Here is a 115,827-nt window from a genome sequence, read left to right on the forward strand (position 1 = left end):
CAAATTGTTAATGGTGTTACACTATAAATAAATAAATATCCTGAATGATGTGAGATGGGTTGTAATTGATGAGTGAATATATTTTCCATGAATCGAAAGCAAAACTTCAATCTTAGCAATTAGTTTTATTGTGGCCTATCATCCTTACGGTTTGTCTCACTTGGATGAACTGTACACATAAGAACTAAATCATTGTTTATCTTAACTTTAATTTTTCAATATATATATATATATCCGTGGCGGCGCGTGGTCATTTTGACAACCAGGGCAAGCTTCTGCGGGACCAAGTCACCCCCATCTACGGGGACAGGATGAGCGCTGTAAGTTCTCCCATAATTTTATGAGTATAAAAACCATTCCATCGGTAACAACCAATCGGCAAAAGCGACAATTTTTAACGATAAGAAAGTGTCTTTAAAACCGGTCCAAGTCAAGGGATTAATGAATATAGACATAGTTTATTTTGAAACCTCTTTCAAAAGGAAAGGCAATATTTACCCAGATAAATACAATGACATATTAACAGAAACTTCGGGAAAGCAGACAAAACCTAAAATAAGGTTTAAAACGTTAATATGAAGAAAGGAAAGTTAATGCAAAGATAAGGACATGCGTCGCTCACTCATAGATATATATGCTGCTAGACTTCTACTGCTTGAACATATATGCAACACGCCGCGGTTTCTTGGAAGCAAAATGCTCAATAACGCGCTGATTAAAGTCATGCATCCCAGAAATAACGTCTCTGTGAATGGATAAAACAGCCAAGGAATTTAATCTATCTTGCTTCATTGTGTTTCTGAGATACGTTTTAATACGCTTCAGCGTGCTGAATGTTTGCTCTGCGTCGGCGGAAGAAATAGGCGTCGTCAAAATGATGTCCAGAAATTTTGCAGACGCCGCAAAGGTAGTTACTAGAGTGTTATCTATGAGGAACCCATAGAGCGCGCAAGTTGATGTGATGTTCAAAAAAGTTTGATTGGTGTATATACATCGCAATTCATTTTCCAATTTACCCACGTTTATCATGGGGTAAAATTTGGAGACAGTAGCCAACAAATGGATGGGAAATTGACGTGCAAATTTTGAAAAATTTTTGGGGTTCATCAAAGAGAACGCGGCAAGGTGTTCAGTGCGCAGACGATCGCCTATTTGATTCACCAGAATGTCACAGCATTCCTTTGCAGACAAAATCAAACGCTGCGTTGTTTGCCCGCGGCGTAAAGAAGCACTCCATGTGTCGTCGTATTTTATTGTTTCCCGGATACGAGATACAGCATCGCAGAAGTCTGAAATACACGACTGCACAGACGCTCCATCCATTAGCCTTGACTGCAATGCGCCGTATAATACATCCACGTGATAGAATATTGTGGAGAAAAAACGAAAACTCATCATCTTCTAGCAGACGCTTCAGACCTGCCGCCTCCCTCACAGAGCGTTCGTCCCAAACCGGAGAGCTCTGAATGCCATTGAAACACTCAATGAGCTCAGACCTAATTTCGGACACGCCCTGCACCACGCGTGATTGGGAGTTCCAACGTGTTGGTGCACAAGCTGGGAGACGGCGGCTACATATCTGGCGAAGGAGGTCAGAGCGCTTCGGCGAAACGGAAAAAAATGAAGAAAACCCCGAAACATTTGCAAAAAATATACGGACGATAGGGGTATCAAGACACATATTTTTAATAACGAGGTTAAATTGGTGTGCATAACAATGTAAAAAATGCGCATGAGGAAAATCTTCTTTTATATAAACTTGAACACCATGTTTCGACCCACTCATGACTGCCGCGCCGTCATAAGTTTGAGCTATCAATTTTGACTTCGCGTTGTAAGGCTGTAACACTTCTTTCAGTACAGCCGATATCCCGCAAGCCGTGCGATCAACGATTGGTACAAAGCTGTGAAATCTCTCGGTAGGCCTACCATCTTTCACAAACCGAAAAATCACAGCCAGTTGGGAAACGCACGTGATGTCAGTTGTCTCGTCAGACTGAATCGAAAGGAACTGGCAATTCTCAATTTCCAGAGCCAACTGTTGTAAATAAATATTATACATTGAGTCGAGCAAATCATTTTGGATATCCTTAGATGTCCCTTTCGAAACAGTTGCGGCATCAAGATGATCTCTCAATACTGTATCTAGGGATGCGGTGTATTCCACCATATCCAAAAATACCCCTCTATTAGAAGAGCCAGCCCGTTCATCGTGCCCACGGAGGGACAGCTCGTGACAACCAATGAACTTCAAAACATCTATCAATCGACCGAGAACATGGCGGTTTTTCTCGACGTTTTGGTTGTGCCGACGAATAGAAACCGCGCGTCCTTCATCCAACCGTGCTGCAATATTAACATTTCCGAATGTTCGGTATTTTACTGCATTGTCCAGTTGCTCCATAGAAGAGTGATGATCCCTGGCACGCTTGGAAAGATGTTTGACATCTCTAAAACCAAATTTACACCAACGTGAGTCACGGGCGGTAGCAAAAAGTAGGCAATAAAAACAAAAAAGTGCATTTTTGTCCTCGCTGTAACACAACCTTTCGTGTTTTTTATACCAAGTTTCTGCGCAGAATGTACGCCGACGCTTTCCTCCGTCATGGGATTGTTCCAGTGAACAATTTTTTGGTTGATAAGGCCCAAGACGTTGTACCTCTAATTTTTGTTCCAGCGGCAGCTGCGAAAACGGAGTGCGAAGTAGTGCATCAACCTTATTCATTATGAGGTCTAAGGCTAAGAAATGCGAAGCCGGAAAGAAGTGAGGAGCTCAAAAGGAATGTGGAAAATCGAAAGCAAATGAACTAAAGATCTCTAACTGATTCAAATAGCGAAACAAGCGACAAAAACGAAGGCGAGGAAATATCAACTCTTCAAGCAACCAACGGACGAGAAGGAATGCGTGAATATGTCAACACGTTGTTGTAAGAAACGTCGGCATTGTGTCGTCATAATTTCGGGGCTAGCCCCGATGATTTAGTAAAAGAAACAGAAAACAAACGAGACAAACGCGGCGAGTGGAAGATAAAAGAGAGAATACGATATACAATGAGCAACCGGGGCAAAATCGGCGTCGCCCCGTCGACGTTCGGCGAAGGCTTTGCGAGCGAAAAATAAACCATGTCGGGAGAATATGGCTAGTGTAGACAGTCTGTGCAACCGATATTGAGGTATTTTTCGAATATTTTTTATTATACCGAAAAAACAACCGGGGCATTGCCCCGGTTGGCCCTATTGACGCGCCGCCACTGATATATATATATATATATGCCTTTTCTGATGAACACTCCATAATAAAATTGATAATATAGTTTAGGGTCCGGAAATTCGAGTCACTAGTATGGTGTGTCATTGCGAGTAGACTACACTCCATAAGTCGCGGTGATCTCGTTACTGTGAACTGAGCATATCAATACCACAGGCTACTATTAGCAAGCCGGTAATCTAACTATACGTCTGTACATTTGAATTATTTGAACAAAAAAGAAAATACTGTAATTACATTAGTCTATGCCAGTTAACCTTCAACGTCGGGCCAGGTTTCCTACCAATGAATAGCTGGGTGGAATTAAGAAATAAGCAAAATATCCCAATTGTTTATAAAGGAGAGAAACACAACTTTTAATCGCACTGTCTGAATACCTCTTGCTAACGCACCGGTTCCTGATCTTGAGATGTTCTGACACACCTGTAAAGATATACGGTAGCCTAATACCGTAATGTAAATAATAATTCCATCCATTTAAAACAAATACCTGGCTAACCAACACAGTGACGAGAGGTCGCGGTTCGCCATATGATTAAGCCATCTCCTATTCTAATAATACCATGAGACTGTAGAAATTCGCAATACCGGTACCAGACTAAAGCGGTAGCGGAGCTAACTTTTCTCTTACCATTCTCCCAGAAGGACTCCTACTCATCGGGACAACCTCGCATCAGGACGTCGATTGCCGACTGTCGCCTAAAATCAAATGGCGAACTTATGTGAAAGTCAAATTACGCACCAATTTTTTCGCATTTGTGTCGCGTTTCTCCGAAAACCAATCAAGGCCTTACGATAGTAAATGGTTTAAATATGCGTACAACGTTGCCGGCGTATTGCAACGCAGGCCCAACGTAGTTGTCACGGGTACAAATGTTCGTTGATGCAGGTATGCATGCTGGGTACAAATGCCCGTGGATGCAGATGTGTATGCAGGGTACAAATGTACATGGGTGCAAAAATACGTAGGCGCAAATATCCATGTGCAAATGTTCGTGGGTGTAAATGCAGCCTACATGGCTATAAATGTCCGTGGGTGTAAATCTCGGTGGGTGCAAAACTATGCAGATGCAAATGTCCTGGGTGCACATGTACGAGTGAATATGTGCGTGGGTGCAAATGTGCTGTCTCCCGATAAAATTTTTAACACAATGTTCGAAGGAATTTAGACTTATAGTGGTAACACAGATGGTTACAAAAGTGTTTACCAATATTTCAACAGAACCTCAGGGTATCGGATACCATGGCTACATTACTTTATTGAACTGAATACCGCACCAATTGAATGCACATAATTGCGACTCGTTTGCTGGGCGCTTCCTCTCATTGCACACGTTACAAAAAATCTTTATGTTGACAAGGGTTGCTGAGCACCACACGCCGCCGCGGCAGGGGACAGGGTTACTCAATCATCAAAATCCACGGGAGCAGTCAGCTTGTTAACTCTCTGCAATTTGTACGATTTACTTTCCCCTAATAGATTTTTCTTTCTGCTGGGCATATCTCATAATGGGTTCCATTACCTTTGAACCCGTAATTTGAACCCACGACAATTGTACCTGTATACTATTGCACCTATGAATTTTTTTTCTTTTACGGATATTTGAACCCATACCAACCCTAACCCATGGATTTTAGCACCCGCATATACATTGAACCCGCGGATACCTCATAATGATATCATGCGTATCACGACTGAGTTGCTTTGTCGCATTGTTCCGATGTTTCGCGCTCTTATGTCTGTAGACATAGACAGGAAATAGGAAAATCCTATTGGTATGATAGATATTCATATTTTCTGTCTCATCTTTATAAATTTTGTTTTTCCATGCTAATATAAAATATATCTGTTTGGTGAAAAAATAAATTACTGATATCTAATTATTTTCACCATGATGACATTTGGGACATCGATCAACTGAATTGTAACTACGATGAATTGCTGATATGAAATATGATGTAATCTTTGTATGGGTATTGTATACTTATTTACTCCACCTAAACGGAATTCAAATAATGCAATTGTATTCGAACTCGATATTCCACTTGACAAAAAAAAATATAGACTAGTCTATATTCAAAATATAACGATTTGCTTCTAAATTCACGATACAAAAATTCCGTTTTGGCATTGGAATTTATTTGGCAAAAAAAAAAGACTGTAGTTTGTTTTTGTCTGTTTGCTTTCTGTAGTTCTGTGCTGGCCTAATTTACGTTTTTAAGTACCCCCTTTTCGTCTGTATCTATTCAAAATGGTCTTATGGCAGTATGGGCTCATTAATATTTCCACTTTTTTTAATTTTCTCTCATCAAAATTTGAAGACTTGGTCTTTTTACTCCTATAATCTTCTTGGAGTCCTGTCTGCCTGTAGTCAGTTCAGCTCTTCCTGACAAGAATGAGTTTAGGGCAATAAATAAACCAACTTACAGACCCAATGTGCAGCCAAACTTACAGTCTTCTGGTCTTACTTTGATGTCATTTACAGATTTAATACTGTAATATTTGTAATCATTACTGGTACTGCATTATGACGCAGTAAAATTGCATTGAATATAACTGTATAATGAACAGAATTGTTTTTTGCCTGCAACAAATAGTTTGAAAATGCCTCAAAAAAGTATTTTGTAAGTACAAATTGTTGATACCTTTAAGCTGTTAGTTAAAGTAGTAAATTCCTGTATATTTTCCCCATTAATTGATTAATCTCTTAAAGTACGGTAATTGGATATTCCTGTATTCAGGTAGGCCTAATGGTAATGTTGAATCACAATATCTGAATATACGCTCAATTTGGATGGATAATATTTAATATACATCATGATGTTACCGCCAAACTGCCAAACTCAAATATTTTCTGTTTTTTTTTCCATGGCAGCATGGTATGAATGTTACAAGAAAAAAGATACTATTTCTTACTCTTTGCACTACAGCTCATTTTTTGGTGGTGCAAATAAAAAGCCTCCAGTCCAGAGTTCAAAAATATCATCTCCAAAGAAAACTTCTCCAGAAAAAAGTAATAAACATCTTGATAACGGTGCAGAAGATTCACCAATTAAAATCAAGAAACGGAAAGCCTGCACACTCTTTGAATCTTCAGATGAAGAAGATGATAAGGTTGGCATATTGATTTATTTGCTTTTATTTTGCAAAATTGTGATTGAATGGTATTTGCATGATGGTTGCCAATAAAATCAAATTGAAAAACTGTATACAGGTTCTGATAAAGGTTTGCAGGACATTAACGAATATTATATTACTGTATTACAGAATAATAGTATACATCAATGGTTGGCAAACTGCGGGCAAATTTTTTGTGGCCCTCGTACGTCCTCATTTTTAATGCTAAATAAAAAACAAAAATTGCATAATTTGGTTATTTTCTCTGCTCGGACGTATTGTTTACTTGCGGAAGTGCCTAACATTAGTTGTTCATAGGCGAAAATTAATCTGACCCACACGCTACGCCCAATGTTGCATATTTGCCCCAGTAGTATATGAAGTTCACAGACCACTGGTATAACGCTTGATGGTATAATATTATGATTCAAACTTTATAAAAGCTTGTTCTTACTTCCAGAAGTTAATTAAGCTATTTAAAACAAAAAATATTTAGGATTTGGGTATCACACTTAAATTATGCTCCGGTAGAATTCAAAATAAAAACAATTTGGGGTCTTAACGTTTGGAGAATTGAAAAGGAAATTTTTTTTATAAACATCGAATTTTCTCAATTTTATTAGATTGAACAGTCTGCTGAGAAAACCGCTAATCTTGGTGAAAAGCGATCTAATATTGAGAATGTCCAACCAAAGATTCTTGAACCTAAATCACCACAAAAGGATTCAGAAGTAAGTTTTGTCGCTGATCTGTTAGTTATTGCTTGTAGAGAATATATGATTGGTTCTGAGCAAACAAAATTTCTATGTCAAAAATTTTTGCCTGTGAACTTTTACTGTGTAAAAATTGCTTTTGAGTTGAGTTGTTTTTTTTGTGGCAATTTGAATTTTGCATAGAGCAATATTTAATAATGTCCTTGTTGTAACAGCAGTTGCATAGTTTATTATATAGAAGTCAGTGGTAGTTTGCAATTTTTTTCCAATTATCTTTATCAAACTGACACTTTCCTCCCTTCATTACGAACTTCATTAAGTCTTACAATATTTTCAATAATGAAGATATAATGTTTTTTGTTTCAAGATTTTCGTGGTTATTATTTACTTTTACCTTATTGATGATTGATAATATCTTCTGCAGTTCCATGATTTCACCCATATGTTTATTTTCCACTTTCAGTCGGAATCGCAGAATCCACCAGCTGACGTCACTCGAACCCCGAAAGGGAGCATTAAAAGAAAAACAGGTATGTCACGTCACCATTGTATTACATTTACTTTTATGAAGCTATGTTGTAAACAAGTTGGACACCAAATCAAGCTATGGTATTACTCAGTAGTAGCCCAATCGGCGCTCCATTACTATATGTACCAATATTCACATGGCTAACACAAACAGTCCGAACTCCTAATAGAACTAAATTAAGGAAAATCGGAATAAAATCATGGCCTAACCCTAACCTGGTACATACTACTGGAGTACTGCCTAATCAATGGAGGATTAACTTTGTTTGCCGGTGTTGATATTTGCAAATACAAGTTTTTTCATCACAAATTTGAATAACGGTTTATTTAACAACGTGACAAATTGCAAATCATTTCTCTCGCTGGTTTCAACGACTGCCTATATTTATTCTGCCTGAGATTATAAGGGACGCAGAACTAGATTATCTTATTCTCTGCTGGAGGAAGATTTTCTATTTGAAATTTACGAGAACACAAATTATAATGAAAATTTGGTGTTTTTAATCATCATCGCTCCTTATGTTTCCATAGTTGAGTAAATGGCTAAAGTTGCTTAACGCTAAACTGATGTTCGTAGTTTCACAATTTTGGAAAACCAGTTGTTCTCTGCTTATTAAAAGATAACCGAATTCTCAAAAATAAATTGTTTCTTACAAAGTTAAATTTTACAGAGCCCAACTTTTTTAGTGTTGCATACTTTCAAACCCTTTTGTTTATTATTGTTCTAGTGGAAACCCATATTTTTTAGCATCTCGGATCCATGGCTAAAAGCCGAAGTGATTTGTTTTTAGCAAGAAAATCACTTCCAGACTCTAAGAAACCGAAAATGCAATTGACAACAAAAACAGAACAGACAACAGACAAAGTTACTTCTTCAGCCGCTGATAACAAAACTGTATGAATAATTTCCTCTTTGATATGTGGCTATGTTTGGGATTGATTTTTTAAAAAAAAATATTTTTACTTATATAATTTTTTTTATTTGATGATCTTATTTTATTTTGCCATTTTTGATGTGTCATTAGTATAGAAATGTTGAAACTGTTGCTTTAATTATTTTTGAAACGAGGGGTAAATATTTTATACAGTTCGGAAATTGACATTTTTCTAAATTTCTTGTTTATTCTACTTGTGATAAAGTAATTAATAAGCTCAAGGCCATATGTCTGTTGGATCTCTGCTCTGGGAGACCCTTATTCGCAGTCACCCTAGTATTATACATTTAACATAAGGTCCTAACCTAAAATATTGATGTTTCGTTTCCATGACAGCGTAAAAAAAGTTCAATTATTGGTGACTTTCCTATTTACTCATTTGTTGAAATTTTCTCGTCAACTAAGTCAAAAGTGCAAATTTCACGAACGCTGCCCTCAGCAGAAGAAATTACTTTTTCTAACAAGGCATGTTTCATTTCGATAATCCATAACTGGGAAGCTCTTCGGAATTTTGTTTTAGGGAACATGTTTTTATTCCTAGCCACTTATTGCAGTACTCGAATTGAACTGGCAGTTTCGATAACCCACTTTCTGCATTAGGCTGCTATTACAAATCTGCAATTTTGCATGCATGCCAAGGTATTGCTGGAGATAAATCCGGCAGAGATCCAACATGGGCGCCAAACACCTTGTCTAAATTTTTATTACCTGTATAAGTGTATATTAATCTTCTTAGATGTCACCAGAAAAGGCGCCCAAATCACCTGCAAAGGAAAGTGAAGTAATAAAAGCAGAGGCTGCTGAGGTTTCCATCAATAATAAAGAAGATGACAAAAAATCTTTGTCCCCAAGTCACGATGGGGCAATGGATACAACCGAGTCGAAAGATACTTCTTTCGCAGAAAATCAGTCTTTGAAGAAAGGGCAAGATAATTCAGATTCTACGGATAATGATGATAAATCAAAAATTCAAAAGGACATGACAAAGAAAAAGAAGAGTTCTTCTAGTTTGTAAGATATTTCAGAGTGAGCGACGTATAAAAAGCGTCTTAAAATAAAAACAAAATTATCGACAGTAATTAAGATAGATTTTACAGATAGGTATATGTTGTGGATATTGTTATTCTTGTTTATATATATATAGTGAACTGGTTTTGTCTGCGTATAATTTTTCAATCGTTATATATTTCAGCAACACCTTTTTTCAACCTAAAAAGAAAAAAAATGTAAAAGAGGAACTTCAATCAACCAAAGTCAAGACAAAACCAAGTAACAACTCTGCTTCAGAATTCGATCCGACTGTTTCAAAATATCATCCCGTTGAAAGTGCATGTTGGAAACATGGTGAAAAGTGAGAATGAATTGTTTTGAAGTTAGTTGGAACAAAAACACTACCGTAAAAATGTAATAGTGCTGGTAAAAATGTAGCAAGTGACTGTAATGACAGTGGTTCATGATCTGTTATGGCTACACAAAAAATAATAGGAGAGGCTCGTTAGTAAAGTACCTGCTTTCATGGCCAAGTTTGCATGAGCAATGTTATAAAGAAAGATACAATGTGGAACAAAATTATATTAGAGAATATATTTATTTTCACCAAAGTAAAATTTCAAGTTGTCATTGAGCCTAATGCAACTGTTGTTCTTGAATAATATTATGATATGTCTTATGAGAAGGGGAGGCTGACATCTACTTTCAGCATTTTAATATATCATAGAGATAAAAATGTTTTTCTACAGTTCTTTCCGATGCTGCAATAATATCATCTATTTGTTTTCAGGGTTCCATATTTAGCACTTGCAAGAACATTTGCAGCTATTGAGGAGACATCTGGACGGTAAAATTTTTTTTTCAGCTACATGATGAATACGTTGGGTTCTTTTTGATAATGTTTAAAAAATCTAATATGCAAGAATTCCTAATTTAATAAAATTCAATGTTAAATGCAAGATATTGTGATGACTTTTTTAGTTTGATATTTAGTTGTTTATGGGCAATAATATTAGCATTCAATTTTTATTATTTTTATTTACTCAAATGTCACAAGTTTAAGTTTTTTTTTTTAATATCAACTGAATATTAATAAAACTGTTTGTCATCTGACTCCCCTCAATTAATCTTGTGGTTGAATTATTACTCTTTGATCCTTGACTGTTCTTAATTTTTGCCAAATTTTGATCGGTATTCAATTTTGTATTCGACACCCCGGAAGTAGGTGATTTTTGTCTATATTTCCAGGTTGAAAATGATCGAATATTTGTCAAATTTTTATCGAAGTGTAATCGCCCTAACTCCGGATGATTTACTTCCCTGTGTGTATTTGAGTTTGAATCAACTTGCTCCTGCTTATGAAGGAATTGAACTTGGTATTGGTAAGTTTTTCGAAATAGAATTTGGATACTATTATTAATAAGTAAATGTTTGATCATGATCAGTATAACAAATAGGTCTGTTGGAGTCTGGAAAGTTTTTGGTTTGATTTCAAACCCAGTTTCTGACGCTGGTTTGGAATTTCAAATAATTTGGTTGTTCATTTTTTTATATCACGTTCCACTCCACACAAGGGCCACTAATATATAACAATCTGTGAGGAGCCACTATTCCTTTGGTATGCGGTAACCTATAAGGTTCGGCATTGTATTATTCCAGAGATCGCCAAAATGGCCAAGTGCGCCATGGCGATTTGCTAAGTGTGCCTCGAAAATTAACAGGATTGTGTAATGTGTTAAACATAATCAATATATGATTGAATATTTTATATATTGTATTCATTATGAAATGTTTTTTTTTTTACATGCTGTTTATATAATGAATCAATAAATTCATTCTATCTTTCTATGTCGTATACTTTCTGGCAGAGATGAGGAAGAAGAGTTGACCGTTTGCCTTTATTCTTTAGGCCTACATGTATACAAACTTTAAAAGGCATAAAGTACACGTTATTGATCACAAAATTGAGTTTATTTGTTTGCGCAAGTTTTTGATAATTTGGCGTCGCACAAATGAAGAGTTTGGTCTGGCCCAGAGGTCGGGAACCCATGGCTCGCGAGCCATATATGGCTCTTTTGGTGACGGCATATGGCTCCAAGAAAAATTTATTATTCTAAGATTAAGCTTACTATTGTTACTAGACTTCAAACTATTTCATGGCCAAATTTGGCAAAAAATTCCCAATACGTTTGACAACGCGGGCCTAGCGCATGTCTATGTTATGTAAGAGAATTACCAGACAGGCATTGTGACAAAACATGGGGATTCTGGAACATATATTGTGACATCACAAAGCGATAGAGTTTTAAAATACTACGGAGATGCCTAAACGAAAAAGGGTGATGACTATCTTAGATTTCAACTTGGGCTGCATGTGAGCAACCGTTCAAGGCCCGCAGCGACAACATGCAGCATCAGAAGCATCGCACGGAAATGCAATTGAAAATATGTATATTTTAGGGCTCTCTTGACCAAAAAGGTTCCCGACCCCTGGTCTGGCCTATTCAATGTTTTGTCTTATTACAAAACTTTTCTTAAGTAATAAAATTTGTTGTTGGTATCTCTTCTTTTCTGCTTATTATATCCTGATTTATTCCAAAATAAAATTTTCAGGTGATAGTCTTTTAATCAAAGCAGTCGCAGAAACTACAGGAAGATCAACTGAAAAAATAAAAAGTGATCAGAAAAAACTTGGCGATCTTGGTGCAGTTGCAGAGGTATTTCTTACTGCCGTCTTGTCCTTTTCGCTTAAAACAAGAATTTTTAGAAGCAGCCACGTGTTTGTAGAAAGTTCAAAAATTTTTGCGGTTAATCATGGCTTATCTATTTAATATATTGATTAGACTCTTTTTTGATAAGCTTACTTTTCTTATCTTTTCTTTGCAAGATAAATCTTATATTTGTTTATTTATTATTTTAGACGAGCAGGACAACACAGAAAATGATGTTTGCCCCTCCGCCTCTTCATGTCCGTGGTGTATTTGCTAAACTTAAACAGATTGCTTCTATTTCTGGTGGTTCCGTAAGTATTGCATGAAATATTGCGTGCTTGTCAGCCCTGGTAAAACACAGATATTTTATTATCTTCCAAGTATCCGACTTTTTCATTCGAATAATTTGTATGCCCAGAAATTCGATTTACAGCCAAATTCATAAATAAATTATGGAAAAATCTTCTCTTTCCTCAAGATTATATCTTGTTTGTTCCTATAATGAAATCTTACAATCTTTCTCAGTCCATGGGTCAAAAAGTCAACTTGGTGAAGAGCTTACTGGTTGCATGCAAGTCTAGTGAAGCTAGATACTTGATAAGGTTAGTTACCTATGTACAACATCCAGAATTCCAGCTATTTGGACGAAGGGTATCTTGTTTTGAACTGCACGTCCTTTCCCCTTGTTTGCTTTCTACTTCAGATCTATGCTTGGCCGTTGCCACAAGGATGCTTGATTGAGATATGCAAAGTGATAAATAAGAAAATCTTACTTAAACAGAGCTACCATTTTTTAAAAGTTAAGATAAAATTATGTTGGTAGGTTTTTGTAACCTTTTTGTAGAACAGGATCATATACTGTGTCAAATAACTGGAGTTAACTAATAAGAGATTATATTTTAAGGGAATAGTATGTGTTCATAACAGTCTTCAAAGCAGTTATCGTAGTTGTTGGTCTATTGTCATTCCATTTTACCAGGATATTTGTTTTGTAGTTTGTAAATGAAATGCTCTGTTTCATCGCAGGTCATTGAGTGGAAAACTTCGAATTGGGTTAGCTGAACAATCAGTTCTGACTGCTCTTGCTAACGCTGCAACATTAACACCACCCGGAAAAGGTAGGTCTTGTTCTAAAGTAATATATTATAAAAAACTTTTGAGTTCATTATTCTTTATTATATATTTAATATCTTGCAGTCCACAGACCGTCTAACCAAGTTCCAGATTTTTTTAAAATTCAGCAACTTTCATCAGCAACAATCATCAGCTGAAAAATCGAGCAAAAACCAACATATTAGAAACGAAATAACAAAATAAATTATACTTCTTTTTATTTCTGTTTGTTTTTGTCCCTTCAGAAATATTTAATTCTGGGAAAGGAATGTCTCCCGAAGTACTCAAGTCAATGTTAGAAGAAAAAGCTCTCATCGTAAAGACAACATACTGGTATCATTATTTTTATACAGCTAATTTGATTACATCAAAATGTACACATCAAAAGCAAAATGAACTTGTCTGAGTTTATGATTTCTTCTCAGCTGAAATACTGATCTAATTTTTGAAAAGTTGAATATTGTTATAGTGAGCCCCGCTAAAACCAAAGTTGTGCAGTTTTAATAAATGTTGTGTGATCATGCTCTAAATAAGTTATAGATAATTACTGTCATTGATAAATAATAATTTTTATTATGCTATGCCAGCGTTCCCCAAACTTTTTGTTCGTGCAGCGCTAAGTTATCAGGACACACTTACACAAACAAAACATAAATTTTGTGATCATTAATGTGTACTTTATGCCTTTTAAAGTTTTAAACATGTAGGTCTGAGGAATAAAGGCAAAAGGTCAACCCTTCTTTCTCATCTCTGCCTGATTTTCCGTTTAATCAGTCATTTGGAAATTATTCTCTATTCGCAGCAGGCAGTATTGGGGCGCACTTAGCAAATCGCCATGGCACACTTCGCAAATTTGCAATCGCAAATTTTTTTGTTAGTGAGGTACACTAAAGCAGTGTATTTTATTATGAATAATATAGTAGTATTTATTATTGATTACTAGAACAACCCTTTTAGTGATGAACAATTCTTGAATTGAGGCTTTTATATTTCTTCATGTTTCTATAATGCTGAACTTAAAATAAAGTGACAGGTAAATGTATGTTATCAGTAACTTTTTAAAATTGACTTAATGACTTCATTGTTTGTTATCTGCAGCGAATTGCCAAATTATGATGTCATAATAGAAAAACTACTGAAGAATGGAATTGATAAATTACCAGAACAATGTAAAATAACACCAGGTAAATTCTTCACTTATCAAAGTCAGACTTTCTCAAACAAGCAGTTTACAATAATATTATTACAATTAGATCAAATATAAAACTGCTTATTCTAAACAGCTTTTGAGAGCAAGTCTGACTTTTATTAGAACATTACATAAAAATATTTGTGGAAGTGTGATGCAAGACTCTCAAAACACTCAATAATTTTGTTTTTTATTTTCAATCATGAAGCAATCTATCCACAGAAAAATAGAATACGGTAGTTACACAAATCCCATCTTTCAGTAATAAAATGGAGATTGTGCACTTTTATTTATTTATTTTATTTAAATTGTTATTATTAAGATATTTTTTGACATTCCGCCAATCTTTATTAGCAGTAAAACGCACTCATCGCACGCAAGTGTGAGTTCGTTAGTTTGTATCTTATTGGAGGCACAGGATAGTTTACATATCCTCTCCGTCGGTTACATCCTCTATTTATATAAGCTGATCACATATTCATACATGGCTGGAATTTGAGATATATTGATCGTCGCTTTATTAATTTTGCTTTCTTTGAAGATATATACAGATGACCCAGAAGTATGTTCAACAGTTTTGAGTGAGGTAAAAACTCTACTTTTTTTTATTCTCAGGAATACCCCTCAAGCCTATGCTTGCTCACCCGACCAAAGGAGTGACTGAGGTATTGAGTAGGTTTGATAAGAGTGCATTCACTTGCGAATATAAATATGATGGAGAAAGAGCGCAGATTCATGTTTTGGAAAATGGGAAGGTAGAGTAGATAGTTATATTTAAATACTGGTTGATACCTAAATACACTGATTTCGATCTAATTGCTTTGATAGCGAGCTTTCTGCATTGATAGGATAGGATTTATATATTTATCCTGGGAAGAGGAAAGGCAATAAGTTTTGTGAGTAATTTTTTAAAATAATATTTTTGTGTTTAGATTGAAATTTACAGCAGAAATCAAGAAAAAAATACATCAAAATACCCTGATATCATTGCAAGAATGCCACAGGTTGGAAGAAACTTTTTTATGTTATTCCCTCTGTTTGAAGATGCAAATAAATTCAACAATTTTTTTTCATTCGTTTTGTAGGTTTTAAAAGAAGGCATCAAGTCTTGCGTAATCGATTCTGAAGCCGTCGCTTGGGATAAAGTTAACAAACAGATTCTTCCGTTTCAAGTAAGTTGTGATTACTATCAATTGTGCATATTATCAACAACAAAAAAGTTCTATCAATTTGTCTCAAGCAGGTTTCTGTTTGTACAATATGGTGATAACACATGCACAAATTTTAGTTTAGTTTTATTGCTGTCATATAATTTGGGTATGCTATAATAATTTTCGCTGCGTTCAAAGAAAAATCTGGATTTGTCTTACAATTTTTACTTGAAAACATCATGATTTTTAAATCCAAAAATCAAAATATATGTTGAATTCAATATAATTGAATTTAGATCATTTTAAATTGAATTTGACTGTACAGCTTAAAAAATTATTTGAATGTAGAAGTATCTCTTGAACGAACAAAACAGTCTCGTATTGTTTCTGCATCATTTTTTACGTTGCAGGTTCTCAGCACAAGAAAAAGAAAAGATGCAAATTTATCAGAGATAACTGTTCAAGTCTGTATTTATGCTTTCGATCTTCTATATATTAACGGACAGGTGAGGGGAAAATGACTTCTTGAAATTTTTTATAATACACAGCGAAAAGATTCAGATTTCACGTTAGACGATTACGTGTAAAAGGATTTCAGAAACCCCTGTCGTCAATTACACTTTTCTCCACCATCCGAAATGACTTATCGTACTTGAATCTGACTCATCATTATCATTATATGCTCCTATTATCTAGGTGTATGTCAATGTTGATAAATTTCGTAACAACATGCCAGTAATTTATAATTGTGGACTTGTGGTTTAGTATGTATATTAGTCAATACTTTATATAATTTAGTCATTAGTTCGAGAACCATTGAGAAAGCGCAGAGAACATTTGTTGAAAAGCTTCAATCAGATAGAAGGGGAATTTGTTTTTGCGACATCACAAGATTCTATAGATACAGATGAAATTGCTGAATTTTTGGAAGAATCAATAAAAGGTAAGTCAATTTTTGACTTTTTGTAAACAATTGTTATTGTTGTAAATAGTCTTAACACCAGATTTATTTAATTCCAAGCCATTTTGTTTGGATGGCTCTTCAAAAAAGGTGACTTGAGTCTAGTTAATGATTCCAGTTCCAACAGCGTTAAACAAAATGTGATGGTAAATTGGACCATTGACATCGTAATAAATATAAATTAGCTTCGGTTTGTTCAAGTCCAACTCCATTATGGTTTGAAATCTAAATCAATTCTAAAATTATCTCAATCGTATCAATTTCAACACCTAGATTTCAGCCAAGATTTATTTTGTTATCTACAGGTAATTGTGAAGGACTTATGGTAAAAACACTCGACGATAAAGCAACTTATGAGATCGCAAAAAGATCTCATAACTGGCTCAAATTGAAAAAGGTAAGAGTGTTATTGAGTGTATTATATTTTATTTCAGTAATACTTGAGTAAATTGTCATTGTGGCTGTTTTTTCACTATATTCAACTATACTGGTTTTAAGTTATATCAAAACCCGTTTTTGCTCAAAATGTACTTTTTTTAAAAGAAAATATTTCGATGGTAAATTCTCTAAATTATTTCTAAAATTGTGGCTTCTTATTACCTGTCGGTTTCTCATTTACATATGTCTTTCTGAATTTTGTCATTATCTCGCAAAAAAAACTCTTTCATTCAATACAATAGGATTACTTGGAAGGAATGGGTGATACACTAGACTTGGTTGTTATTGGAGGTTATCATGGAAAAGGAAAAAGAACAGGAACATATGGTGGATTTTTATTAGCTTGTTATGACAACGAAAGTGAAGAATATCAAACCATATGCAAGGTAGTTAACTTTACATTGAAAAGCTGCCAAAAAAAAAATTTTTTTCAAAAAATTTGCTCGAATTAAGGTCATGTACACTCACTTAGTTAGAAGTAAAAAAGACTGATATCTGAGTGATGACCACTGAATTGTCAAGAGCTATTGATTAGATTACAGTGACTCTCAAACTTTTTAAGCTGCGCCCCTTTTTGGGATTTGTCAAGTCTCGCGCCCAGCCTCAAAAATGACTAGCCAACAATAAGCTACAAACTACAAATTGTAAGGCGGAAGTATATTTTATTCAAAAAACATGTTGAAAATACGTGGATGGAGTCGCAATCTCTAAACAATAAAAAAATGTAAATATCCGAAATGAAGCGGTCAAGATAAATTAATCATTCAGCTTTGCGCCTCTTGAAAAATTGTGGGGTGCATCCAACCATTTGAGAACCACTGGTTCAGAACAGAATTATAGCAAAGAATTATGCACTAGTAAATACCAATTAATGCGAGACTACTCAGACTAGGATCAGTTTATGTCAATACGATGAGAAATTTGTATTTTATACACTTGATTAACGTCATTATATTACAAATAATATCTAATTTCTGAAAAAGGGAGTTGATTATGAATAGTTTATAAATTGTGTTGAAAAATAATGACTTATCTACTAAACATTTGCTATTTACGGTTATCCAAATCTTCCTATATTGTGTATTTCAAAAGTTTTAAAAACGATCTTTTTTATTGTGGCAGATTGGCACCGGATTTAGTGATCAAGCTTTGTCAGACCATACAAATTACTTCAAAGATCATCTGTGTGATGAACCAAAGCCATATTATCGGTATGTTTTAAGATTGGAAGCCTTCTATGAGGAATTGTTGGATAAAGTTGCCCGTACCATTCTTGGTATGATACACCAGCTGCTTATGAATTTTCTACTGGATGACCCGAAAAGAAAACAGAATCCACGAATTTCTTAATTATTTATACAAAAATTAAAATTTTTCAACACTTACACTTCTGTCGGCGCTCCAGAAGTATGTGTACCAATATGGAGGTAACTAATTTTGTTCGCCCATTTTAAATCAAGTTCCCTATGGGCATGGGGTATATTCACTTGGCTAACACAGACAGTCCCCGAACTCGTAATAGAACTAAAATGAGGAAAATCAGAATAAAATTATAGCCTGACCCTAACCTAGTACACATACTAAGGGAAGTAGTTTGTGTATAATTGTACCCAAAATCATCATCATTCTAGGTCGCATTGCACAAAAGTTATTTTCTCTCAAGAACAGGGATGCGAAGTGGGAACCCTTTTCAGTGAATAGGTTATATGTTATATTGTGGAAAACAAGGCTGTGTGGGTCATAGATATTCAATCAAAGATTACATCAATGAGAAACTTGCTGTTGCAACTTTTACACAAGGCTTAAATTCTTGGTGAACCGAATGTGAATTTGTTCGTTAAATACATTTTTTTGATATATGTTTCTTAGTTTGAATGGTTCAGAAGCAGACCAATGGTTTGAACCTGTGCAAGTATGGGAAGTAAAGGCAGCCGATCTATCCATATCACCTGTATATGCCGCAGGAGCTGGAATTGTAAGTCTCATATTTTTTATTCTTTCTTGAAGCAAATATTGTGTAACTCGTATTAATATTAACTTATTTGAATATGTGAATTTCACTGCGAGTCAGTAGTTTGAATAGGGTTACGCTGAAATTAAAACGCAGTGAGGCATCTTCATATTTGGAGCTGCTTTTCGTTAGTAGCAAAATACTCAGTTGATTAAATAAAAATTGTCTTCCTCGCTTCCTGTTGCTGGATGTCTTATTTTATGTGTCCAAATTTGAACATATAATAATAGCCGACTATTATTTTTAGTCTCTTTCGTTCTCGATTGTCGCATGAATGAGCTAGTTTTTGGGAAATGTGCTGAAGAAAAGCCGAATGCTGTATTACTATCAGGAATGTTGCCTTGCATTCCCACTTGCCCGCTTTTATGCAGTACCCAGCTATGCTATGTATTATACTAATATGAATAGTGGAACAAATTAATTTTTTTTTGAAAAGCATTCACAATATGAAATAGTGACAGTTAGGAAATGTAATCTTTATTCCTTCTATATGCTAAATGGAAATTGGTGCATTTTTGTGATATACAGTGTTTCAGCATTACTTGCAGATACTGATTACAGCTTTTTGTCAATTGGTCGAATTTAATATTGTTTTTGTTTGATCCATCCAGGTTGATCCAGAGAAAGGAATGTCGCTCAGATTTCCAAGATTCATAAGGATTCGCGATGATAAGAAACCAGAGGATGCTACAACGAGTAGTCAGGTGTGTTAGACTATTTGTTACATACTCTTCAAAAAAGTTCAAATCGATTCATCATGATGAGCAACATATTGCCTATCCACATTGTCTGGAGCAGACTCACCTTTCAGGCTGTTCTAACACAAATTTGCCTGCCAATCCATGCAACTATAACTAGGACTTGGCACTTCAAAACTAATTGCAGCCATTTTGTTGTCAATGCTTGTAATGACCTAGAACCCATGTAAAATTCTCTGCCCCAATTAAAAGTTGAAATATTTTAGGTTGCTGACATGTACAACCAACAGGAGCAAGTCAAAAACCAGCAGCAAGATGGCGGTGGAAAGAAGCATGATACAGATTTTTATTAACTTATGATTTGTGAATATGCAGTGATGGTCAAAACTGAATATTTCACAATTTTGAATATGAATTATTGAATACATTCTAAATCAGGGGCAAGTTCATGTGGAAAATTACGTAAATCTCCATGTTGATCACATCTAAAACGACATAAATGTAAAAGTCATTGTTTTTTTTGTGTTGTTTGTTATCAATTGAGATATTGTATGTTTAGATCTGCTTGTCTGACGGCTGAAATCTCTGATTTTCGGCGATTTTATATCAAATATAATGAACTTTGAGGGCATCCCTGTAAATATGTTACTAGGTTTCCCAAACCAAACAGTAAAACTATTTATTCGTGTTTAAAAATACTCAGACGAGCATTCAGACTTTTGAAACCAGTTATCATCAAGTATTTGATTTCAGAATGACTTATCATTCTTATAAGGGGAGTTGTTATTTATTAACAGTTAAATGAATATTTGCGTATATTTAGTCGGTTTTCTAAATTGTTCTGCGATTGTAAGCAGTTACCGGGTGTGGGTATACACCTGATGTAATGTTTAAGGGGAGTTGTTATTTATTAACAGTTAAATGTATATTAAGTAAGTTTTCTGCGATTGTAAGACCGGGTGTGGGTATACACATGATGTTTAAGGGGAGTTGTTATTTATTAACAGTTAAGTAAGTTTTCTGGATTGTGCTGCGATTGTAAGACCGGGTGTGGGTATACACATGATGTAATGTTTACTTAATCATATTTACTGCCATATTCTTGGTTGCATTTTGAATAAATGTTTTTATTACAACATTCAAAGTGTTTTAACCGTTTGGTTCAGCAGTGTGTCAACTTTCTAATGCTTGTTAAACAAATAGGCACACAAAACTAGCAAGTGATGGAACTCAGATTTTTGAGAACGATGTTTCCTCCCTTCAAGAATGGGTTTGTGTTTATGCCACGCAGGATATTTGAAATAAAACTCTAGCTGCAGTGCATGGTGCCCATTGGCAACGTGTGTCTTGCATTTAAAACGACAGGTTCGCGTGAATCCCTACACTGGTTATATATACGACCTTGTCCCACACTCCCACTGTAAAATGAAGTACTATGCTATGAAATTGTGCGAACATTAGCACAGACCATTATGAATCCGCGTTTCTCACACACTAAAATACTGGAAAACAATAAACGCATGGGTATATAATTATACAATTGCAGTTTTATATCAGAAAAATATAGATGGATATCACAGAGCAGCATATAAAAGGTAGGTAGTACGACAGGCAATGGGCGAATTAAGTAGTTTAAAACAGTTTTGCTGCACGAGTTTCTTACATGAGAAGAAATATCAGGACACAAAGTGTTAAATTTACATTTGGGGTAGAAATTTGTAGAATATATCATGATTTCATTGCATAAATTGGAAATTAATATGAAGACCGTTCCATATATAATTATAAAAAATAGGGATTACTACAAAAACACATTAAAATTGCTGATAGGTGGCACCAGTAATAATACAGTTTTTCCAAAACTGTAAACTACTGACTACAATGGAGAATTCAATATTCTGTACTACAGTATCAAAATGATTGCGGGTTTGTTACTACAGCAAAGCACCCCTCATTATCGAGTTCATATGCTATACAAAGCTGCATAGTTGAAAGATGCTTTTATTCCATTGGAGGAATATTTGAATGTAACTACGAAAACAATGATACCAAACAGCATTGTGATAGTACAATACCCATATAACATTATGGTAGAATTACAAATAATTGTACAAAGTGTCAGATACAATAGGGAATAATAGACTACATTTAAGCCCTGAGGAATTTCAGTTGAAAAAACTTCCATGCAGTAACATTCATTTGTAAAAAGTTGAGATAATGTTGACATATGAATTAGGAATGATACAGATCCCATGAAAGAAGTAAAAAATTCAATAAGTGATTCAGAAAGATCCTGTACCAGTTACTTGTCGAATTTTTTCAAGCGAAAGCCAAAACGTTAAAGACCAGGGTGCCATTCTCGACCATATTGGTATAAATCCTTTATACAAACTAAAAAATCCCTCTTTTCGAACAGTTTTCATTAAGCATTCTATGGAAGATTTATAATAAAGTCCGACATTATGTTTGTCTCTTGGTTGATTCATAATTCTAGTTTTCACAACATCAGCTGGAGTTCCAAGAGTGGCCGCAGTGAATCCACTTAAAATACTTGATATTCCGTGACACATCCAATCATCTTTCAAATTGGTGTTGCGTAAAATAGCATGCTTGGCAGTGTCGTATGTCGCTAGATCACCCATATTTACCAAGGCAGCTCTTTGAACATTAGGTACCCATCCAACCCATAAACCTCTAATGCCCCCTGTCCTTAATGCCACAGATAAGGCATGCCACACACCCCGAACCCTAGGAGGGTGACCTTCCATACGTCGACGACCTTCCATCTGCATTTGAACTTTAACAAGATCCATAGGACTTGCGACGAATTGTCCGATTGAGCCAGCGCACAACCCTCCAATAACGGCTTTGTAAACAGGAAATGAACCGTCACTGTTTCTTCCCAAAATTTCACGGATTTGTTCATACGCACCCATTCGAACTCCAGTGTATATTAAATGGCGGTAAACAGCAGGTGGTAGTCCCTGCCACAGTTTAGTAATACCTTCTTCTTGGACAATACCAACAGCGGTTCTAACCATTCCACGGTTTCGCACAGAAACTGTGCCATTTGCAGCAGTATTAGCATGTTCACCCTGTATTTGAAGTCTAGTTTTGGTCAGATCCAAAGGAAAAGTTACTGTTTCCGCTATGGTTGAAGCAGCGGCAGACATGGCATATTTCCACCCCACAATTTTAATTTCTTTTTTCCACTTCGATGTTGTGGGCAATTCACTTCGTTCGGAAGACATAATTTCAGAGCTGTATGTTTCAAGTTTCAAGACAGTACCGTATGTGTCAGAAAATAACGGCAATGGAGACAAAACTTTCAGCGATGGAGAACATACTTCAGTACTTACTGATCAAATCAATAAAGGAAACTAGAAATGCAACCCCGTCACATCCGATTTCAGGAAATACTCTTCACGACAAAAAATAAATACCGTCGACGCACTTAACACACAGATCTACGGGTAGAACAGTTCCAACCCATCACCGTATCTGTACTTTCTGACTTTCAACACAACACACGTAAAGCTGCAAAGTATACAATACAGCAATGAGTTGCCTAAAACGCTAGTCAGCTGAGTTAACGCCCCCCTTTGAACCACCAATCACTGGAGGAGTGGATAGTTTCAGCGTGATAACAAAAACATAGACAAGACGTGGTTCAAAGTCCCTCTAGCTGAATGTGTTTTACATGGTGCACATAATTACCGATTTTTCCATTTTAGTACAATCTTCCCTCTATTCAATTCAAGAAAAGTGGCTCCAATAGTGTTTTTTTCAAGGGGGGGGGATCCTGTGGGGAATCATTATGTGTGAGAGTGTCCTTTATGTATAGGTATAAGTATAAGTTTATTTCGACTCCATAATCAGCAAAACAATAAAATGAATGCTAAAAATAAATAAATAAAAACTGATTATGAAATCAGGAGAGCGAACAAAACCTTAGATAAGGTTTAAAACGTACAGAATGTATATAAGATGGAAGGTTTTGCCAAGAAGATGTGGTACGTGTTCACTCACCTAAAATAATTGAAATATTTCACACACGCTCACACGCACCCACACACACAACCATATAGAAGTTATTAAGTAAAGGGAACATGAAAAATTACATACTGGTAGTTAATAAAAAATAAATAAATAAAAATTACTTGCCACACCAAGTGTCCATTATGTGTTCTTTCCCCAGTAAAAATATGTAAATCCTATCCGACGCGGCGGTGTGGCTTATCGTAAATCTTATCCGCCGTAGGGTGGGTTGTAAATCCTATCCCATCCAATCTACGTAAACCGACCAATGAGGAGGCGAGTGGGGTTGCAGCTCGGGCCATATTGTCGTGTTTATGCCGTATGAAAATTTTTATGTTTTTCACACTGTTATGGATAACTACTACTATTCGATGTCAATTATGCCCGACCTAACTGTTGTCATCCAATTTATAATTTGCATAGTAAGTCTCCGATCAATCGCAAATCGTTTATTAATGGTTATTATCAGATTTTGTTCTCTTGCATGAAAAAGCATCAACTGCTTCCAACTTGTTCAACCTTCAGGCAGTATCGAATCTGGGTATCGTGAAAAAATATAATACCCATAATGCACTTAAATTGAAGAATATTACATAGTTTTATTACGAAATGAATATTATTCCATCAGAATAATAACTTATCTCTACCATGTTTTATTAGTTTTTTCAGGTCCACAAGCCTTATCCATATTATTTCAAATTTTCTTCTGAGATTTGCCTTGATGGCCAGTGGTCATTACATTAATACCCGTCATCGTCGTCAGTTCGGAAACGCTATATTATACCCCATGATCGCACATATTTGCAGGGTCCACATGTTGACGTTGTCGTCTTAACGCATAGTGTAGGCAAAATTATTTTTGCCACTGTCGTTAAATCTTGCTTGCGGCAATTTAAGTTGTTTTGAACGCAAACTATTATCATGCGGAGGTGGTCTGTATAATCCTTTTAGTAGAAAAATTCGCGATTACGCTTTTAAATTTAGATTAAATTGAACGAGTCATTAAAGATTTATTGCTGTGATTCAAATCCTTTTGTACAAAGTTCCCGCCACTAATGCGAAAATGTGAGATTTGCAAAAAACCCTCCCCCCCTCCTAAAATAATAAATTAGTAATTATTCAGTTAGGGTTAGGAATGATTTGAAACTTCTCTCTCTGCCTTCACCAGGGGCGGATTAAGCCCCTTTGGTGCCCTAAGCACTGAAGATTTTGGTGCCCCCTCATGTGTAATTTAAATCTAAAAACAATAAACCACATAAGTGTATTATCCATTAAAAATAATAACAACCAACAGTAAATAAAACAACTTTTAAGAACATTTTTAGGTTTTTTAACTGTTATATATAGCCGATATATAGGCCTATATATATATATCGGCAAACACGCAATATCGGGCCGATATATCGATTGAGATCTAATCCTGAGGGAGTGTGACAATAAAGATTCATGCCTCCAGTCTCAACGTGAATCGAAATACCAAAGGATACAAGTCACAACTGTAGTTTGAAATTTTACCGGTACCTAGTAGTCTACCTCGGTGGTTCAAGGTTGCCACAAAAACTTTTGAGGAGGTCTCGCGGGCCGCAAGTCGGAGAAAACCCAAAAGTGATCGAAATATCGCGAGTTTACTTACTTCAAATTTAATAAACAACGACTGTTTACCGTTTTAATCAGACTATTATTATGTTGCATGGGTGGCGTTCTTTTAACTTATCCTATCTTATGTATATAAATCCTTCAGTTATTTTAAATTTAATTCCCGGGAATTACCGTTGTATTTTGAGCATCTCGCGTTTAATGTCGCTTCAAATTATATTCTTTCCAGACAGGTATATTACTTGAAATCAAACCAGACACTGTGTGATGGGCAGGGAAATACGTTTCTGTCGTGTTTTTCCTTATGTCACCTTTCTTGCGACACTCATTTCATTACGAATTGTTATATTGAGTAATTTAAAAACTTGCAGCGTGAGCAAGCTTAGTGCCATCGTCAAATACCAACCAAGTCCGTCTAAGTTGGTATTTCGGGACCTAGCTAAAAAACAAACTGGATTGCGCGGCGTTAAGTCGGCTCTGCGTTTCGTCACTACTGTTACGTCACGATCCACAGGATCCAAGTATTATTGTTTGGCAATAATATTGTTGCCACGTGTAGGCGCTGTTAAGTCGAGTTCGCCGCCATTAATGGATATTGCACCATACTTTGCTGCTGTTTTGCTGCCAAGTCAAGTTTTTAAAGTTTCTTTGTGTTGGTATTATTGTGATTTAATTATTGTGTTTATCTTGTAGATGACTTAGACATCTAAATTAGTTAGTAACTGGATTTATTGGGTTGTTGCCCTTGGTGTTAAGATATTGTGCCGTACATTTGTTACTGTGAAGAAAGTGTACTGATGTTTCCAGAATGTATTATGCAATGATTTTTGGGTAAGAATGCTAGTACTTTAAGTTGCATAATTTGAAGTTCACTGATGTATGTGTATTAAATATTGTCATTGTTAACAGATTGTGAAGTATTCTCGTGGATTCACAAAGTTTTCTTACCCGGTGTCATAAATATTATCGGTATGTTGTTTATATTTGGATCATTGCTGAATTTGGTATTATTTAGTTTTATAAGTGTTCTAAGACATTTTATTTTGTTTTAGAAAACCGTCTTCCATCTTTCATTTCCGTCTATTGTGATGTTTGTGTATTGCTGAGCATTTCATGTTATGCTATCAATTCTTCGAATTACAATTTCATTACAAGTTTTCAACAATTGGTTGTGTTTGGACAAGGATTTGGGAGATGCGTTTTCGATTTGTTAGTTTTCTCTATGTGACACCTTGTGCTACCGGGTCACGTTGAAAGGGAGGTTACATAAAGTTTTCGATAATATCAGAATATAGAATTATCGATATCACATGAATAACACAATTCTGAACAGAATCTAATTATCGAATAAAGCAACAACATAACTTTTTGAAGATGTCAAGTTCAGACTCCAGTCAACGTTTGATTTTTGAAATATTGGAAGGTCGACTGAAAGACTTGTATTTAAGGGTCGAATCCCTTATGATGGATCGCAAAAATGCTGTTTCTGTTCAGGAATTGTCGAAGCACATTTCTGAAACATTTCAGGCACTCATGAAATTCTGTAGTGAGAATCCATCTGCAATTTTTGAGCACAATGCAAATTGGATGGAAAGTATTGAACAGAATCAGGCAGAATTTGATAGTAGAGTGCAGCAATGGCTGCTGGCTGTAGTCAAAGCAGCAGCAGATCAGTTTTCTCAATTGGAGAAATCAACACAGTCTAGTCATCCTTCAAGTGCAAGTTCACGATCAAGTTATCGAAGAGCAGAAGCTAAAGTAAAAGCTAAATTGGCTCGATTGGAACTTGAAAAGATTAAACGTAAACATGAGCTCCAAAACAGAATAAATCAAATCCACCAGTCAATAGAAATGTTGGATTCGGAACACAAAGTTCAAACGGCTGATGCCGAAGAAGAGTTTTGGGAGAAGTCCACTAGTTCAGTTCGAATGAATGTTGATGTCACGGATAATCGTTTTTCGAAGGATGTGAGACATGTGGGTTCAGAGAAGGCCAATAGAAAAGTGCTAGAAGTTGGCATGGTAGCCAACAAAACCACATGTGAAAGCTTACATCTTGTGCAGAGTACACCTGTTTATGCACAGTCTAACGTTGGCTGTGCTGTGGGCAAAATTGATGCCGGTACTCTGGCAATGGCTGTTGAAGATTATCCTGTCAATACTGAATCAAAATCTGTACTAGATGATAAACCGAGTGCTGGGGTAAATGGCCCTGTAGTGCCTCGAGTGTTGGATTTACCTGTTCCAAGCAAATTTGAAGATGGAAATCAGGACAATAGAATTCCTGCTATGTATATTCCAAATCAGTCAGTGGTTACAAATAACCCTGATCAGGCAAGTGTTAATAAGACTTGTCAACCGGCCAGTGGTAGGCCTCCGGATTCTTCTCAATCATTGTCAAATGATGTTATGACATTGATCAAGCATTTGAATAGACCAAAACCCGAAGTTTTATATTTTTCTGGTGATTCCACGAATTATCATATGTTCAGGCGTAATTTTGCTGCTCAAATTGATGAAAATGTTGATAGTTATGCTGCCAGATTGTCATATCTACTCCAGCATTGTACCGGAGAAGCACGAAAGCTCATTCAGTCATGTGCCAAGCTTGATCCAGAGGAAGGATACCAAAAAGCAATTAAACTGCTTGAGAAAAATTATGGTAGAACACATGAGGTAGTTCATTCATGTGTGAAAAAGGTGGTTGATGGACCACAGATAAAATTCAATGACCATGAAAAGCTTAAAGAATTTGTTCGCACATTGGAAGATTGCAAACTCACTTTGAAAGGCATAAACAAAGAGAATGAAATGGACAATCTACAAATTTTGGCTAGAGCATCAAATCGCCTATTTCCTAGTATGAGAATGGCTTGGAAACGTAGAGTGGGGAAGATAATAGCGAGAGATGAAGAACCAGCTTTCCAAGATTTCATTGAGTTTGTGACTGAAGAAGAAACTGCAGTCAATTCATCCTTTAGTCAAATGATGGATGATTATGTGAGTGTTGTTGAGAAACCAATGAAAACTTATCGAATTAGAACAATGGCACACAATGTCACCGAAACTGTATCAGAGAAAAAGATGCAGTTGTCATCTTCAGGTGAGCATACAAGAACTAAATGCATGTATTGTTCGATGCCTCATGATCTGTCAAAATGTGAAAAGTTCAAGAAGAAGCCGATTGTGGAACGAATTAAATTTATGAGGGCACGTCGACTTTGCTATATTTGTCTGAAATATGGACATGTTGCCAGTATGTGCAGATCTAAGCTTTCATGTGGAGTGGATGGATGCACTGCAAAGCATAACAGACTTATTCATCGTTCATTTCAGGAAAATAATGAACCTGATCAAGAACAGTCTACTAATGGTGAGAAAGAAAACATTTCTCCAGCTTCCATGCCAGAATCAAGCTTGTGTCAGGCCACAGAAAGTAATAGGTCCGTGTATTTTTGTGTTGTGCCTGTGAAGGTATCCGGTAATGACCGAGAAGTGGAGACATATGCATTTTTAGATGTTGGCTCAGCAATAACATTGTGCTCAGACAAACTGATTGACATGCTTGGATTACATCGGGAGCCAGCTGATATTTCATTAACAACTGTGAATGGTGAGTCAAAGATACACGGGGGGTCAAAAGTTCAATTGCGGGTTGAATCTTGTGATGGCAAGGAAGTTATGGATTTGCCTGAAGTGTTTTCAATTGACAAATTACCTGTGAAAGCAAATGCTCCGTTATCAATGAATGACAAGAACAGAATGGCACATCTAAGAGGGTTGAATTTATCTAACATTGACAATGCTGAAGTACTACTAATGATTGGTGCCAATGTACCAGAAGCTTTTTGTGTACAAGAAGTGAGACGAGGTCGTCCAAGACAGCCTATAGCTTGGAAAACTCCATTTGGTTGGACATTGATTGGTCCAAAAATTGAAAGGTCAGAATTGTTATCTTTCAATGTTAATTTTATGAAAAATGATGAAAATGACTTGCTGCAAATACAACTTGAGAGAATGTGGAAAACAGATTTCATTGATTCACAAAAAATGTCAGATACTGCTATGTCTCGAGAAGATAGGTATGCTCTTAATTTGATGCATGAGGCAATTAAATTTGAAAATGGTCACTATCAATTACCTCTATTGTGGCGTCCTCATGCTAGAACTTTGCCAAATAATCGTGATTTGGCTATGTCTCGATTGTCAAGCCTTAAGCGAAAATTGGTTCGCGATGATGATCTACGTTTGAAATATGTAGAAATAGTTCAAGATTACATAGCGAAAGGCTATGCAGAAAAGGTGACAAAATGCAATTTGAAAGAGTGCAATCAGATATGGTATATTCCTCATTTTTGTGTTGTACATCCACAAAAACTAAAACCAAGAGTTGTATTTGATGGAGCATGTCAGTATCGTGGCTACTCATTAAATGAGTCTTTGTTGAGTGGACCAGATTTGGCAAACTCATTAACCGGTGTTCTTATGAGATTCCGCCAGGAGCGGATTGCTCTAGTAGCAGACATAGAGGCGATGTTTCATCAGATTCATGTTGATCCGAAAGACAGAGATGCTCTCAGATTCTTGTGGTGGCCTGGTGGAGATATGTCGAAAGAGCCTATTGATCATAGAATGACTGTACATTTGTTTGGCTCTAAGAGTTCACCCACTGTTGCTAACTTTTGTCTGAAAAGAGTCGCCCAGGACTTTGGAGGGGAGTTTGACACTGATGTTATCGAAGCCATTGAACAAGATTTTTATGTGGATGATTTGTTAAAATCTGTGTGTTCTGAAAATGATGGCCTACGAATGAAACAACAGCTTACTGAAATATTGAAAAAAGGTGGATTCAAACTAACGAAGTGGCTTAGCAACAGTGAAAAAATACTGAATAGTATTCCTGAGGATGAGAAGGCCAAGTCTATATTGAATTTGAAGTTTGATGAAACACTGTCTGATCGTGTTCTTGGTGTGTATTGGAAAGTCAGTTTTGACTCATTTGGTTTCAATATAGATATGACATCACCTGATGTGATGACCAAAAGAACTACTCTATCGCTTGTTAGTTCGTTATACGATCCACTAGGCTTTGTAGCAGTGGTGGTGATAGTTGCAAAAATCATGCAACGGGATTTATGTAGAAAACGTCTTGGATGGGATGAGCCTATTCCTGATTGTGACGTTGCAAAATGGGCAAAGTGGCTTGAGCAGCTGAGTGCTTTAAAAGATATTACTATCAATCGATGTGTAAAGCCCAATGGATTTGGAAGAGTTGTAGTGATGCAAATACATCATTTTGCAGATGCTTTCTCGGTTGCTTATGGTGCAGTGGCTTATTTACGCCTGGTTAATGAAAATCAAGATATACATTGTGCATTTCTTTTTGGTAAAGCAAGAGTGACACCATTGAAAGCAATTTCCATACCAAGACTTGAACTGACTGCTGCAGTTTTATCAGTGAAAATAGACCAGATGTTGAGACGGGAACTTCATCTAGGTAATGAATGTGAATCTTTTTTCTGGACAGATTCGACTGCAGTTTTGCAAAGTATAAGAAATTGCAATAAGCGTTTTCCGGTTTTTGTGGCAAACCGCTTAGCCAAGATTGATGGAGGATCAGAAGTGTCACAATGGCGTTACGTAGCTACAAAGCAGAATCCAGCTGATGAAGCATCGCGGGGTATCGGTGTAAAGAAGATGGCCACGAAAAGCAGATGGCTCAGTGGGCCTGAATTTTTGTGGAAAGATGCTGAGCAATGGCCTCAGCCTGTGTCGTTGCCTCCACTGCCTAATGAATTTCAGCTTGTAAAACAATTGCAAGAACCGGTTTGCATGTTAACAGATCAAAGTGCTACTAATCGACTTGTGGAGCAGTTTTCTGATTTGCATTCGCTGAAAAAGGCGACTGCTTGGATTTTGCGATTCATTTCATTTTTAAGAAGTAAGAAAAGGGGGGAAAACCTACACAAAGGACCACTGTATGTTGATGAACTGAGGAGAAGTGAATTTGCTCTAATTGAATATGTACAAAGGCAGTCCTTTGGTGAAATCATAGATAAATTGTCAAAATCTTCTGATGGATGTATTGATGCTGGAAAAAGGCTGTCATCCAAAAACATCTTGCGGAAATTAACGCCAATGTTGGTGAATGGAATTTTACGTGCTGGAGGACGTATTGAGAAAGCTCCAGTGGAATTTGATGTCAAACATCCCATTATACTGCCTTATGACCATCATTTTACCAATTTGGTGATACTCCAACATCACAAAGAGGTTGGACACTCTGGAATGGGACATACTTGGACATCACTGCGACAAAAATATTGGATTATCAAAGGCGGGGTTGCTGTCAGAAAAGTTTTGGGGAACTGCATATCATGTCGTAAACGAAATGCACCTCTTGGACAGCAAATTATGGCTGATTTGCCAGATGCTAGATTGGCAGTGAACAAACCTGTTTTTTCTGAAGTTGGATGTGATTTTTTTGGACCCTTTTTAGTCAAACAAGGCAGATCAAATGTGAAACGATATGGATGTATATTTACTTGTATGTGCACGCGTGCAGTGCATATTGAAGTGGCTTACTCTTTGTCAACGGACTCATTTATCAATGTTTTACGAAAATTCATTGGACGACGTAGTAAGCCAAGAGCTATATATTCTGACAATGCTGGAAATTTTCAAGCCACAAATAAAGTTCTTTGTGATGAAATAAAGAAGTGGAATCAGCATTATATCAACGATTTCTTGAGTCAAAGGAACATAGAATGGAACTGGAATTGTCCCACTGACAGTAAAGCAGGTGGATGCTGGGAACGACTCATCCGGTCAATAAGAAAAATACTTGGAGGATTGCTGAATGATCAAATTCTAACAGATGAAAAATTACATGTTCTTTTTGTTGAAGTCGAATCAATCCTAAATTCAAGACCTCTTTGTCCGGTGACTTTTGATGTGAATGATGAAGAACCACTAACTCCTAATCATCTGCTGCTATTGAGAGGATCACGAAACGAATCGCCAGGTGTGTTCACTGAAAAGGATTGTTACCGCTTCAAATGGAAGCAAGTTCAATACATGGCTGATCAATTTTGGAGAAGATTCAATAAAGAGTATCTTCCAACACTTATTGGAAGACAAAAATGGACTGTTCAAAAACCAAATTTAAAAATTGGTGATATAGTTATGATTTCTGAAGATGCACCTCGTTGCCAGTGGCTCATGGGGCGAGTTGTTGAAGTGTTTCCTGATAAAAATGGGACTGTGCGCCAAGTTAAAGTTAAAACAAAAAATGGCTTTCTTAAAAGACCAATAAACAAATTGTGTTTTATTATTCACAGTGATGCTTAAATTGTGAACTTGGATATTGTGGTTTGTGAGGTGACGTAATTGAATTTGAATTTTTGAAAATGGCTCATATCTAATTATCCATTTTGGAGGGGAGAATGTTACGTCACGATCCACAGGATCCAAGTATTATTGTTTGGCAATAATATTGTTGCCACGTGTAGGCGCTGTTAAGTCGAGTTCGCCGCCATTAATGGATATTGCACCATACTTTGCTGCTGTTTTGCTGCCAAGTCAAGTTTTTAAAGTTTCTTTGTGTTGGTATTATTGTGATTTAATTATTGTGTTTATCTTGTAGATGACTTAGACATCTAAATTAGTTAGTAACTGGATTTATTGGGTTGTTGCCCTTGGTGTTAAGATATTGTGCCGTACATTTGTTACTGTGAAGAAAGTGTACTGATGTTTCCAGAATGTATTATGCAATGATTTTTGGGTAAGAATGCTAGTACTTTAAGTTGCATAATTTGAAGTTCACTGATGTATGTGTATTAAATATTGTCATTGTTAACAGATTGTGAAGTATTCTCGTGGATTCACAAAGTTTTCTTACCCGGTGTCATAAATATTATCGGTATGTTGTTTATATTTGGATCATTGCTGAATTTGGTATTATTTAGTTTTATAAGTGTTCTAAGACATGTTATTTTGTTTTAGAAAACCGTCTTCCATCTTTCATTTCCGTCTATTGTGATGTTTGTGTATTGCTGAGCATTTCATGTTATGCTATCAATTCTTCGAATTACAATTTCATTACAAGTTTTCAACAATTGGTTGTGTTTGGACAAGGATTTGGGAGATGCGTTTTCGATTTGTTAGTTTTCTCTATGTGACACCTTGTGCTACCGGGTCACGTTGAAAGGGAGGTTACAACTACTGTCACATGGCCGACGCTTAAAAACAGAGGAGTGTTTTTACTAAAATAAAGGCACAAAGCGTAGAAAAAGAGTTTGAATCTCGGGATCCCAACCCCAGTTGGATTAGCTAAAAAAAACGCAAAACGGTCCTCCATTAGATACAAATATACGCTAAAATGTATCAGCATGACAGGGTTTGGACCACCCTGGTCTACCTTATCGAAAAACTCCCGACTCCGCTGACCACTAGCTAGATCGTTGAAATGCGATCGTGGAACCGCCACATATATACTGTAAAGTAAATAGTTCATTGGACCAATTGTTGAAGAGAAAAGAATTTTTTTTAAAACAAAAATGCAGCAGCAGGGAGAATATACTAGAATAAAATAACAACAACAGTTTAAGTAAACGACTCATAGGCCCATTTCGTGTCCAAAAAAAAGTTTCAGTGTTTATTTTTAATAAGGAAGGTTAATATGATACTTGAAGACAAAAAATAGGCGAACATTTTGAAGTTTGAGTCGTCTGGTGAACTCGTAATATTTTAATAAACACCGATAAACTATATAAAATTCTGCTCTAAAATTTCTGTGATGCCCACGGTTTTATATTGGCCGGGGCTTTTCTTCTTCCCCCTAAAATATTGGTGTTGAATAAAAATACGTTACTCGTTATTATGATATTCTGATGTTCACAAAAACACTCGAACTACTTTATATAATATAATATATATATTATCGAAGCTTTTCATACGATCTTGTTCTGAGCGGATACAGTGTATACAAAGTAGTAAGAACGTAAACACAACTGCAATCGAAGTAGGCTTGTTTAGTTGTCAAACAAGAGTTTCGAGCAGCCGAATGTGCATTTAAGCGTGAACGCGTGCGTTGAAAGAATCAGAGGAGTCATTCGACAAGTCCTCGCAGTGAAATAAGCAGTATTAATAAGAAGTATTATTGCTGACAAAATGGAAGGGTACAACAGACTGGTAGAATATGTCCCACCAGAATGGTGTAGAAAACTAAAAGTGCTGCCAAAGTTCAGGATTCCGGTAAGCGTTAGATCATATATATATACACTAAATTTCTGTACTCGACTTTAGAAAAGTTGACCAGATATTGCGACCAGCCTTCCGTATGATTAGGCGCCTAAATCGAATGCTTTTCCCAACATAACGATTCACGTTCGCTCCGCACAAAGTCCTTTAATTCCTTGTTTTGCGTTTAGAAAAATGTGAAAGAGTGTTTGACTCTAAGGGCTTTAACTGAATTATTTCATTGAGATTTATCTGGAAATGCATCTTAAAAATGGATCTAATCAGAAATATTACAAAAGATTGATCAGATTAGTAATATTTAATCATTTGAAAGTTGAATGTAAAAATTCGCATTTTTTATGAAATTTACAAGTTACGCCATACTTACCTACAAATGGGAATTTGCAGCTATAAAATCTAGTTTTATTAATTCGTCATGTTATTAATCCAATATTAGTAGTAGTAGCACAACTCGAAAAGATTTATTAAAGTTGTGTTTTAGATCAGTCACGAACCGGATAACATTGGCATAGAAGTTTCGACTGTAACGGATGTGTACCGCATCTAAGATTTACCTTGTCAATCAATCCTTTGTATTAATAGAGTGAAATCATTAAATTGGGCATTTGCCATATATCGTGATTATGATTTGTCTCGACAAGCGACAAGTCTTAGCAATGCTTCTTTGTATCAACCGAACTTTGACGCGTTTCCGTCTCCATACGAGAGTTTAGAATATTGTGCTTATGGATTAGTGTTGGTGTCCTCATTCCAACTCTGTATGAACGTCTAATGATAGTACGAGGGTAAGGACACGCAGATAGGGACATTCGTCCCTACCAGTGATTTCCCTACACACCCCTGGAAATTTCAACACCCCGCCCCCTTACCCCCCCACTAATTTTTAGGTGTGACACCATACTTTAATTCTTAACGTAAATAAAAATGTATTCGAATATTCAGAAAGTGGCTTATAGTCATATGCCGGTGAAGATGATCAGTCCAATACATAACACATTTTTATAAGTTACAAATAGTTTTATTACTATTAACAACTATATCTACCACTCCCTAAATTTGGAAACACCCCCGCTAAAATAAAAAAGCTGAGGAACATACGGGTCCCTACAGACTCTGCTAAATTGACCGATAGTAAGTAATTCGAAGATGCGATTTTCGAAGATAATTTTTAGCCTTCTTTCCCCGACAGCTTGCAATGACACCAACTCCTATTCACGAATGGAAAATCGAAGATATTCCGGAAGCTTTCCAATTGTTCGTTAAACGAGACGATTTGACGGGATGTTTACTAAGTGGAAACAAGGTATTGCCATTCGCTGTTCAAAAATGGCATATTCAGTTGACCTTCCTTCTGTAGTAACTTTTACTATTATCTAGGTTAGAAAATTGGAATTTCTGTTAGCTGATGCCAAAGCAAAAGGTTGTACAAGCGTGGTTACGAGCGGATCTACGCAATCAAACCACGCAAGAAGTACCTTAATCGCTGCCAAACAAGTCGGGATGGATTGTCACTTGATACTGAGGGATATAAACGAGGTTCAACTATATTTCATGAGATTAAGAATGTTTATATATTTTTAAAAACTAAATTAACTCAACAAAAATAGTTATATCACATATTTGCTGTGATTATTTTATTATTAAATTCGGGGCTCCCGAAATATGCGAACCAAGATGGCGGACATCGGAATGTAATATGCGTACTAGGTTAGGGTTAGGCCATAATTTTAGGTATAAATACTACGGGAGGCTTTTGGCTAGTCTTCGAACTGATAATAGGACTAAAATAAGCAAAATTGGGAAAAAATTATCGCCTAACCCTAACCTGTTACCCATGTTACGTTCCGATATCCGCCATCTTGGTTCGCATACTCCGGGAGCACCTTAAATTCTGTATACGAATTTTGGTCTTGCTCCCAACATAAATAGATTTGGTGAAAGAATTTGCATTCAAATGCCTTAATATCTATTGATATTCGATTTAAAATTTGATACCCAAAGGTTTTTCAAATTGTAAAATTGCTACGTCGAAAGATTGTTTACAGGTACATCCCACTGTTTTATTTAATTAGTGCATCCGTTTCACCAAACCTTGCAAATCATTGTAGAACTGCACAACAACAGTTCCGAGTGGCAACTTTCTGCTAATGGAATCTGCCAACCCGAATATACATCTTTTGCCATGGACATCTTTCAAAGATGAACAAGTTTCTGAGAAACGAAACGTACTTGTAAATCATATTCGGTAAGTATAATCTTTTAATATTATATGGTATTATCATTATTCGATTTTAAGTCTTGTAACTTTTTTATCAGAAAAACTACCGGCAAAGCACCTTATAGTATACCACCTGGTGGAGACAACGAACTAGGAGTATACGGGTATATACGAGCGTGGGAAGAAATGATGGAGCAAAACATTGACAAAAATTTCGATGATGTCGTAGTTGCAACCGGAACTTCCGGTACAACCTGTGGCCTTGCGATTGGAAATTATTTGACCGGTAGTAAATTGAAGTAATCCATTAATATTGTTGTAAAATTCTTGATCTATGATAAAATACACCCAAATTTTCATCGTATCTTTTTGACAGATTGCACGGAATTGTTATATCGCGAACAAAAGAAATGGTGCATAATTTGATTGATGAAAAATTAAAAAATTTCGGATTGAACGCACAAGCTCAAGATATTGTCGATATTATTGAAGGACATGTTGGAGGAGGATATAGCGTTTTCACAAAAGAGGAAATTGGTTTGTTCAAATTTTTATTATGTATCTTTCGGCTGCGTTTTAAATATATATATGTGTATGAAATACTAAGCGACATGGCTACTTATTATGGCTTCTTTTCAGCCTACTATCTGAAAATTGCCAAAACAACGGGTATATATTGTGACCCTGTATATGTTGGAAAAGCAATTAAAGGTCTAATGGACGAATTGAAGAACACTCCGAAACGATTCAAAGGAAAGCGGATTCTTTTTATTCATACCGGTAAGCGGAATTTTATTTGCACATGCAAAATTTCCTTTATGCATTTAAAATAAATTACCTTTCGTCTTTTTTATCACTTTCACTAGCCTAAAATTTATTTTTCGAGCATGTTGGCTCTTTTTCAGGAGGCATATTCGGAATGATGGATACTAACAGTGCCCAATTTATTAGAGACCAGGAAAAATCAAGTCGAATCAAACAATGGAGCGAAGCATTTCCCGAAGACGTTTAAAGAATCTTTTTAATTATATCTAGTTTTTAGTACAGAAAAGTTAAAGATTACATAAATGTTAATTGTCTAAAAATAAATGATATCAATATGTGATTTCGGTAACACTAAAGTTTGTAGTTATTTGATGCCTCCGGAAATGCACGGCCATGACGCGTCTGCAATTAACAAGTGTGTGCGGACTGTTAACATATTTGTACAATTTTTTTAATAAACATTTAATGAAAAAAAAAACTTCGTGCTGAAGATTGGCCTTACAGCTGTACATTTTAGTAACTCGTTCGCTACACAATTTCCCACCTGACAAAACTGTGTCATTTCTAAAGGTGGTCGAGCAAAAAGCCTCTGCATGGTGGACTACAGACTAGTCAAAAGTATGGGGATTACAAAAAAATATGTTAGAACGGTAAACGTTTGAATTACCCACTGACAGTTGCAAAATTACTCCATTTGAAGGTAATTACTCTCAGTTTGGGAACCACTGATCCAATTAAACTTAACGCCAATAAGATGATATAATTTAGCAAATATGGTGAAATGTGCAGAAAGAGAATTGACCTAATAATCGTAAGCTAATTCTGGTTTAATAATCGTTCAATTCAACTCTATCAACGATTTTCTTTTACAAAATAACACTGCCGCACCGGCTAGTCGAGCCTATTTGGTAATTCTTAACTCTGGTATGCTAATGTATCTGGAATATTTCGATTACCGTGTCATGGTTTCAAAACAGTAGCTAGCAGAATAGAGAATTCCAGATAAAGATTATATAATTCATGAAGTGGAGGCTAGACTTTTTGTATTAAACCGGAAAGATTCGTTGCGAGGGTTTATAATCAGTAGTATATACATAAAGTTAAAAAATATTTTATCATTAATATTTAAATAGCATGTATAAATATATTTATATCGTTTAACATTTTTATTTCATTTTACCAATTTTAGTTTCGGTTTTTCACTACTATTGTCAATTTAATAAATCCAATCCGGATATTCAAATATATTATCATACCACCACATTCGCATACTTTACTGGAAATAATGTCATGGAGAAGTGACGCCCGTTGGTAAGACCGCTGTTTAGTTTGAGAATCACCAAGCTGAAGTTATTTTTCTTGTTGGCTTTACCTTCGGGAGTAATATAAGAAATCAAAATGGTAAGTTTTATTTCATTTATTTTTTGTCGTGAGTTGGAACATCATACAGCCATATTTGTATTCCAGCCGTTTCATATTTATTTCATTGAATTTCGAGACCAAAGACAATTTTTGAAATCTTGCAAAAAATTTGAAAAAATGACAAAGAAATAACACTTTTTTTTAACTGGTTTTTCAATAAAAGTTTAAAGCTAACTTATATTCAATAAAGTATTTGATCAGAAGTAAGAAGAGTTTGCATGTTGTTTGTCCGTTTGTTGTTGTTTTGTTTCTTTCAGAGTGACCGAAATAAAATTGATTGATTGACAATCGAAATCACCTCATTAGTTTCTTCTTTTTGTCATAATCTGTGAGCTTGTTATCATCATAATTTTGTAATTTTTTTTCAGCTTCTCTCAAGACAAAAACCTGCAGTCGGACCTCAGGGTTCTACTCCAGAAAAAGAGAAAAATAAAAGACAAATGCCCAAAGTTGAAGATTTGCTTGAGAAGAGAGATTATACGGGAGCTATAACATTGCTAGAGGTGGTTTATTCTTTCATGTTACAAATGTAAAACTAACAGGCTTAGGTTCCATGCAAAATATCCATATTTCAGTGCGGCACTATTCTTCAATTCCATGAATAAACCCCACATTAAAAGACATCAATTATAACAGTGAATGCAAACCCCTCTTATCGAGACTTCATATCAACAATAATGGGAAAACCGGCGCTGTGCAATAAACTAAGAGGAAAAGCAATCTAAAAGTTTCATCATTGGAATCCCCTAAAAAAATAATCCGTTTTAATGAAGGAAAAAATTTTACTGTAACATTTGTAGTCACATATCAACGCGAGTTGCCACCCTATATAGTTAACCAGTGAACCACTCTGCAACAGCAATGAGTCTATCAAGCTTTTCTCACATAATAATCCTCTACAGGATTTGAACTCACGCAGGGTAATCAGAGTTACAATGGCGTAATCCTAACACTAGGCACAATGTGTCAACCACGAAGTCAGTGAAATTTGAATAAAAAATCTTTTTGCAGTAGTAAAAGATTTAAAAAAAAACATTTCGATTAATTATTTAACTTTATAATATGTTATTAAATGATGTATTTTGAATCCAATTAACGCACTAATCTAAAGTGTCTCTTATCTCCATTTCTTATTTTATTTCCAAATTTAGTTTAACAAGCATGCTGGAAAAGCAACAGGTGACACAGACCTGATGATTGGATATTGTTTCTTTCACTTGGGGGAATACAAAAAGGCATATGAAGTAGGAAAATTGTTTTTGTACTATTGTTTTTGTACACTATTGTACTGGTTCACTTTACAATATATTTCAAGCATTTTTTATTGACTGTGGAGTTGGAATTTTGTCATGTTATAATTGACGTAGGTTTTAAAGCTGGTAGCGTATTTTCAAACTAAAACTTGGATTGATTTCAGGGAATATTTTTTAAAACTACATATTCAACATTATTGGAATATAGTTACCGGTAATTTTTATTCCTATTAATGTCAATCAATTTTTTTAAGGGATAAATTTTACGCTAGATTATTATTTCTCCACTAAAACATTTACTCAAACACAATAATTTCAATAAATTGAATTCCTAAATATTACAATTAGAATTTGAAATTTTTTCGATCAATATTGGCTTACAACAGCCATCCATAGGACTGGATTTACATATTCACCCTGAGGGAAAGAAGAGCCGGCCTAATAATATGGCAAACCACGGCCTCTGTTCTGGTTACCAGTCCATGTCAGGTATGGGATTGCCAGTTATTACTTTCAGATGCATTGACTTGATGGTGGAGGATGCTGTAACCGACCAGCGGTTACGTGAACCACCCTACAGCGGTGAGGAGTTCAGCAATCTTTTCGCACATAATTATTCCCTACAGCATAGGTTTCGAACCTGCGAACGGTCGCTGGGTAATCAGAAGTACGATGGCGAGCGTGTTCCTAACGCTTAGCACGGCGCGTCCCACTGCCGAGCCAAGATGAAATACAGAAGTTGAGGGACAGAATTTATTCATATTTCCATCTATATTCATCAACTTATCAATTTTCAGTATTTATTCATCATTCCTGTGTTTAGATATATCTAGCTTTGTCTCAACGACCAGCTGCTGATTCAACAACTTTTCTGAATCTTGGATGTTGTTGTTTTTATCTTGGAATGTATAAAGAAGCACATGAAAACTGTAAAAAAGGTCGATCTTTTTTATATTAATAAAACATATAATTTTATACTCTTATTTTCTATAAAAATTTACTCAGAATGAAGTCGAATAGACTCACTCCTGGCAAATTGATAAAGCATACAATTTTCGAATCCAATGCTAAGCAAGAGGTTTGTGAATGATAAAAAGTAACCATCAATTTTCATTTTTTTTCAGCTGACAAAAGTCCATTACAAAACAGACTGTTATTTCATCTTTCACATAAGGTAATATAGTTCTCTTTCTTCGTGTTTTTTGTAATTCTGATTCTTCCAAAACGAAGAGTTCATTACTTTTCAGTGACTGTGTATTTTAGGCCTTGTTTGGTGCAAATGTGTGAAACACATTTAAGGGCTATTCCAAGTGACTCTATGGGACGATTCCAGAAATTTTGCATGTCGTTGGATGTAATATATTTTTGCATTTCTGGCTACACGTTTTGTGTCATTGTCCAATCAATTGCTCCAATCCATGCCAATAATGTGCATATTGTATGTGACACTACAGCCGTGACACTATGGGACATTTTTTCACTTTGGAACGGCCTCTATTATCTTTCATAATTCTGGTAATAATAGGTAATAGGTGAACCCATGTCCCGCAGCACTGCAAAAATAACTGTACCAGGAAATCAAACACTTCTGTTAGTCAATTATATCAAAATTTCTACATTCCAGGCCACTTAGTGTAAATCATCAAAAACCTGGGTGAAATTTTACCTTTTTCGGTGAAATGAATGCAGTCCATTAAAATTCAGTTTTTTTTTATATAAAAAGTACAAAACAATTACTTTCACTGCACTTTTAAAAAAAATTGATGGAATTCAACATTTGCTTGGAATGACCCATAAACATATAAAAAATGAAATTGACCTTTGATCACATTTGAGATGCCAATGTTGAAATTTAATAAAATTTTTGATATATGAAGAAATTTTCAGTTTTTGATAACCAGTGGGATTATTCCTTAAGTATTCAATTATTTATTAAAAATTTGTTTCTGAAAAATATCTTTTACTTCCCGTTCTTAAACTTCTTAGAATCAGAATTTTTTGCATTCATAAATATTTTTATCACTGAAAACTGTTATTTTTAGTTTAATGATGAAAAACAATTGATGTCTTTTCATAAACAATTGCAAGATCATGTAGAAGACCAACTGAGTCTTGCATCCATTCACTACATGCGCTCGCACTACCAGGAAGCGATCGAAATTTACAAACGTCTTCTGTTAGAAAATAGGTTTGATTTTGAGCTCTGGATTTTTTTCGTAGTAATATCAAGTAATATCAGGAAATTCATTGTGAATGATAAAATATGCATTACATGTATGAATGAATCTTAATTTTGCATCGTATATTAACAGAATCTATGTATACTATCAAAATAATTATTAACAAACATTTCCCTATTTCTAGTTCAAATGAATCTATTGTCAGATTTTAGGTTATATATTGGTCTGAGTGAGTCGTAGATCATAGAACAAGATAAAGTTGTATCCAGTTGAGATCAGTATATTTGTTTATGTGCTATTGTAGTTCAATTAGTAATGGTTTGGAATCTAGAATCTAAACGATAAATGATAGATATAAAGTTTTCAATAGAAAAGTTTGGTAGTGCCAGTGCATGTGATGGAAGTAGAGTATAAGAATTATGTTATAAAATATAAAATTTTGCAATATATTTGATTTCAGTAGATTTTTACAGCGTTATATGAATCTTAATTAACATTTGGTAGCTTTATTCAGTAGGCATATGGCCATGCCCTACATACACGTTGGTAGATGGTGCAGATTTTATAAACCAGTCTAGCTAACTGAAAAAGGAAAGTAAAAACAGGGCAACAAAAGTATGAGTCAGTGAGGAAAATGAGTCCCCAGAAAAATCAAAAAGTAGCTAAATCTTTTTGGCTTATTATATTCAGGGCTCTCTAGTACCCAGCAGGAAAATTTTGACTCTAGCTCTGAACTAGAACCGAGAAAAAAACTTGATAACAGATATATAAAACTTGAAAATTTTGATAACAGATATTGCTTAATTTGCTTGCTTTCTCAATTTTTTGGTTGGAAAGTTTAACTTTGAACATCGCTATAAATATTTGAAACTCTTCAAAGAATTCAAAATGTTTTCTGGGAGTTTGAAATGACGACTCCAATATTAATAGAAAAATTTAGAACTTCAGATTCCACCTCCACATTCAGATTGTAATGAAAAAATAGACTGATTGAAAGAAAGTACGAGTTTTAACATTCTTGAAAATTACAAGAAAAAAGTTTTTATTGCAGAATTTTGATTGTAATCAGCTTTAGAATAATGATTTAAAAATTAGCGTAAGATAATTTTGAATCTTAGTTTTAGTTTCTATTTGATCTTTAGTTTGGAGATGAGTTTGAGTTATTGACGCATCATTCTAAATTTGAAGATTGTTTATTGGATCAATTATGCCTTGCCAGTTTACATTATATGAGAGGACATTATCACGAGGCAGTTAGAATATATAAGGAATCTATTGCAGAAGATAGCAAGAGGTGAGAATAGGACACATAATAATATACAAATAGTCTTTTTTTTTAAATATGGCACTATATTTCTATTATATTTTGATTATTATATTTTCATGATGACGGTTAAATTTTAAAGTTGGTTTCATATTATTTATTGTATGAGACATTGTTGGTACCAAATCACACAAAAATTTCTTTAAAAGAATATTGGTACTGCCAGTAAATCTTAAATCGAAATGACTCTTTCACTTATGATAAGATTGTTTCCCTGGCCTGGTGTTCCGGTAGATTTAAGTCAAGATGACAATTTTTGTTCAAGTTTTTTCTTCTTATAGTGTAGTGTAGTAATTTTATATTCTTCTAATCCAGGGAATTTCTGGCATTGAATGTGTATGTTGCTCTGTGTTATTACAAACTGGACTACTATGACGTGTCACAGGTAATTTTTTTTTTTTCTTGAATTTCCTGTGTAATTTTTGGGGGATAAAATTTAGGGTCTCATAATATCTAATAAATTTTCATTCTTTTAATTAAAAAAATAGCAATTTTTTTTAAATCATTTGTGATTTTTATCAAATTTTATGAAGCGGCTCAAGATAACATTTCATTACAGTGATTCCCAAATCCTGGTCCACGGACCGATTTCGGCCCATGTAACAATTTGATATGGCCCACGAACCATTTTTATGTCATTATCACAGTTGAGGCGCCTTAATATTATTAACAATTCAATTATACATGTATCTTAATAATACGTAAAGGTAATTTGATTACCGTACATACGGAATGCGCCCTTGTGGGCTGTCCTGCGAATAGCCTATTCTTTCCGCTTCTAATTTTGGCCCCTGGTAAATAAACTTTGGGAATCACTGCTTTATAATATCCAAAATTGGAAACAAAATATGCAAGAAAAAAATAATTTATGTCAGTTCACCATAAACCAATTTCTCTTTATATTTACAATTACAATTATTTATAACTACCATTAATTTAACTTTTTTCAGGAAGTATTAGCTGTATATCTACAACATTTTCCAGACAGTGCTATTGCATTGAACTTGAAAGCTTGTAATCATTTTCGCTTATATAATGGTAAAGCAGCTGAGACCGAACTGAAAAATTTGCAAGAAATGGCATCATCTAGTTTTACTTTTGCTAGTGAACTGATCAAACATAACTTGGTGAGTTGTTACTCTTTCATAAGAATATACATTATTTATATGAGATAGAATAGGCATTTTATATTTAGCGTGGTAAAAGAAAAGCCATTAGGATAAATTTATCATAAGGCATGCCACATACTCTCATGTCTGGTATGTGAATAATTAGTCAGTCAATACCTAATCATATGGTTTTATTATGATATATACCGTATACTATGCAGGTTGTATTCCGTGGTGGAGAAGGAGCACTTCAAACATTACCTCCACTTATTGATGTAATGACAGAAGCGAGGTTGAATCTTGTTATTTATTATTTAAAACAAGGTAAGTTATATAAAAATAAAATATATTTTCTGACCGGTAATTATTTGAAATATCACTATTATTTGACACAATTTCAGATGATATTCTTGAAGCTTTCAATCTCATCAAAGAAATTGATCCATCTACTCCGCAAGAATATATATTGAAAGGAGTCGTCAATGCTGCTTTGGGGCAGGAACAAGGATCTGTATGTCCGTTTATTCATTTTGTATTAGTGTATGAATAGCATAAATTCAAGGCTTCAAGGTGTTATTAAACTGTTAAGTGATCTTGGATCTTCATCGTTAAAGACTGGAGTTATTTAGGATCTCAGAACTGATTGCATCATATATTACATTTTTAGAAGTTATAGATTTCGAATCCAATATGCGGATAATTATGTGTGAGAGGATTTCCGGACTCCTCGCCTTTGTAGAATGTCCATCCATCTGAAACAAATACCTGGCAAACTAATCCCATACCTGACATTAACTGGTTGCCGGATAGGAGAGCGTCCGTGGCTTGACTTATGATTAAGCCTTCTTATCACCTTTCTTCTCCTCGGGATAAATATGAAAATCGATCCCATCCTAGATAAGTTAGATAGATAGTTTATTTCGAAGTCCATGCTTCGAAAATTTAGAACACACCAGATTAAAAAATTAGGAAAGTCGCCAAATCATACAATACAAGTAGAAAAACTTCAACCTTGTGAGCATTGTGTTAATTTATGCCTGTGTTATACATGCCATAGCACACAAACAATGAAGTGATACAGCTATCGGCTTCTATTAGTCAAGTAGCCTTCTTATTAACTCTTGGCTATTTTGTCACTCAGTATGAGGTTATTCTAGTGGAATTGGGAATGGCTGGATTTTCAAACCACAGCGAAATACATTTGACAACTTACTTATTTATTGCACTGTCTCAGTATGAATGGAAATTCAATGTTCTATATGATTTAGCAGCCTATTAAGTATTAATCAGTAATTTTTATTTATTTTCTAGCGAGAACATTTAAAAATTGCTCAGCAATATTTTCAACTTGTAGGAGGTTCAGCAAGTGAATGCGGTAAGTATTTCTTCATCATGGCATGTTTCTTGGAAACTATATGGGAGTTCAACTTCCAGCTGAAGCAAAATTTGACTCCAGTAATATTTTGAACTAATTATAATCCAGACTTCAGCATTTTACCAAGAAAAGCGTTATCGCTGAATTATTCGCATTTCTAGAGACTTTGTTTGGGGATATCTTACCGTAATTATAATAATGAATAAAATTTTTGTCTGGGCAGACGACATGATTCAATTTTATTCTATTTCTGTTTCAGACACTATACCAGGAAGACAATGTATGGCTTCTTGTTTCTTCTTGTTGAAGCAGTTTGACGATGTTCTTATCTATCTTAACTCTGTCAAGGTAGATTTTTGAGATTTATTCTGAAATTTACTTAATTCACTGTACCATCCAGAATCTAGTTTATAAAAGGGGAAAAAACAAGATAACACATTCAGTTTAGAGTTCTGTTTGGAGAAACTACTACTTTGTAAGATGAGGAAAATACTCATAATTTCTGGGATTACCAATTTTAAAACAAGTATCTCAGCAATTCTGTTGTAATCAAGTTATTTAACTTAGTCAACTTGAACTTAGACAGTCAACTGAAAAAGCAACATTGTTCAACAATAAGTCTTTTCAATATGTTTTTAATGACGATCCTTGTAATCCTACATTTTGAGTATTTACGATTTTTAAATGATTCTCATTGAGTGTAGTTAAAATTATTGTAATTTGAAATTTTCAGAGCTACTTCTATAGTGACGATTGCTTCAATTTTAATTACGCCCAAGCAAAAGCTGCTTCAGGCAATTACAAAGAAGCAGAAGAGGTATGTTCATTGTATCTAATTTTAAGGCCTATTTTGTACCATAAAATCTTTCTGTGCAATTTGCTTAAGTTGCATTTTGTATTACATGCTATAAATCTTGTGTATAATTATATTTGATTGTTTATTTGTACATGTCTAATAATTTTACTACAGCCTGTTATACCTTGTACTGATTTTACTTTTGATTGCACACTTTATTATGCTTATCAGTTTTAATGAATGTTTTGATTGTTACTTTTCAGATCTTTCTTCTGATTCAAAATGAAAGAATACGAAATGATTACGTTTACCTCAGCTGGTTAGCCAGATGCTGTAAGTTTGAATTTATTTTGTAGAACTGTATAACAATGGATTTATACCTTACCATTATGAGATATTTGATTATCATTTTGGGAGTATCTTTGTTTACTATTTTTTTTTCATAATAACTGGAACCTGGCAAAATTTCCATTTTCTTTCATGCTATTTGATGAATGCCTTCGAGAAATACAAAAACTAATTTGTTTGTGTTAGTTCTTCTAGCAAGGACGCTATATCTTAAATATAGATGACTGACTATTTTAACTTGAATGCGTTTTGCTGCACACTAACGGAAATGTATTTTCATAATTTTTCATTTGACCAGGTCAGGCAGAATGTGCGGCATAATGCCTGTCTGAAGGAGTCAACAAAACAATACTGAAATTAGGGTAATGTGCAGCAAAACTCGTCAATCGTGTATCTGCGGTGTGTCTATTGACGTAACTACAAATTTATGTCCTAAATACTAATCTAATTTCTACTTTTTCTTATACCAAATTCAGATATCATGAACAAGAAAGCAAGACTTGCTTGGGAGTTATATTTGAAGATGGATACTTCTGGAGAATCTTTTAGCATTCTGCAACTCATTGCTAATGATTGTTACAAGGTATAGTAAATATATTTTAAAAAAGTATAAAAAATATCATAATGTTGGCCCAAGACAATGACAAAGATTTGTGACTTTTATGATTACGATCAAAACAAAGGAACCAAGATTTTCCAAGCAAATTAGACGAATTGTTCATATTTCAAAATACGGCCTCTCGCTCGTTTGCGAGTTCGTGTCCAGGATACAAACCTGCCCATGCAGGGTAATTAGAAGTGTGATAGCAAGTTTATTCCTACCCCTTGGCATGATGTGCCAACTGCCAAGCCCAACGAAAATTACATAAAATCTGAGTCTAACCCAAAAATTATGCTACTATGTTGAAATAATTTGCTTAAAGTTTCAAGTAATTTAGCATTATTTGATTGATAACTTCTCTGCTACTATTGGCACAATGTTCACTTACTTGCAAGTTGCAACCTTACTCTTGGGCAATTTTTGTCACTAATGAATGAGTCAGGTTAGGACTTTCATCTCGAGGGAGAGTAAAATTGATAAGACAGCGTCCAGTTACCAGTCACAAAAATATGGTTGTTAACCAGTTATTGGTTTCATGTGCATCGAATTTCATTGAGCAAAACCGATAGATATGTTGTTAGGGACAACTGTTATTCATCTTTCATACAGATGGGACAATTCTATTATGCTGCAAAAGCTTTTGACGTCTTGGAGAGATTGGATCCGAACCCAGAGTATTGGGAAGGAAAACGTGGAGCTTGTGTTGGAATTTTTCAAATGATATTGGCTGGACATGAACCAAGGTTACTTTAATACTTTCGCTATTATTTAATTATTTCTAGATATTTAGTAGTTTCCTATTTCCCTTATATTACCGATGTGTCACAAAATTATTGAATGTCATGCCTGAAACCCTATATATGTTGCATTCTTGGTTCAAATAGCGCAAGTCTCCTTGTTGCAAATTATCTTTTATTCTTTGTAATGGAATCGAGTAATTTCATAATTCATGGTTTAAGTTTAATAGAGTTATTGCTCTCTCAAAACTTTTTGTGTTATGTAATTCAACAATCCAAATAAACCATATATGTCTGGTAAACTATTCTCAATATACACGTGGGACTGACTGACAACATCAAGTTATCTTGTGGCAACTAATTCTTTTATCCTCCAAAAGTATACAATATCTTTTTAACTTCAGAGAAACACTTCGTGAAATCCTCATGCTTCTTCGTAACACAACAAACCCTCAAGTGGAGTACATTGTGAGAACGATTAAAAAGTGGGGGAAAGAACAACGACTCAACATGCAATAAATTCGTCTGAGTGTATATATCGGATCATCGGCATTTCCAATAAAAAATTGTAGTAGTAGTCTCCCTTCCGCAGGATGTACTATTTTTTAATTGACTGAGCACAGTTCAAAAATATTAATAGCGGTGCTGTTAATTTTGTGTCATTGTATGTAGTATATTTGTTTAGTTCTTTTTTCTTGTGTATTATATTTTTCTACTCAATAAAATATAAAGCTATTTGTTTTATTATATTAGCATATGGAGAATGTTGGAAGTAATATTAGGAGTTGGTAACGTTCTAAGTTTGTGAACATCAATAAAAGAAATCTTCCTCTGGAATATACTGTGAAAACGAGGAGTCCTATCACGCAAAACATGCAAATCTATATGATTTAACTATCTCCCAATACTGGAACTGTTTGACTGACACTTCTCCAGCCTATTAGATAAACTGTTTGTTGTTGAGCGACAGCACGACCTACTTTTTAGTGGAGCTTCGGATAGGCTTCACATATTTATCACGGGGAGAGGAAAACCGAGGAGACGGCTTATTACATAGCGAAATGTCAAACGAGCTGCGCTTAGGAAATTGTCAATGTTTGGGTCAACATACGTCTGCGAATCTGTGATTTCTACCCTAAACACGTGAAATCAAAGCATTGATCTTTCCTGGCTGACACCCATGTGTAAGAACTGCTCCGATTAGCCACAACGACATACAAGCCAAATTTAAAGAGGATTGTTTAATCCAAGGAATGCCAGAAGTCCCACTAAGTACCGTAGCATGCATAAAAATAAATGGCTTGTAAATTTTTGTCATAATCATGTTGGTTAGTGACATTCACAAAAATTAGCATTAAAACAGAGCTGAATACAGTTTATATCTGTTGTTCTTGCGTGTTCTTGTTTATAATGTTGCTCTTCTCGTGAATAAAGTACGAAATGCGGCTCTTGGTCTCTGACCGTTTGGCCACCCCTGCTGTCTCACCCAACTATCCCCGCTTGGGATCCGAACCTGCGAATTCACGCAGAGTAATCAGAGGTGCGGTGGCGAACGTATTCCTAACCCTTCGAGGCCCGATATTCCGCAAATATTTTAATGCTTCTATCTGAATCATATCGCGTAATATCAACATGAGCAAAGCCCATCCGCTGGAATTAAAGAAGTTTATGGATGAAAGATTGGATTTAAAGTTAAATGGTGGACGATCTGTTACGGGTACATTGCGAGGTTTTGATCCTTTTATGAATCTAGTCGTGGATGATGGAACAGAACGTAGAAAAGATGGAACCATTGCACCTGTTGGAATGGCTGAATGGTGGTCGTTCGCGGAAATTCGATAATAATATTGGGAGCATTGGAACGGATACAATGATTTTAAACTGAACTAACCGAAAACGACAAAGGAACCCAATACCCTAATCCATGATTTGTGCGTAGACTGCTATGGAACATCCAATCTATTTACCAAGCTTGTTTTTTAGTAAAAAAAATTTGTCACTGTGTTATTTTTGCAACGTAATTGAACTAGGCCTACAGCCTCACCATTTTTCGTCAGCGAGTGTTCTTTAATCCATATATCTGTAGGAAAAGCTCATACACGTCTCACATTTTAATTTATAAGATATTGCCCGATGTCACATCGTGTTTTTGTTTTATTGTGTTTTGCCTGTTTTGGAGGGACTGGCACGTACTTGTACGTACTTAACTTTTTTATTAAGTTATGCCCGTCCTCCAGGTCCTCTGTATTTTGTTTGTTCCTTTGTTGTTGTTTTGTTATTATCAGAGTGACAAAATAAATTGATTGATTGATTGAGATGCAGGCTCGGCGATTAGCACGCCACGTTAGTGTCAAAAACACGGCTGCCTTCGCGCCTTTGATTATCCTTCTCAGATTTGAATTCCGCTGGAAAAAATTTTGTGCGAGAATATTGAACTTCTCATCGTCGTAGGGACCCGACATGCAGTGGCGTGCCTAGAGGGAGGGCGAAGGGGGCAATCGCCCCGGGCAGCACATTGTAGGGAGGCAGCAGAACCAAGCTGTAAGGTTTGCGTTATTACACGTGCTCTTCTAGATGTGTTCTTATTTAATTAGAAGCTAACATTATGTGTTCTGTGGTGATGGTTATTCAACAAGGGTTGTTTCCCCGACCCTGGACCCCAGGAAAATTTTCCTATATTTTACAATTGCGAATTCAGCCCACAGGTGTCGCTGACTCGATGACTGTCACAGTCTTTCGCGACTCCTTATCTATTGCTATGAATCTCTCACTTGTATGAATTCTGATGTGTATATTTAATTTTTTACGATTGTCATTATACACGTTTGTCAATTTTTCGTGCTTTAAATTTTGTGTTAATTCTTGCATGATAGAAATAAATTATCTGAATCTGAATCTGAATTGCAACATTTTTGATGCTCATTTTAATAAAAAAAACGTTTCTTTTTTATTCGACCTTTATTGAATTTATTCTCGTGTATAACGACATCTATATTCTGTTTATCACCCAAATTATTTTAGAAGATAGATATGAGGGGCAGCATTATCAAAAACTCGCCCCGGGCAGCAGACTAGTTTGGCCCTGCCGACATGGACTGGGTACCAAACAACAGGCCGTGGTACGCCATATGATTAAGCTGTATTGTCGTTTTTTCCCCCCCAAGACTATCTTGCCACTGCTTTGACAGTTAATCCTTGTTGAATTGCGTCAAATTCCCCCGCGGCCCGCCATCTTCTCGATAATTCCGGCGCTCAGCTTCCGCCGTACCACGTGAGTTGGAAATGTGAATTAATTGCCATTTTTATTAGAATGATCACATATTTCTGGGAATGGTGCATAGCTTATTGCTGTAGTACGTAAGTCATTAGTCAAGGTATATATTTCAGAATAGCTGTCTTGTTCAGTGTAATACCAGTATTTAGCGGTAGTATCCTTGTTTACTCTTAGTTTCATAATATGAAAATTTCAGGTTTATTGCACGAACTGAATTGAAAACAACACACAAATTACGTTAGAGGACTACACTATAACTTGTCAATCGCAATCAGCTACGGCTTTATGGCTTACTTCTGTATAAACCCATGACGTTAGAAAGTTTGCAACGTCTTTATGAGATGGACAAAATCAAAGAAGTCGAGATAAGGTACGTATGGAGGAAGTAAAAGTAATCCTGAAAAAAGGTCTTAAAGATATAGTTGTGTCAGTAACGTGAGGAAGATCAACTATTACCTCTCAGCCATGTCCTTCGCTTGGGTATCGAGTAAATTTGTGTACAGTATGATGTAGTTTCAACACGTACGGTACAGACAGCGCAGTGTACAATTAGTACAACAGTGAATTAAAGGTCCTGCAAATCATATTATAGAATAAATAATTACATAGTTAAACATGCCTAGTTTTCTGGTGGTTTAAAATCAAACGTTTATCTCGAATTACGACGTTACGTGTTCACAGAAAATGTTTGGGACGCCGGTGCTACTGGAGGCAGTGTGTCATTGTTGACTGTGACTGTTGCCAGCCCTGGCTGAGCAGGATATGCAACTGAAAAGAAATGTATAAGATTGGCAAAAACTCACGAAAAAGGGTTAAAGCTGTTTAATAGATCAAAAAGTACACACACTGTAACGATTCACGCGTTTTTGCCACCTGGCACTTTTAAGGAACAGTTGTGTTTTTGAAGTTACCGGGGGAGGGGGGATTATCGCTTTTTGGATGTGTCAATCTGCCGTTAACTGTGAGCCTTACTTTGTCTACTGCGAGTATGCATGGGCAGGGGTAAATGATTTTTAAAACATTTAAAATGTAAAAAATAACAGTTTTCATGCACATATTTGAGATTCTCAGTTAATAACAATAAAAAAATATAGATGTTTTATTTAGCCCTATTAGAGTCAATTAGATTTGGGAGCAATTTGTTTCAAAGTTATATTCATTCACGGTTACTATTTCAATATAAATATAATATTGTGAGTTACTTATCACTATGTAACGAGGTACGATTTTTAAACTCGTTTTTGCGGGCTTGCGTATTATATGATTGCAAGAAATCAAATTTTAAAATAATTTCCAGTTTTCTAAATAAATCGAATATTAAAATAATATATTTATACCTGCTCCTCCGGAGTAAGAAGTCACTGGAATTCCCTGGAAAAGAATAATGCTAATTAAATGAGTTGTTGACAGACCACCAAGTGATTCACAAAGGAACAATGTAAGGATGTACCGATATATTACTATTTATCACATTTATGTAAAAAAGGGAATCCAACAGATTGCTTAGTGCATTTAATTTTAGCCACATAGCATGCTCTTCTCCAAAATGTATTATTTATTGATAGCCAAATTATAATATAAAAAACTGCAGCGAAATGGAGATGATGCCGAGCTAAGTTTTGTGCAAATCTGTCTCGTTCGTCAAATATTATGTGGGGTTGAAAGAGGTAGCATGAATAAAGTGACTGAGATTTGACTCTATAACTGTAAATTGTTTGTTTATTAATTTGTGTGATTTTCCTATGTAGACTTACTGAAGCACGTGGTTTAAGAGCACGTGATATATGCATAATTAAAAGGTTTTGTTTACTCTCCTATTCCTCTTGCAATTAAATATACTGGTTGCAAGTATGGAAAATATAATATCAGCAAACATGACTCGTAACATTTTTACATATAAGATATACAAATTCTTGTTTTTATTTTGTATTAAAGCCGCAATATTTATTGTTGTCGACAACTAATATATAAAAAATTTGTGTCTTCAGATAACACTTAAAAAGGGAGTGGGAAATACCCTAGTATATCTTCAATTAAAAGTGTTTGGTAGTGACAGCACAAAACTAGAAAACGTCACTACTTTTTTCAATATATATGAACAGTCAGTAAAAGAGATTACTCTACATACAAATTACCTGTAAAGAAACAGGTCCTCTTCTACAGCAAACACAACAGCTCAAAGCAAGAGAGGCATAGATTGCAGCCATGCTGAATAGCGTCATGAGAGCCATGTAAAATAGAAGAAAGACAACACCTATTCCAACGTAATATCCATCCGCTAGAATAATGCATGCAACAACAAATCCGTAAAAACAGGCAAGTGTGGAAAGAATCGACAGAACAAGATTTACAACAGCCTGGAGTATATAGAGAGGGAAACTTCAGAAGGTGTAAACATTAATTTCAAATTTGATGTCAAAGTCCACTTTTATAATGTAGTAGAAATAATCTAATATATATTTTATCTCGCCCAATGTATGGACCAATGCCAAATGTGATTTTGTTATTTATGCTTTTTTCAGAATGAAATGAATACTTACGAGCCATTTAGTTGGTCTAATAGCCATAGTTATCAAAAAAGCTCCAGAGATAATAGGCTGAAACGGTAAATAATATATAAGATATAGTTAGACTTATTTAAATTTAGTGTTCATTTCATATTTTTCGCTCCGAGTGAGGGTTTTAATAAACTCTATCCACTAGACATGTGGTTTGACTTAGCTATGTTTAATTGCAATGCTAACATAGTTGGACACGGGATGTGGGACCGAAGTCTGATTTTGACATGTTTTCACCGAAAGTTACTAGTAGTCGAAATGCTTAGTTCGCCGAAGTCATAATTTACGAGAAGTCTAAGTTTTTTTTTAATCTGATGTCGGAGTCGATTGAGAAGTTCCCCCGATTTCACACAACTGGTTTGAGCTACAGTGCTATTCACCACAATGTCATCGTTCCTCATGAGTCACGACGTTATTTCATTTGTTTAGTAATTCTTAACAACAACGTCACAAAATAGATTGTCTTGGTAAAATTTGAACTGCTTTTTTGAATCCTAAAAATAATCTCAATAGTTGGTTCCTGCTCACCTCTGACGCAACAACGGCAAAGGCAGGGACAGCGATGGCAGCTAGGATCACACCAATTCCACATATTACCACTTGTGATATCTGGAAAGAAATAACAAAAACGTGACGGCTTGAATTTTTCCACACTTATGCTAAATTTAGACGTTCATTTGATGTTCAATCTCGCTCTTTATTTCGTTTGTTCAGTGTACCGCAGTCACGTGAACATACTAAATTTAATATCCAAATATGGTATCGGTATGTTGGTGTATCTGATTAGCAAGGAAGGAATGTTACTTGGATGTTCTGCCCCGAATTCCATTAAAGGTCCACTTAAAGAACAAAATATATACATAAAAAAATGAATTTCTCAAGAATTAAAACATTTGTGCAGAGTAATGATATTCTATATTGTGATTTTTATTTTACCACACAAATACTCAATATCATCAGTAGAATAACTCGCTTACCCCCAATCCCAGAAATATCGTCTTTCTCCCTTCCAGATAATTTACTATATAGACGTCTTCTTCAAGATTCGCTATCATGCGAGGTGTTAAACGAGAGCTTTCTGTCATATTTATTTATTCCTAGTTGCAGTAATTAGATTTCGAATTTATAAAACTATAGACAAGGCTAATTAGAAACTGTATCCAGCAATAAACTATGGGCAACGATTTATACAGCAAAAATCTTCGTCATTTCTCATAGAAAAAGTAACGTTAACTGGATGCGTGCTATCTCGATTATAAAAAAATATTGCTCGATTGCGAACAAGAATCACTTTCAAAGAAATAATTGGGTTCCACGCATCGTTTTATTTTCTTTCTGCCCATCTCCGCGTTTTAGACACAAAGACCTACAGTTGTCATGCATAAAGCTAAATGGCCTTAGCTGAAACTTATTTCTTGTACGAGCAGAGTTGATGAATAACTAAGTTACTAACAAGAACCCCATCATATAGAATACTTAAATATTTACTTTGCACCTCGTGTCCCATGCACAGAATAATTAAAAACCCGGTAACGAAGATTACTCAATTTATTAAATATTTACTCGCATGACAAGAATACACATCACGAATTTTCATTCTGATGTCTGTACTGATGAAGGAATAAGGGAATGCAACCGTCGTTCCGTGTATTTCCAGTCCGCCAAATATATTCCAATATTTTACCTCAATTGCAAAATTTAAGGCAATGATCGCCTGTCCATATATTTTGTGAGTTTCGATTGCTATTGATGACTCAAACTGGGTCAGAGGTACTACGCCCATTTCAAGCCTCGAACGGCTAAATGCCATCGTCACAGTTTTGGATATTGCTTAAAAAGAATACCCCGATCTCGATGACAAAGCCATTAAATTACTGCAGTTTTTGCACGAAATCTTTTTATCGTTATCTCTCATAAATGCCAAACAGAGAAATCGTGTGGAACTCAACACTCTGCTGCATCTTGCAGAAACTTCATTAGAACTTTGCTCAACTGGCATGATATCAAAAAGACCGCAGGAAGTTTTCTCATCATATTGAATTGTCTGTTTTCGAAATGCATACTTTTGGCGTAATTACATTTGTTTGATTATAATTTTGATATTTTGGATTTAAAAATTTCTACGATATGCAGTAAAAGTGAGTGGCATTGGAAACGCGATGTGCACATACAGTCAAATATGCATATACAACCAACCCGTAAACATATACAGGCAATCACATAAACGCCAATGCCATATTAATATACGCCAATTCAATATATATATATGTACGACCATTCGAGTGATGTACATATACAGCAAATCGATTTTACATACACCAGTGGTAATATGTTGGTAATAGAGTGATACCCTCTATGTCCAATTAGAAAATTGCCGAATTGGTTTCAGTGTGTGGTTGTACTCATTCGTTTGCCAAAAATTCCATATTTGTCGGTTGCGTTTTAAAGATAATTCACATTGCGTTAGAGCATCTTACAACTGGACTTCAAAATTTTAAAGCTGATCAAATCGTAGTCAATTCAAATCGACCGGATTTTTAGCTCAAGTGTAATAAGGTAAAAATTGATATATATATATCTGATTAAACATTTTAGCCATCAGATAAAGCTGAACGTGTAATTTTACGCCTGTATCTTTAATGCGATAACCTTTTAGTTCATTATGATAAACGTAATACGAAAAACAGCACTTTATTCTGGCATTTTCTCCTATCGATTTCCATGCAAATCGTGTTTTAACGCCGCGGGCAATCATACATACATTACACCGCACCGTTGCCATATTGTGTCGTTATGGGCTTATTTTTTGTTTTATATAGAGCTTGAAATGGGAAAATGTTTCCATCATATTTAAACGCCCGAGAGGGAGTAAGTTATTTGTCAATCGGCAACTTTGTTAGTCTTACACAAAAAAGCAATAGGTCGGCCAATATAAACCGAATACGGTTAAAATTCCGCTTTATATTAGTTCATGCTTGTGAAGAATGGACCTTTCCCCGAGCATCGACTTCCTGTTTACTTCGCGACATTGGCCAATCAGCAAGATGCAAAAAGTGACGTAGCAATGCTCCCTTCTCTCATCCGCTCAGACACTTTTCTTACTCAGACAGATTTTCAAGCGTGGTCGTAAACATTACTTCGTTTTCGCATTTTTGAACTCTATTCGTTAGATTTCTGTTGTGTTTCGGAAACTTAAATATAAATCAGATAATTCAATGATCACTCTGTTTTCCTAGGAGTTTTAATTTAATTGCAGTGATAAGAAATTAGTGTAGAAATAGCTGTGATAAACTAGGCTAATACTTTTTACCGGTACTTTTAAAAAACAGATTGTTGTATGCTATGAATCATAATGATGGTCAAGTCAAGTCAAGTTTATTTTTTCCAACCAGTAAAAAACAAAAAAACATGCAAAAATATAAAGAAATAATGATATTTAAATTACTGGGGAAGGGATGCCGCGGGGAACCAAAACTGGTTATCGAGCTGCGACACCCAAGGTTTGAAACACATACCCCATTTTACAGGCGCCAACTCGCAAAAGCACTCTCAGTGGTGTGCGTTGACTCGTCGACCTAATCTAGAATGTAAGGGATTAGTTATGCCGTGTCGTTATACGATTTATTACTTGTCACTGGGTATTATGGCCTTTTTTAATAATAATGTTCGAATATGAATCTCATTTGCAGCCACTAACTACATGGGTATAACAAACTGCATGAGGCAACACGTAAGCCGCCATTGTCAAGTTATCTTGTAATTAGCCATAAAATATTCTCATTTTGCAAAATCGATCATCATTTCACTCAGAACGCGTATGATTCATCACTATTAACTTTAAAAGGATTTTAAATATTCCAACGGTAAAAATATCCAGCAAGTGAAACTTTATATAAAAGAGAATAATGTACCATATAGCTGTTGCATTTTTTATTGAGTTTGTCATAGTAACTTCGTCCCTTTAAATAATTTACGATGTGACTTTGGAAATTAATATATTTGCGTAAAGTCGATGACAGCACGTTATGACTGAAGACTAACGCTCACGTGATAGTAAAAGCGTCATCAATACGCTGTTGATACAACATTTCGTTGAACGAGGAGCGCATTTCTCTCTTTGAAATCTTTACTCGAGTTTGCGTTATTGAAGTGGCACAATACAGCATATAAAGCAATCTCAGCTGAGCAATCGTGTAGGCAGTTTAGTGAGACCGTGCGTGTTAAAATTACTGTAGGCGCCATAATTGCTAATTCGCTTCATTACGCACTCGTGAAGGAAGTTGTTTGAATTTGAACATCATTGATACAGTTTGTAAATTTCTAGTTAATAAGAGCGCAATTCTGTGCTTTAGTAAGGTAGGTGGATATCGAAAACGCACTGCGCAAGAGATAATATATGTATTATTACAATCGTAATATTTCACGTTCGCTGAATGAGAAATATCCAAAATCCATGCTGTTTATATCGTTCTAGTTGCATATTATGAAAACAATAAATTTGTGATGTGAAACGGACGTTCATTCCCTATGGAACGACCAACCAGGCATTCGAGCGGTTTTTGTACCGGTACCGTTCCGCGGATTCAGGAATGTCTGTTTTCCAGGCGCGATCGTCGGCAATGGAGTATATTAATGTACGAGCTACGTTTAACACACATTCTACGCAAGTGACTGTTGTAATATTGCTGCAAGGATGCGGATTACCAATAAGGGAAATGATGCGTTTTCCGCACAGGATATTTGACTCGCTTGGCCGGTTTGTGTTTATGTCATGGTGCTTTCGTTTTGACGATGAGCACCGCAGGTATCAGTTTGTTTTCATTCAAAATTTTCATCTCTTCGTTACTTGGCCAAGCGAGAGATCACAGAGAAACACAAATACTCGGAGGAAGCGTAGCGCAATTATCTTACCTGGCCCGGAATGGCCATAATCAGAGAAATTAAATAGGAAATTTGTAGGCGGGTAGTAATAGGACAAAACGCTGGTGTTTTGATGCGGAATCGAAAATTTTCAAGGTATATGCTAAATGTTTTTCCTGGGGAATTCGCGGGGAATTTTTTCGCTTGATATACCATTAAGCCAGTATTGAATTTAACGAAGGATTTTCGAAATCATGAAAATAAGTAATGGAAGCAGGTTAACTGTTGTGTTTCGACCAAATGGTTCAACACCAAATGACAAAAGCAGAAATCAAAGTCTGGACTTGCGGTAAGATCGTTCTGTGAAAAAGCTTGGCAGATTTAAAACTACTGTCGTTCTCCAGTCAAATACTGCGAAACGAATTGAAGGCTATAAAACGCCACTAGGCACAAACTAAAAATTAAAGGTTTATTTAGGTGATTGGCATTCTTCAGCATGCGGCAAGGTGTGGTATGGGCGTACATTGTAAATGAGTTTGTTTTTTGATAATAGCTAAGTGAACCCAAACTGATTTGCTTGTAATCGCGGAGAGACTTTATATAGGCAATAACAGTATAGATATCAACGACTGACTTCGGACAACGTAACCAAAACGTTATGCTCGACTGGGCAGTGATAAACAGAAAACATGTGGTACAAGAAACTTTAGAACATTCCATTTCAAGAATTCGATCGTCAAATGTTACGCAGCAGTAATTGATATCAATAGTATAAGTTTTAGTCGATATGACTTAAGGTTGTAAAATAAAGATGGTTCGCGTTAAGTTAAGACCAATTAAATATTTGTTACGGAGCGCATCAGCTAACTTGTGTACGTGACAACGTGAACGCGGATGCCGTAAATTAGAAAATACGGCCAGAATTTGTTTCTTTTACTAAAATTTTAAGGTAGCAAGCTTTATTTTTGCTTCGGTCGTAGCCTATGCTTTGCTGTTTTTAGGATCGTTAGATTGTAAACATGTCAGCTGATACTACAGAATGACGACATCGGTATAATATCTTAACGAAGCGAAGTAAATATGTATGTTTTTCTCATATGGAATTACAATTTTATGAAAGCGTAGCCAGAGCTGATCTTCTCAACAATACGATGCAACTTTGTATGCGTAAATTAAGACTTTGTTCGAAAATTTAGCTTGAGTTGGTATGACACTGTTTGAAATGGAAATTCTTTATAGGTGTAAACAAACTTTTGAAATGTAACATTGGCAAGTTGTGCTTTGATTGGATACCAGCAGCTGAGGGCATTTCACAGGTAACCTGTTTGAGTCAAGTTTCGTACGTTTGATTTATTTAGACTTCTATTGTTCGATAAAAAGTTAAGCAAAATTATTCGAAGCCAATTTAAACAAAAATTCCTAATACATAGTAGTTCCATACTTTTATAAATTCAAAGTCGCACCTTCACAGTCTGAAGCTGACGGCGAAAAGTAGTCCCTTGGCAACTTAATCTGAAAATTGAGAATAAAGTTCGTCAAACCAGCCCGAAGGACTATTTAAAAAGAGATTTGTAACAGCTTTGGTAACGTGATACCTCGACGATGCCTAAGTAACCAACAGTTTTGATTTTTTATGCCGGGCATGTTCATACATGGTATAATGATACAATACGCGCAATGCGCTAGTCAATCGAGCGTAAGTCTGAAATGTCGAAGGCTCAGTACAGCAGTGAAGCGTGTCAAAGTGCCTTCTCGCGTAGTGCTGAACAAAAGGCGATCGTGTACGGGAGGAGCTGTCGCTAACAGGTTAGAGAGCGAATCGACAACTGGGACATCGCCCTGAGAAACTGAATCGTGGTTATACCAGAAAAGGGCTTATTGGGTTCAATCTGGCCAAGTAACAATTTTGAAGAAAGGATTAACAGAGCGAGGTTACGCTTACATTAACTGTGATATTGCTAAATGCTAAGTAATTAAACGGTATCAATTATCGTTATATAACGACAAGAAAAAGCCAACAAACTAGAAGTCATCTTATGATCAAGTCATTTGTTAAATTGCTGCGAAAACACATTTCCTATTTCCATCTAATTTCTTTTTTTTTTGGTCAAAAATATTTATATTGCTGAATTGTAATTGCTTCCGGCAGTACCAAACTGTAGTATACTTTCAGGATTTATAGTGCTTAGCAGCGATATCTCTCAAGCGTTTGTGGTCCGTCTTCGAACATTATCAAAATATTTGATATTGCTATTTTGCTTTGGTTTCATTAGCAAGTTATAGATGTTTAAACAACTATCCGTTGACGAGTATTTTGTTACATCTTTCGTCAATGTCATTAAATATGCTGGGCGTGTCACCAGCAACTGATTTACCAATGCTGGAGTATTAATTTCGGTCATTTTATATTGTACACCAATTCTAGCTGGAATAATAGTAAAAAACGAACATAAATGTCATTCCCCAGATGATATGAAATTTTACCCAAAATCAATGCTAATGTTTAGTGATGATTTGCTTTCATCAAATCCTAGACCGGATTGCGGACTGTGAAATACAATCTCATAAATTACACAGCGAAATGCATAATTTCACTCAAAATAAAAAGAAGACTGAAACTGGTTTTCGAATCTGCCATTCTCATGTATTTCGTCAAATATTCAGCTCAGCCCGCTGAATTATTTAAAAGTGCAGATATCAAGTCTAGAATTTTGATGTACGACTTTGCCTATTGACCTTACATCAAAATGTTTTTAAAACTATAAAGTTGTACGTTTACATTTTGGTTATGTAAGAATTAGATTAGCTGTTTAATATAAAGCATTTGATATATTTGGGAGTGCAAATTACGTTCGAATTGAATAAGAATGGACGGACTGTATTTTAGATAGAAAGAGGTCTTTTTTGTTACTGACAGGTCAATTGCTGTGCCGGTTAAAACGGTGACCGTACATTTGAACCCATGTACATTCGAACCCATGCGTATATCCACGGGTTCAATCTATATGCGGGTGCTAAAACCCATGGGTTTAACTATCCGTGAAACAAAAAAAATTCCATAGGTGCAATAGCATACAGGTGCAATTGTCATGGGTTCAAATCTACGTGGGTTCAAATGTAATGGAACCGGTTAAAACATCATAATGTTGTTTCATATCTGACTTTGATTTATTTGACATCGCTCAATGAGTTACAGAGTCATGCGTCAATCCAAAGACCAATCACAGCCCTGATTAATATTACATGTTTCAAATGTATGCCTTGTTCAAGAATATCCTTCATAAAAAGAAAATATTTGAACCGCATTCTAAATGTTTAACTGTCAAACTTGTCAACAGTCTAGACTCGGAATTCACACTTAGTGTCACACTAGTGCTGAGCGCGAGATATCGATAAGAACAAAAGCTTGGTATTGTGTTACAGTTGCATAAGTCCTTTGATCGCCTAACGTATTCATTACAACCAATTTTCGTTTCTGAAAGGCCTACAGACAAGACAATTCGTCTGCTATAAAGAAGATCGATGTTATGAAAACGACGCATATTAAAAGACCAGTCAAAAAACAACAAGTAACAGTGCTAGATCGTCCAGTAGTGAAAGGTTGAATTCGGAAGTTCTGGTAATACTCTGGCTTGAAAAGAGCTGGCTAATATCAGCTTACGGTATGTAAATATATTTTATCGCGGACAAGAAAAATCTGAGAGAGAAAAATGTTCGATTTCCGCTGGGCAACGTTCAGGATATACGATTTATTTCGTATAATGTTAGCACTGATCTGGTAGCGTGAATTCTAAAGTAAACGCAGGAAGTATGAATTTCACACGATAAGCTAACAAGCCAATTTTTCCTAACGAAAAAAGATTTGTCAACCGTGTTGCATTTCGGTTACTCAAACCATATTTCAAAGATAAAAAAAAAAAAACGTTTAAATTTTTCAACTCTTTATTTATCAGATTTTACAATATATTTAAAATATAAGACAAAAATGGTGGAAGCGGGACCTACACTTTTAAAAGTGGAATGCTCAGATTACGAAGTGGAATTGAACTGTTCCGACCGACTTTTAGAAAGTGGCGTTCAGACGACATGTTGCGAGGAATATTCAGAAGTAACAAAACATGCCTCTCCTCATGTATCATTGAGGGCATGGTATAAATGCTGTGATTCGTTGGTGGATAACGGATTAGCGCCGTCAAAAACCCCAGACTGGGAAAATAGGTAGGTATTATAAATTCCTCATTGAATTCAATATTCGTCGTCTAACCAAATATTTTAATATGGGCAGTACTGGGAATTTGTGTATTGAACTGCATGTCTACTCTACTTGTAAACTCCCTACTTCGAATGCGCATGTGTCTGTTTCCACGATGGAGATAGTATTATAGTGATAAATAAGAATACACGAAAGTCAACAAATATACTTGCTATTTCGTGGAAATAAATTATGCTATTCAAATATTATAAATTTGACCTGCCGAACTTTTGATAATTTTTTTTGTGAATGGCTGAGTAGTTAATAGCCAATAATCCAACTTTTTGAAGCTTCAATTTCGGGTTTAAATCTGCGAAAATGCGAGTTTTTGCTTAAAGTCGCGTTTTATTGAGTTCTAGCTCACTTCATCTTTTTCAGTATGAAAAATGAACTGAAGTTCATTGCATAGTCTTACTAAGTCTTTAGTGTACTGTCTATTATTGTATAAAAACAGATATTGTCTCGATTTATTGATTAAACTTAAAGTAACTGGATTTTTGTTAAAAACTCACTGGTGAAAAAAGACGGAATTGTGATTCTGTTTTCTTGGAACCTACTCCCCAAATTCTAGTCAACAATGTGTACCTTTTATTTTCAGCTACTTTAGATAAGATTGGTTATTAACAACTTTCTTTTTCTTCTCTGTTACCCTATGTCAGTTTCTGCTAAAATGCGACATTTCTTAGTTACGACCCCCAGTTTATGTGACCCCGGGTCCCATCGAACTCTTGTTCAAACACCTTGGTTACATAAGACTATGCAAAAAAGTTTATTGATTTTTCAGAACGCTAATCTGGCAGGGTTTCTCATAGACATAGCCATAAAATCATTTCATTTGTCACGTTACTCCCACCAATCACCCGCATAATTTTTCTTTTCAGTTCATACCAAGCATATATAATGGGGGTAGCTGTATTCGGTATTTTAATTTGTCTTTTTGTGAGTGGTGCCAGATCTGTGCGACGACGAAGAACGCTGATGCGATTACAACAAAGACAAGAAGGTATCTTTTTTAATTCGACTTTTCAATTTGAACGAAAAAACACTGATAAAATATTTTAAGGCGCCATTGTCAAAATTATCCAATGTTCGAATGGCTGGCAGGGGCTATAAGAAGTATAGAAGGATTATACAGTATATAGAATTTCACGAACTAGCCAACGAGCCTGATTATTAGTGAGTGTGAAGCAATTGCAAATGTAATGTAAAATATATCGCATTGGCAACGAAAAAGCTTTGCGGAACACTGTCTTGTCTCTTGCAAGTTTGGAACTAGATGAGATACACTGTTCCAAAGGCTAACATCGAAGAACCAGCCAAAATCGCACTATCAATAATAAGTGAAATTGCTGTTAAATTTTCATGATTTAACAGTCATTTTAATCTATCTTAATCAATTAAATCGTGATATCGAGTTTGGTCCAAATATATCATCATAATTTCGACTAGAGTACGTTGTTACTTAACTAAAAATGCAAATTTTACGGATTCGTGCTTCGATAACTATGCGTGATTCTATTGTACATGGAAATTTATTGATAAAGGTTGTTTTGCAGCTTAGCGAGTTTCGATTACTTTCGAATGGCCTATTCTTGTCCTCGTTTTAATTTTAATACAGCAAAGTCACTGGAATTTCAAACATTAGTTAAATTGCACGAGTTATAGTATCATCTTGAAGTTATCACAAAAGACCGAATAAACCCGGTAGCTCACGTTTTAATTTTCATTTCCTTGGATTCTAAAATTTCGTTCACTCTTTTGAACAAAATCGTGACAGCTATTACAAAATGGAAATTTTGATCGTTTCCTAAAATATTTTTACATTCATTAAAAAAAACTAAACGGGACAATGATTTACCAGTTAGTCTAAATCCTATTCATTATGTATCAACGCGAAAAACGCATGTTATCAAGCAATTAAAACGTTATTGAGAATTTGCGGCTACCTGTTATTCACTGCGGAAACTAATATATTACAAAAACATACTCACAGTTATATATATTTATCCCCATCTCAGTGTTATATGTACAAAGTACAAAATCTTAGATTCAGATCATATTCCGACAACCTCATCCATGGCATAATAAATAATGCATAAAATATACCCATCTGAGAAGTATTCGTCCTTTTTTCATGGTATCTACGTATGCGTATCTGTCCGTGGCAATTTGTCATTTGGGGTGAATGAGTGAACAATTCTTGTAAATGTTACTAAATCTATATTTGCCAATGAGCATATCTTTATAGATGCACTGATGTTATTTTGTTTCAATAACAGACCTGTTGTTTTCAGCACAAGCTGCGGAAGCGGGAGCTCTGGGAAATCAAGGACCCGATTTTTGTACTCAAGTCAGTTTAGGTCCTCCCACGTATGGAGAACTTGAGTCTAAAGGTCTAACAAAAGACTATAAATTGGGAGCATTTGACCCACCACCGTATCCTGGAATCGGAGAAGAATCTTTACAATACGTCCCTTCGTCGAGGGAACCCTCCGAAAGTGAGGCCGCACCGCCTTTAGAAAACGAGAGTGACAAAAATAGCGAAAACAGTATTCAACGACCAGAACCCAACGACGTGACAGAAAACCATCAAGAATTATCGCATAATCTCGACGGTAGACATGGTGAACAAGGGCAACGTCCATGATCACCATAAACGTCCATTTGAAATACGATGATCGACGAAACGACTGGAGGCACGCGGCTCGGTGGCGCACTGTTTTCAGATGAACATAACTATATAGGATGGAAATGATTTTACTCCAGCTTTTCAAAACCATCATAGCCTTGAATGAAATGGACGCCTGTATCGAGACACATATCGAGCGAGGGCGTTAGCAAACAACCCATAAAAAAAAAATTCAGTGATTCGGGTTGCATGAACAACAGGAAATAATTACGACCGTAATATTAGCAGAAATATTGCTAAACCTTACGAGAAATCCTAATTCCATGCTGACGCTGTTTGTCTGCTTCGGGATAATAGTCAACCGTTTTATTTTAATCGAAAATATTTAATGCTATCGCAAATTTACTATGTAGTATTAGCCACGCCGGTGGCTAATAGAAGCTAACACAGAGCAACATTGCTTCGGAATTTATTAGGTCGTTAGACTAGTCGTGTTTTGTTCAAGAAATTGATATTGCAGTTCATTTTAATGTGGATAATAAGTCTTGTTAATAAATAATTTCAAGAAAATATTGCAAGCGTTTGGGTGTAGATGTACCTATCGACATTATAAAAGTTATTTCTGCATATTATTAATACGAATACTGATAATTTTTATGTGTAATCTAATCGAAAGTAAATTATAATATTTAACTTTACTTAACGAAAATGTGTTTACTATTTTTACACATAGATCAACTCAAATAGATCGTCGAATGAGCTGAAATTTCAAAACGATTGTTTCCTATGCTAGACTGTTACGAAATCTATTTCAATAAAGATGTCATCGGGGATAATTACTGTTGTATGGTGATAACTATGAAGATTTGTTGCACTAACATTACCTATTATTTCATTATTGATGTAGGCTTTTTTACCGCGTAGTGCATTTTTATGTTGATTAGCTTGCCAGTAAAATTTGTCGTTGAAAATATAATAGCAAGCGTCGTTTTCTGTTAATATTTTGGAAATATGGTGGCAGGGAACTGGGCAGAAAAGTAAAGGTCACCATAAGTCACGGGAAGATAGCAAAGACAATAAAGCTGTGGAAAAAAACGTTATATGAACAAATCGTCCATATACTGCCTAACTGTTTGAACATTATCTTCTGAGCTACGTCCAAAAATAATTACAGTAATGTGAACAAGCGTTAATTTGCAGAAGGGGAATGTAGGTCATCTTGCTTCGATATGCTTTTTATTGACTCTGTAACGCCTGTCTAAAGCGGTCTCCAATTACATACCGTCGCGCATCAGGAGTCTAGACCAGGGGTACTCAACTGGCGGACACTTCGACGATGCTATTTGGACCGTGTCTTGCTTGTTTATTTTGGCAACAAAAGCATCGTTTCATAGTTTCAGATGATTTTAATACTATTTACATACACAGGGTGGAAAGTCTATAGGATGTTTTCCCTACCTTTGACCCCAGACAGAAAATGTTTTCCTATACTTTACCATTGCAAAATTTTGGATGCGTATTTTGCGAGTGTTTCAGTGAGTTGACAATTACAAACTAATTTACAAGCTCAAAACCATTATTTTAATTGAATTATACAACCACGTCAGGCTCATTAAGCTTAGTCTATCGCAGCTTTCCCGGGACTCATTTTTGATTATTGTATCTTTGATTATTGTAGCTTATCGGAAGACATAATGACAATAACAATACTCCATTTACAACTAATTTTCAGAAACACAACCAAAAACTAACAAATAACAAGCGGCCTGTTTAAAGCCATGCCGTGCTTGAATATATGTTTGAGTAGTAGTATATATTTACGGTTTGAGTGAACGGAGTGTCTGAGCGGTTTTAAAAAATTTAATTGTTACGCCATCGTTGACTTTTTGCTGATTGGTCATTGTTATGGAAATAAACAAGAAAAACGATACTTGGGTAAACATCCATACATTTGCCGTACTGGTATCGATGTGCGACATGTGTATCCATATTTGTAGGCCATTCATTGCCTTTGTATTTTATTAATAATGCATTTTAAATTTCGTTTTTTTAATGAAATAAATTTTCTGAAATGTCCGGACCCCAGTAATTTTAAAGTTTTGTAAACGGACCTTTGGTGAAAATAGTTGAGTAGCCCTGGTCTAGACGTCTAAGGGGACGTGCTGTAAAACGAATAAAGAGTGTGCGTCCATGATATCGCATACATAGAAAACAACAATGTCCCACGCTTTTGTGTTTTTATTGGAAATCAAAATATTTGAGAAAAGTAACGAGAAAATGGTACCAACAGGTAGGCAATATAAATGTTAAGAGGTTCAAATAGAATTGTTTGATCGATCGATCGAGTTCCGATACTTCTTACACCGATAGTACAATCTAGATTCTAAAAATGTATTCCGACAAAACATCTTCCAGTAAATTCCTTCCTCCTTTTCATCGATTTCGGTTCATAATCACCACGAGTGGCTACTACATTTTCCTAGTCGGTTTTCGTCCACCAAAACGCTAAAATCTTTGTGAATTTGATTCCAGCTCAACGCGAAAGAAATTATTTGTTTAATTCTTTATGATACATTTTGTGTAATGAAATCAGTGAATGGAAAAGTTCCGAATCTCGTCCTATGGGAATATCAACTCTGGATGAATTCTATACTCTACTTTACATTGTTTCATACTCGGGGTGTCAAACTCACAGTCCCCTCCTCAACACAACGTATACCAGGCGAATGATTTTGACTTGTGACAAAACAGAGAAAACTTGGATGAAACGGCTTGAAAGCTGGGTGCGATCAATCGATAAATGAATTCGATTTGGGTTTCATTCATTACGCATCAACCCGCAACGAAAATTTGGTCATAAATTAATAAAAAATGCGAACGAATGAGAAATAAGGTTGTTGTCATATTATTTCATACAAGTATATATATATTATGTTTATGCAGTTTGAGAATAAGGCGGGAGATATTGTTTTAGTAGCGTCAGGCCCACCATCACAAATCGGCAGTATTTGCAATGTCTTCTGTTTTTTTTTTCAATCATTTTCATGCATGAAGCTTCGCTTCATTTAAACAGCAATGAAACTATATATATATATATATATGTTATAAAATCACAATGCAAAAACATTTTCAAGCTGGCAAGTCCTGGAGCATAAATCAGCGCCCAAATAAAGATGTCTCACAAAAAATACTTTTATCATACAATATATGCTCAATCGAAGTAACAATGCAAGTCCAGAACGTGAGTGGGCGAAATCGGACTTGCTGCATATTATATGCAATATGTTATTTTAAGTTTAAATTGGTAAATTACGATATCCTGGTCAATAGACCAATCAAAATGGCGCTTACGTTCATGAGATCATATTGTCATTTGTTGTACTCCTGATTATGCAGAATAGCACCGGTGACACGGAGACATTTGTTTGCGGGTTGTAATTTGTTATGCATATTTCTATCTCAACCTTTTTTTTTATTTTTTATCTCAACCACCCGTTAATTCAATTATCGTCGCTGAGTGACTTGGTAAATACGTTGTATATATATATATATTTATTCCAATTAACGCGGAAGGAATCTGTTGCTCGTTAACTCTATCGATTAGTTATAGACCATTTCTTTCTTTGTTTCAATTTTGGTTGGTCATTTCACAATATTTAGAATAAAAAAACAATACATGTATATATATCTGCAATTGACTAATGTAAAGCTCCAGGTTCACGAAAGTCTTATTATAGGCCTTAATGTATGCAAAATATGTGTGAAGTCTGCACCTGAAGGTCTTCACTGATAATCAATAATTCACAGATGTACTTGATGCTGTATTAAAATAAGTATTTGACACACCCATGAATTTATTGGATTTTTCCATCAGTTCGGTATGTATGGCCCAGCATTTTTCAGATCATAAGGGAAGCAGTACTTCTAAATAAAAGTTTTATGCAGAAACTGTTGAGTATAAGATACGCGTTGATGAATTGAATATGATGACTGATGATATATTTTAGATTACGAGGTGTGAGTAAGCACTTTATGCATGTTGTTAGAGTATGCTTTGAAAGGCAGTTTTGTGAAAAACTAGTGGTTTACGTTTCATGTTTTCTAACGAAAGATACCAATTGCATGCAAAAGGAGACCATCAGGTGTGTGGCTGTGGAACCTGGGAAATTGAAGAATACAATCATATGTACCATTTAACAAATAATCACATTTACATAATAATCAACTCGAATGACAAATTCTGATCACGTGCTTTAAAAGTTGTCCGCCAACTATTTTGACGCGCGCGTGATGTTCTTAAGAACAGCGAAACAAATAGGACTTGTATCGCCTCGGGGAACAAACGTTTAATTTTCATCTACATCATAATTCCGTATTGGCTAAGTGAAGTCTTGTCGTTATTGGACTGTATATAGACTAAAGCCGCAACATATTATCGAGTATACGAATTGGTGAGAATAAATCAGGGATATGTTGAGGTTCAAGAGAGAAAAATGGCGAAGTTGCAAAAGATGGTTGATTAATATAATATTCTGTCTTTTCTGGAAGATTTCTGTCATTATTGAGATTTCTTTCAGATTGGTGTTACTCGTGTATTTCTCTATAAAACTTCTATCAAAATAGATAATAAATGGGGAGATTATAGCGATATAACTCGTTATTGAAACGAGTTTCTGATTGGCCGCCACCAGTTTTTCCGACTACAGTGAGTCACTTTAGATAAGTTCTTTCGTCGGAAGATCGTTGAAACGTTCGAATTACGCAACATCTTAGTAAGATTTATAACGTTTTACAGTCAGAACTGCCTCTGGGCTCTCACAGCGTATTTCACTCCCCTACTTGATAGGTAATTATGAGCAATATCGTAAATTTTGTGAATGCTACAGTAGTTGTTCAGCTATGGGGATGAGATAATACGGATCTTAAATACACTATCATCACGTACAATGTTCTTTGTCAGACATAAATCGGTGATAACTATTTCAAGTTTACAATCCATTATCGCGAAAAATAATAGTTCGGCAATTCAAACACAAAAAACTTGTTTTAGAAGTAAGGTTATTTTTGAAAGGTATAAAATTAGGACAACGCGCTGTAATGCAGTTAGCATACGACGTCGCAACTAGAGCTTTGGATATGAATATTAGCAGCATAGATATTTAAAAACTATTATATTACACTAACGATGAGTTATTGTTAGAGATTAGTTGTAACGCCAGGTGTTTTGGAGACTTTCAAGAGGCATGTTAGTTAAACTAGGGAGGATGATGATAGAAAGAAATGTTACAGAAGTGACAATACTTCACACTATGGCAACTGAATTTTAGAACAGTTGGGTAGTTCTTCAGCAATATGCATTAAGCCCGTTTATACGAATGGAAATAACAAAATAATAGTTTTTACAGCTTAGGTTAGAATACCACAAGCTAACGGTATAATATGTTCCAAATACTTCAATGAATTCCCATCGCTCATTCAACAAAGCAATACAGAATGGCAAAATATAAATGGGCTGTAACAACAGTGTTAACTCTGCATTTTCTTCATAACGCTGGATTTTCGTCAGGTAAGAAGATGTTTATACTCAGTAGTGTTAATTGTACAGTATAGCTGCCATCGGTCATTTTTAAGGCCGTGTAATAAAACGTGACTAAATCAGGCACTCATAAATATGTTAATAAGTTGAATATTAAAATTCTAATTCTGTTTTTTCCGAATTGTTGTATTGTCTCGAGGCGCCAAATCCGCCTCTAGATTGAAGATTATAACCCCATCAGTGGCTTTGTTAGTAAACCGCTTGGTGACTTTTTTCCTGACGTATAAGATGAGTTTGTTTCCTAATCGATTAACTGATGATTTAACTGTATACATGCTCAGGGAGCTTTTACGATGATGACTACTATTATGGATCCGGGGACATGCCATCTATAGATACAAAACAAACACACCCGTTTCGAGATTTTTGTTACGAAGATCACGATTGCACTGACATTTTCAAAAAATATTGTTGTCGTGAAACGCAAAGATGTTGCTATGTGAGGAATCAGGCTGGGATTTATGCAGGAGCTAAAAGAACGTGTACGAATTCGTATAAGCAATACACAGGAGTAACTTGTCCTCAATCGGATTTTTCTAAAATTTATTGCTGTTATGAAGGCTATAGATGCTGCAGTGCAACAGATATTATGAAAGTAGGCCAATTCGTTATATATATCATGTTATGTCATTTGTAAAGTTTTGAAATGAATCTAATGTAAAAAAATTATTAGTCCAATAGTTAGGCTTACCATACGTCCCGCTTTTCAGCGTCTTGTCCCGCCGTCCCGACAAGTCAGCCAAAAGTCCCGCTTTTGCGTTCAGCCATCCAGCATAATACACGAACATGTTCTCGTTACTGATGTTGCTGTGTAGGGCAACGCTAGCGTACTTACTGAAGGTGAATGCGTTATTTCGTTGTTTCCCGCTAACATTGTTAGCAAACGTATCACATGTAAAATCAATTCTAATTGTTCTTGTTCGGACGTTCGCGTGAATGTAACATTGAACAACGTTTATTTAAAGGTGTTATCTACAGAAAAGCATGCTTGGGCGAATAAGTAAATTCTCAATGCTTGAAAACGGCAGACTATTTCATTAACATTTATTCCTTTTGCTGTACATAAAAAACTCTAAAATTCGGATCATTTGTATCGTTAGCGTCTATGCCTTTCTAATTTTCGAACTGAACTCGATATTTAGACAGAGAATATGCGCATGAACTCTCGATGACAATATAGTTAATGAAGACAGCCGGGATGGCTCAAATGTAGGCCCATGTAGTAAAATCGGAAACTGTAAAGTTACAGAAGGCGTCCCGCTTTGAAGTCAAAAAATATGGTAACCCTACTAATAGTTCACCAGTACTTTTGCAGCAAACAATACTTAATTACAGTTGGATGATATATATATGTATATTTTACTTAAGAGTATATCGCTCTCTTTGACAAAATGATATTGACTGGTACAATATTATACCTCCATTTTTTATCGAGACCTATACTTGGACAGGTTTATTAAAAATTATATATGTATAATATTGTATATATATATCCCCTATTTAGTGTATTAGATATACTGATCGTGGTGAGTGTATAAAACCTAAAGATGACCAAGCACAACTGAATCATGTGTATGTGTCTATCAATAACAAAATATTACATAATGCTGAGTGAACTATATTATTATTATTATTTTTAAAATCTAGATGACATCATACCCCGACCCAGATCGAGACGCAATTGACAAATCGGGGTAAGTAATAAAAGTTAGGGATTCAGTGAGAATTTTGAAGACATGCGTACAAATTGTGCTGGCTTGTGATCTAATTATTATTTAATGAACAACAGCTCATCCTCTGGACTAATTGTAATTTTGAAAGAGCTCAAAACTTATATGTAATGGCACTTCTGTCGTTTCATATATATCTTTTAATTTTGACTCACGGGCACTCATTTTCTACTATAATTATTGAATTGATCAAAACATAGGATAGTTCGCGTCAGAAATTGAATCACTAATAATGCTTCTGGCGATACGACTGGTAAGTGTTAATACTCCCAAAAAACACGTATATTTTTGTTACAGTGTCACCAGCATGGGAGCGATCGCGGGGTTCGTTTTCTTAGCGGTTATCGTTGCCGGCACATTACTAACTATAGCAACAAGATATATTAAAGTTAAAGTTCGTAGACAACACGGACGAGCTGGAATCCAGTCACAAGCCTACATAGATGCTATGAATCGAAGATTAAATGGAGAAGGTACGACAATAATATACAACAGTATTTCATTTGTGATCATAAAGTCAAAGTAATAACTATTATAGATTGAATTAATTGAATATACGGTATCTTAATTTGATTGACTTGTTGTTCACTAATTTCTGAGAGACTTTAAAGCCAAAATATTCAAAAGTAATTAGAACATTCCGTTTGATAGTGCTTTTCCATTAAATGTAGCTCGCATTGGACAGTGTTACGCATTACCTGTTTAAATTTTTGTAACCAAAGCCAACCTCGTATCAATTGTTCATAAGGAAAAATCAGGCAATGCTCTCAATATTAATATACACAAGCCTAATTTTACCCGCATATAATTACAAAATGAAGAACCATACCATTTTGTTCGTAGGAAACTCTGGCAACAACAACTCTTCTGCTACCGGTACAAATGACAGCCAGCTCCCTCCTGATATATTCTATATCTCTCCATCACCGGGCGAATCACAAGACCTGGATGAGGTAAACGTGGGACCGCCACCTACATATGAAGAGGCAGTTGCAACGTGTCCGGTTGTAGCAGAGGAGAGTTCACGTCAAGAGCAAGCGCAAACACCAGAAATGGTCAGGCCACAGCAGCGAAACTTCAGATTCAGACCACCTACACGACCAAGTAGACTAGACTTTATAGAACTGTCGGTCTTTAAAAACAATTTGAGTTCTGTATCTGAAGATGATTTAACTCCAGATACCGTAACAACTATAACAATACCAAAGCAAGAAGCGTCGAATGCTTGAAAATAATTTGCCCCAATAGAGATTGGTATGGCGGCGTTTCTTCTCAAAATCTCGTCAAAACTTTCTGATATTTCAGTGAGTAAGGTGATAACACAACACAAATACACTATTCAGGTAATTACTCCAGACTACTAACAGAAAAAACTGAAGTAAAATTGAGGCAAGTCGTCAAATAAAAATATGTATTTTCTACAAAGAAGCGGTGATGTTTGACATTTTTTGAGATCAAAGTGTACTTCAAGTCATTGCTTTTGTTTACATGCTCGGTTCAACAAAATATCACGATTTGTTTTACCGTAAATATATACTACTACGATTTGACATCTTGCCCTGGAGTTTTTACATCAAATAAAATATATTTCTTACTAACCTCGTTTTGAAAATATATAATATAATATTGCTTCATTTCACTGATTTCGTTAAAAAGTAGTAGTCAGCACCGGACTTCCTTCTACAAAGTGGAAATTGAAGCTTAATTTTTGTTGTTGTAATGTACAGTATAAAGAGCGCATTGCCGTTGCCATTCAGTCACGAAAGCCGTTTTTTCTCATACGAAACCATTGAGGTGTCAATGTACGAAACAAGTGTTGGGAAATTTAAATCGGTATAGGTCAACCTAATAACCGAAAAACATTGATGCAGAAGCAACTGTTGCCAGATTGCGAGGGTATAATTGGCCAAACCCAGCTGACAATTTATTATTGTATAGAATTTCCAACATATGAATCTCATGGGCATAGGATAGTTTGCACTTTTCAACTTCATCTTAATCTTGTAAATTGATCATTAGAACCTGTTACAATCAGCACGAAGTTTCATATATTTTTTTCCCCAGTACTGACAGCATTTTATTGGAAGATGGTCGGTATGAACTTGTGACCAAGCATAAAAAAATGTATAGTTTTGACAGCTATGCTCAGGCCTGCTTATAATTATCCGTGTACAATGCGCGAAAATGCTGCATCAAAGTAACATAGCAGAACATGGGTATTGTTTTTTGAACTGCGAGTTATTTTTTCCACCATAGAACGGCCGATGCTTTTGATTTATATGTAAACGATATTGCTGATGTTGTTCTGGATCATGCATCTCACCATCTTCAATTCACGTCGATCAATCAAAAATGAGTAGAAAAAAAAAGATCAGTCAGGCTATTACGTGATTATTTATATGGAATAAAATAAGATGCTAATTAACTGATAAACTCTCAACAAAAGCGCACAATGGTTAATGGTATATCTTGTATCAACTCCTAGGCCTGTTCTTCGATGATGCGCTCATGATTTATTTTAGATAACTATCAGCAGGTCATTAACAAAGTCATGTACCAGATTTTAGTTTATCACGCGGAATTAAATCTAATTAAACCTGAAACCTAACCCCAAATCCATCAAGACTGTATCTATAATAAAATTGTTCCCACTTACCTTATATTCATCACCATCTGGGGTAGCCCTGTCATTACATCCGACATGCCGTGGTTACGGCAGCAAAATTTTACCCGCCTTTGGTTTTCAATTTGCTGCCGTGGTAACGGCATCTCGCCATTGGTTTATGGCAGCTAAAAAGTCAGTCGCCATGGGTTTGGCCATAGCGGCCATGGTTTGGAAACCACGCTATGGTTTTGCGGCAGCTTCAGACGCCACAAAATACTTGAAACTGCACTTGCAATTTAGAGTCTAATCCAGCGTTTCCCAAACTGTGTTCCGCGGAACACTAATGTTCCGTGAGCGACTTCCGAGTGTTCCGTGGAAAATAAATCAAAAATACGTCTAAATGGGTCACCATGGCGATCTTAGGGATCGTGGAGTTGTCGCCCAACCGACCGTTCAATATCGTGTCACCGTTGGCACAAAGCGGACTTACTAAGGGAGGGTAGGGGCATATTCGTTAACCGTCGGCCTAGCTTTTTGACTGTTAAGTTCATTATCATGTTTGCAGCAATCCTTTTGGTTTTGCTATAGGCAAACAGGTAGGTCTTAAGAATAAAGGCAAATGGTCAACTCTTCTTCCGTCATCTCTGTCTGATTTTACTTTGAAATGCTGAATAATTTACTCATGTTCGATAAACTCGTTTCAGCAGATCGATAAACTGCAGCTCGCGAAGTTGCAGAAAGTACGTCTATCTCCATTAGACGTAACATTATAGAGGCAAACACTACGTAATGGAAAGTAAACGATATAGAAAGGTAAAATGAATTTGTTGATTCATATACACAGCATTCAAATTGAGAAACAATAAAACATTTATAATAAATGAAATATGTAATATATTCAATCATATTTTAGGTATGTTCAACATAATTCTGAGAATAGTTTTTGCGGCGCATTTGGCAACTCGCCACAACGAACCCATTGGGAACCGCTACATTACACTGTTTTTCTCTAATAACTTTACCCTTTCATTTTTTAGTGTTCCGCGAGGCGAGATAAAAAGTGTAAGTGTTCCGTGGCCGAGAAAAGTTTGGGAAACGCTGGTTTAATCTATCAACATGTACAATAGGTAAGGTATTTGGAATTACAGTGATCTGCCCATTAACACGTCAAACAGAGTGAACGAAATATTCGTTTGGTATGATATCATGAAATTAAGAAATAAATTTTACAAATTACCTTCTTATTATAAATCGTCAGGGCAGCCACTGTTTAAAAACTTTCACTATGGTGAGTAAGTGACTGAACACATAGATCATTGATTTTTTGCGCGGCTGTCGGTGATATATTAATACGTAGACTTTGTAATTTAACAGTAATCAACAACGCGTGAAAATATTAGGCCTTTATTTAATTAACAAATGTGATTGACTTCACGAATATCTCATATGCTATTATTTGATAAGCAAATATGGTCATTGTATCACGCCCGCTTCCTTTGTCTATATCGCAGTCGCAGAATAACATTTTTGTAACGATGTCCCAGTAAAATCACCAGAATGGTATACATAGCCTGTTACGACCTCATAAGTGACTAACCTGCGGTACGATTTCAGGCCGTTGACCTTTTTACAAAATGGCGGTTTAATTATAGTTTTATACATTGTCCGGGCATCAGTCAACGATAAACCAATCATAACCAGAAATTTATCAATAGAACGTTGCTTGATTATATGTAAACATTTGTGTACTCAAGGTAAAATGGAACCGGAAATTTTCTCGTCACAAATTCTCTTACGACGACCATGAAAACAATGTTGATGTGACCAGTATTTACGGACTGATTATTACGACTGTCTAATAAAAGTTGAAGCTTTAACACCATGTATAAATTGCACGTTGTAACTGAAAATTACTCAAACAAATTGTGAAGGACTTGAGAACAATTCGCATATTTTCGCGTTTCGATGAGTTGTGATATTTCGAATAAGATGCTGCGATTTTACGTCACCGTATTCTTCAGCATTTCAGCAATAATACATCAGAGTAAATGTGAGTCATTTTTATTTGAAATATCATAAGAATAATTCACGAAAAAAATTATTTTAAAGAGAAATCATGATGTCACAACGAGGTTACTTGTGCTGAATTTTGATTGTACATTATTCGTTGCAAGAATTGTGAACAAAAATGTTTACTTCGTTAGGAAGCTTTATGCTAAGAGGCCAAAAAATTGTTAGTCGGTTTTCTACTACATATATATAAGTGTGCGAAAATATTTTCATGGAACGAGTGCAATCAACAAATCCCGTAATCGTTTGTGGATCTGATGGAATGTTTCCCTACCAGTTTCCCTTATATCAATTTAGCAACAATTTGGTTTTTAATTTAATCTGAACTACAAAAATCTTTTTCTTCTTAGTTAACGCATATTTCAGTTCCTATATAGAAAATTGTACTTTTGTTGATGAATTTTACATCAAATAACGTATGTTCAACAATAAATAATGGCACATTCTGATTGTAAATTAAAGTAAAATGAATTTTAATAAAAAGAGCACATAACATGAACAGTTAACGTTGGCACAGATAAAGTAAACTCTTTTGAATTTTAGGCGAAACAGAATGCAACTATACAAATCCAATCACCATCTTTATTGAAGAGTCTGAAATTACTGTTATTGAAAAACAAGAATCTTCGGTTCTGATGTCGGTCTTGGTAAATCGATCGCCTTCCCACGTGAGAGTTGAGGTCGAACATGAAAACCTTGTCAAAGAAGCAATTGCACCAAACCGTACATGTTGCGCATGCAACTATTTCTTCCCAGCGGAAGTGTCAAAAAAGGCGAAAGGTCCCTACATTTACACATTCACAGCAAGGGAATTGCTTTTGCCTTACGGTCAAGTCAGTTCTGAAATAAAGCTCGACGTTATAGGTAACTGTGTTTATATTTTAGTGTTTATGATAAAGTTTGGTTTGATGATAAGTTTTAAATTTTAAAGTATGTACGACACTGCAATGGAACCGAGAGAAGTTGTACAAATGACAGTGTACCGAAAACGGTCTGCGTTTTCATCTATTTGTGCATTTAGTTTTTATGTTAATTAGACAATTTTACCAACGCCAAAATATTCATAAGCAAGTACAGAGGTTGCCATATGGCTTCACGAATTAAAACCCTCTTATATCCGTATCGGTATAATATTATTGAACATATATCTTCCTGTCCCAGATCAACCATTGGATCCGATTGGCCAAGGAGTTATACCAATCATCATTCTGTTCTTTGTTATATTGGTCATGTTCGTTTCTGTTGCAATAATATTATGCTGGTAAGTAGACTCTTATAATTATAAAGTTTTTGATCCGGTAAAAGTTGTTGCTGCAGCAGTAATTTATTTAATAAATAATAACCGTTAATCTACTTTCGGGCGACCAAGCATCCTATCGGCAAAGTAAAAAGTGACTTAAAGAGGCTTGCAAAAAGCATGTAGTTCGAATTAAATTGTTCTATAAGTAATGTTGAACTAATTCAATTTCTTCCTTTATCGGATGTCATTTAAAATGCCACATAATAATTAAATTTGACTATCTCGATAATAATCTTATTTCTAACCTAATCACACTTTACACTTCATCGCTATACGGTATCCGATAGCGCTCTAAAAAATTCAACTTCATTCTTCATTTTAGGAAATGCAGGTACGACTCTGATATTGAAGGCGCTGAATTCCATAATATAGAAGAAAGGAGATATCGTGGAAAGAGAGAAAGTACAAAAAGCAATTTGGAGCAAGAAGTGTATTCAATTTTTGATGATTGAACAATATTCTAACATTAATACTGTATAATAATATGAGGAACATAGCATAATGATGCGTATACAGATTTTGCCAACGGTAAAATGATTCCTTATTGTTTATAGTGTTGTTCAATAAGGAGAATTATTTACTATATATATATATCACCTCATCAAAATTTACTGCCATGAATCAAATGCCAAGGACAATTTCATCTTTGTTATCCTAAATCTCTCACTATTTTAAATAAATATACGGGAATATGTGAAAATTTAATTACGCTTGTAACTGTGGCTATAAAACCTAGATAGTGTTTTCTTTTTCGACTTGTCATTTTTATTTCTACTACCTTATCGTGACATGTATTATTTCTCACTGTAAAATAAATTTATACGCAATAAATCCTGTTTAAACCAATACTATTTATTTAAATAAATATCAGTGACCTGTTAACGATCAGATTTTAACTGGGTCAATGCAAACAAACTGTATAGAGTGGAGTTTACCTTGGAAAAGTGAGTAGGTTTATAAAATTTAAAGTTGCTATTAGCATTGAAGAGAAATGTTTTTAAATAATTTATACTATAACAATAGAAGCCTGAGTTTCAGATAAAACTACAATACTGCAAACCCATGTGATTTTATTTTTACATCGCGCCTCCCCTGGTGATTTAGTTAGAAGTCGTCGGAGTTTACTCTCCCAAATGGTAGCCAGTTTCAATCGTGAACTCGAAAAGTGGAACAAATCTTATCTTCCAGCTATATATTTCTCCATAATGAGCTCTAAAATTTTTCTCTTTGTCAAGTTACATTAACGTTTCACGGCCTTTACTTCTAGACCGCGTATAATATCCGAATTTTTACTTGAAAATGTGAAGAGATAACACAAAATAAATAGGTCCTACAGACATCAATCTCAATGACCAATAATACAATAATGATGCTCTTCATCATATATAAATCGCTATGCTGATCAAAACTAACTACATCTATTTACGGAAAATCAGAAAATTAATGTTCTTAAGCGATTAAAAGTTATTCATATATAAAATAGTTCGGACAGACGCGACCATATTATTCTATATTATCGATAACAACAATAACAAGTGTTCACGTTATATACAAAATATTTTTTTGACAATTACAAAATGGGAAAAATAGTATGGAATGAATAAGAAATAGGTTACTCAAAGCAATCTGCAGTACAACTGTAAGCGAACGCAAAACAACTTCAATATTCTGAATAGGAAGTCCATGCAAAATTAAAATTTTTATTTATTTGTACAGTTCCAATTCGTTTAATTGTGAACATTTAACATTTTGCTTATTGAAGAGAATTCCAATTAGTTCAGTACTAATTGAGCATAATTTAAATTATTTACAAGGCAATATTGATTTCTGCAACACTCATTGCTTAAAAATGTTTATTTACAAAGCTTTCTCATTCGTAGTACACTTCAAGTTCACCAATCACAAAATTCTTCCCATTTGGCAGCAATAGCGCCTCCACCTATTGCAGCTACCACTCCTCCTCCGAATAGACAACCAATTGCAATTTTGGCAACCACGAATCCAAAGATACCAAATGCTGCCAAACCTCCAGTTGCCACGCCCAGGACGACTGCGATGCCAATAAGAGCACCAACTTTCCACCAGTTCTGAAAAATAATGTAATTAATGTGTTTACCTGAATCTGAGATTTCGCAGCTTTATGTAAACATCAAAATACATCTTCCCATTGTGTAAATTCACCGCTAAGTACGTTATCGCAAATTGTCTAATTTTGTTTCTTTTCAGTTTCGAAATTTGTCCAAAATTATTCGTTAAATGTTGGGGACATTTTTGTTGACGCTGTTGCTGTAGTGCAGAAGAAGAGGCTCAAATTCATAATTTGCGATATGATCTTGGTTTCAATATTCTCCGTGAAGTAATAAAATAATTTACACACCGTCTTTTTTACACCACTTTCTTCCAATTTCTTTCGCATTTTCTCATTTTCTTTCAAAGCTTTGTCGTACTTCTTCTTCAATGCCTCATGTTCTCTAAGCAGGTTCTGAAAAAATTGAAGATTGTATATATTTTGTTATGAATACCACGGTACAAAAAATATGTCGATCGTAAATCGTATTATGGATTGAATTTACAGTTGCATAATTATGCGAAATCCGAGCCAAGCCGTAATGCAGGGGTCGGCATCGTACGTCCCGTGGGCCAGCTCTCGCGACGCTTCGCTGAATTATAGGGACAAAACGGCCGTTTGGCGATGAATTGCTTTTATAATACATGCTTGAGGAGTTGATTTTATTCTTCACATAACAGAATTATTGCGAGACATGTGTAGATTATATTATAATCTAGCAATAAAGTGAAAAGCTACTCGTTTAACAAACCTACAATTTAATTATAATTAGACAAATAGCAACACGCAGAAAAGTTGATGCTAAGTGCCGAGAGTTCAATGGCGCAGAAAATATTCGAATTGAGCTTCTTGAGATGAAATGCAATGAAGAAATAAAATTCATATTTCATTCGATAGATGTATCACTGCTTGATTTTATTTATAAAAAGTATCTTCCTGAAGAAAATCTCAAACCATTTACATCGATGTTTGGGAATACATACGAGTGCGAACATCTTGGCTTCCTCTAGCGTGCCGCCTGATGTCGAGAAGCTATCAAGCGTGATGCAACAACAAGTATCACAGTCTTCTCGCGCTGTTCAAAATCTAAAATTTCAACTTCTGATCGGTGTGAAATAATTGTGATTAATCGGCCATCCGTTCGGTTTTTAACTTTCTTAAAATAAGTGCGACCCGCCAAGACTTGCAACCCTCAATTTTGGCCCGCGAGGTACAGTGGATGCCGACCCCTGAGGCGTAATGTATGTTTTTGTTTTTCTTTGCTGTGTTAAATTTTTTGCCGTTTAGCCCTTGACTTCCTCAGCGATATCCGCTTCTCTTCTTTTGTGTGGCTCTGATGAAGGTTTGAAGTTGGTTATATGGCCAACCAAAAAAAGCATGTTGCACACCTCTGTGCTGAACATACTTATTTTTACTGGAAGCACATCGTGGCAGCTGAATGAATGCTGAGTGTTATGAGAATTAAGTTCAGTTATTCCTGTTGCAGTGTGCTACACTTTGTTTATATTCCGTCATTATTACATTATCGTTCTTTGTGTTGTGATCACTGATTATCGTCAAGCGACAACGGACTGCATTTGCCTTACTGCATTAGTTACGTGCCGTTACGAGTATTAGACGGTAGTCCGATTAAGTTTGGCTATACTTAGTGACTCAATGTAATTATGTTGCATGTTCTTGTGTTTAGGTTAAGATGCGTTTTTAGTTTCTTAAAGCCATAATTTTGGTTATAATAAATAAACTGTCATAACAATTTAAGAAACTAAAATCTTAAATATGGATGCATCGATGAAACCAGTGAGACTTGACCTAAATCTGAATTCTCCAAGCGCGGCAAAGGAATGGAAGCACTGGCGAAAAACATTTGAGAACTACATTGAAGAATTAGAGATGAGTGTACAAGAGGGCCAGTCTGTGAATAAACTCAAGAGGCTAATCAACTCAGTATCTCACAATGTTTATGAATATATTGAAGATGTGGACGCTTATAGTAAAGCTATGGAAGTGCTACATAACTTATATGTCAAGACGCCGAATGAAATATTTGCACGACATCTGCTAGTTACGGCAAAGCAACAAACTGGTCAATCCATCGACGAATTTTTACAAACTCTGCGTAATCTAAGTAAAGATTGTAATTTTAAAGATGTTTCTGCCGCGCAGTACCGCGACGAACTTATACGTGATTCTTTTATCAATGGTATTTTGTCAAATAACATCCGACAACGTCTTTTGGAAAACAAGGACTTGACTCTTGAATTAGCGTTTTCACAAGCTTCATCACTTGATCTGGCGCAACGTAATTCGTCAGCATATGAAGCATCTCGAATCGACGAATTGCAACCTTCCGCATTGGCCACTTCCGAAACCTCTTTCGACAATGAAGGTATAGTAACTGGCCGTATAACAGGGCGAAAATGTATATTCTGTGGATATAATTACCACAATCGTCAAAATTGTCCCGCACGCAATGCCAATTGCTACAAATGCGATAAAAAAGGCCACTTTGCCAAACTTTGCCGATCAAAGATGAATAAATCTGAAGACTCTTCATCTATAACGGCGTCAGTAAATCCATCAGTCCACGATTTGCAATCAGCACCACGGTGTTTACTGCCGGCAACACTTCCAGTTGTCATAGCTGGTCGCAATACAACTGCGTTGATAGATACCGGAAGCTCTCTCTCTTTTATAAACGAAAAAACTGCGAGAATGCTACGTTTGAAAATTTTGCCTTCACGGGAAAATGTAGTGATGGCTGTCCAGCATCTGCAAGGAACGACTATTGGATCCTGTTTAACTGATATGATAATTGGTAGTCGTTCATATACCAAAGTGCCTCTTAAAGTATTTCGAGGTCTTTGTTGTGATTTATTGCTCGGTCAGGACTTTCAAAGACAACATGAAAGAGTCATTTTCCCTTTTAACGGCTCTCGTCCTGAACTTCTAGTTCAATATGAATCAAAAGTATGTGGTTTAGCTGCTGCAAACTACACCCCGGCTTCGTTATTTTCTAATCTCATGAAAAATTGTCATCCGATAGCTGTCAAATCTCGCCGTTTTGGCGCGTTAGACAAAGAATTCATCGCTAAAGAAGTTTCGAGAATGTACAACGAAGGAATTATCAGGCCAAGTTCTTCGCCGTGGAGAGCACAGCCTTTAGTTGTGAAGGATCCATTGACCTCAAAACGACGATTGTGCATAGACTATTCACAAACGATAAACATTTATACAGAGCTAGACGCCTATCCATTGCCGCGAATTGATGATATGGTTAACGAACTTGCTGGATATTCCTGGTTTTCCACCTACGATCTGAAATCCGCGTATCATCAGATTCCAATATGCCAGCAAGATAAAATTTTCACTGCGTTTGAAGGCGATGGTAAACTCTGGGAATTCAATCGTATTCCATTTGGAGTGACCAATGGAGTACCAGCTTTTCAGCGGCTAATGGATGAAATTGTGGAAAAAGGCAATCTGAAAGATACATTTCCATACCTCGACAATGTAACTATAGCTGGACATACAAAAGAGGAGCATGACTATAATGTGAAGAAATTTCTCGATACTGTTAAGAAAAACAATTTAACATTAAATGATGCAAAAACAGTATCAAGTGTACGAAAAATTAACATTTTGGGATATACAGTGGGTAATAATTCAGTAGCTCCAGATCCCGAACGCCTAGCTCCATTGAGAGAACTCCTACCTCCAACAAATAGTCGCGCTCTGCAAAGAATAATTGAACTTTTTGCGTATTATTCGAAATGGATTGTAAACTTTTCAGACAAAATTCGACGACTCCGCCAAGCGAAAACATTTCCTTTAGATTGCGCTACAGTACAAGACTTCGAATCACTAAAAAGAGAAATCGGAAATGCCACTTTGAGCTCAATTGATGAGCATGTTCCATTTGTTGTAGAATGCGACGCATCGGAAATTGCAATTTCAGCCACACTGAATCAAGGAGGGCGACCAGTGGCATTTTGGTCGCGTGTTCTACAGAAGAGCGAGAGGTTTTATCCTGCTGTAGAAAAGGAGGCAACGGCAATCATTGAAGCTGTGCGAAAGTGGGCCCATTTTCTGGCAAGACGTCCATTCACTATCGTGACCGACCAGCGATCGGTTTCTTTCATGCTAGATAACCGTCGTCGATCCAAAATAAAGAATAATAAAATTCAGTCCTGGAGGCTGGAACTAGCCTCTTTCAGTTACGACGTTAGATATCGACCTGGAAAACAAAATGCCGCACCTGATGCTTTAACACGTTCTACATGCGCATCAGTTTTTCCCACGTCATTGCAAGAAATACACGAAGGTTTATGTCACCCGGGCGTCACAAGACTTCTACATTTCGTCAAATCGAAAAATTTGCCTTTCTCGACTGATGACGTTAAAAGAACTTGTAAATTATGCCGCGTATGTGCGGAACTTAAACCGAAATTTTATTCCCCACCGTATGGCACATTAATCAAGGCCACACGGCCATTTGAAAGACTGAGTATGGACTTCAAGGGACCTTTGCCATCACGGACAAAGAACGTATACATGCTAACCATTGTCGATGAATATTCTAGATTTCCATTTGTATTTCCATGCACCAATCTTTCTTCCGCTTCAGTAATAAGCTGCCTTGAAAAATTATTTGCTCTGTGCGGACTACCTGGTTATATACACTCTGATAGAGGAAAATCTTTTATGTCTGCGGAACTAAGGGATTTTCTGCTGAAACGTGGTGTAGCCACCAGTCAATCCTCGCCTTATCACCCAATTGGAAACTCCCAAGTTGAACGATTCAATGGAATCATATGGAAAGCCGTGCGTTTATGCTTGCGTACATATAATCTGCCTATCACACATTGGGAATATGTGTTACCGAAAGCTCTTCAATCGCTCCGATCTTTGCTTTGCACAGCAGTCAATGCAACTCCACATGAACTATTTTTCAACTTCCAACACCGCTCTCCCAGTGGTCATTCATTGCCTACCTGGTTGTGCGAATCAAAACATGCTTTTCTGCGGAAATTCGTTCGTTCGCACAAAAATGACGATTTGGTTGAACAAGTGGAACTAAAAAATGTGAATCCCGCATATGCTCGAGTTCGTTTTTCTGATGGGCGGGAGAGTACGGTATCGTTAAGAGACTTGTCCCCTTGTCCAGTCTCCCAACGATCTTCAAGTCACGATAGAGAGTCTCAAGACTTTTCTCCTGAAGATAGTGAAACAAGTACTAATGCGTCACCACTAAATGATGGATGCAACGTTGACCGAAATGAAGAGTTCAAAATTGAAATTCCAATTAGCTCTGACAATGCTAATAATGAAAGGATTGCCACACGTCGTTCAACTCGAACTAACATTGGTGTTCCACCAGAACGCTATGGTTTTGAAATATAGACGGGGAGAATGTTATGAGAATTAAGTTCAGTTATTCCTGTTGCAGTGTGCTACACTTTGTTTATATTCCGTCATTATTACATTATCGTTCTTTGTGTTGTGATCACTGATTATCGTCAAGCGACAACGGACTGCATTTGCCTTACTGCATTAGTTACGTGCCGTTACGAGTATTAGACGGTAGTCCGATTAAGTTTGGCTATACTTAGTGACTCAATGTAATTATGTTGCATGTTCTTGTGTTTAGGTTAAGATGCGTTTTTAGTTTCTTAAAGCCATAATTTTGGTTATAATAAATAAACTGTCATAACACTGAGTATGTATCACTGATGGCCCAGTCCCAAAATTTACTACAAGACATCGGTATCAATACTTCTGGAACTGAAGTTAGATCAAGAATTAGTTGATTTGACCTTACCTCCTTGAATGAATAACTCGCTTATTATCAATAAAACAAACCTCAAAAATTTCACCACCTGATTCACTTATTCCTTGAAATGAACATACATAAACTGGCTGAAGTCGTGACAAATACTGTATAAGGACAATTTGTTGTATTGAATATTTCAATATACATGTATTTTTTGCATGCAATAGGTTGGGCAAATCTTTAAAATAACGAACAGCGAATCGAATATTGAAAAAACGAATGCCATTTATCTAACCGAATATTTGGAAGCGCGTGAGCTGCGGCACTTCACTGTGGCGCTTGAAAATATCACTGAAACGATAGAATAATACAAGGAGAAGGTCAACTATCGTCTTCGCAAAAATCACCCTCCCGGAATCAGTAATGATAATATTCGGAAGGTCACTTACAAACAGCGATAACGATGATCAAAGCCAACACGAATAGTACGAATTAGAATAAACCTAATTTAGAAATCTGGGTTTTGGAGTTACAGCTTTAATTATCTTCAAATTATGTCAACGCGTCGCTTACTTTGTTGTCCGCCGACGCAGCAACATTTAACTGGAAGAAGGATTGCTTGATCACGCTGACGAAAAGCAATTTACAAATTTATCGAGTAAAAATAGCGTATTGTAAACTATTTTTTTCGGTCTTCTTCTTCTAAACGGGACTATCGACCCCCGGCGTCATGGCGTCGATTCCGACTATACATTATTCGATAGTATTTAGTATTCGCTGAAAATTTTCGAGTTACTCGATTCGAAAAATATATTCAACTTTTCCCCAGTAACTGAAAAAATAAAAATAAACCAAAAAAGTGTCATTCAGCAAGTATCATAATTACATACTTCGTGACTCTCGGCAATTTTTTCCAAATTTTTCAACTTTTCTGCATCCTTTGCCCTTTCGGACATAATCTTTTTGAGCTTTCTCTTCAGCTCTTCGTTTTCTTTGCAGACACGCTCACACCTTGCTATTCGTTCAGCCATATCAGCCTGAAAAAGTTGTACGTGGCGGAAATTGATCATCTTGTAAGATGAATTGCAATACAGAACATCTGAAATCCAATCAAATTTCCACCGATATCTTGATATTTGTCCCGTCCTGAGCAAAACACGCTTTTTATCGCTTCGCATCCTGCATTGCAGGCCCCGGTTATGTGATGGTGATCATGTGTGAAGAAATGTTTCATAGTAAACGGGTAGTTCGTGAAAATTTCCACATTATCAGCTTGATTTGAGAACAATCAGGCCGTTCTATTTTCCCCTAGATTGGGCGCATACCTGATCTATAGTTACTAGTAATATTGCAATAACATAACAAGTTTTTACACGTGAAAACCTATTGATTAAATAACCTGTCGAGGTAAACATCCAGTTGTGCGTCTGATTCGTTTTAATAATATGAAGCAAAAACATGTAGGCTTACAGTATTTATTTTCAACTGATTATAAACTTTACCTTTTCCATTTCTAGATTTTCGACCTTATTGCTTAATGTTCTCATCTCATCCATCATCTCCCTCACATCGCCCTTTGTTAACACGTCACCTTCTGGGTGCCCAATTCTCTAAAAAAAAGATATGCAGATATCATACAAAAATATATCATATAGTGTGCAAGATAAACCAAATGTTTGTTTTAATGCGTGTTTAATGATGACCGATAAATATGTTGACCTAGCTCAATAATGGTCTCTGAGTAACGTAACACACTCTGGCATTTATAGAGGATGGACAAACCAAGAGACAAACACTGACAGGTTCATCGTTGATCCAACACTAAATTTTCTGTTACACACTACATAAAAAAAATTTAAATTATTGGAAGCGTAAAGAGATCACAATGAAATGTTTGTCTAGATATAGTGGGATTCAACGCAATGGATCGAATCCCCCCTCCCTCCGCTCCCCCACGGAAAAAAATTTAAAAATCGCGCCGATGCCAAACAGCATTGCTTTCGCCCGTATATGTCTATGCCGGGACACTAATATGTAATAGTTTTGTGTAATGTATTTATGTCCATACGTGCAAGTTGTACGTGGGTTTAAAGTCAAACCGAACTAAAAACTAACTATTTTCTTGCATCTTCACCAAAAATTCCAGTTATATCGACAAAAGCGACATTAATTATTATCATTGCGTAATCACTAATCACATATTTCCAAAGTCTGGCGTTCATTAAATCTGCTTGTGTTGATATATGCGCCCAATGGTATGTATCAGGCATTTGAGAGAGTCATTTGCGTCGTAGATCCTAAGAGCATGGTCAAATGCGAATGAGTAGCAAGCAATCGTGCAAAAGAGTTTCGGAAATTCGGCTGACGTTTTTAATATGCTCAACATCAAACTAGTACAGGAAACAATTAGTAAACGAATGTGTTCTCACGCCCGATGCGGTTTTAAAATTTTCTGTTTTGCATGAGCTTTCAATCTTGTTTACACGGGTATTGGACGGCAAGTTTTCTGAATAAACCAATTTTAACAATATGATCTACGTAAGACGTCTATATCGTAGATCTGGGCGGTCTAAACTGCGGCCGGCTGGTTGCGTGCGGCCCGCAGAACAATTTTAGCGTACACTACTAAACCATTGGCAGATATTTGTGTTTATTAGCAAACAATTTTGCTTCATTTTCAAACCACCAACTGGAAATAATACAGATGTTGGGATTGATGTTTGTTAATATCACGGAATTTCATTGTTGTATCTATAAACGTCAAGATGGTGGCTATATGGGAATGACCTTCTATCGGTAAATAGAGAATGAATTGGTTTGTTCTGACAGGAATAAACCGAGTAGAAGATCTCGCGTCAAGTAACTCTTCATTTGAAAAGCGTTTCTCGCCTTTATTTTAGTAAAAACACTCCTCGATTTTCAAGCGTTGGCCACGTGACGAGCAGCAGGGCTGACAGAGCGCCTCGCGATCCAGCTTTTTTTTAAAAAAAAAAACTTTTAACTTAAACGGATTTTGTTGTTTTACGACGGTAGCTCTAGGCCTGCTCACGCTACAAGTAATAATTTTTTTTTAAAATACAACAATTCATTATACGATGAGTGTAGAAAAAAGGTGACAGGGGAAAAGCATTTCCTTACCACAGCAAAGTTAAACCACAGTGTTAGGTGTGTTTTCAAGTAATATCCGTCACGAAAGAATTTAATTTTTAGCGACAATACAAAACCAAACACGAGAAAAGATACCGAAAATATCATGATATTTCTCGGGAAGCAATTTTAAAATAACTAAAGGCTTCATATAGTTTTCTTGAAAAACTGATTTGAACGATAAACTCTCATTCTTAAATATATTTGAAGTCAGTAAACTCGCGATGTTTTGATAACTTTTGCGTTTTCTCCGACTGCGGCCCGCGAGACGTCTTCAAATGTTTTTGCGTCCCTTCAACCTCTCAACCTTGGACCACCCTGTCGTAGATTACTACATCTCCGTTTCGCAATATAAACAGTAATCCGAAAACGATGCCATTCATGTCTTGAGAATTATGGGATTCTCTATCAAACAAAACACCAGAATTTTGTTAAAAGGATATTCTGTAAAATTGAAATTGTAGTTTATAAGATGTGGAACCTCATGGCAATGGATGTGGAAATTTTCCGCAAAGTTTTTATTCTCCGTCATCAAGCAAAAACACTCAGAATTGAAAATTCAATAAGTTTTTCCGCAAATAAAATTACTAAATTTTTACCTCGATTGTTGCCCAATAGATGTTGTAAAGATATCATCATTACAATTACTAATCAATACATATACTCAACACTAAAACGATATAGTTTATACTCATTTAATCTATAGTCCTTCCTTTACGCCTTTGTTCTATGGATATTATTCACTTGACTAGTTATCAATAAAAAAGAGACAAACTACGTATTGAGTCTATAGTAAAAGTATAACAAATGGCACAATTAAGAATTGGTCGAACAAGTGCATTCATCTTGAAATAAAAGTTTCAAATTTTCTACGTTACCTCTTCGTTCGATACATCATTTGCTGGTACAAAAGCAGCTTTATTCGCATTTCCCATGTCTTGCTTGAATTGTCAAAAAGATTTACGCATATAGATAGGCTTGTTTGTTTCTCCGCAGACTAAAGTCCACAGTCTTTCCTTGTAACGATTTATACTTTTTCGCAGAAAATGAATAATAGCTGGAAGGAAGCAATCAAGTAATCGAATCTCTAGTGCAGCTTTCGTACGTGGTAATTACCCTGGTATATGTATATCCATTGTAAGTAGACTGCATTGAGTGGACTTTATACAGTTTTAGCTGAAAATTTCATGCATTCGATTTACTATTTTGCTCAACGTAACCTGGTCATTTAACAATGTTTTTGATTATAATATTGTATCGATTCTGTTATAATCTACAAATACAAACTGGATATGATATTAAATTTGGACTGGCAACAAATTAAACCATTATCGTCTTATTTTTCCCGTGTCAATGGTATATTTTTGCCCAGGGGTCTCCAACGTGCGGCCCCGGGTTGAGATTTTTTCAAAATACACTAAAATCTTACGATGTTAACTATGAGTTTTATCGTGTTCGTATTTCATTCTATTGTAATAAATAAATTTTTATTTATTATGGTGAAATAAACAAGTTTCGGTCAGATCATTGAAGTGTGCAGTTATGAATTATTAATTCTGCATATGTGCAGTTAAGCAAAACTGGAATATTATGAACTTTTTATAAAGTAGTAAACACATACGCAATGTCGAAGAAGCGTAAATATTCGGAAGAGCACAGAATATTTAATGAGAAGTGGGAGGATCTGTATTTTGTGTGAAATTATAATAACAAGGTTCGGTGTATCATATGTTGTGCAATTATTGCTGTTCGAAAATATTGCAACGTCCGACGACTTTACAGCTCATTACCCCGGGAAAAATACCATGTCTATACTGAAACAATTCTTCACGGAAAGTCACGGAAATAAAATTTTCACTGATGAAACAGACAAATTTTCTCTCTGACATTAACAAAACTTGTGAAGATTTGGTAGAAGCAAGCTTTGCCATAAGCGAGATGATTGCGAAATCGTCGCGTCCTTTCGTTGGGGGAAGCTTTATTAAAGAGTGTATGTTTAAGGCTTGTGAAGTAATTAGCAGCAATCTTTTTTTAAATGAAAGTTAACAAATCAGCCTTTCACACGCGACTAACGGACGAGAGTTTGTGTGCTGTCTTAAAGACTAGCAAACCGACGCGAAATAGACCAAACATCGAGTCTCTCACCGCTACAAAATGGTGCCAATTATCCAGCACAAGTAAATGAATATGTTTCATGTCTCGTTTGGTGTAAGATTCGAGTGTAATTTCAACAAATATATTGAGATTTCTTTGTTAATTTTTGTATAGCAATTTTGTACCTAATTTGTTGGTTTGTGGCCCGCGTCGTCAATAAATTTCAAAAAGTGGCCCGCGACATAAATTGAGTTGGAGAACCCTGTTTTAGCCGCAAGAGTTACTAAGTGTCTGCGATAAGAGGTGTACTACACGAGTGGTTCCATTATCTTTACATTCCATTCCGTTCCATTATCTTCAGTCTCTGACCGATATTCTCGTTTGTTACTTTGTGTTATCGCAGCACACTGAAAACGAGGAGTAAAAACTTTCACTGGGTTTTGCGATAAAAATGAACTCGCGTTGGTCTTTAAGTTGCCGCACTGTCCAGACTCTAGACTAGACTGTTTTCCGTTCGTGAAGATTTATAATTGCAACTCGTTTTCTAATAGTTTCTGGTCGCCATGCAGAGAAAGGAAGATTGCATATCGTGGAATGAATGGAGCGCGTTGGTCGTCTAGTTCCTAGGCTGGCTTAGAATTTACCCATTAGTGGACATTGGTAAATGCAACTCACTTTCTGATATTCTGCTTGCTTTCTCACTTCGGCTGTAAAGCTGCTATGAATATTTTTGCATTTTTATTTGGGGGCTCTATGCCTTACTAAATATCTTACAAAATACGGGCAGGTAGGTGATTGTCCCTTGAATGCCTAATTTGATTGGTTCAAAACTTTTCAAACTGGTTAACGAAATCTTTCACATCCATATAATGTGAATTTAAGTAGTCTTCTTCAGGGGTGGTACTGACGCTAAAACATTGGGAAAATTAATGAAAAGATCTTTCTACATAGGAAATCCCCCCCAAAAAACTTGGCGATGACTCAAATGTTTTAGATTAAATTTATTTTAAGCTTACGTGGATGTAGAGGAGAACCAAGCGCTCTCTCTAAACGTGGATTGCAAATAATTTTTGATGTATTTAAAAAAGGATGGCGAATTGGACCTGTTGAAGTATGCGCACCAAGATGGCGCACAACCTGAATTCAGCTTGTGTATCAGGTTCGGGTTCAGGTTATGCGACATCTTGGTGCGCATACTCCAGGAGTACCGGTGAATTTAATAAAGAACACTTGACATCAATCTGTTGCAATGGGTATTCAGTGCAATGTTTTTGAGGACACAACAGACGAAGCAGTCTTTTAATACGAGCGATATTTCTATATTCTTTTGCACAGTACTTGAAATAATTAGCCAGTAATCGATACCGTATACCAGGAGCTGGCAACAAACATCAAGACAGAATTTCTCATGACTCGTTGTCTCCTTTTTCTTGGTAACATGAATTTACTAGACCGTGAAAACAATATTCTAGCACGAGTACAGCTGTAAACAGTCGCACGTTTCACGGTATCGCTCACCGATGTACTGCAGTAATAACAGGCTGTAGTTCGACGTTAAAAGTAATGAGTTATGATTTGTCAGGCTATGGATAGGGAAAAAAAATTCTGTCGTTGTTTGTTGTTTCCATATTGTTGAGGCAGTTATGTAAGTACTTTCTGAAGTCTTGATACTTTTTTTCCATTGTAAGTGAGCTGAGTTGGTCAATCATTGGACACACTTAAAATATGTTGTAAATTTATTGGGATGCTGTTGACATACACACGGACAGTTTAATTTCCCGTGTTTCGAATAGCTTGTATATAGCCATATCGATTTTCACTAAGCATTAATGAATTCAAGTTCTTTTTTTTTTAAAGCTGACGAAATTATAGGCTCAATGTAATTGTTGATTTTCATTAAAATTTATGTAATATCGGAGAGGGTTCGTAAACATTCATTTGAAATTTAGCTACATGTATAGCGATTTCATTCATTATCAATACGCCTTACTATGCGTAAAATCATTAACTACAAAGCTGTGCCTTTGCTCTATTTGGGTTGGTAATCAGCCGGCCGATACTCGGCATTGGTTTGACGTATGACTCATCTTTTTAAACGTCTCTCCTCTGTGATAAAAACAACAAATTCTATCGATTTATTTCGCAGTTACCAGCGCCGTAAGATAATCCACGCGGTAATTTATATTTTATAGCACTAAAATAACTACAACTGCAACTATTCCATTACGTCTTTTGTTATGATACTGCTAAATTGCCAACATTATTTGTGGTGGTTTTGGGATATTTAACCTTCTATTGTATAATCTTGCGTAATTGGGTATGTTAATATTTGTCGATAATTTGATACGATTAGACATAAAATTCATAAATGCCGAACCAGGAGGGTCCACCACGACAGTTGCAGCCATCACGACCTTGTCGAGTGGCTGGGAATACGCCTATACTACGCCCTCTCGTTTCACTAATTAGCGAAATCTCTATCGAAATATGAAACTCCTAATATGTCAGGTCATAAAGTTTAAAAAGGAGGGAAGGGTAAAACAATATTAATAGAATAGATGATATGTTTAATTTGAAATGGCAATGTTGGATTTTCTAATCCAAACTAAATTATCCTAAACAACTTAATAACACAGAAAGGCGCCCAAGCTCAGAAGCTTGAGTTTTCTCATAGAAGTGAAGATGTTAAAGCCCGAATCATATATATGACGCGTCGAGATGCATATGCATAGATTCTGTTTCAATTATTTTTGTCGTTTTTTATTAATTATTCTTAAACTTTCGACAGATTAATTATAAAAGTCATGGTGAGTAGAATACCAAAGCGGGAAGTATGGAATTTGCTTCAAAAATATTATAATATAATACCCAGTTCTGTAAGCAAAATGGCAGGTTATTCAAACATCAATTACAAGGTAACAGCAAATGACTGTATCAGTCCAATAACCGATTGCAAAACTGCATCAGAAAATTTCCTGCTAAAATTCGCTGATGTTTCACACGTATTTTACTTAGGTAAGAATTCATCATTTTTCCTTACCTCTTCTATTAATAATTGCTAGAATAGTAATTTAATATCTATACCACGTTTCTATGACTTTGCCGGCCACGTGAAGTCGTTAGTATTCAAACATTTTAGATTGTCGTTCACGCACAATCGTGAAGCGTTCCTCTATTTTTTAAACAAAAAAAAATAAAAATAAAAAATAAATATTTGCAGATAACATCGACATGCAACATGAAATGTTGAAACACCTGCATTTACACGGAATTAACGCATCTTTACCGGTAGAATCCACACATGGCGAAACAATGATAGATTATTCTTTCGGTAAGTTGTCAGTTTTGAAAAGGTTTACTGAGGTAAATGAATGTCAGTTATAACTGGTGGTTACATGTTTAGGTGGGAAACAGTACTCCGTACAATTGTTGTCTTTCGTTAATGGCGTGTCGATGAATGAAGCTGATACGAGTCAAGAAGAAGTGATCGACATTGCTTACGATATGGGGCAGTTATGCGGAAGATTTCATCATACCATGAAGGTAATACATGATATAAATGATGATGATATAAATGGGATGATATAAATCAGTGCATCTAACCCAGAGTATGAATCAATCCCGCAAAGCCTTACCTTTTTTTGTTATGTCTCGGATTTGCTTGATATTCTATTGTTTTGCAGACATTTAACTACGATTTAGAAACAGCATCTGGGATCCATTCGCCATTCCATACGGAAAATGCTGCCATGTTCGAGGAAAAGCTCGCATACGTCGGGGATAGATCCTTGAGAAATCAACTCATAAACTACATGAATCTTTTTAAAGAAAATTTTTTGCCACGATTATCGGAATTAAGAAAAGGTAACAATTTATCTCTGATCAATACGATATATGTTGACTTGACTTATACTCTGCATACGTATTTAAATTTAAAATTTCAGCTTTCACCTTCTACAAATTCTAGCAGAAACACGTACTGTACTCTTGACCAGAGAGAATTCTTTATTTAAGTCATTTCGAGCGACCTAACTATAGCTTATTAGGTTATTTTGTTCTCGCCCGCTTTCTCATCACAATTAGGGTAAAATTAAATTTTCCTTAAATGTTTCAATTAATGTCACACTCGCAAGTGGCGCCGAGTCACCGACTATCTGAGTCTTGAGTGAAGACCCAGCGAATTTCCAAAGCCATTGTCTTAAGTAAAGCTTTTTTAATTCAGAAGTCTTTGGGCCAGTCACGCCACTATTGCCCCACAATAAACCAACGCTACTTGGCATACTATTCAGTAATAAACCAAAATCGTTTTCGGGTTCAGTCAAGTGGTTGTTTCCTCCAGGATTTTCTTTCATTGGGAATCTTTGCAAAAATTAGTTCGAGTCTCTTCGACAATTTATCCATACCAACTTTCTTTATGTTCATATTATGTCTATATATGTACTGAGTACACAGAGTTGTAATGAGTGTTTCGATAAAAGTTTAAATTATTTTTTTGCTATTTCAGGTTTTATTCACGGAGATATGAGTGACACCAACATCATTTTGAAAGATAATTCTCAAAAAGGTGGACAGAGAAGAAAGAGATGGGAAATTGGCGGTCTTATAGATCTGGAAGAATGTGCTTACACGTACTTAGTTGGTGAAGTAGGAATATGTGCTGCTTATTCTATGCTCAAAGCGGCATCCGTTGGAGCTGACCCGGTAGAAGCATCTCTACATATGATACAAGGGTACCAGTTGATGCACGATTTGTCTGCACGAGAAAAAGAAGTTTTGTTCTACGCTGTTTTAAGTAGGCTTGCCGTGTCGTATGTATCTGCGTGCTACGAGTGTTTTCTAACACCAGAAAATTCGACATATCTTTTTACGCAAGCAAAAAATGTACCGGTGGTTTTGGAAGCGCTGGAAGAGTGTGGAAAAAATGAAATCGAGAAAATTTGGTTCGGTAGAAGGTACAAATGGCTACGACAACATAATAGTTGGCGAAATAAAGCCCCTCCAAAAGAGTAGAGGAACAATCGCTGGTCGCATTTGATTCCAAATCTAAGCATCAGCGTTGCTGTTTGTATAAGTAATTCCTATTTGCGTTGAGTTGCACTGTGGAAATTGCAACAAGTAACATTTCAGTCCCATGTTGGGACTCTTCTATATATATATTACATTTTGTACAAAGGGCCGTTTTATTGAATTTATTTCAAACCAATATTATTGCTTCCATCTTTTACGTTTTCAAACGACAAATTTCCTATGTCACCTTATTTTTTGATCGTGAATATTTTTAAATTGTTTCTGTAAATATTTCCGAATACCTATGCTGCATTTGGAAGCTGTTTCTGAAACCATTATGCATGTCTTGTTATTTTCATTTCAACGCTGTACGGTTTTGTTTTATGCGACTACTGTTAAGACTTGATCCTTTTAATACTATTTTATCAATTTTCTATATAATATACGAAGCGCGTGAACCAGGTTTAATATTGTGCTATATATTTAAGTTATTAGGGAATTGTACACGGGTTCGTAAAGGATAAAATAAGTATTTGTATTGAGAAAATATTGATTACCACGAGACTCGAACAAAGTCAACAACGTGTTTTGAAAATTTACATTTGTTGGAGGAAACCTAGTATAACGAAGACGGCGACTGCTTGGTCCTTCGGAAGTTGCTGTCTGTTTTGTAGGCGACAGTAGTAAATTCGTATGCATGGATATAATTTAAAATTTTACCTCAATTCTTTTTTATTTATTTTCAGACTTTATATTTATAAAACAAATGTAATGGTGAGCAATATACCGAATGATGAAACCTTGAATTTGCTTCAACAATATTATAATATTATACCGAAATCTGTGAACAAATTGGCAGGTTATACAAATATCAACTACAAAGTTAAAATAAATAACCTGCTCAGCACGGAAGCAGATTGTAAATCCGCCACAAAATGTTTTTTGCTGAAATTTAGCGATGTATCACACGAGTTTTACTATGGTAAGAATTGACTTATTTTATGATGGTGTCCTGCTAGCAGAAAGTAAATTCTGTCTGATTCTAATACAGATAACTTTCATGATATTGGTCCTAGGTTTCTATTGGATTTATGGTTTTGTGTTATTGTTTAATATACTGATAAAGCATCATTTTACTAACTGTATCTAGGAAACATTGACATGCAACATGAAATGTTGAAGCATATGCATTTACATGGAATAAACGCATCTATTCCGGTAGAATCAACTGATGGCAAAACATTTGTAGATTATGCATTCGGTGGGTTTTCAACTTATTACATATAATCCATAACCGTGAGGTAATAATTTGAATTAAATAGATATATAGGTACGTCTTTGCCATTATCATGTGCAATATGAATAGCGTAATTCAGAATTTCACCTTTAGCTGTTGCGTCAGTTGATGCCATTTGACCTTTTCAGGTGGAAAACAGTACTCTGTACAATTGTTATCTTTCGTTGATGGCGTGTCGATTAATTCTTTGAACTCTGAATCCCCAGAACGACGCTACTCTCTCACCCTGACCTCCCACGCCGTCGCATCGATTTGACGCGTTAAAAGATTGTAATATCTCTAATTTTAAATCAACATAACTTCTAAACCATTAGATATCAGATGGTCTGTAATATGTCATATTAAACCTTATCTAGTATTTTATTTTTAACTGGCAATATTTTTTACGAGATGTTTTGATGAGATGTGTAAGTCTACTTTTAGTCCCATCTACTAATTTTTTGTATTTTGGTAAGATTTAATACCTTTTTTAGAAATGTATCATCAATTTCAGTTAAATTTTGAAAAGTATACAAAATTACCTTTCCGAGAATATACGGATGACTTTCTTGACATACGCATAACTCATTTTAATGCAGAATTTGTACTATCGATTACAATGGTTGGCGAACAAAATTGATCAACTATTTTGACGCCAAGTTTGCGTAACGACGCAAAGGGCGACGACGACATTGTCGTGATAACGTTTATGCGACGTTTCGTGCGTAACGATTTGCGCGAGGTAGATTGCGCAACTGCACATCTGGTCGTTCGCAGCTTGAGTTCAGATTGTGTCATCATTGCATCAGTATCATATCCTCGGCCGCAGATAAAACCCTTATATTCAGACGAATCTTGATCGAACATAGTAAAATTGCTAGAATATAAAGGCCATTTTATATACGTTTATTATTTGAAAAGGGGACGAAGATGAATGGCCAAAGTGAAATATTTGATCCTCATGCATTTATGAGGTTCCGCCGGAAACATCAAGGCTAATTATTCACCGTTGGATATCATGAAAATTGAATAAAAAAAAACTGATAACGGGTACACGGAAGACATAGGGGCACCAGTAGCTCACCTGGTCAGTGTTTTACATTTTGCGGCCTCATTAGATTTTCGAAATTACTGCATATACGCTACATTCCAGATATCGCTATATTTACAATGGATTTTAAACGAAAGCTTTGTCCAGATGAAATATTGGATAGTATTCATCTATCGGAAGAAGAAAATATGGCACAATAAAATTCAGCAATGGCGCTAAACAATGCATCCATCGATATGTTCCATCACTCCGTTTTTAGAAATCCTTATTTTTGCTATTCGTATTTTTCATATCATTATGCGATTAAAACGGCAATAACACTGCATATTGTGTGTTTTAGTCGAACAGATTTTGAGGCTGGATGTGATGCGAAAATTTCCCCGTGTATCGTTTACAAGTCGTTATCGCTTCACGAATACGAACTTAACTCTTTGAACCCTGAAAGCCGCTATAGCGGCTTTCCCGAGAAAGTCTTCTGACGCTGAAAGCCGCTTTAGCTTAGTGGACTAAGTATAATTTCAAAATTGAGATAAAATATTGTGATCATCTTATGAAAATTGGCAAAATCAAAAAGCATAAAAAACTTCTGAAAATTGCTCAAATCTAATTGACAAAACTTCAATTTGTTTTCGATCAAACCTGGTACATTATCGACAACATTTGTAGAATTTGAAGATAGCTTTCCAGTGATACCATTAGATTGAAGTTATGTCGCACCATTCAAATTTTAGAAGCATTTTTCTTCGTGATTTTGTTTGTCGCAAGATCGAGGCGACGTCAAGGTGACGTAAATAACGACCTAACACATTTACGCCGTTACGCAGCAACGCTAAGCAATTACGTTGGCACGTAGCACGTTTACGTTCCCTATGAAATAGACTTTTCCTCGCATGCTCGTAACGTCATTTACTTAAGTTCGTACTCGTGAAGCGACTAACGACTTGTAAACGATACACGGGGAAATTTACGCATTACATTCAGCCTCAAAATATGTTCGTCTAAAACACACAATATGCAGTGTTATTGCCGTTTTATTGCATAAAGATTTGAAAAATACGAATAGCAAAAATAAGGATTTCTAAAAACGGAATGATGGAACATATCGATGGATGCATTGTTCAGCGACATTGCTGAATTTTATTGTGCCATATTTTCTTCTGTCGGTAGATGAATACTATCCAATATTTCATCTGGACAAAGCTTTCGTTTAAAATTCATTGTAAATATAGCGATATCAGGAATGTAGCGTACCTGGCGTAATTTCGAAAATCTAATGAAGCCGCAAAATGTAAAACACTGACCAGGTGAGCTACTGGTGCCACCATGTCTTCCGTGTACCCGTTATCAGTTTTTTTTGTTATTCAATTTTCATGATATCCAACGGTGAATAATTAGCCTTGATGTTTCCGGCGGAACCTCATAAATGCATGAGGATCAAATATTTCGTTTTGGCCATTCATTTTCGTCCCATATCCAAATAATAAACGTATATAGAATGGCCTTTATATTCTACCAATTTTACTATGTTCGATCAAAATTCGTCTGAATATAAGGGTTTTATCTGCGGCCGAGGATATGATACTTATGCAATGATGACACAATCTGAACTCAAGCTGTGAACGACCAGATGTGCAATTGCGCAATATACCTCACGCAAAGCGTCACGCACGAAACGTCGCATGAACGTTATTACGACAATGTCGTCGCCGCCCTTTGCGTCGTTACGCAAACTTGGCGTCAAAATAGTTGATCAATTTTGTTCGCAAACCATTTGAATCGATAGTACAAATTCTGCAAAAAAATGAGTTATGCGTATGTTAAGAAATTCATCCGTATATTATCCGAAAGGTAATTTTGTATACTTTTCAAAATTTGACTTATATTGATGATACATTTTTAAAAAAGGTATTAAATATTACCAAAATACAAAAAATTAGTAGATGGGACTAAAAATAGGCTTACACATCTCATTAAAACATCTCGTGAAAAATAATGCCAGTTAAAAATGAAAGACTAGATAAGCTTATATATGACATATTACAGACCATCCGATATCCAATGGTTTAGAAGTTTTTTTGATTTGAAATTAGGGATATTACAATTTTTTAACGCGTCAAATCGATGCGAAGCCGTGAGAGGTCAGGGTGAGAGAGTAGCGTCGTTCTGGGGATTCAGAGTTCAAAGAGTTTTAATGTGTTTGTCAAGTTTTCAAATTTACAGCCTCAATATATATACTTTATCTGTGATATTTAGATAAAAAAGTTTGAGCATTCAAATTACCTAAAGTATGTATTGTCATTAGCCCAAAGTAATTTTACCTTACTCAGGAATATTAATCAGTAAATAACAATGTGGTGTTTGGCTGCATTATTTTCCAAATTTATTTGTGGAGCTCCGTGAAGAATAACCAACCTCTTCAAGGGCTCCGTAACATCGAAAGTTTGCGAACCCCTGCTGTAAGAATCATAAACAAATTGAAGAAATGGATTTATTTTAAAAAGTTGCCTTTACTGCTGCTGCTGTTAACCATCGAAGTTTTAAGCCAATGTGCCTCGCTACTTCAATGATGGGAAAAATGACGCATCCCGAAACAAGTTTGAGACCGGTCATATTTGCAACTCTTGATATCGGTCATGAAGCTTAATAACAGTACTAGGAGCGCCAGTGCAAATGTTGTAACGATACTCCATACAGCGGCAATCAAGTGAATAGTTCAAGTAATGCTCTAATTTCCAATCATTGTTATATTTGACTTAAAAAGAGCTCTTCACCCCTTTGAATATAATCTGAATCAGACCTTGTAATATCTTTCATCAAATTATGCGAAGAATTGTATTTACGACCCATATATGAATATACAACTTTTAATAATATGTCAACAATATATTTTACATACAAAGATGTCTGACACGAAACGTTACTAAACTTGAGATATATGAACATTGACAACTTTTATCCCGAACGTTATTGACATCGTTATGACTCGTGAGATCGTTATGAGATTTAGTCCGAAGAAATGAGTAAATATATATATTATAGTTAAAATAAAATTAGCTTCGGGATTGAAACAAAATTTTTCTCCTTCGTGACTGAGTTTTCCTTTAAATTGTATCCGTGCCAATTGTATACCCTCATAATACTAAAAACTTGCTGCGTGGTATCGTTGTTTTTATTTGATTTTATGAGTCTTACGTTTTTTTTCATTCATACAAAGCATATTGAAATATCTAAAATATTGTTCTTTCAGTTGGGATTTTGAAACCTAGTATTGTAAAGTAGGACTTCGAAGCAATATATCTTGGGAAAACCCAAAAATACGATTGCGATTAAGATTCGTGGTACGATTCAGCGGGTTGGTGCGAACTCGTTATTGGAATGAACGCGTTCTTGTTTTAGACGTTAAACAAATGCAACACCGTAGTTAATGATTACGATTATATTTGGCGTTCCGTAGAACCTGTTGATGGTGGGGCGATACGAGAGAAAACCCAATTTTAAATTTTTGAACCCAGCACTGATTAAGATTTAACAATATTTCAACTTCTTTTAAAGAATTTATTTCTCAGTGGTATTTTTCATCTAAATCAGGGATGTGCAATCTGCGGCCCGCGGGGCAAATGCGGCCCGCAAGAAGAAGTTGTGCGGCCCGCGGAGAAATAACAATTTCGAATGGTGTACCCGCAAAACGAGTATTTATTCTTTTTCGTCGCAAAGCCCATACTAGTCATATTAGCAAAACAAGCTAGCAAAATTTTGTTGCAAAATACACGATTTATATTGCAAAAACGTGTTTCTCACTGCATTCGTTTGAAGTCGGTGTGACAAAAAATTTAAATAGCAGTTTCTTCAGAAGTTTATGCGTTTTAAATCTACTACTTCTGCAAGAACACCTAATAATGCCGTAAGATCAATAGCACATATAGGCAATTTTTGTGCTTGCAACTACCATAAAGCCTAAATTAAATGAAGGTGCGTCCCGCGGCTTCACCCAGTTACTTGTATTTGGCCCGCAAATAAAAAAGATTGCACACCCCTGATCTAAATCTTTAGATGAAATATTTTCGGAGGTTGTTCATTGTCAAGTAATAAAAATATTACAAACGATTCCATAGGTGCTGTGAAGTTTCATTTGAAAACATTACTATTATTCGGGGTTAGGCATCGTGAAAATAATATTGTTTAGTTTGAATGACATTTAATCATCCCATTCCCGTGGCCGGAACATTCTTTTGCTCAGTGCCAGAAACAGATCAAATGTGCTAATAAATAAATGTGGTTGTAACCAATATTGTAGGGGAAGATGGGGCACGTTGGGACATGGGGCACAGTGGAAAATCAGATCTCGCACTGATACTATATCCGCAATCCTGTCCGCGGTTCGATGTTTCAATCCGCCCTTCGGTGAGTTACAACGTCCCCGCAAACGGACAACGGACGGGTAGAGCGGCGCAAGCTATGAGGTGAAATTTGTTTTGGGAGGTTGAGACTAAAATTTCACCGTTCCAGTTTTTTCTTTCTTCATTTTGAGCCTTTCCAACATGACAAACCACCGTCTGATATTTTTCAGCTTTAGTCCACTGTAAAATATTCTTAACTTTGGCGAGTGGATGTACCTTCCGAATTTCGCCGTGGGGTGGTCTGAAAATATTTGTTTCCTATGGGGAACAATGGACCGGGGTTCAGTGGGTCATGCGCTACAGGGCAAAATTCGAGAGTGTTTGATACAATAAGTGCTCAGAGACCTAGAGATGCGGTATATTTTGTGTAAGATTATGGTTTCTTTCGACCCATGGCCCAATATGGAATATATTCCAGAATCAATAATATTTCCAGGTTTAGATTCGATTTAGATTTTAGGAACTAATCAAATTTGTTTACAAATTTTTTTGTCAAAATATTGGAACTATTCCAGTTGAACATTGATTTTAAAAATATTAAATCTTCAAATTTGAAGTCTCCCTGTTCTTTAGACGAGTATGCTGAATAATTGCTTATTTCTTAGAGCATACTTCGTTGAAGTTTGACAGACTGACTCATTGTGCCCCAGGGTCTGTCCGGATGTGCCCCACAAGTGGGGTACAGAGGGACACTTTACAGACGTTTTTCAAAGCATTTTGGTAGTAATATGTGTGTCGCAAGGTAATTTCTTATTCGCTGAATAAAAACTACATTTACCCCACTATGCATTAATCCCGCCAACTTAACTTTTTATCACCAGGTGTACCCAAACAAAACGTTGTAGCTCATGACTAACTTTAATATCAAGTCTCTCATTAACAAGTTCCAGTCAGTCATTTGCCTAATTTATAATACAAAATATCGAGTTAAAATAAACTCAAAATGGACCAAGACCAAGAAGAGCCTGAACTTGGGCACAATGAAGAGTAAATTGCGTTTCCCCTCAATTTGTCGTTATTCAGTGATAATGCATCTATCGATCCAAACTTTTCGACAACTAGTATTGCATTGTATTTCGCAAATTCGAGTCGAGTCCGTATACAGTCGCCAAATCAGTGGGCGCTTTGTCTATGATTCATGTTTTTTGAAAAGAAATGATAACTGTTCGATGATTGAAATCTATCCATCTTGGTTTTTCTCAAATACCGATGGGCTGATTATAGAGTGCCTTTTATTTATTTTCAAAAATAGCACATTGCTCGCTTGTACGTATTGTGCTATAAAATCTAATCTATTACCTAATCGATTCCCCTACTAGTCTGGATCCGTTTTATGGTGGCCATCCGTTATTACCCGTTGCATATTCATTTATATATAGGTGAGGTTTAGAACATCAATATTTTTTTAGATATTTGTACCAGTGTATGAACATTGGTTACGTAGATGACAAAATAATTTTGATGACGACACTAAGGGATGATAATCTGTAAAATCTTTCAAATTTTGAAATTTGAAGGCCAGATATATCGAATAAGAGAAAATTGTTTGCGAAACATCTAACCTTCCATGGTTATATAATTCCGTTTGGTATCCATGTTTTCTGAAGCAGCGTTTCCCAACCTTTTTTGGTCACGGACTATTTTTTCACCGGCGAAAACCTTTGCGGACTCAATGTGCGTTTATTGCAGGGGGCAATAAAACCAAGCACAAATAATTTTAACAAATTTCAACAATGGCCTTTTCTGTCGCACAACATTCAATCCATGACAACGACGAGAATTTAAAATGTCTTTCTATTTTAATTTATTTGTGTTCATAGTAACTCGCGGTTGCGTCGACTTACGACAAGATGAAAGCATTAGTTTTTTAAAATGCCACGGGAATCTTCGAAATAAAAGCAATAGTACTCAGAAAATATCATGACAATCCGTGGACACAAAAATGCGTGGTAAAGTGCCCGATTATATTTTGATTCGTATTTTTGTGAATTCTACAAATTTGAGCTGTTCGTACAACACCTACGGCAGTACTGCACGTACCAATGTGGGGGCAGTAAAGCGAAGAATACAAAGGGAAAATTGCCTAAAAAAGTGTTTTCAATTGGTCGCGGACCACCATAAAACAAAAAATTATGGGCTCTCCGTTTCATTTTCAGTATTTTGTCTGGCCGCTTTTTAATTTAGGAAATTTGGGTCGCCACCATTACCACCTACCAAAAAAAAAAAATTTATTTATTCCTCGTTGTTCGAACTTGCGAGAAACACCACTTAGGTATCTATCGACGCTTGTGCACAGCAGACTCTTGTTTTCGTCGGAAATTCGCAAGCGAGTTGTGAAATCTCATCGTTCAATGAAGCGACGCGCGAGTGACCTGTCGCGTCACCTGGCACCAAATTTTTGAATAGTAAATTGCTATTCTAATAGTTGAATATTCGAATATATGCCCATTCCTACTCAGTAACCAATTATTATTGACTTGATTATTGTTATGTGAATAAAGTTGCTATGTTTTATGTAAATTCTAACGTAAATTGTAACTTGGCTGATAGTTAAGTTTCGCCAAAACGTTTGCGGCGCGCAGTGAATTTCTGTCTCGTTGCGGACTCATTCGAACGCTCCGCGGACTCATTTAAGACCGCGGACTCGGGTTGGGAAACACTGGCTTAGCACAATGCGCCACTCAACGCAAACGTAGTCAACTGCAGTGCACTGGCTGACATAGATACTAAACGCTGGATGATGAAATCTCAGGTTTGTTCTTTATGGCCGTACATACCTGTATCATGATCGCTTTTTACCAAGAAGTCTACTGTAGAGACAGACTCAAAGTGCTTCATACAGAACTAGAGTCTCCGTTAACTATTCGTTTACTCAAAATGACATTAATAAAATTTAAGAAGCAGCAAATACATCCGAGTTATTAAATAGAGTAATTTCAAATCACTCATTGATATCAATCGGTAAGTAACACATTGTTTTTGTTACGTTCTTATTGTGGGGCTCCGTAAATAACAGTCTATCTCTTCACGAGCTCCATAACACCAAATATGTGAATCAGTCGTTGTCGTCGGTATGCACTTGTATTGAGCAGTCAATTACCGTATTTACTTCACATAGAACCGTGATTAATGCTGTTGCTGATGTTATGTCTCTGCCGTTTGGTTTGGGCGGAGAAATTACCTTTACTGTAGGGGTAGGCATCGAAACAACGTCACATTGTGACTCCACCTTTAAGGACATCGCCGGCACGTTATTGTATGAAAACATTCTTGGCTGCGAAAGTCTATGAGCTAAGATTTGTACGTCAATTTAGAGATTGCATTGATATAACGCTAAACACGCCGTTATTCTTTCATTGAGTGGAAGGAAGGTTACATTTTTGATGACATCCACGTGCGCGTTTACTCGACAAATATGAAAAGACAAATATAATGGAAATGCTGGATTCTTTGTACTAAGCTCCCGTCACTGATGTAAAAATGTGAGATCTGAGATGAACGGTTCCATTACGTTTGAACCCGTGTACATTTGAACCCACGACAATTGCACCTGCGTACTATTGCACTTATGCATTTTTTTGTTTTACGGTTATCTGAACCCATACTAACCCTAACCCATGGGTTTTAGCACCCGCATATATATTGAACCCGCGGATATACACATGGGTTCAAATGTACGTGGGTTGAAATGTACGGTCACCGAGATAAATACCCCCGAAAATACTATGAACTAGGTATTATGCGATCAGAAAATGTATGAAGCAAATCCCAACCGTCATCTTCATTCTGCAACTTTGAGATCACGCGTTAGAAGCGTGATCGGCTCATAACGGCAACCTGGAGTAATTAAAGTAATCAGTTAAAAATATTTGATTACTAACAATCAGTTTGCTTTTTTCGTCAAATATTTGTGCGCGGGAAACCACAAGCGACATCGCAGTCACAGATGTTCGTCGTAGGATGAGGTTCGATTTTGTGTAAGATGTATGGATAAGCTGACTGTTGGGTTATGACAGCGAGTTCGAAACGATATTCAGGTGAGCTAAATGTTTTTTTATACTTATTGCTTTAATTTTTCTTATGTATAGGTGGTGAATTAGAGGTTTTCGGGCCTATACGAATTGGAATTATTAACCTACAGAAAATTGAAATTACAATTAAAATACAGAAATCTAGATTATTGGGTGATTCTCTTTTGTATCGAACTCACTAACATCGGGTTCCATCGTTTCCTCACAACTGGTCGAACTTTAAGGCTATATGGCAATACATAGACTTATCATATTAGAAAACTTAAACCTAATATACTAATCTACGTCACTACGTAAGCTGCATTCAACAGGACAAGATTATGAATGTATTGCATAACTTTCAAAACTTTCGCAAATGTAGCGCAAAATCAATGGTTTATTAGAGATTTGCGTAGCCTTTCCACTTTCATATTTTATTGTGTATAGGGTGCTCCCATAGTATTCGTACCAAGATGGCGCACAACCTGAACACAGTATGTGTACCTGGTTAGGGTTCAGGTTGTGCACCATCTTGGTAGTTTAAGTTAGGAATGCAGATTGTGCTGTAAATTCAAATTTTTAAATCATTCCTACCCCCAAATTGATAATTACTAATATGTCACTTTAAAATGTGGCGGGAGCTTTGTGCAAAAAATCCGATAGATTCAGCCCCGCTGTTCATTGAATATGCTAGCTACAGTTCTGCGACAGTTTATTTATCAATATTTTAACTTTTTTCAGATGCAAAACTATTAAAGGTTGAAGATTCAAAGACACAAAGTAACGAACGAAAAATAATCAAAGTAAATATCATTTAAACATTTTGTTTGACTTTTTCGCCTATTTTATTCCTGTACACCACTGTTTTCGTTTAGAATGCTAAACAATTAGATGCGAGCGCACCGCGTCTCTGGTCTTGCGATCAAAGTCGGCATCGTTATGCCACATATTTGATCGTGTGTTTTCCCTCGAAATTTATATTTTCATAAGTTTTAATAATTGTCTTTCGAATCAAAATTCCAATAAAGTAAGACCCACGTTCACGTTTAAAATGATAAATAGTTCGATGCGAGCCAACATTGTTATGCCGCTTATTTTATCCTGTGCATTCTATCGAAATTTAAGATTTAGATTTTGCAAGTTTTAATAATTGTGTTTTGAAGCAGAAGTCCGAAATAGTATTATAAATATAGTACCTTGTATCAAATTGGTGTACTCTTTGCGACCCCTAAAATTCGTTGCTCGCTTCTCTGCTGGATAGCGATCTCCACTTTGCGATCCCCACCGTGAACAATGTGATAATTCTACAAGTTACTGATCACTGGTAATTAGTCATATATTCCATGAAACAGTTATAAAAGTTCATTGGGTATTTTACTGTTATTGTAATATTTGCAACTCGTGCAGTTTGAAAACTACACCTGATATGTTATTGTTAATTTATATAATTGAATGATTACATATACCTGTAACTGTAGAATCGATGAAAAGCAATTTCTATGGTAATCTATAATATTTGAAATTCAATGGCAATCCTGAATAAATTTTATTCGTATAAATTTACCCGTTACGTATTTTATTGAAACTAACGTATATTTTTTGCTTTGCAGTGTCTCTGTCAAATAGCATTTGTGTGAATTAACTACTTAATGACATAGTTGGCTCAACGAAATTTATTTTGAAAATCAAATTTAGATTTGGCTTGCACAAACTCAAGACATATATATTGATTTTCAGCTTAAAACACTGCTTGAAAGTTGACAGGACAATTTATCATTGTACCAAAAGGAATTCGTCAAGTGCCAGCTTTTCATCACCGAGTGAGATGGAGGCCTATCAAGTCTGAGAAGCAAGTATGTAACCAAATCATTTGAAATCTTTTCATTTTAGATGTCTATAGTATAAATAAATGATATATTGTATTTTTTTCGGGAAATCTACAGATAAATATTATGTTCAATATATTGAGTATGAGCTCAGTTTTGGTTTGTGTGTCAAATGAAATTTTCTAAAAATTACAATCTCAAAATTTAATAATAACATGATACGCACAACTACCGTTTTATTCTGGCTATTGAGTCGGCCCAGTGAATGAGGCTAGGGCCATGTTTTAGAAATAAAAATTAGGCTTTTTTTTGTTCCCGCCCAATAGTCGAGATACAGGAATGCATTAAATTGATCTTATTTTTGTCAATTTGGGCACCAATGCGAGCTCATAATTGTTTATGGTGAATAAGGCTAGGGCCATGTTTTAGAAATAAAAATTAAGCTTTTTTTTGTTCCCGCCCAATAGTCGAGATACAGGAATGCATTAAATTGATCTTATTTTTGTCAGTTTGATCACCAATGCGCGCTCATAATTGTTTATGGCAAAATCTGTTAAACCAAACCATGCTCATTACGTAGAATCGCGGAATTAAATATTCTGTCCTACGAATTAACTGTAGCAATATCCGGTGAATAATAACATAGTCAGTACAGCGCAGGGGCTAACTGCTGTGTTGTCCCATCTGCTGTCGTTTCGTTTAATCGTCCAAACCAAAAGGCCAATTACTATCTTGAAATGTGAGTCTATTTAAAAGTTATTAGGCCAGCATAAATAAAAGGTGTTTCATTGCAATAGGGTGTCACGTTGTGATTACGACAACAGTGAAATTTTTTCATAGTGATACTTTTAGTTCAGCAGTGTATATCTGCAGAGATACTGGAAGAGTTTGAACTATGCCTCGTTAAGTGCAATTCGGTTAAAACACAACCCCAACTTAATAACCATGCGAATATTAAAACTTATTGTTTAACTTGTTGTTTATCATAGGATGCCTATGTAATATACTAATATGTCTGATATTTTTGAAATCGTAGTCCTGGTCTTTTTCATTAATCTGATGAATACAAATGGTAGTTGACACTAACTAACATACTATATAAAGTAATCAGGCTAATTTTTTAAATGTAACTGTGGCTCATTGTGACCTGTACGCTCGGGTAGTTCACAGTTGATATTCATGCCAATGATGTTCCCAACTAGTTGAAACTGGAATCGTCCCAAATTTTCCAATAATGATATTATAAGAGTGAGTCATACTATGTCAATTAAGATAGCCGTTAATCTTACACCTTAAAGAACTCGTGTTTCAACTAAATTTTCCAAAAACGATACTGTATAAATTATATTCAACCAAGTGTTAACTCCTTTTTGGTTCTCATCCCCTTGGTAAAAGTCCAATGTTATCATACCATCCATGTTCATGTCTATTTAAAAATAGAGAAATAGAAATGTGTGTCCTATTTTCCCCATTGTTAGTGCGGGTCACGTCATGTTATGCCTAATCATGTGTATTGAGAAGAGCTTATTTAATATAAACTCTCCTATACAATTTCTACTGAATGGTCTCTTTCATATACGTCACTCCCCGTCAATATAGGATATAGTAGGTTCAAAACTCTAGAATTCTTACTTTTTTAATTAGATATTAGGAACTTTGGTGTCGCTGCTCGATAACCAGTTTGGTTCCCCGCTACGTCTCTTCCCCAGTAAAACGGTGTAAATTTTCTCTGTGTCTTATTTTATGGTTGTGATACTTATTATTGGTTGGAAAAAAAAACTTGACTTGACTTGATTAATCGTGTATCTTACCCCCTTTGGTACTAGTTAACCATGTCATTCGTGTTCACATGTGTTTCGAACTAAAATCGCATTAAGTTTCCAATAACGATATTATATGAGTGAGTAGAATCAAGTGCACCAATATGCATCAATATAACCGGGAATCGTACACCCTTTAGTACCGGTTAACAATGGGATTTGTGTCGAAAACTAAAATTTTGAAGGTTACTATATACATGAGATCCCACCAATTGTAAATCTACTATAGTCAGCCTATATCCCTATTGCTAGTAGCCTTATGTTCATAAGCGTTTGAATCTGGGAATATATTCCTTATTTCGCTATCGTTTATTCCCTAGTTATGATCTGTCATGTTCTTATATTTATATATATAATGTCTAAAATGTCTTTGGCTGAAGTTATTTATAGATGTATATTTTCAGGTCTCTGGGATGGGAAGGAAAGTCTATAGAGAACTTGAAGGTAAAATATAACACACTAATAAATAATTTACTAGTTAAGATTTAGATAATGAGATACAACATAGCACACTGACAGATCATTCCGAATAAGTAATATTTATAATGTTGAAAATCTGCAAATAATATAGAATGAACGTAAATGAATATCAGTACAAGTTGTCGTCCTTATATCTTTAGAATAAGCATAGCTTATCACAAGAGCGTGGACAATTTTTTTGAGGGGCGTAAAGGTAATTAGAAACAGAAATATTTGTTAAATTTTATCTTTTCCGCCTTATTTTTGATATTTACATTTCTTAATAGCCGTATTTTCAACGTGCTTTTGAATGAATATAAATATAATTTATATGATGTGTTGCAATATTATACACTGACAGATCATTCCAAAGTAATGTTAGTAAATAAGGGGGAAATCTGAATAATTTGTCAATGAATTGAAAATTAATATTTTTATTTTATGTATCCAAAGTATAAGCATAGCTTCTCTGTGCTCCTGTCAAATTGCATTTTCCGTAACTTATAAATCTAAAACTTAATAATGACTTAGTTCGAACAACTATATTTATTCAAATCAATATTATACAAAATTTACTTGCAGTTCATTATCTCGCATAAAGTTCAGCTTTCTGAAACTCTTCTTGAAAGCGGAAAAGACAGTTTATTATTATACATCAAAAGACATGCGGAGTTATTTGCCGATTATGCATCACTGAGAGAGGTGGATGCATCGAGTCTAAAGAGCAAGTATGTTTTTAAAATCTTCTGAATCTTTCTAATTTACATTCATCACAAACAAGTTAGAATACAATATTATAAAAATCGGTGAAGAAATAAATGATAAAGAGGTGAATACGCAACCCAATTTCTTGATTGCGGTATTATAAAATATTAAAATTGAAATATAAAACGGAAGATATCACCATAAGTTTTGTTTTAGCATTCTCGCAGCAGATTGAAAACGCTTTTTAGACATTGTAAATCACAAAATTTGGTGTTATGTTAGGATTTCTTCGAAATATATACCATAATAGTAACTGAAATCGAAACACAGTAAATTTTTCACGCGATGTACCTTTTGTTTATTTTGAAACTAACTACCTATGGAGCCGCATACAACGTTTTCTCGGTATGTGACGATATATAAAATAATTAATGCAAAATATATCGATTGATTTTTTTTCGCAATAATTTAAATTACAATCGTTCGTATTTTGTCTATATCTTGGGATATTTCAAACGGTGAAACCTTAAAAAGAATCAGAGTGACAGGCCTGCGGCGGGGCGGATTCAGTGTTGTTACACTTGGTTTCATTGTTCTTCATTTCAAGTCCGCTGATTGACGCGGTAGTTTTGAGTTGTGATGATTTTATATTGTCGTAAGGCGTAAGTCGTCGCGACTGCAGGTTTCATTGAACACAATTGAGCCAATAAATACCGCATTTTAAATATTGCCGCATCCAGGGGTGCAGCCAGGATTTCCCAATGGGGGTTACGTTGTAGCCCGTCTCTGTTTGCCTGATGGTGTTGGTGAATATTTTACAAGTCGTATTTCAAACGTCGACTATTAATCCGTAGTCAGCGGGTACCCGCATTTGGAAATAAAACATCAAAAATTCGGGAAAATTAATTTCAGAGAGAACTAAAACTCGCAGATGTCAGTAGTGTCATAATGGTCAAAAATAAGCTCGCATGTAGCGCCGATCAAATGCATGAAATATGAAACTATTACTTGGAATTTATTGTTATGAAGTTGAAGTTTTATTTCCATTCAATGATTATTTATCTGCGCCGTGATCACTGGCGGGCAAAATCGTATTTTTTAATCGAGTTAATCGAATATTTTTAACGGACACCGAACAACCAGTATTGTCATTTTGAACGACATCAATTGGGATGTCGGCCGCCGAAACCATCGCCGTGACAATACTTTTTTTTCGGATTTTACTAGAACAGTGCGGCTTTTTTTATTTCATAATTTTGTCGTAATCGAAGGCCTCAGTGAATTATTTGTCACCGCGCTCGTTTTGGCGGCTGACAATCCAATTAATGTTGTTAGACTATATTAAAGCACTTTTTTATTCACTAGTAAATATTAATTATCACGGCGGATATCGTAGTTTTTATATTTCGGACATGATTGTGAGTTCACAATCACGTACAACAAGTGCATTCACAACACAAATTAATTTTATTATGATTTCTATCTTCTGTGTAGGATTTCTATCACAGTTTGTAAATTACGGTCCCAATTTTAGGCGAACAATACCATCATTATTGACCCCGGGGTGCGATATTTTTGAAGCGGATAGTTGGACATTTCTATGCGTTTAATTTTAGATCGTGTCGGTGTTACTTTTGTGTTAAATGATAAGTACAGAACTTCGCAAATTGGTAATCACTACAATACTCACTGTTGACTGTTCACGTAACTCAACTTTGTTAAAACACTTTTTTAATTGATACTAACCCATGAATAAATCGGCAATAATGGCATTTCCACGTGGTTAAAATAATATTGTTTCTGTATTTTTAATATAAGCTTACCTTTGCTTTACCTCTGTTAATAAGCTTTTTTTGTGATTTGTAACTCCAAAACTTGATAATGAAACTATATATTTATTTTCAGTTTTCTAAGTCACTGCTTGAAAGAGTCATTGCATCAAACGGACATTGTTATTAGTCTGGTGCCTCACGGAGTGAGATTGAAGCCTATGTAGTGTAAAGAGTAAAGAGCAAGTATGAAATCTTATGTCACTGCTTGAAAGAGTCATTGCATCAAACGGACATTGTTATTAGTCTGGTGCCTCACGGAGTGAAATGGAAACCTATATAGTGTAAAGAGTAAAAAGCAAGTATGAAATCTTATAAATCTTTCAATTCATATTTTGTCAGGTATAAACTGATATATCATGTTAAATCCCGCTAGTCAGAAAGAACTGCAAATATTTGAATTATCCTCACAAGATGTACATAATATTCCGCCCAATTTTATTTATATAATTTCGTAAAGTCATATAATGCAATGGTTTCCACCCGCTAGTTCACGGAAGGTGTGCGGTTTTTAGGGGGTATGCAATAAATGTTCCTGCTTTGTTAGTTTCGTATGCACAATTCCCGAAAAGACGCGGGTTATGTTTCTTTTCTCCCATCGTTTGACAAGTATCGAAGTATGCGGCAGTCCGCCAGCAATCGGGTTA

At 35.6% G+C, this 115,827-nt stretch overlaps 11 protein-coding genes, 1 long non-coding RNA gene and 1 pseudogene across 19 annotated transcripts; 10 read left to right on the plus strand and 3 right to left on the minus strand.

Moving 5' to 3' along the window:
* The first annotated feature begins 5,733 nt into the window (after positions 1-5,733).
* LOC120332285 (DNA ligase 1-like) lies at positions 5,734-20,817 on the plus strand. 2 transcript variants are annotated; one of them, XM_039399497.2, is made up of 26 exons: positions 5,734-5,893; positions 6,200-6,383; positions 7,010-7,117; positions 7,563-7,629; positions 8,419-8,522; positions 9,299-9,573; positions 9,755-9,913; positions 10,343-10,399; positions 10,801-10,934; positions 12,166-12,269; positions 12,473-12,574; positions 12,789-12,865; positions 13,290-13,381; positions 13,622-13,709; positions 14,475-14,560; positions 15,181-15,320; positions 15,498-15,569; positions 15,651-15,737; positions 16,127-16,222; positions 16,515-16,659; positions 16,983-17,074; positions 17,358-17,501; positions 18,238-18,326; positions 18,985-19,090; positions 19,738-19,830; positions 20,091-20,816. In XM_039399497.2, the coding sequence occupies exons 1-26, from the start codon at positions 5,874-5,876 to the stop codon at positions 20,175-20,177; spliced, it is 2,808 nt and encodes a 935-aa protein (XP_039255431.2). In that variant the 5' UTR covers positions 5,734-5,873; the 3' UTR covers positions 20,178-20,816. The 2 variants fall into 2 exon arrangements, with proteins under 2 accessions (XP_039255431.2, XP_077975369.1); XM_078119243.1 differs by lacking the exons at positions 5,734-5,893; positions 6,200-6,383 and having other exon boundaries at positions 7,011-7,117; positions 8,376-8,522; positions 20,091-20,817.
* Positions 20,818-21,351: 534 nt separating this feature from the next.
* LOC120332286 (mitochondrial uncoupling protein 4-like) lies at positions 21,352-23,467 on the minus strand. The gene has a single exon (XM_039399499.2). The coding sequence runs from the start codon at positions 23,073-23,075 to the stop codon at positions 22,107-22,109; it is 969 nt and encodes a 322-aa protein (XP_039255433.2). The 5' UTR covers positions 23,076-23,467; the 3' UTR covers positions 21,352-22,106.
* A 2,487-nt stretch (positions 23,468-25,954) lies between these two features.
* Positions 25,955-33,378, plus strand: LOC120341309 (uncharacterized). Of its 3 annotated transcripts, XR_013479982.1 has the most exons (4): positions 25,955-26,289; positions 26,368-26,427; positions 26,511-33,241; positions 33,320-33,378. XR_013479982.1 is itself a non-coding variant. In XM_078119499.1 (3 exons), exon 3 carries the CDS (start codon positions 26,833-26,835, stop codon positions 32,806-32,808), a length of 5,976 nt encoding a protein of 1,991 aa, XP_077975625.1. In that variant the 5' UTR covers positions 25,955-26,289; positions 26,368-26,427; positions 26,511-26,832; the 3' UTR covers positions 32,809-33,378. The 3 variants fall into 3 exon arrangements, 1 of the variants encoding a protein (XP_077975625.1); XR_013479983.1 differs by having other exon boundaries at positions 25,955-26,427; XM_078119499.1 differs by having other exon boundaries at positions 26,511-33,378.
* A 1,180-nt stretch (positions 33,379-34,558) lies between these two features.
* LOC120332755 (uncharacterized) lies at positions 34,559-38,194 on the plus strand. Its single transcript, XM_039400069.2, has 8 exons — positions 34,559-34,713; positions 35,909-36,022; positions 36,097-36,255; positions 36,828-36,964; positions 37,036-37,236; positions 37,314-37,474; positions 37,577-37,717; positions 37,843-38,194. Exons 1-8 carry the CDS (start codon positions 34,630-34,632, stop codon positions 37,947-37,949), a joined length of 1,104 nt encoding a protein of 367 aa, XP_039256003.2. The 5' UTR covers positions 34,559-34,629; the 3' UTR covers positions 37,950-38,194.
* Positions 38,195-38,939: 745 nt separating this feature from the next.
* LOC120333142 (intraflagellar transport protein 56-like) lies at positions 38,940-49,590 on the plus strand. 2 transcript variants are annotated; one of them, XM_039400496.2, is made up of 17 exons: positions 38,940-39,103; positions 39,493-39,627; positions 40,276-40,368; positions 41,201-41,315; positions 41,502-41,551; positions 43,700-43,851; positions 44,197-44,266; positions 44,832-45,008; positions 45,212-45,314; positions 45,392-45,501; positions 46,302-46,365; positions 46,625-46,713; positions 47,099-47,182; positions 47,425-47,494; positions 47,986-48,092; positions 48,720-48,853; positions 49,252-49,590. In XM_039400496.2, exons 1-17 carry the CDS (start codon positions 39,101-39,103, stop codon positions 49,364-49,366), a joined length of 1,671 nt encoding a protein of 556 aa, XP_039256430.2. In that variant the 5' UTR covers positions 38,940-39,100; the 3' UTR covers positions 49,367-49,590. The 2 variants fall into 2 exon arrangements, with proteins under 2 accessions (XP_039256430.2, XP_039256431.1); XM_039400497.2 differs by lacking the exon at positions 43,700-43,851 and adding an exon at positions 42,420-42,565 and having other exon boundaries at positions 38,945-39,103.
* An 817-nt stretch (positions 49,591-50,407) lies between these two features.
* LOC144431421 (putative small nuclear ribonucleoprotein G pseudogene) lies at positions 50,408-51,117 on the plus strand (annotated as a pseudogene).
* Positions 51,118-52,484: 1,367 nt separating this feature from the next.
* On the minus strand, positions 52,485-56,240 carry LOC120333216 (uncharacterized). Its single transcript, XM_039400584.2, has 6 exons — positions 55,657-56,240; positions 55,208-55,288; positions 54,662-54,718; positions 54,257-54,478; positions 53,459-53,492; positions 52,485-52,889 (listed from the first exon to the last, which is right to left on the minus strand). The coding sequence occupies exons 1-6, from the start codon at positions 55,762-55,764 to the stop codon at positions 52,789-52,791; spliced, it is 603 nt and encodes a 200-aa protein (XP_039256518.2). The 5' UTR covers positions 55,765-56,240; the 3' UTR covers positions 52,485-52,788.
* A 7,252-nt stretch (positions 56,241-63,492) lies between these two features.
* On the plus strand, positions 63,493-67,419 carry LOC120332711 (uncharacterized). 2 transcript variants are annotated; one of them, XM_039400020.2, is made up of 3 exons: positions 63,493-63,757; positions 64,673-64,794; positions 66,071-67,419. In XM_039400020.2, exons 1-3 carry the CDS (start codon positions 63,525-63,527, stop codon positions 66,436-66,438), a joined length of 723 nt encoding a protein of 240 aa, XP_039255954.2. In that variant the 5' UTR covers positions 63,493-63,524; the 3' UTR covers positions 66,439-67,419. The 2 variants fall into 2 exon arrangements, with proteins under 2 accessions (XP_039255954.2, XP_039255955.2); XM_039400021.2 differs by having other exon boundaries at positions 66,086-67,419.
* Positions 67,420-71,799: 4,380 nt separating this feature from the next.
* Positions 71,800-75,375, plus strand: LOC120332963 (uncharacterized). Its single transcript, XM_039400311.2, has 5 exons — positions 71,800-71,986; positions 72,298-72,611; positions 73,664-73,710; positions 74,044-74,219; positions 74,590-75,375. The coding sequence occupies exons 1-5, from the start codon at positions 71,914-71,916 to the stop codon at positions 74,973-74,975; spliced, it is 996 nt and encodes a 331-aa protein (XP_039256245.1). The 5' UTR covers positions 71,800-71,913; the 3' UTR covers positions 74,976-75,375.
* Positions 75,376-77,373: 1,998 nt separating this feature from the next.
* LOC120333158 (uncharacterized) lies at positions 77,374-80,481 on the plus strand. Of its 2 annotated transcripts, XM_078119306.1 has the most exons (5): positions 77,374-77,478; positions 78,106-78,401; positions 78,965-79,285; positions 79,583-79,682; positions 80,044-80,481. In XM_078119306.1, the coding sequence occupies exons 2-5, from the start codon at positions 78,317-78,319 to the stop codon at positions 80,171-80,173; spliced, it is 636 nt and encodes a 211-aa protein (XP_077975432.1). In that variant the 5' UTR covers positions 77,374-77,478; positions 78,106-78,316; the 3' UTR covers positions 80,174-80,481. The 2 variants fall into 2 exon arrangements, with proteins under 2 accessions (XP_077975432.1, XP_039256454.2); XM_039400520.2 differs by lacking the exon at positions 77,374-77,478 and having other exon boundaries at positions 77,656-78,401.
* Positions 80,482-81,212: 731 nt separating this feature from the next.
* On the minus strand, positions 81,213-91,772 carry LOC120333159 (uncharacterized). 2 transcript variants are annotated; one of them, XM_039400521.2, is made up of 5 exons: positions 91,585-91,743; positions 89,062-89,169; positions 88,450-88,596; positions 82,099-82,203; positions 81,213-81,808 (listed from the first exon to the last, which is right to left on the minus strand). In XM_039400521.2, exons 1-5 carry the CDS (start codon positions 91,639-91,641, stop codon positions 81,614-81,616), a joined length of 612 nt encoding a protein of 203 aa, XP_039256455.2. In that variant the 5' UTR covers positions 91,642-91,743; the 3' UTR covers positions 81,213-81,613. The 2 variants fall into 2 exon arrangements, with proteins under 2 accessions (XP_039256455.2, XP_039256456.1); XM_039400522.2 differs by lacking the exon at positions 88,450-88,596 and having other exon boundaries at positions 91,585-91,772.
* A 3,799-nt stretch (positions 91,773-95,571) lies between these two features.
* LOC120332743 (hydroxylysine kinase-like) lies at positions 95,572-98,270 on the plus strand. Its single transcript, XM_039400058.2, has 5 exons — positions 95,572-95,815; positions 96,021-96,131; positions 96,204-96,343; positions 96,484-96,664; positions 97,305-98,270. Exons 1-5 carry the CDS (start codon positions 95,605-95,607, stop codon positions 97,808-97,810), a joined length of 1,149 nt encoding a protein of 382 aa, XP_039255992.1. The 5' UTR covers positions 95,572-95,604; the 3' UTR covers positions 97,811-98,270.
* A 10,197-nt stretch (positions 98,271-108,467) lies between these two features.
* Positions 108,468-113,354, plus strand: LOC144431240 (uncharacterized). The gene is made up of 5 exons (XR_013479879.1): positions 108,468-108,568; positions 109,283-109,344; positions 110,279-110,394; positions 112,592-112,631; positions 113,229-113,354. It is a non-coding gene; the product is annotated as an uncharacterized LOC144431240 (long non-coding RNA).
* The last annotated feature ends 2,473 nt before the right edge of the window (positions 113,355-115,827 follow it).

Source organism: Styela clava, chromosome 13, assembly GCF_964204865.1.
Source record: "Styela clava chromosome 13, kaStyClav1.hap1.2, whole genome shotgun sequence".
NCBI lineage: Eukaryota > Metazoa > Chordata > Ascidiacea > Stolidobranchia > Styelidae > Styela > Styela clava.

What these genes read in the sequence shown, in the direction of transcription:
- LOC120332285 (XM_039399497.2), top strand. Translation starts at nt 5,874, where the DNA reads ATGCCTCAAAAAAGTATTTT. An exon ending in GAGCATTAAAAGAAAAACAG is followed by an intron (nt 7,630 to 8,418) that starts GTATGTCACGTC and finishes ATTTGTTTTTAG; the next exon opens with CAAGAAAATCACTTCCAGAC. An exon ending in TCATTGCAAGAATGCCACAG is followed by an intron (nt 15,570 to 15,650) that starts GTTGGAAGAAAC and finishes TTCGTTTTGTAG; the next exon opens with GTTTTAAAAGAAGGCATCAA.
- LOC120332286 (XM_039399499.2), bottom strand. Translation starts at nt 23,075, where the DNA reads ATGTCTTCCGAACGAAGTGAATTGCCCACAACATCGAAGTGGAAAAAA.
- LOC120341309 (XM_078119499.1), top strand. Translation starts at nt 26,833, where the DNA reads ATGTCAAGTTCAGACTCCAGTCAACGTTTGATTTTTGAAATATTGGAA.
- LOC120332755 (XM_039400069.2), top strand. Translation starts at nt 34,630, where the DNA reads ATGGAAGGGTACAACAGACTGGTAGAATATGTCCCACCAGAATGGTGT. An exon ending in TTTCACAAAAGAGGAAATTG is followed by an intron (nt 37,475 to 37,576) that starts GTTTGTTCAAAT and finishes GCTTCTTTTCAG; the next exon opens with CCTACTATCTGAAAATTGCC. An exon ending in GATTCTTTTTATTCATACCG is followed by an intron (nt 37,718 to 37,842) that starts GTAAGCGGAATT and finishes GCTCTTTTTCAG; the next exon opens with GAGGCATATTCGGAATGATG.
- LOC120333142 (XM_039400496.2), top strand. An exon ending in GAGCTATAACATTGCTAGAG is followed by an intron (nt 39,628 to 40,275) that starts GTGGTTTATTCT and finishes TTCCAAATTTAG; the next exon opens with TTTAACAAGCATGCTGGAAA. An exon ending in ATTACAAAGAAGCAGAAGAG is followed by an intron (nt 47,183 to 47,424) that starts GTATGTTCATTG and finishes GTTACTTTTCAG; the next exon opens with ATCTTTCTTCTGATTCAAAA.
- LOC120333216 (XM_039400584.2), bottom strand. Translation starts at nt 55,764, where the DNA reads ATGACAGAAAGCTCTCGTTTAACACCTCGCATGATAGCGAATCTTGAA. An exon ending in GAGGACCTGTTTCTTTACAG is followed by an intron (nt 53,493 to 54,256) that starts GTAATTTGTATG and finishes ATTCTTTTCCAG; the next exon opens with GGAATTCCAGTGACTTCTTA. An exon ending in TTCTTACTCCGGAGGAGCAG is followed by an intron (nt 52,890 to 53,458) that starts GTATAAATATAT and finishes ATTTCTTTTCAG; the next exon opens with TTGCATATCCTGCTCAGCCA.
- LOC120332711 (XM_039400020.2), top strand. Translation starts at nt 63,525, where the DNA reads ATGGTGGAAGCGGGACCTACACTTTTAAAAGTGGAATGCTCAGATTAC. An exon ending in ACCCCAGACTGGGAAAATAG is followed by an intron (nt 63,758 to 64,672) that starts GTAGGTATTATA and finishes TTTTCTTTTCAG; the next exon opens with TTCATACCAAGCATATATAA. An exon ending in ATTACAACAAAGACAAGAAG is followed by an intron (nt 64,795 to 66,070) that starts GTATCTTTTTTA and finishes TTTCAATAACAG; the next exon opens with ACCTGTTGTTTTCAGCACAA.
- LOC120332963 (XM_039400311.2), top strand. Translation starts at nt 71,914, where the DNA reads ATGGCAAAATATAAATGGGCTGTAACAACAGTGTTAACTCTGCATTTT. An exon ending in TAACGCTGGATTTTCGTCAG is followed by an intron (nt 71,987 to 72,297) that starts GTAAGAAGATGT and finishes ATACATGCTCAG; the next exon opens with GGAGCTTTTACGATGATGAC. An exon ending in GACGCAATTGACAAATCGGG is followed by an intron (nt 73,711 to 74,043) that starts GTAAGTAATAAA and finishes TTTTTGTTACAG; the next exon opens with TGTCACCAGCATGGGAGCGA.
- LOC120333158 (XM_078119306.1), top strand. Translation starts at nt 78,317, where the DNA reads ATGAGTTGTGATATTTCGAATAAGATGCTGCGATTTTACGTCACCGTA. An exon ending in AATAATACATCAGAGTAAAT is followed by an intron (nt 78,402 to 78,964) that starts GTGAGTCATTTT and finishes TTTGAATTTTAG; the next exon opens with GCGAAACAGAATGCAACTAT. An exon ending in AATAAAGCTCGACGTTATAG is followed by an intron (nt 79,286 to 79,582) that starts GTAACTGTGTTT and finishes TTCCTGTCCCAG; the next exon opens with ATCAACCATTGGATCCGATT.
- LOC120333159 (XM_039400521.2), bottom strand. Translation starts at nt 91,641, where the DNA reads ATGGGAAATGCGAATAAAGCTGCTTTTGTACCAGCAAATGATGTATCG. An exon ending in AAAATCTAGAAATGGAAAAG is followed by an intron (nt 88,597 to 89,061) that starts GTAAAGTTTATA and finishes CAACTTTTTCAG; the next exon opens with GCTGATATGGCTGAACGAAT. An exon ending in AAAGTGGTGTAAAAAAGACG is followed by an intron (nt 81,809 to 82,098) that starts GTGTGTAAATTA and finishes ATTATTTTTCAG; the next exon opens with AACTGGTGGAAAGTTGGTGC.
- LOC120332743 (XM_039400058.2), top strand. Translation starts at nt 95,605, where the DNA reads ATGGTGAGTAGAATACCAAAGCGGGAAGTATGGAATTTGCTTCAAAAA. An exon ending in TTCACACGTATTTTACTTAG is followed by an intron (nt 95,816 to 96,020) that starts GTAAGAATTCAT and finishes AAATATTTGCAG; the next exon opens with ATAACATCGACATGCAACAT. An exon ending in AATGATAGATTATTCTTTCG is followed by an intron (nt 96,132 to 96,203) that starts GTAAGTTGTCAG and finishes TTACATGTTTAG; the next exon opens with GTGGGAAACAGTACTCCGTA.